Below are 107367 nucleotides of genomic sequence, written 5' to 3' on the forward strand. Positions count from 1 at the left end.
CTGGCACACCAGTGGTAAATCCTTGTATATTCTTGGCACCTGTAGCATAGCAATGTTCACTTCTGACATACACCGGCCCCGGCTGAGGTAATAGAAATTTTCAGGTAGCCAAAGTGTCCCCCAACTCGCACCCTATCCATGCACCCATGTTCCTTGTATGTCGTGTAACTTCTGTTCTGTTCATGCTAGAAAGACGCATATAGATTTGCGTCCATCCTTAACATGTTAGCTATCCAGTCATGCTTGAAAATCCAGTTCAATAGGTTTCTAAACCTATGGTGCCAACGTCTTTACATGGTACACTTTTGAATAAAGCACACGTTTTCTCCATGTTTCCTGGCCCAGTCGAGCTAGGCCCTTAACGAGTCTCCAAGTTTATTTCTGCCTCTGAAAGCTGCAGTTTAGGTATGCATCCCTGACCTCTACCTTGCATCCTGCACAGACGAGCGGTGCCCGGCTCGGCCTGCTTGCCTGCCAAAACGTTATATTGCCTACAGTTATCTGTTCAGCCTCCGCGAAAACACATTCCAGTCTAGTGAAATAGGTAAACATATTCCCAGCTGCAGAGCAAAGGGCCTTGCCTTCCTGTCTCCGTGCAAGTAATTTACTGCTCCCGTTACCATGGTAGGCCCATGGCCCCCGCACTCTACATGAAGATCCCTTTGCACGCACTAGCATTCAGTGATGAACGGCCTCTGCCCGAGAGACCTTTTACTTCAGACACTACATCCTCCAAACATGAGATACCAGATATACTATAGGTGCAGGTCGTTCTGACACTCCAGACATCAGTCTCCTCTACTCGTGCAAAAGTCAAAGCCCCCAGTTCTCCCCAGTTACACGTCATGCTCAGTTGCGCGCGCATCTAGGTTAGAAGTTTCTGCCGACTCTGCAAACTTTCACTAAGCCTCCACCCACTTGTGACGTTTCATGTTACGTTTCTCTGACGCCCATGTGTACGCCTTCTTACACGCCTCCTGTTACGCACATGTGTTCTTATCTCTCTCTTTTCACCTGTTACGCCTACTGCATTGGAATCAAGTGTACCGTTTTACTATATATAATATGTACTGTTAATAAAAAGTTGAATGTCCCTTCCTGAACCTTAGTGGTGATGGAACATGATGGCCAATCCTCGAGGATTTTCCATTAAAGCCCGTATGACTCAGATCCCACGGACTCTGCCTCTCATTTGAATGAGCTGTCTTTTACTTTTAATTGTATGGAAAAATGATACGGTAAAATCTATTTACCACACGGCAACAAGTTGATTATTAGTGGCATGTTGTGGGCACTGATGGCGCGATGATGCCAGTCTCTAGCATAATGCTGAACCCAAGATTTATGATGATAATTTCTAACACATTCTTCTATGGTGTGATGTTGTCGAAACCTGGTATAAAGCTTGTCCTGGCAAAAAGGTGGCCATTTCTGGCATATTGTGGGCATCCATGACTCGATGTTGCTTTCCTCTGGAACAATAATGTCATAATGTTGGTAATTCCTGGCATATTGTAGACTACCATGGCATGATGATTTCCATTCTTGGTATAATGCAGAATTTAGGCTATTATTGGTATAATGTGAGCATCTACCTAGGAGATAGTAGCATGGGCATGCACACAGATTGTAGCCATAGTATGGCAGTAATACATGCGAATATTTGTTGTTGACAAATTGATATTTGATCATAGTCACTAAAGATAAAAAGAGTCTATTTGCGGACAAAAGATGTATTTTTGTAATGAAAACGCTAAGCTCTTGTTTGGGGGTACTGAATTTATTTTTTCCAAAATGTGTAACTTGTATTTGAGGCCAAATAATGTGGTTTTTTCCATACATTTTAGAAACGATGTTTCAGAAGAGATTTTTTATATTTCCAGATATGTATTTGAAACTGATATTTTCGTGACAACCTTGCAGATGGTTCGTAACCTACCCGACAGTACTGCTAAATTTGTGCTGAAACAATGTGTAATGCCTGATATTCTTACATTGGTGTAATACTTTTATTATAATCTCTGCAGTCAGGTGTGATGCCCCCCCAATGGAAACACGCAAAACTCCTCCCTCTGATCAAGAAACCTACGGCAGACCCTCTACTTCCATCTAATTACCGTCCCATTTCCCTTCTTGCAGAATTAGCCAAGGTTTGTGAGAAGGCAGCTTTCAGACAGCTGAAAAAATGTGTGGAGTGCTCGGGTGCCTTGCATCCCGCACAATCCGGCTTCTGAACATCTTTTAGCACTCAGACGGTGCTCGTGGAGGTCACCGAGGCCATTAGAGAATGCCTGGATAGGGGCAGCAGGGAGGCTCTGATTTTATTGGACCTCTCTGCTGCGTTCGACATGGTACCCATCTTCAGCTTCTCTCCAGGTTGTCGGACATTGGCATCACAGGCACTGCTCTAAGCTGGGTCGAATCATTTCTTACAGACCATTTCCAGCAAGTGTGGATGCCGCCCTTCCTCTCATCAGATACCAAAGTAGAAATAGGGGTCCCGCAGGGGTCGACTTTGAGCCCCTTGTTTTTTAATCTTTATCCAACCCCCCTTATATACCTAGGAGAGAGGTTGGGTGCCAAAATTATGGCTTACTCCGATGACACCCAACTCCTCTTTACCTGGAAGGTTAGTGACCTACGCACTGATGAAGCCCAACATTGTCTGTCCTCAGTATTTGCCTGGCTTGCCCAGGCCAGCCTCAAATGCAACGAGGATAAATCCAAAATACTCCTCTATGGCCAATGCCCGGTGGCCTTTAAAGAATCACTTTGGCCCAAAGGTTCCCCCTGTCCCAAGGGTGACTGTGGGATAGCTAAGAACCTAGGGATTTGGTTTGGGGCTGACTTGTGCTTCCGCGAGCAAATCACGAGACTGGCGGGATCATGCTTCGGTACCCTAACAACCCTAAGGAAGTTCTTCCCCCTTCTGCCCCAAGCTGCCAAGGAGTCAGTTGCCAGGGCGCTTATACTCTCGCGCTTGGACTACGCCAATGCCCTCTACATCGGCTCCCCTGGCTTTCTCCTGGGCAAACTTCAAGTGGTTCTAAATGCGGCTGTTCGTCTCCTCTTTGACATCCCCAGGAAACTTGGGGCCAGATGTAGGTAGGCCAATACCGGTCGGTAACGTCCGAAAATACTGATTTTCGGCCGTTACCGACCAGCATTGAGACATTGCGATGTAGGAGTCCGAAAACGTTCTGATTCGGTAAATTTACCGAATCGGTAAAGTTACCGAATCGGTAAAATACCGAATCGGAAATATTACCGAATCGGTAAAATTACCGAATAGGTAAAATACAGAATCGGTAAATATACAGAATCGGTATAGTTACCGAATCGGAAAAATTACTGATTCGGTAAAATACCGAATCGGAAAATAAGAAGTGGTAAAAATCAACATTGAGATGTAGGTAAGCACTGAAATACCGAATTTGCCTCAAAATCGGTATTTGAGAGTCGGTATTTACCATGGATTGGAATCAGGTGGTAACCAGCTGCAACCCATAAAAATGGACCCAAAATGCAATTCTTCTTGCACAATGGCGGCATTTTATGTCATTGCAAGACGGCTACGGCTACAGCAGGAAGGAGAGAGGGAATGGCAGAGAGAGGAGCAGGTCTACAGACAGAGGATCACCCTGTTCATGCTCACAGAGGCAGAGATCCTCCAGAGGTACAGGTTGGACCCAGACACCATCATGGACCTCATCAGGGACCTCCAACCACTGTTGGAGCACACCACCCCAAGGGCACACGCTATCCCACCACACGTGCAGGTGCTATGCAGCCTACACCTGCTTGCGTCTGGTAGCTACCAGAGTGTGGTTGCTGCGGTAGGTGGGTGACCCAGAGAAGCCTGTCAAGGTTTTTCCACAAATTCCTTGACGCCATGTTACAGAGGATGGACCATTACATTTCATTCCCTGCAACCCATGCGGAACTGGTCCAAACAAAATCAGACTTCTACCAGATGGCACGATTCCCCAATATCATTGGCTGTATTGATTAGACGCACATTCCCATTTGTCCCCCTGCTGCCACCGAATACATATACCGGAATAAGAAGTCAACGCACACCATCAATGTGCAGGTGATTTGCAATGCAAAGTGCGCCATCACTGACCTTGTGGCAAAATTCCCTGGGAGTACCCACGACTCCTATATATTTCAAAACAGCGGCATCTATGCACGGCTGACTGCAGGGGAATTTGGTGAAGGATACCTCCTAGGTAAGACACAGTGTCTGACCCCCATAATACCTATTGCAGTAAGAAGTACATGTATGCATGTGAGTAATGTGTTCCCTTTTCCTTTTAGGATACAGTGCATATGCACTCCGCTCATATATACTCACCCCCTACCTCAACCCCTCAACACCCAGCCAAAGGAGGTATAACCAGGCCCGCAAAAGCACAAGGAATGTGGTTGAACGAACCTTTGGCATCTGGAAAAGCAGATTCAGATGCTTGCACAAGACAGGAGGTGCAAGGCAGTATACCCCATCACCTGCTGTAAGATCATTGCTGTCTGTGCCATGTTGCACAACCTTGCGGTGAAGAAGGGTACTGAGGTGGAGTTGTCAGACTACGAGGATAATGACGACGACATTGCTGTGCCTGAAACACAACCTGCTGGAGTGTCAACGCCAAGTGATGGCGGATACAGACGTGAGGAGATTACACACAACTAATTCTGAGTGAGTAATGAGACACAGACAGGTTGTGAAAGAGAAGAACGTATTTTAATGTTGCCACAACGTTCATGCATTGATGTGCAACAAAACAAACAAATTAAACATGGGGACTGTATGTCTCGGGTTTCCTCACCCACACCAGCAATGTCATTTGCGGCCGCGCTTCCCAGAGCCAATGGGATGTTGCTTGCTGCTTTCTGCATGGCCTGCAGGCTCAGCTGAGCGCCTGGTGCTCCTACGTGGCTCAACTACAGCGCTTGCCAAACTGCTGCGGCTACTGCTGTTGTCTGCCTCTGCCACATCCAGGGCAGGATTTACAGCAGTATGTGAATTTATCATCGCCTCCAGGGCACTAGTGATCCTGGCCATGCCCGTGGGGACCTCTGCCGTGTTCTGTGTGAGGCTCTCCTACATATTGACGCCTCTACGGCATAGCTGGGATGTGGCAGTGGCCAGCCGATTCATGGCCCTATTGTGAACACGCACATCCCTGCGCCTTGTGTGTTCCAGGCTGTCCATTTTTGCGCAGAGCTGGCTGATGGCGGTGCTCATTTGATGCATTCCTGATGCAATGTCTGCATTTGTCTTTGCAAACTCCCTATTACTGTCTACTATGTCACTGATGCCCTTCCCCATGTCTCCAATTTGTTGGTTTAGGACTCTGAATTGGCGGTGGCAGGCCTGTATAGCTTTTCCCTGCATGCGCTGTATGCGCACCATGCTCCCCTCCAGGCCACGGAACACAGTGCCATCTCCAGGTGCACCTGCACTGCTGGGTCTGCGTTGGCGTCTGCGTGAGGTGCTGGACTGATTGGTGGATTGCAGTGCAGCAGGAATCACCCTCTGCACCCTCCATTACTGGCAGCGGGCCACCATTCTCCTTCTGGCTGGTGAGGTTGCAGGTGCGGACAGGGACATTGATGGGGAGTTCTTGGGTGAGAACACCAATGGAGGGGATTGTGAAAGGTGTGGGGAGTGGGGAAACTCGAGGGACTGTACTGTATCATCCTCATTGAAGATGGCAGTGGTGTCTTCTTCCTCCTGCGAGGCTTGTACATTGCATGGCCCTGCCTCCACACTCTCCTTCCTCGCTGGTACAGTCCCTTCTGATGCTGAGGCTCGACTGCCTGATGTTGCCCCTAGGTATAAAGAAGCGTATGTCAACGGAGTGCTACTGTGTCACAGTCACTACAATAAATGCTTTGCACATTTAACTTTCATTTTTCTGATTTACTTTCAGTGCCTTGCTGATGTCTGTGCACTTACACATGGTCCTACATTTGCTGACTACATTTCCCATAATACATTACTCCTGTATAGTGCTAGCAGTACTGGACTGGGGTTGGCCTGTACACAAAGGCTAAAGGGAAGCTGGTTGCTATGGGTTGTCATGCTGTGCATGCCTCTTACCTTTTCTTGTAGCTCTGGCTGAGCTGTCCACATCTCCTAGTCCCACAACACTGTCAGGCTCGATGGTTGAGGCCACCAATTCCTCCAGGTCAGTCAGGGGGGGCGCTGGATTCCTGCCTCCACCGGTGACACCAGCCTGCTTATGAATTTCTGCCATCTTCTTTTTTGTGAGGCTCCTGATATCATAAAAGCGTTTCTTCAGGTCCTCAATGTTCCTGCTGGTGACACCCACTGCGTTGACCTTCTCTTCTATAACAAGCCACATTTTTCTTTTAGCAGACTCAGGTACAGTGAGGGACTGCCTGCTAAATAGCTGCTTGTGGACTCTCACCACTTCCTCCACCAGTACCTGCAGCTCCATGCTGCTGAACTTTCTTTTTCTTTTTCTGTCTGCCTTCTGGCTCTCAGTGCTGCTTGCCATTTTTCTTGTATTTTACTCCAAACAAACTATCCCTGCTGCTCTGTCTCTCTGCTCAGCTCTGACTGCCTCTCCAGAACCTTCTAATGAGTTGCAGCTGCCTGGGTAGCCACTTCCTGGTAGGGAGGGGGAGGGTGGTAGCACCTGATTGGCTGTTTTCATTAGTTTCACTTTTGCTTGCTTTCCGATTTGGAATTTACCGAATCGGTATTTACCGATTCGGTATTTCCAATGCATTCCTATGGGCCTTTTGGCCCATAGGGATGAATGGGCATTCGGTAAATACCGATTCGGTAAATACCGAAAGTCCGATACCGATTTTTACCGATTCGGTATTTGATACCGATTTTTTTACTACATCTCATTTACCGATTCTTGAATACCGATTCGGTAAAATTCGGTATTTAAGAATCGGTAAATGACTTTTACCTACATCTGGCCCTAAGTGTCCGCAAACAGCTTTGCGATCTTCATTGGCTCCCGGTGACTCAAAGAGTGCGTTTCAAGGCGTTTGTCCTGACTAAGGGTCGGCGTAAAATCCGTTTCGCGGGCGAATTTGCGGATTTTCCACGATTTTGCGATCCGCGAATCTCGCAAAATCGCGGTATAATCCGCGAATCAGCGGGGACGAATTTTCAGCCAAGCAAGGGTTACATCAGCAGGTGCAAAAGTTGAACCTAATTTCTTTGTAACCGTTTACAAAAGGGTTACAAACAAATTAACTTCAACTTGGACACCTGCTGCTAATTGCTTCCTGGCGCCTCGTTGCCTACTTGCAACTATTCTCTGACCCTGCTCTGACCCTTGAAGCAGGGTCAGAGAATAGTTACAAGTAGGCAACAAAGCACCTGTCCAAGGAATTAAACCTCATCAGGAAGCACTTACAGATATAAAAAACAGGAAGAAGGGAGAGGATGGCAAATACACCCATTTTGAGTTGTCAGGAGGGGTTAAACTAAAAGAGACAATTTTCATATGCATTTTGCTAAAAATAAAAAGCTGTATGTTCTGTAGGGGCAACTCAGGAATCTGCCCCTTCAGAGATCCGGCCTCTCTTTCTTTCTCTCGTTCTCTCTCTCCCTCTCTCTTTCCCTCTCTTTCTCTCTCTTTCTATCTATCTATCTATCTATCTCTCTCGCTCTCCCTCTCCCATAAACGACTGCATGTGTAACTTCGCTATGCAAGCGGCTCGCGAAGACGCAAAAAGCCCCGCGAACACGCAAAAAACCCTGCGAACACGCAAAAAACAAAAATCCACAAATTCGCAAATTTTGCGGATCGCGAATTCGCAAATCCGCAAATTTGCGGATCGCGTATTCGCAAAATTCACCCATGCTTAGTCCTGACTCACAAAGCCCTACATGGCCCTTGTCCATCTTATCTGAGGGCCAGATTTACGTTCTATCAGCCGACGCGCCATCTCCGCTCGGCGGCCCTTAGACGTCTGGTGGTCCCCAGGTTTAGGAAATCACGTCTAGGTTGTCAGTCTCTGGCTGTTAGAGATGCCACCATGTGGAATGACCTTCCAAACCTATTAAGACATACGACTGAACTGGCCACCTTCAAAAAACGCCTAAAAACCCATCTGTTTCAACAAGTAGTTTAGTTTCTCAGCTCTTTCTGTCAGTGATTCTCCCACGTGCCAGGACAGTCTTCACTAACAGTGTGCGTTACAAATCCATTTATAACATAACATAACATAACATAATGAGAGAATGGTGCAATGATTTTATTTTTCCAGGCCAAACTTTCCTAGGAAATTCTCAGTCACAACATATGAATACAAATCTAGTTGGAAGATGTGCAGAAGAAACAAGTGAAAAGGACTCAAAGTTAGAATTGTACATGGATGCTATGAAAAAAAGGTGGAAAATGAGAATAATCAGTTTCTGAACTGTCTGATTATTGGATGTAAAGGCTGTTGATTGGGAAATTTTGCGTACATACTAACCCTTTTCTCACCATTTCCTCACAAATTTGTAGGGGCACGTGAACTTCCAAACCTCCTGGGACAGGTCAAATTTGCTTGCCATACTGTGAAAGTACTACAATATCACATAAGGGGAAACATCCTTTACAACAAAACTTTTACAACGCAGTGCTTTTACAACGCAGGTTTTTCAACGAAAACCATTACAACGCATTGCACTGGGGGGTGCTCTAGGATAGGGAATAGTTTTAATTTATTATCCAACACCTTCCCTCTATCCACGGGGACTGAAGTTGGAATAGTAAATTAAACTATTCACTATCCAGCACCCCAAAGCGCTATGCGTTGTAACAGCATGCGTTGTAAACACTGCGTTGTAACAGCCTGCGTGGTAAAAGCATGCATTGTAATGTCATACATCCTCACATAATTGCTCTTGTAGAACGTATTGCTTTTTTTACAACTGTATGTAAAATAGAGCTCCAAAGATCACAATTTACTCAAAAGTAGCCAGCCACTGCTGTACACAAAAAAGACAGTCTTGAAATGCCTGCCTCAGCCATACTCCAAGACGAGCCTCTAGCTAACACTTCATAGTCACCTTACTCAAGCCTTTGCTCCAGCAGCTCCGAGGGCGGGAATCAATTTTTCCTCCCCCAATCATACCCACATTTCGTCCTAGCTCTAGAATACACCTTGTTATATGAAACTATACAAAGTGCAAAACATTACCTGCAGTGACTTATTAAAATACTTTTTTTTGCTTCCTGGTACCTGTCGTACTGCATTTATATTGAGGCCAAACAAAACTACAAGTACTGAAATGTAAAGAGACACTGAAGAACTTAATAAAATACTACTAATCATATAACACTAATTTTGTACACACAAACATTATTTGCTCAGAGAGACAGAAGACTGTTGCGTTTAAAAAAACAATAATTTGGAGTTCAGGTGCTGCCGAGTGAGACTCTCATTGCCAGGCTCTCTACTGTCCTGTCCCAACAAGACTTTATCTATGCTCCTGAGTAAAATATGACAGCAGGGATAGTGCAGGGCTCTTGGGGGGTTTATATTCAGAGCCCAGTTCTCAGCCTATTCATGCGACTGATAGAGCGTCATGTTATTCTGAAAATTGTAGGGGTGCACTATAACCACTCGTAGTCAGCACCCGCATATTTAGAGGACTGTATAAACGTGTGATCCTTACACATGTGGAACTAATCAAGAGTCATGCAAAATGTAGAAGTGTGCTCATATCATTTGAAGACTAATGTAGTGCCATAATTGAGAATATGCCTGAAGTAACACAGAAATTATTGCTTTGCGTTTAAAATGTTGCATTAGAACTGAACGTGCCATATTAAAGTTGCACGTGTAGGTTGCCTATTAAAGAGACACGGGATGCTCTAACATGAGAAGAATAATGCTTGACAAATGGTGAAATGTAATGCTTAGGATTGATTAATGAAATGCTTATGTGGTAGCCTTAGAAATTCATTTAAATGTTTAAAGGCTTGAGACATGGAAACGCCAAAAGAGGCCTAACTGTATTTTCTTAGCTTAGCTAACATGAAGATTTGAAATGTGAAATGGTTTCCCTGGGAAAAGGCTCCTGTTTGCAGTTGAATTTCGAAATGTAACTTAGAGCGTGTGTAAGATTGTTTCTCATGCATTTCTTTTGCAGATGCAAGGCCACGTAGGTTGTTAGGTAGAATAATCCATTGGTTTAGGAGTTAGGTTGGTAGGAGTGAAAACGAAGGGAGGCTACTGGAATGCACATCTGCAACATTTGGCGGAGAAGGTGCCTGGGAACCAAGGACACAGCAACGGTTTTTGGACAAGGACGGAGTCTTGATGGATAACTCCAGAAGCAAGCATCTGCCCAGAAGGGTGTGACTAAGGCGTGTCTACTGTTTTGGGACTTTGTATTAGGGAAAGTGCCCAGAGGGAGGTGAGTCAGTCTAAGGCATTCCAGATGGAGATGTAGTTAGACAGGTGTTTTAGTGGGAACTAGGCAGGAGAAGGGAAGAAGCATCTTAAAATGATCTCGGTAGCTTTGGCTACTTACCTGGGAAAAAGTGAATGTGCTTCTTAGGGAGCCTTCACAGCTGGCACCTTTTTCTCTTGCTTGGAAGGTATGTTATGTCGGGATGTCACCTTAGAGTTAGTGTAGGGACACACTAATCTTTTCTTTCCCTTTGGAGCAGATGCAGTTGAGACTTCAAGTGGGAACAATTATTGCTTGCCTAATGTTTCTTGAACTCACTCTACTTTTTATTTTCAGTCGGCTGAGACTCCTGTGTAGGATTATGTTTGTTTTAGTGCCAGTTTATTTCTTGAACCTCTTGCTGAGGTGCTTGTATGTGCAGTTATGTTTGGCTTTGTAATAAATCTTTAAACTCCATTTCCTAGTCAGTGGTCCTTTGGATTGGGATGTATTTGGTCGTTGGAAAATTGTCATAAGTATGAAAATAGAGAACTCTTCTTTACACTTCTAGCAGACAAAAAGGTTCAGTCGGCCAGGCATTCCAAAGATTGATAAGGTAAAAAATCTATACGAGAATCCCAGCGTCATCACAGGTGCCATATTGTAGGTGAGGGGCCAAGTGAGCAGAGGTGTGCAGTAGATGAGAGGGGGAAAGGATATTCTTAACCCTTTCGATGCTGATGACGAGCTGGGCTCGTCATGGTGCACGGCGGTCGTGTGCTGATGACGAGCCCAGCTCGTCATGAGCCCCACCCTCGGGGGAAGCGCTGGCGCTCCCCCCGAGGTTCTCTGATCTTCGTTGTTTTGCTCGGGGCAGCAGCGGAAGAGCTTCCGCTGCCGCCCCCGCACCCCCCCCTGGGAATCCCTGATGACGTCAGCGCGCGCTGACATCATCAGGGATTCCCTGCGCTCGGGAAGCCATTTGCTTCCTGCGCGCCAAGGAGAAAGTTGAGTTTCTGGTGTCCGGCGGGGGTTTGGGGCCGCAAAGAGGCATCAGGGGAGAGGAAAGAGATTTTCCTTTCCCCTGAAGTCTCTTTGCAGGGCATTTCTGCCTCACGATCGCGCACAGCGTCGTGATCGTGCGGCTGAAATGCCCCCACTAGCACCAGGGATTGAACATTTAGCTTTTCGGAAGCGACCCCTTGGGCAAGGGTCGCTTCCAGGTGGGCAGCCATTTTCTTGTTGATTTTCTGCCCCCCCTGGGGGCAAATCGGCCCGTTATTTTGTCCGTTTTGCCCCCGGGGGGGGCAGAAATAAACCACTGGCACCAGGGATTATTTGTTTTGGCAATGTTTGTTTTTGGAAGCGACCCCTTGGGTAAGGGTCGCTTCCTGGGGGCCTTTATTTTGGCGTTTATTTTCTGTCCCCCCTGGGGGCAAATCGCCCCGTTTTTTTTGCCGTTTTGCCCCCGGGGGGGGCGAAAACGCCCACTAGCACCAGGGATCATGAAATTAGCTTTTAGGAAGCGACCCCTTGGGCAAGGGTCACTTCCAGGTGGGCAGCCATTTTATTTTCGATTTTCTGCTGCCCCTGGGGGCAAATCGGCCTGTTATTTTGGCCGTTTTGCCCCCGGGGGGAGCAGAAATAAACAACTGGCACCAGGGATTTTTTATTAGGGCAATGTTTGTTTTGGGAAGCGACCCCTTGGGTAAGGGTCGCTTCCAGGGGGCCTTGATTTTGTTGTTTATTTTCTGTCCCCCCCCTTGGGGCAAATTTTTTGCCGTTTTGCCCCCGGGGGGGGGGGCAGAAAATGCCCACTAGCACCAGGGATCTTAAAATTAGCTTTTAGGAAGCGACCCCTTGGGCAAGGGTCGCTTCCAGGTGGGCTGTGATAATCTTTTTGTTTTTCTGCCCCCCCCGGGGGGCAAATCGGCCCGTTTTTTTAGTTGCTTTGCCCCCAGGTGGGGGCAGAAATTCCCCACTGGCACCAGGGATCTGTTTTGGGGCAATGTATATGTTTTGGAAGCGACCCCTTGGGCAAGGGTCTCTTCCTGGTGGCAAGTAATTGTTTTTGAATTTCTGCCCCCCCTTGGGGCAAATCGGAGTGGTGTTTGCCTGGCGGTGTGTGTAGTGGTGCTTGGCTGGATGGTGTGCGTGGAGTGGTACTTGGCTGTCTGTGCACGGAGTGCTGCTTGGCTGGCGGTGTGTTTCGAGTGGCGCATGGCTGGATGGTGTGCGTGGAGCGGTACTTGGCTGTCTGTGCACGGAGTGGTGCTTTGCTTGCGGTGTGCGTGGAGTGGCGCTTTGCTTGCGGTGTGCGTGGAGTGGTGCTTGGCTGGCGGTGTGCGTGGAGTGGCGCTTGCGGTGTGCGTGGAGTGGTGCTTGGCTGGTGGTGTGCGTGGAGTGGTACTTGGCTGTCTGTGCGTGGAGTGGTGCTTGGCTGGCGGTGTGTGTGGACTGGTGCTTGGCTGGCGGTGTGCGTGGAGTGGTGCTTGGCTTGCGGTGTGGTGCTTGGCTGGCGGTGTGTGTGGAGTGGCGCTTGGCTGGATGGTGTGCGTGGAGTGGCGCTTGGCTAGATGGTGTGCGTTGAGTGGTGCTTGGTTTGCGGTGTGCGTGGAGTGGTGCTTGGCTTGCGATGTGCGTGGAGTGGTGCTTGGCTTGCGGTGTGCGTGGAGTGGCGCTTGGCTTGCGGTGTGCGTGGAGTGGCGCTTGGCTTGCGGTGTGCGTGGAGTGGTGCTTGGCTTGCGGTGTGCGTGGAGTGGTGCTTGGCTTGCGGTGTGCATGGAGTGGCGCTTGGCTTGCGGTGTGCGTGGAGTGGCGCTTGGCTTGCGGTGTGTTGCTTGGCTGGCGGTGTGTGTGGAGTGGCGCATGGCTGGATGGTGTGCGTGGAGTAGTACTTGGCTGTCTGTGCACGGAGTGGTGCTTGGCTGGCGGTGTGTGTGGAGTGGCGCTTGGCTGGATGATGTGCGTGGAGTGGCGCTTGGCTGGATGGTGTGTGTGGAGTGGCGCTTGGCTGGATGGTGTGCGTGGAGTGGTGCTTGGCTTGCGGTGTGCGTGGAGTGGTGCTTGGCTTGCGGTGTGCGTGGAGTGGCGCTTGGCTTGCGGTGTGCGTGGAGTGGTGCTTGGCTTGCGGTGTGCGTGGAGTGGCGCTTGGCTTGCGGTGTGCGTGGAGTGGCGCTTGGCTTGCGGTGTGGTGCTTGGCTGGCGGTGTGTGTGGAGTGGCGCATGGCTGGATGGTGTGCGTGGAGTAGTGCTTGGCTGTCTGTGCACGGAGTGGTGCTTGGCTGGGGGTGTGTGTGGAGTGGCGCTTGGCTGGATGGTGTGCGTGGAGTGGCGCTTGGCTGGATGGTGTGCGTGGAGTGGTGCTTGGCTTGCGGTGTGCGTGGAGTGGTGCTTGGCTTGCGGTGTGCGTGGAGTGGCGCTTGGCTTGCAGTGTGCGTGGAGTGGCGCTTGGCTTACAGTGTGCGTGGAGTGGTGCTTGGCTTGCGGTGTGCGTGGAGTGGCGCTTGGCTTGCGGTGTTCGTGGAGTGGCGCTTGGCTTGCGGTGTGTGTGGAGTGGCGCTTGGCTGGATGGTGTGCGGGAGTGGTACTTGGCTGTCTGTGCATGGAGAGGTACTTGGCTGTCTGTGCATGGAGTGGTGCTTGGCTGGCGGTGTGTGTGGAGTGGTGTTTGGCTGGCGGTGTGTGTGGAGTGGCGCTTGGCTGGATGGTGTGCGTGGAGTGGTTCGTGGCTGTCTGTGCACGGAGTGCTGCTTGGCTGGCTGTTTGTGCACGGAGTGCTGCTTGTCTGGCGGTGTGTGTGGAGTGGTGCTTGGCTGGCGGTGTGCGTGGAGTGGTGCTTGGCTTGCGGTGTGGTGCTTGGCTGGCGGTGTGTGTGGAGTGGCGCATGGCTGGATGGTGTGCTTGGAGTAGTACTTGGCTGTCTGTGCACGGAGTGGTGCTTGGCTGGCGGTGTGTGTGGAGTGGCGCTTGGCTGGATGGTGTGCGTGGAGTGGCGCTTGGCTTGCGGTGTGCGTGGAGTGGCGCTTGGCTTGCGGTGTGCGTGGAGTGGTGTGTGGCTGGCGGTGTGTGTGGAGTGGCGCATGGCTGGATGGTGTGCGTGGAGTGGTACTTGGCTGTCTGTGCACGGAGTCGTGCTTGGCTGGCGGTGTGTGTGGAGTGGTTCTTGGCTGTCGGTGTGCGCTGAGTGGTGTTTGGCTGGCAGTGTGCATGGTCTGTCGCTTGGATGGTGGTGTGGGTGGACTGGCGCTCGGCTGGTGGTGTGGGAGTACCTACTTTCTGTTGGTCACTACACACACTGCTAGTTGAGTGACACTCTATTCAGTCCATCATTTTGTGTAGTTGCTGTGGCAGATATTTGGGTGTGTGAAAGTGATGGGCCCTTGAATGGCGCTGTCTGCTGGTGTGAGTGTTGTAATGTGATGGGTCTGCAGCTGGTGGTGTGAATGTTTTGTATGTGTCACACGTACGAAAGGTGTATGAATGTCCTTACTGCCCCCGTGTGATGGGGGTACTGGTAGGAACAGAAGACCGACTGGCACCAAAGGGGTTAGGCAGTAAAATATATTCAAAAAATTAATCAGTGTCTTGATGTTAAACCTCATCTAATCCCAATTGGTCTTTGCCCTATTTGATGGCCCCTCTGTGCAAATGTAAATTTGGGGGGCAAATTTGTGTGTGGTTTTTTCAATTGCTATATTGTTTGTGAAATGTGGTAGTAATTTTTTTATCTTCTCCATTTTTGCCTTGTTCCAGGCTTTTGCTGTTTGGATTGTTGTAGGTTGCGGGTCCGTCACTGTTGGTTTTGCAGCTTGTGTAGTTGCTTGTGCTTGGTAAGTGAATGTATTTTGGACTACTTTCCCTTGATGTTTGTCTTTTTGAAAAAGGTTGTACTTATATCAGTTTGTGTGGCTCTGTTTCTTTTTTTCTTCAGCATTAGTGTTTGATGTGCACTTTGATTTCTAATTTGTTTTTTTTTTCTTTTCTTTCTAGTGGGATATCATTTCTTTTTGCTGTGTCTCAGCAGAGTAGGTGCTGGTGAGTGTAGCTGTATTTGGTAAGAGTGACATTGTTTTGGATTGTATTGATCTTTGTGTGAAAGCCTTACCTTGTTTACTTCTTACTTTGCACAGTGTAGGTTGTTGTTCACTTGTGTGTGCTGTCTTTCTTTGTAAGGATAATGGCTAGTCGCAGGATTACTGCTCAGCAGGTTCTTAGTTTGCTTTTTGAGTCTTCCTCTGACCACGGTTCAGAGACTGACTCTGATTCGGATTTGGAGGTTGGTGGAGAAGATTCAGGCAGTGAGTTTTCTCTTTGCCTGGATTCATCATCATCGGATGAAGAATCTTCTTCTAGTGCTGATGAAGTGTCTATGGTAGCGGAGGACATTGTTGCGCCGGTAGTGGACCAAGAGGCAGCTGTGCTACTTCCTAGGGCTGCAAGGTATCCTTTCTTTTTACGTCGGCATGAGGCAGGTGGGCTGCAGCCTGTGCCCAAAAGGCTTCACATTGCTGTGGTGCGCCAAGCGGCATCTGGTGCTGTTAGGCCTCCTATTGTTGTAGAGCGGCAAGGTGCATCAGGGTCTGATTTGTTTTCCGGTGGTGTAGTGCAGCAAGAAGCTTCTCAGGCTGCTGGGCTTCCCGTTGGTGAAGTGCTGCAAGAGGCATCTGGGGCTGTTAGGCTTCCCATTGTTGTAGAGCAGCAAGATGCATCTGGACCTGCTTTGTTTCCCGGTGGTGTAGTGCAGCAAGAGCCTTCTGGGGATGCTATGTTTTCTGTTGGTGATGTGCAGCCAGAAGTATCTGTGGATGTTAGGCTTCCCGTACGTGTACAGCAACAAGTGGCTTCTGGTCTGCAGGCTGAGGTGGCTGCTCCCCCCGTTCATGGGGATGGCCTCTGGGTTCCCCCTGGCATGGTGCAGCCGGCATTGCCAGAGTTCACTGGTGTTCCTGGGTGTAGAGTGAATACTGAGAATTTTCAGCCAATACATTTTTTTCAGTTGTTTATGGACGATGTGTTTTTGCAAGAGATTGTTGATCAAACCAATTTGTATGCAGAACAGTTTTTGAGGGACAACAGTGCCAGTCTTAAGCCCCATTCTAGAGCTACTCTGTGGACTCCCACAAATGTTGAAGAGATGAAGAAGTTTTTGGGATTAACTTTTTTGATGGGCTTGCTAAGGAAGCCATCAATGTCTTCATATTGGTCCACTAGTCCCTTGATGACAACAGCAATATATCCAGCAGTCATGAGTCGTGATCAGTTTTTGCTTCTTCTTCGGATGATGCATTTTGTTGATAATGGTTTAGCCTTGGCACGCGATCACCCTGATTGTGACCGTCTGTTTAAAATTCGGCCTGTCCTTGATCACTTTGTTGATCGTTTTTCTGAGATCTTTGCTCCTGGAAAAGAAATTGCAGTGGATGAGTCTTTGCTATTGTTCAAGGGCCGCTTGGTTTTTAGGCAGTACATTCCTAGTAAGAGGGCACGCTATGGAATCAAACTGTATATGTTGTGTGACAGTGAGACTGGATATGTCTACAATTTCAGGGTGTACACTGGTAAGGAGTCCAGCATTAACCCTCCTGGTTGTCCTTCCACTTTTGGAGTGACTGAGAAGATTGTATGGGAACTAGGTAGAGGATTATTTCACAAAGGCCACCATTTGTATGTAGATAACTTCTACACTGGTGTGCGGTTGTTCAAGGAGTTGGCCAAAGTGGGCACTGTTGCTTGTGGCACAATGCGCAGTAACCGGAAAGGTTTCCCAAAGGAACTTTTTTGCAAAAGGCTTGTGAGGGGACAGTCTACTGCATTGCGATGTGGGGAGCTTCTGGCTGTGAAGTTTTCAGACAAGAGAGATGTGTACATGCTGACTACTATCCATGACGAAAGTACTGTACCTCTGCCTGTTTGGGGTCAGGTTGCTGAAGTGCGCAAACCTGTGTGCATTGTAGATTACAATAAGTACATGGGTGGTGTTGACAGAGTAGATCAGAGGTTGGAACCTTATGATGCTATTCGAAAGGCTTACGTTTGGTACAAGAAGTTGGCTATTCATCTTTTCCATTTGGCATCCTTCAATGCTTTTGTTGTGTTCCAGAAGTCTTGTCCTGAGTCGAATATGCCTTTTGTTAAGTTTCAGGAGTCTGTAATAGCCAGCCTTGTACTAGTGGAGCAGGCAAGTGTTCCTAGATTTGGAGTGGTGGAGGATGTGGCTAGATTGAAAGATCGCCACTTTGCTGAATTCATTCCTCCCACTACCGCAAAAGACTTTCCGACTAGAAGATGCAGAGTCTGTTGGCGTAGAGGCGTGCGGAAGGAGTCTTGTATGTACTGCCCTGACTGTCCTTCTAAGCCTGGATTGTGTCTGTCAGCTTGTTTTAAATCATACCACACGAAAAAGAAGTATTGGGAGTTTTAATGAGCTGTGAAGTGAATTGCCTGGTCTGTATTCTGTAAAAAAATTTGGTTTGTTTCAAGGTTTGGCTTTAGTGCAATGTGTTTAGTTTTAGAATTTGTGTAAGTTGATTTGTAGGTATTTCCATTTGTTTAGTGTTTTTTTGAAAAGAATAATTCTAAATGTGATTCTGGTGTGTGCAGGCTGGTGCTTGGATGGCGGTGTGCGTGGACTGGCGCTTGGCTGGAGGTGTGTGTGGATTGGTGTCTCCCTGGCAGAGTGCATGGTTTGGTGTTTTGCGGGTGGTGTGTGTGGATTTTTGTTTGGCAGGCGGAGTGCATGGTTAGGTGCTTGGCTGGCAGTGTGAGTGTATGGTGCTTGGCTGGTGGAGTGCAAGGAATGGTGCTTGGCTGGTGGTGTGTGCACTGGTGGTTGGCTGGTGGGCTGCGTGGACTGGTGCTTGGCTGATGGTGTGTGTGGATTGGTGTTTGGCTGGCGGTGTGTGTGGAGTGGCGCTTGGCTGGATGGTGTGCATGGAGGGGCGCTTGGCTGGATAGTGTGCGTGGAGTGGTGCTTGGCTTGCGGTGTGCGTGGAGTGGTGCTTGGCTTGCGGTGTGCGTGGAGTGGTGCTTGGCTTGCGGTGTGCGTGGAGTGGCGCTTGGCTTGCGGTGTGCGTGGAGTGGTGCTTGGCTTGCGGTGTGCATGGAGTGGTGCTTGGCTTGCGGTGTGCATGGAGTGGCGCTTGGCTTACGGTGTGCGTGGAGTGGCGCTTGGCTTGCGGTGTGGTGCTTGGCTGGCGGTGTGTGTGGAGTGGCGCATGGCTGGATGGTGTGCGTGGAGTAGTACTTGGCTGTCTGTGCACGGAGTGGTGCTTGGCTGGCGGTGTGTGTGGAGTGGCGCTTGGCTGGATGGTGTGCGTGGAGTGGCGCTTGGCTGGATGGTGTGCGTGGAGTGGTGCTTGGCTTGGGGTGTGTGTGGAGTGGCGCTTGGCTTGCGGTGTGCGTGGAGTGGTGCTTGGCTTGCGGTGTTCGTGGACTGGCGCTTGGCTTGCGGTGTGTGTGGAGTGGCGCTTGGCTTGCGGTGTGTGTGGAGTGGCGCTTGGCTGGATGGTGTGCGTGGAGTGGCGCTTGGCTGGATGGTGTGCGTGGAGTGGTACTTGGCTGTCTGTGCATGGAGTGGTACTTGGCTGTCTGTGCATGGAGTGGTGCTTGGCTGGCGGTGTGCGTGGAGTGGCGCTTGGCTGGATGGTGTGCGTGGAGTGGTACTTGGCTGTCTGTGCATGGAGTGGTACTTGGCTGTCTGTGCATGGAGTGGTGCTTGGCTGGCGGTGTGTGTGGAGTGGTGCTTGGCTGGATGGTGTGCGTGGAGTGGTTCGTGGCTGTCTGTGCACGGAGTGCTGCTTGGCTGGCTGTTTGTGCACGGAGTGCTGCTTGTCTGGCGGTGTGCGTGGAGTGGTACTTGGCTGGCGGTGTGCGTGGAGTGGTACTTGGCTGTCTGTGTGCGCTGAGTGATGTTTGGCTGGCGGTGTGCATGGTTTGGTGCTTGGATGGTGGTGTGGGTGGTCTGGCGCTCAGCTGGCGGTGTGTGAGTACTAACTCTCTGTTGGTCACTACATACACTGCTAGTTGAGTGACACTCTACGCAGTCCATCATTTTGTGTAGTTGCTGTGGCAGATATATGGGCGTGTGAAAGTGATGGGCCCCTGAATGGCGCTGTCTGCTGGTGTGAGTGTTGTAATGTGATGGGTCCGCGGCTGGCGGCGTGAATGTTTTGTATGTGTCACACGTACGAAAGGTGTATGAATGGCCTGTAAAGAGGTTGGTGCCTTGACGTGGCTTTACAGCTCACGAGCTGTGAGTCAGTGGTTCAGTTTATCATACTTTCAATTATACGCAGTGTATTTCATTTTTGTGAAATTACTTGCAAATAAAATTGTATGTACTGAATCATCACTTATCCTCGTGCCAAATCCAACCAGTATGTGTGTGTGTTTGCGGTTTAGATGGCTGTCCAGTAATATTTGTTTTTGTTTTCCCTTTTAGAAGTAGGGTGTACCTTGTCCCTTTTTGTGAATGTTGTAATGTGTTGCTTTTCCTTCCGGATGGTGTCAATGGTCTGGTGTGTAACAGGTATGAAAGGTGCGTGAATGGCCTGTAAAACGGTTGGTGCCTTGTCGTGGCTTTACAGCTCACGAGTTGGGAGTCACTGGTTTGGTTTTTATGCATTTATTTATTGACAGAGCATTTCATTTTTTGAAATATCTTGTTAATAAAATTTTATGTACTGAACCATCACTCGCCCTCGTGCCAAATCCAACCTGTATGTGTGTGTCTTTGAGGAATAGTTAGCCGTGCTTGAATGTTTGACTTTTGAGTAACTCTGTTACGGTGTACATTATAGCTATAAATAACTTACTAAATTTAGATTTTATTGTTAAACCATGGAAGTATATGGTCATGTCTTTCTGGTGAATTTCATTGATTTTTTTCCACAATCTCCTGCAAACTTGAAATTATCTGTCACAGTTTCCTTGAATCACACGCTCTCAAATTGAAAACTTAATTTGCCACCGTACAATTTGAACCATTTCCTTTCGCAGCCACTATGCCTACCCACGCAAGTGAGGCACCATTTTTATCGGGAGACCTGGGGGAACGCTGGGTGGGAGGAAATTTGTGTGAGCCCAGTGACGCCACGCTTTCCCACGCAAAAAAAGTGTGTAAAAACTGATTTTTCCAGCAAAAATTGTGGTTTGCAAGGGATTCTGGGTAAAGGAACGTTGGAGGATCCACGCAAGCCATACCTCCTTGGAAGCCCCTGGGTGTCTACTTTTCAGAAATGTGTGGGTTTAGTAGGTTTCCCTACATGGCCGTCTCGCACGGGGCCAAAAACCCAGGTAACCCCTCTTTCAAAAGCTGGTGGTATTCAATGTCAATACCACCTGCTTTTGCAAGAGGGGTTACCTGTGTTTTTGGCCCCGTGCGAGGCGGCCATGTAGGGAAACCTACCAAACCCACACATTTCTGACAAGTAGACACCCGGGGGCTTCCAAGGAGGTATGGCTTGCGTGGATCCTCCAACGTTCCTTTACCCAGAATCCCTTGCAAACCTCAATTTTTGATGGAAAAATCATTTTTTACACACTTTTTTTGCGTGGGAAAGCGTGGCGTCACTGGGCTCACACAAATTTCCTCCCACCCAGCGTTCCCCCAGGTCTCCCGATAAAAATGGTACCTCACTTGCGTGGGTAGGCATAGTGGCGGCAACAGGAAAAGGTCCAAATCGTACGGTGGAGACATTACAATAACCAATAGCAAGATTACCTTCTTTTTTTAGGGGGGGGGACTGAGTTTTTGGACCGGGGCTCGGCGGGCATCTTTGGTAACTACCAAAACCAAACATTTCTGAAAACTAGACACCCGGGGGAGTCTGGGGAGGTATGGCATGCGTGGGTCCCCCAATGTTTTCCTACCCAGAAATCCCTGCAAACCATAAATTTAGGTTAAAAAAACAGTTTTCCATACATTTTTGCGTGGGATCGCCGTGTCGGCACAAATGTCCTACCACCCTGCGTTCCCCTTGTTCTCCCGAGTAAAATGATACCTCACTTGTGTGGGTGGGCCAAAGGCCTGTGACTAAGGCAGGGGGGCTTAATTTGCAACACTGGAATACTACTTTTTTCAACATTCATTTTTGGCCTGTTCTGCTTTGGGGCACCCACACAAGTGAGGTATCCTTTTACTAGGGAGAACAGGGGGAGCGTTGGCTGGTAGGACATTTTTGCCGGCACGGTGATCCCACGCAAAAAAGTTTGGAAAAGTGATTATTTTACCTAATTTTAAGGTTTGCAAGGTGTTCTGGGTAGGAAAACGTTCGGGGACCCACGCATGCCATACCTCCCTGGACTCCCCCGAGGGTCTACTTTTCAGATCTGTTTGGGTTTGGTACTTTCCAAAGAATACCACCGAGCCCCGGGCCAAAAACGCAGGTGCCTCCCCCCCCCAAAAATGAAGGTTGTTTAGCAATTTGGTATTGTAAATTCACCACCGTACAATTTGAACCATTTCCTTTCGCAGCCACTATGCCTACCCACGCAAGTGAGGTGCCATTTTTATCGGGAGACCTGGGGGAACGCTGGCTGGGAGGAAATTTGTGTGAGCCCAGTGACGCCACGCTTTCCCACGCAAAAAAGTGTGTAAAAACTGATTTTTCCAGCAAAAATTGTGGTTTGCAAGGGATTCTGGGTAAAGGAACGTTGGAGGATCCACGCAAGCCATACCTCCTTGGAAGCCCCTGGGTGTCTACTTTTCAGAAATGTGTGAGTTTAGTAGGTTTCCCTACATGGCCGTCTCGCACGGGGCCAAAAACCCAGGTAACTCCTCTTTCAAAAGCTGGTGGTATTCAATGTCAATACCACCAGCTTTTGCAAGAGGGGTTACCTGTGTTTTTGGCCCCGTGCGAGGCGGCCATGTAGGGAAACCTACCAAACCCACACATTTCTGACAAGTAGACACCCGGGGGCTTCCAAGGAGGTATGGCTTGCGTGGATCCTCCAACGTTCCTTTACCCAGAATCCCTTGCAAACCTCAATTTTTGATGGAAAAATCATTTTTTACACACTTTTTTTGCGTGGGAAAGCGTGGCGTCACTGGGCTCACACAAATTTCCTCCCACCCAGCGTTCCCCCAGGTCTCCTGATAAAAATGGTACCTCACTTGCGTGGGTAGGCATAGTGGCGGCAACAGGAAAAGGTCCAAATCGTACGGTGGAGACATTACAATAACCAATAGCAAGATTACCTTCTTTTTTTAGGGGGGGGGACTGAGTTTTTGGACCGGGGCTCGGCGGGCATCTTTGGTAACTACCAAACCCAAACATTTCTGAAAACTAGACACCCGGGGGAGTCTGGGGAGGTATGGCATGCGTGGGTCCCCCAATTTTTTCCTACCCAGAAATCCCTGCAAACCATAAATTTAGGTTAAAAAAACAGTTTTCCATACATTTTTGCGTGGGATCGCCGTGTCGGCACAAATGTCCTACCACCCTGCGTTCCCCTTGTTCTCCCGAGTAAAATGATACCTCATTTGTGTGGGTGGGCCAAAGGCCTGTGACTAAGGCAGGGGGGCTTAATTTGCAACACTGAAATACTACTTTTTTCAACATTCATTTTTGGCCTGTTCTGCTTTGGGGCACCCACACAAGTGAGGTATCCTTTTACTCGGGAGAACAGGGGGAGCGCTGGGTGGTAGGACATTTTTGCCGGCACGGTGATCCCACACAAAAAAGTTTGGAAAAGTGATTATTTTACCTAATTTTAAGGTTTGCAAGGTGTTCTGGGTAGGAAAACGTTTGGGGACCCACGCATGCCATACCTCCCTGGACTCCCCCGGGGGTCTACTTTTGAGATCTGTTTGGGTTTGGTACTTTCCAAAGAATACCACCGAGCCCCGGGCCAAAAACTCAGGTGCCCCCCCCCCCAAAAATGAAGGTTGTTTTGCAATTTGGTATTGTAAATTCACCACCGTACAATTTGAACGATTTCCTTTCGCAGCCACTATACCTACCCACGCAAGTGAGGTACCATTTTTCTCGGGAGACCTGGGGGAACGCAGGATGGGTGGAAATTTGTTGATCCACGCAGATTCCGGAACTTTCCACCACAGAAATGTGAGGAAAATGCGTTTTTTTTCCCAATTTCTTAGCTTTGCAAGGGATTCTGGGTAAGAGAACCTGGGGGTAGGCAGTCGAGTCACCCCATCCTGAATTCCCCTGGGTGTCTACTTTTCAAAAATATATAGGTTTGCTAGGTTTCCCTAGGTGTCGGCAGAGCTAAGGTTCAAAAACAAAAGGTAGTCTCTTTGACCAAAAAGGCCACAATTTCACAGAAAAATTGAGTTGTGACCACGTTGCCTTTTGCGCTGTTTCCTGTCGCAGCCACTATGCCTACCCATGCAAGTGAGATACCATTTTTCTTGGGAGTCCTGGGGGAACGCTGGGTGGGTGGAAATGTGTTGATCCACGCAGATTCCGGAACTTTCCACCACAGAAATGTGAGGAAAATGCGTTTTATTTCCCAATTTCTTAGCTTTACAATGGATTCTGGGTAAGAGAACCTGGGGGTAGGCAGTCGAGTCACCCCATCCTGAATTCCCCTGGGTGTCTACTTTTCAAAAATATATAGGTTTGCTAGGTTTCCCTAGGTGCCGGCAGAGCTAGGGTTCAAAAACAAAAGGTAGTCTCTTTGCCCAAAAAGGCCACAATTTCACAGAAAAATTGAGTTGTGACCACGTTGCCTTTTGCGCTGTTTCCTGTCGCAGCCACTATGCCTACCCACGCAAGTGAGATACCATTTTTCTCGGGAGACCTGGGGGAACGCTGGGTGGGTGGAAATTTGTTGATCCACGCAGATTCCGGAACTTTCCACCACAGAAATGTGAGGAAAATGCGTTTTTTTCCCAACTTCTTAGCTTTGCAAGGGATTCTGGGTAAGAGAACCTGGGGGTAGGCAGTCGAGTCACTCCATCCTGAATTCCCCTGGGTGTCTACTTTTCAAAAATATATAGGTTTGCTAGGTTTCCCTTGGTGCCGGCAGAGCTAGGGTTCAAAAACAAAAGGTAGTCTCTTTGCCCAAAAAGGCCACAATTTCACTGAAAAATTGAGTTGGGACCACGTTGCGTTTTGCGCTGTTTCCTGTCGCAGCCACTATGCCAACCCACGCAAGTGAGATACCATTTTTCTCGGGAGACCTGGGGGAACACTGGGTGGGTGGAAATTTGTTGATCTACGCAGATTCCGGAACTTTCCACCACAGAAATGTGAGGAAAATGCGTTTTTTCCCAATTTCTTAGCTTTGCAAGGGATTCTGGGTAAGAGAACCTGGGGGTAGGCAGTCGAGTCACCCCATCCTGAATTCCCCTGGGTGTCTACTTTTCAAAAATATATAGGTTTGCTAGGTTTCCCTAGGTGCCGGCAGAGCTAGGGTTCAAAAACAAAAGGTAGTCTCTTTGCCCAAAAAGGCCACAATTTCACAGAAAAATGGAGTTGTGACCATGTTGCCTTTTGCGCTGTTTCCTGTCGCAGCCACTATGCCTACCCACGCAAGTGAGATACCATTTTTCTCGGGAGACCTGGGGGAACGCTGGGTGGGTGGAAATTCGTTGATCCACGCAGATTCCGGAACTTTCCACCACAGAAATGTGAGGAAAATGTGTTTTTTTTTCAATTTCTTAGCTTTGCAAGGGATTCTGGGTAAGAGAACCTGGGGGTAGGCAGTCGAGTGACCCCATCCTGAATTCCCCTCGGTGTCTACTTTTCAAAAATATATAGGTTTGCTAGGTTTCCCTAGGTGCCGGCAGAGCTAGGGTTCAAAACCAAAAGGTAGTCTCTTTGCCCAAAAAGTACACAATTTCACTGAAAAATTGAGTTGTGACCACGTTGCGTTTTGCGCTGTTTCCTGTCGCAGCCACTATGCCTACCCATGCAAGTGAGATACCATTTTTCTCGGGAGACCTGGGGGAACGCTGGGTGGGTGGAAATTTGTTGATCCACGCAGATTCCGGAACTTTCCACCACAGAAATGTGAGGAAAATGCATTTTTTTTCCCAATTTCTTAGCTTTGCAAGGGATTCTGGGTAAGAGAACCTGGGGGTAGGCAGTCCAGTCATCTCATCCTGAATTCCCCTGGGTGTCTACTTTTCAAAAATATATAGGTTTGCTAGGTTTCCCTAGGTGCCGGCAGAGCTAGGGTTCAAAAACCAAAGGTAGTCTCTTTGCCCAAAAAGGCCACAATTTCACAGAAAAATTGAGTTGTGACCACAATGCCTTTTGCGCTGTTTCCTGTCGCAGCCACTATGCCTACCCACGCAAGTGAGATACCATTTTTCTTGGGAGACCTGGGGGAATGCTGGGTGAGTGGAAATTCGTTGATCCACGCAGATTTCGGAACTTTCCACCACAGAAATGTGAGGAAAATGTGTTTTTTTTTTAATTTCTTAGCTTTGCAAGGGATTCTGGGTAAGAGAACCTGGGGGTAGGCAGTCGAGTGACCCCATCCTGAATTTCCCTGGGTGTCTACTTTTCAAAAATATATAGGTTTGCTAGGTTTCCCTAGGTGCCGGCAGAGCTAGGGTTCAAAAACAAAAGGTAGTCTCTTTGCCCAAAAAGTACACAATTTCACTGAAAAATTGAGTTGTGACCACATTGCGTTTTGCACTGTTTCCTGTCGCAGCCACTATGCCTACCCACGCAAGTGAGATACCATTTTTCTCAGGAGATTTGGGGGGAACGCTGGGTGTGTGGAAATTTGATGATCCACGCAGATTCCAGAACTTTCCACCACAGAAATGTAAGGAAAATGTGGTTTTTTTTCCAATTTCTTAGCTTTGCAAGGGATTCTGGGTAAGAGAACCTGGGGGTAGGCAGTCGAGTCACCCCATCCTGAATTCCCCTGGGTGTCTACTTTTCAAAAATATATAGGTTTGCTAGGTTTCCCTAGGTGCCGGCAGAGCTAGGGTTCAAAAACAAAAGGTAGTCTCTTTGCCCAAAAAGTGCACTATTTCACAGGAAAATTGAGTTGTGACCACGTTGCGTTTTGCACTGTTTCCTATCGCAGCCACCATGCCTACCCACGCAAGTGAGATACCATTTTTCTCGGGAGACCTGGGGGAGCGCAGGGTGGGTGGAAATTTGTTGATCCACGCAGATTCCGGAACTTTCCACCACAGAAATGTGAGGAAAATGTGTTTTATTTTCCAATTTCTTAGCTTTGCAAGGGATTCTGGGTAAGAGAACCTGGGGGTAGGCAGTCGAGTCACCCCATCCTGAATTCCCCTGGGTATCTACTTTTCAAAAATTTATAGGTTTGCTAGGTTTCCCTAGGTGCCGGCAGAGCTAGGGTTCAAAAACAAAAGGTAGTCTCTTTGCCCAAAAAGTGCACAATTTCTCTGAAAAATATAGTTGTGACCACGTTGTGTTTTGCACTGTTTCCTGTCGCAGCCACTATGCCTACCCACGCAATTGAGATACCATTGTTTTTGGGAGACCTGGGGGAACGCTGGGTGCGTGGAAATTTGTTGATCCACGCAGATTCTGGAACTTTCCACTACAGAAATGTAAGGAAAATGTGGTTTTTTTTCCAATTTCTTAGCTTTGCAAGGGATTCTGGGTAAGAGAACCTGGGGGTAGGCAGTCGAGTCACCCCATCATGAATTCCTCTGGTTGTCTACTTTTAAAAAATATATAGGTTTGCTAGGTTTCCCTAGGTTCCGGCAGAGCTAGGGTTCAAAAACAAAAGGTAGTCTCTTTGCCCAAAAAGTGCACAATTTCACTGAAAAATTGAGTTGTGACCACGTTGCGTTTTGCGCTGTTTCCTGTCGCAGCCACTATGCCTACCCACGCAAGGGAGATACCATTTTTCTTGGGAGACCTGGGGGAACGCTGGGTGGGTGGAAATCTGTTGATCCACGCAGATTCCAGAACTTTCCACCACAGAAATGTGAGGAAAATGCGTTTTTTTTCCAATGTCTTAGCTTTGCAAGGGATTCTGGGTAAGAGAACCTGGGGGTAGGCAGTCGAGTGACCCCATCCTGAATTCCCCTGGGTGTCTACTTTTCAAAAATATACAGGTTTTCTAGGTTTCCCTAGGTGCCGGCAGAGCTAGGGTTCAAAAACAAAAGGTAGTCTCTTTGCCCAAAAAGGGCACGATTTCACTGCAAAATTGAGTTGTGACCACGTTGCGTTTTGCGCTGTTTCCTGTCGCAGGCACTATTCAGACCCAGGCAAGTGAGGTAGCATTTTTTTCAGGAGACCTGGGGAAACGCTGGGTGGGTGGAAATTTGTTGATCCACACAGATTCCAGAACTTTCCACCACGGAAATGTGAGGAAAATTTGTTTTTTGTTTTTCAAATTTTTCAACTTTACAAGGGATTCTGGGTAACGGAACCTGGAGGTAGGCAGACGAGTCACCCCATCCTGAATTTCCCTGGGTGTCTACTTTTCAAAAATGTATAGGTTTGCTAGGTTTCCCTAGGTGCTGGCAGAGCTAGAGCTCAAAAACAAAAGGTAGTCTCTTCCTCCAAAAAGCGCAAGATTTCACTGTGAAATTGAGGTGCAACGACGTTGCGTTTTGCGCCGTTTCATGTCACAGCCACTATGCCTAACAATGCAAGTGATGTACCATTTTTTTGGGGGGACCTGGGGGAACGCTGGGTGGGTAGAAATTTGTTGATCCACGCTGATTCCAGAACTTTCCACCACAGAAATGTGAGGAAAATGTGTTTTTTTTGTCATATTTTTAGCTTTGCAAGGGATTCTGGGTAACAAAACCAGGGGGTAGGCAGACGAGTCACCCCATCCTGAATTTCCCTGGGTGTCTAGTTTTCAAAAATGTATAGGTTTGCTAGGTTTCCCTAGGTGCTGGCAGAGCTAGCACTCAAAAACTAAAGGTAGTCTCTTTGTCCAAAAAGCACAAGATTTCACTGGGAAATTGAAGTGCAACCACATTGCATTTTGAGCTGTTTCGTGTTGCAGCCACTATGCCTACCCACGCAAGTGAGGTACCATTTTTCTCGGGAGACCTGGGGGAACGCTGGGTGGGTGGAAATTTGTTGATCCACGCAGATTCCAGAACTTTACACTACAGAAATTTGAGGAAAATGTGTTTTTTTGGTCAAATTCTAAACTTTGCAAGGGATTCTGGGTAACAAAGCCTGGTGGTAGGCAGTCAAGTCACCCCATCCTGAATTCCCCAGGGTGTCTACTTTCCAAAAATGTATAGGTTTGCTAGGTTTCCCTAGGTGCCGGCAGTGCTAGGGTGCAAAAACTACAGGTAGGCACTTTGCCATAAAAGGGTCAATTTGTAACTGCAAAATTGAGGTGTGACCACGTTGCATTTTGCGCCGTTTCCTATCGCAGGCTCAAGGCCGACCCACACAAGTGAGGTACCATTTTTATCGGGAGACTTCGGGTAATTCAGATTTGTAAATCAACTGTTATTACCAAATGAGCTTTCTAGCATTTCTCCCTTTCAGTGACAGACATTGTGTAAAAAAAAATTTTTTTTGAAAAATGACCAATAATTCTCAAGCTAGTATGGGTATTCCCAATTTTGAAAATGTGCAATTATATACTGTTTCTGAACTCTATATTTTGTACCCAATTCAGAAATACATAGGTGTCTTTCATACAGATTTTTCCATGTATACATTTTCTAAGACAAAATGCTCTATACCCAGTAAAAGAAAAAAAAACCATTGCAAGTTGCTGCTCAGTTTTTGGATCTGGGTTCGTTGGGTTCTTGGTGAAACTACAAGTCCTATATATCCCCACAACCAGGAAGGTCTAACGGATGTAACAGTATATTGCTTTCCAAGAGCTGTCAAGATTAGAAAAAGTTATAGGTGAAAACGTTGAGACAAAAGGCTGTATTTTTCAACAAATTTTCTATTATTCCAAGATTTAACTGTTAGTTTCGATAAAGAATCCTTCATGGATTTAGACAAATGACCCTTTTCTGAATTCAGAATTTTGTTTACTTTTCGGAAATGTACAGCTTTCTAGGATCCATTATTGCTTTCAAACTCTTTTCTACCATTAACTGGAAGAAGGTGGAAAGCTCTAAAAATAGCAAAAATAGGCTATGTCCCAGAAAAATGCCAAAACTGTGTAAAAAATGTTGGTTCCCTGACAAAAGACCTTCATTCCCTGAAAGCTGAGAAAACGGAGATTTCAGCCCCACAAACCCTTTTCTGATACCATTTTCAGGGAAAAACCCAGAGGCTTTCATTTGCAGCCCGTTTTTCCCATTTTTCTGAAAAAAGCAAAAAAATCACTATATTTTGGTTAATTTCTGGGACCCCTCCAAGGGAATCCACAAACCCTGGGCGCCTTTGGAATCCACATGATGTTGGAAGAAAAGGACGCAAATTTGGCGTAGATAGCTTATGTGGTCAAAAAGTTACAGGGGCCTAAGCGCGCACTACCCCAAATAGCCAAAAAAGGGCTCAGCACAGGAGGGGAAAAGGCCTAGCAGCGAAGGGGTTAAGCAAGGTCACCTGCAGCCTTTGCAGTGCCTAATTTGAGCCCTGATTTTTGGTGGTGCCAGCACTTAGGGGCATATTATCAAGAACAGCGTTACAATTATCACCAGTTTAGCGTCAGAAAACGGCCGCTAAAGCTGCGCTAATTGTCTTGATAATATGCCCTGGAGAAATCCAATAGAAGCCCATGTTGACACCAGAACATGGACTTCTATTGGAATTCTCAAGAGCAGATTATCAAGCCCACTATCGCCGCTTTAGCTGCCATTTTCTGCCGCTATACTGGCGATAATTTTTAACGCTGTTCTTGATAATATGCCCCTTAATTGGTTTCTGCTCGGTAGCCGCACTTAATTGTCAACACTGCACTTATGACAGGTAGCGCTGCTCATCTAATTTAGAGATAAGCAAAATTACAGGGCTTTATGAATACAAAATACATAAAAATTTTCTGATACCTGCCTCTCCAGCCATTTCTTTAGCATTGGGGACCAGGAATAATCTGAACTGTCGCACTTGACAGTGACAGAGATGGTTAGTAGTTGTTTTGGTACCACCTGGCAGTGTTGAGTTGGCAATGGGTGATACGAGTTGCAGGACCATGAACCAGGTCAAAGGTAGAGAGCTGAATGATTTGTATGCAGACAGTTCTCTATGTGCCTCTCTGAAGGTCGGCGCACTTCCTTATTAGGTCTCGCACCTAGAGTTGCAGTGAGCAGCAGTGCCCGCGCAGCACGAGACCTCATGTAGGGGGTTCTGAAAGCTGACCACACGCTTGTGCATGTGGTTTTGCTTTCGCCGGCTGCAATTGGCTTTAGTGTGCTTTAAAAAAAAATACAGCATGCAATTGGGCAAAGGCGGGAGCATGTCCCGTCTTTGCTCCCCCCCATGCCCATCTGTGTCTATTACTCGCAGTAGGAGCAGCACAGACAACAGGCTTCCCTCGCCCCCACTCCTCTGTGGTGCGGGCGCACCACTAGTCAGTTCACAGTGTGATGACACACTCTAGATGGCGGGAGAGCCTGCGCACTTCTGTTGACCCTGGGTTACAATTCCTTGAGAGGGAAGGCACATTCCACCCTCTTCGAGAACTGCAAAAGTTGTGCAATGGTTGGGAATGGGTGCACTTAACTTCCCTCTCACGAGCGCACATTGTCGCGGTAGGGGGAAACACTCCTCTTTCTTTTTCCTCACGGTTGAACATTATGATGCAGGAACACTGCAGGGGAAACAAACTGGGAAAAATGACACAGCATGATGGATTGCACTATACCCCAGTGACCTTTTCTCAGACTCCCAAGTATCCATAGTCACTGCAGCAGGGAATGAAAAGGGGGGCTGTAGGAGAACCCTCTTTGTGTATACCCATTTGCCGCAGGGGAATGAAGTGCAAGTAGTGTGCCAAGTGCAAATAAAGGTAAGCATCTGTCAGTCTGCGTAATCCTGTTTTCAGTAAGGCTCAGACTGCAGAGAAGATTGGGGCAAAACATGGTTAACGTTGTTGTCCTTATGCACTGAATTACAGTTGTGCTTCATGAATTTGTATACAGATGGAAAATGAGACTGTTAGGTCAGGCATCCTCTCGATTGGCCAGGGAGGGAATCCACCTCATTTCCGGTATTGTATAACAACAAACAGAAAAACAAAATGCGGAAGTGGTGACAGATCTGGTTAAGGGGACCGTCTGTGTTTCATGGGTGGCTCACAAATAATCTCCACTAAGGAACAATTGAGACATGGGCACCCCAAGCTTAGCAGCCATGTTTTAAAAGGCCTGTAACCTGAGTTGTCCGCTTCAAAGTGCATTTGCATCATTTGTTCCCAGTGGGGTTTTACTCCTTAAAACTGCACCCTTTCGACAAACTGTCTAGTCACAATGAATATTTTCCTTCTCTCACCAGCTATCAATTAGGATCGAAGATGTTTCTGATGGGTGCTGCTGTAGGCGCTTTTTGTTGCCTGTTTTATTCTTTTTAAATACTTTCGCTGAAAGAGCATCTTATTGTGGGCTCAGAGAACGAGAAGTGTTGTGGTTCGTACCAATGCTTACCTCTTTAGCCTTATTCAGTGAGGTGGACAATGGCATCAGTTGTCATAGGGGTAGTGAAAATCAACCTGTTAATAACAAATATTCAGGGTCCCTGGAAATATGCGTAGAAGAGGAAAAAATTATGCAGCAGGGTTCACTAAATTGTACATAAAGAAAAGGAGGGCATTATTTTTAATCTTTTTTCATTTCAACACCTGGTTACACTCTATTGGAAAATATTCCACATTATCAGTACAAATTTAAAACCCAAATACAGCAATAAGGAACTGAAAGATGACCAGTCATTCCTTGCAAAGGACCTTCCTGTACCCAGGAACAACGGTCGCCATGTTTTTAGTCACTTTTGGTCCATTTGAGTTAGAGACAACATTTTTTTTATTACAAATTTTCAGATTATGCAGCAGATGATGGCTTGAGTGGCAAATGAGGTAATTCCTTACATGAGTGAAAAACGCTGAGTCTGCAGAGTTGCATAATTCCAGTGGCCCTGCAAAATCTATGACAAAGTTACAGGAGTCTGTTTTTTAAAATATTTTTTACAGGAAATGCAGGTCTTCTGTATTATTTTCAATTCTAGTCTTTTTGTATTGTAGGTTGTTTGTAATATCTGGTGGTGTGATGTAAGCTCCTATAGCACCTGGTGCATGAAACGTTGGGCCCGCATCTTTTCTATGGAGGTGCAGTTGCTGGCATAGGGGAAATTTTAAGGGCCCCCACACCAAATTTTGTATAAGGGCCTATCATTTTTTTTACTCACGCAACTCTATCTCTGCACACAGAAAAGTATACAATCAGTAACTTAGTATTGTTACACAACATGAGGCTACATTAGCTGTTGTCCCGAGAGTCGAGCCACTGTTGTGTATCTGTAAAAGACTTCAAAAGCTGCAGATTATATTTGTATGATATATCCAGAGTGGTCGTAATGTGCAGTGAGTGGTAAAAGAGGCCGGTGTGCACAGTCTGATATGTTTCTAATAACAGAGAAAGTTAACTCTAGCGTCTATTCTGCTTCTAAGCATTGCAAATTTGTCAGCTCAGGGAACAAAAGCAGGTTGGGACAACTTGGATCACAAAATGTGACCAAAGGTGAAGCCGGGACTGGAACTCTGGCCTCCCGAATTCACACCGTGAAGTTTAGACACACTGGGCTCAATTCACACAAGCATTCTGAAGTGAATAGAAACATACTCCTGAAGTATCCTTTTATGCACTCTTACGTGCAATTGTGAATCAGCCCAAAAGGTACATCTCCTTATCAGTAAAAGTGCACAGGGCACATTGTCCTTTCCATTTGGACTGCTTGTGAATTAATATCACCTGACTATTATCCATCTAGTACGGATGACTGGCACTCGCCAGGGGTCGTGGTGGAAAATGTTACCCTATGGACATGCCAGTTGTCTAGTGACAAGTAGTTTCACTTATTGAGTATGTCGTTTAAATGGAAACCTATAAAAAAACAATCATTTACAATGCAATAGGTCTCGCATTTGTGAGAGTTTATGCTCTTGGCATTGTAAATGACAATGCCTTTTATCTATTTGTTTAAAAAACCAACACATTAATAAAAGGCATTGTAATCTATATTGCCAATAACTCAAACTCTAGTAAATGCGAGACCTATTGCATTGCAAATGCTTGTTTTTCCCTTGTAACGCACTGTCAAGGGGAAAGTACAATGTAGGGCTGCTTTTTTATGTTTTTACCTAGGCTGATTTCCATTTTTATCCCTCCTACACACAGCATACACTCTACTCATAAACACATCACCACCCCCTCTACACCACATCCTCCTCTCACAAACAATACTACACAACCAAATCCAGTGCATGAAACATACACATCAGCACCCTTTATCACTACTCCTGAAAAGCAAAACATATCATACACACCACACAACAAGATCTTCAAAGGGCAACACCTCATAATACTTACCATCACAAAATACAAACATATACCCACCTTTCAAACCACACAAAGGAACAAACTCCAATGCCAAGCTTTCACTCTTCCACCACACCTAACACAGATACAGCCATACAGCACCTCTCTTCTATCCGCCTCTCATCCATTGGACAATTTAGAACATTACTACATCACCCACATGCTGCACCACCTCCCCTGATTCATACACCTTCCGCCTTAAACACACACAAAAAATATAAGCAACATGCCACACGTCACAACTTTGCTTCCCCATGTCTACTTCACAACAATGTTACACCACAAAAGCAACACAGCACTCCAACTCACTCTCAAACACCATCTCCAACACATACAAATGCAGACCCATCAAAATGCCTTCTTAGGATGCTGGATGAGGAACACGATACTGAACAGCTACACGATTGCTATCCTAATACAGCAAATACCAGCATAAAAACACACCTGCTACAAACCCACACAATACTGATCACTCTTCTACCAAACAAAATTCCACTATCACCAAAGGCCACTCACTAAACTGTCTACTAAAAAATGCTCGATCCCTCTCTAAAAACAAGCATCACATCTACGACCTTCTCACCGATGCAAAACCAGACATACTATTCATAACCGAATCATGGTTGGGAGAAGATATGGCTCCAGTCCTGCATGAAGCCATTCCTCTAGGCTATCAAATAATCACCCAAAATCATATAGCCAAAAAAGGAGGTGGTCTAGCTGTTGTATTCAGGCAAACAATACATATCACTAAAATTGACAACATCTCCATAAAGAATTGTGAGGCTCTTTTAACAAAATGCAATCCTACACCGTCTTCCTCCTGTAACTTCCTGCTCCTTTACAGAACTCCACCTCACAAGGCAACATTCCCAGACGCATTTCTAGACACAGTTTCAAACTTGATAACAATACACTCCAACCTATGCGTTCTGGGTGACCTTAACATTTGGTTTGATAAACCCAATATGACCCATCCAAAAACTATAATCACAGGCCTAGACGCATTGAACCTGCATTAGGTTGTCCACAATCTAATACACATCGCTGGACATATCCTAGATTTCATTTTTGCTAATACTGAACTAGTTACCTTTCAAACTATAACTCCAGTCATATGGTCAGACCACCACTTGCTTGCCTTCCAACATAAAACAACGCTAAGCGACTCACCTAAAACTACCTTACATCCATCCACCTATCGGCCGTGGAACAAACTCAATTTGGAACACTTGGAAACACAACTAATATCCAGTACAAATCTGGAAAGCATAAATTCTGTTCAAAATCTATATGAGTGGCAACAGGAATCTTTTGACATCATGATACCACTCAAAACCACACAACAGAACAAAAGAAAAAAAGCACCTTGGAGAAACATAGAAATAAAAGACATAAAACAACAAATTAGAAAGCTGCAACATACCTGGCTAAAACAAAAACGCCAAATAAGACAAACTTCTCCTACAGAAAATGAACAGAATATACAAGTCTGCTATCAAAAAAGCTAAGAAAAGGCACTATTCAGACAGAATTCAAAATGCTAAATGTGCAAATAAAGAATTCTATAAAATACTCAATGAATTTTGCAAACCAAATTGCCTTGAAGGAATTCATCCTGTTGCTCAAGATTTCACAGACAAACTGGCAAATCACTACACGGACAAAGCAGACACATTGGAATCGTACTTAAAACAGAAACAAAGCACCAGCACTAACCCTTGTACAAAACAACAATCCAAGAATGCTGTAATCAAGCCTCTCGGCTCCTTCCAACACATCTCACGCAATGAATTTATGGACCTGGTCAAAGCAAGCAGGCCTGCCGGCAGCCCTTCTCACCCCTGTCCGCCACAAACTTTCAAGACAATTCTTTTAACAACCTCTGCTGCCACTCCAGTAACAAGAATCATCAACAATTCCTTAACTACTGGAATATTTCCAGAATAACTCAAAAAGTCATACATACGCCCTTTACTGAAGAAAACAATTTTGGACCCGCAGAACCCTGACAAATACAGACCCATTTCAAATAGACCGTTCCTGTGCAAACTGATAGAAAGAGCAGCGTTCGCTCAGATGTCACAATTCATTGAAGAGAATGACATACTTTCAGACTTCCAAACAGGATTCAGTCCGGGAAGAGGCACTGAATCTGCCCTCCTTGCCTTCTGGGATGACCTAAAGAATACAGATGACCGCAACGCGGTTGCTGGGCTACTCCTCTTGGACCTCTCAGCCGCCTTTGATATGGTTGACCATGATACTCTGAAACAAAGACTCTATGAAGCCGGCATAGAGGGAACTGCTTTAGACTGGATAGCGTCCTACCTTCGAAACAGAACTGTCATCCATACCCTACCTTTCTCGTCCAAACCATACTCCACAAAAGCAGGGGTCCCTCAAGGTTCTATCATCTCGCCCCTGCTTTTCAACATCTACATGAAGTCATTACCAGTACTGATCAATACATTTCACCTCACTTGCTATAACTATGCAGATGACACGCAAATACTCCTTCAACTGGAATGCCCCAAAAATATTGGAAAATCAACAATTTTCAGCTGTCTCAGAGCCGTGGTTTAGTGAATGACCTGGAGCCATCTCAAATTGAATGCTTCAAAAACTGAAATACTCATGTGTTGCGATTGGAAACATTACAACCCGCTTGCCCCATGGCCTGATGAACTGGGATCACTGCCTAAAGTATCGAAGGAAGTAGGAAACCTCGGAAAGACCCTTTACTCTAAGCTGTCGATGAATGCCCAAGTGGATAAACTAGCAAGATCAAGCTTTGCAACTATAAAAACGCTGCAACAAATTTTCCCTCATTTGGGATTTTCACACAAGGTCCAAGCTACCATCTCCCTTGTTCTGTCCGAACTCGATTACGCCAATAGCCTCTACCAAGGATCACCTTTAACGACCATGAAAAGACTACAACGGATTCAGAACTCAGCTGCCAGACTACTCGTGCATATCAAACCGCGAGACCACACACCCCCTGCCTTGAAAGCCCTGCATTGGTAATTGGCTGCCAGAAGATCCACGTTCAAGCTGCTTTGTATCACCCACAAAGCAATACATGGAATGGGACCGCTCTTGATCAGGAATAACATCACCAAACACATTCAACAAAGGAACCTCCACTCTAAAGGAGCATCTCGCCTCAAAATCCCACCATACAAGAAAAAAACCATGGGTGGCACATCCTTCTCTGTTCAAGCAGCCAAACTATGGAATTCCTTACCCCCCAACATAAGGTCCACCGACCACCACCTTATCTTCAGAAAACTACTCAAGATTTGGCTCTTCTCCATATAAGCACCATACGCAAACAGAATTTTACAGCATATCCCTCTGTATACAACCATTTTTTTTCACTATTGATATGTACCTATCTTTGTGTATTACTTTGTATAAACATGTAAAATAATTAAGTTATTGAGAGAAAAAAGAATAATCTATATATATAAAAACTAATGTATTTCTGTCTGTTTGTCCTTTATGCATTACTATACCATTCATCCAATCGGCATGAAACTTTGGGAAGTTGCTGAGTACACTCCCGCAAACGTTTCTGGCCAAAAAAAAAAATGTTAAAAGTTGTTGAGTACAGTCCCGCGAAGGTTTCTGGCAAAAAAAGAAAAGAAAAATGTGTTAAATATCGGCCCCCCGGACCCCCATTGCCCTCATAATCTTTCCAATACTGAACGTTTACAGTTTCCGGTGTGACTCGCTTTTGCAATGACCATCAACAAAGCACAAGGACAATCGCTGCAAGTTTGTGGACTAGATTTGGAGAATCCATGCTTCTCACATGGACAACTGTATGTGGCCAGCTCACGCATCGGAAAACCTTCTGATTTATTTGTGTACGCACTAGACGGAAAAACCAGTTATGCCCCCCAAACAGAAATGGATTGGTCGATCTACAACTGAAGCACGAAAGAAAAAGGCATTACAAGCTTCAGAAACAGACGAGCAACGGGAAGCAAGATTAGAAGCTGTTCGAACACAAACTTCTCAAGCACGTTCTTCTCAAACGAACGAGCAACGACAATCAAAATTGGAAGCCGATCGAGTACGCACAGCTCAAGCCCGTTCTTCTCAAACGAATGAGCAACGAGAACCAAGATTGGAAACAGATCGATTACGCACTGCTCAAGTCTGCTCAAATGAAACAGGAGAGCAACGAGAATCAAGATTGTAAACCGATCAATTACGCACTGCTCAAGCCCACTCGAATGAAACAGGAGAGCAACGAGAATCAAGATTGGAAGCCGATCGAGTACGCATTGCTCAAGCCACACTTTCAAATCTTTTCTATAATAAAATTGAATAGGATTCAATAAATATGACACAATGTAAATTGAATGTTATAATAATGAGTTTCCTTGAATTTCCTTTCTTCTAAGATGGCAGCAACACGCGCCGGGTAAGCTAGTAATAAATGAATAAAAATCATCTTTGGTCTACATGTACATACTTCCATTGTGCATCTATGTACCTTCCATGTACTTGGATCTGTGTGTCTGTTACTTTTCTCCCGAAAAAGCATATTGAATGCACTACCCTATTTCGCATCCTGTGCCTCTATTAATATCTTTAATCTACATATACTTACCTCCTTTATGTATCCATATACTTTCAATGTAATTATGGATCTATATAGTTATCACTTTCTTCTAATTTAGCATTTCCAATGCACTACCCTATTTCTCAGCCTATACTTTGCTCAATATATCTTCTAGCCCAATGGTTTGACTCATCTCAAACTTCTTCTACTACACCTCCCAATGCACTACCCTATCTCTCATCCTATACATATATCAATGTATCCTCTACATCCACTCTCTCATTTATCCCAAACCCCATACCACTCCTATGATTGCCAAAATAACCCTTTCTAGACTCTCTCCTACTCTACCCCTCCCTGCATCATCTGACACCTATTTTACTATACCGATCCCCTAAAACAAACCTTTCTAAACTCTTTTCTCTGAGTTTCCCCTCCAAAACTCCTTTTTACTCATCCAAAAGCCTCCTCCTATTCCTAAAACCTACAAAAAAACACACACAAAATAAAAATCTTTCACTCTTTTAACCCTCCACTATCCTTTTTCAATCGAAATTAACAGACTAACATGTTCACTTCTCAAATTCCATAATAAACTACACTAATATACTACCCAAATAACTGAATAACATAATCACTGCTCAAATTACTTCATATATTTTTTTACTGTACTAATTTTCAACAGTATTCCTTGATGGGTTCCGGAGTGGCGTGCTACTCGCCAGAAAAGCGATTCAACACCCATCAGGGGTAACAAGTGCTATATGAATGCAAATCTTTCTTCCCCTTTTATCCCTCTGCTATCCTTCTCACTCCAAGTAACTGACTAATATCCACCACTGAAATTACTTCATATTTCACTATATTAATTCACCACTAATCCTTTGTAGGCTTCCTGAATAGCGTGCGTCAACAAGCGCTACATAAATACAAACCTTTGTCCTCCTCTATCCTTCTGCTATCATTCCTAATCCAAATAACTGACTAACCTATCCACCACTTAAAATGTACTTGCATGTTTCACTATACTAATTCAACACTAATCCTCTATGGGTCCCGGAGTAGTGTGCTACATGCCAAAAAAGTGATTTGACACCTCGTCAGGGGTAGTAAGCGCTTTATAAATGCAATTACAATACAATACAATACAATTAAAAAACATTAAACAGAAACCTGCCGTCCCGAGCCTCATGCAACTGACCCATGTGGTCCAAGCTAGACTCAGCCCAACAGCCACTTATGGGAGTGCATCTTTAAGGGGAAGGACACAGTCACCTTGGACATACAGTTTCAAGAGTAGTAAGAATGATATTCAAGCTACCTAAGTACACTTCGGCAGCCCAAATCAGATTGGAATTCGGCCTGCAGAAGCAAGAAGACAAAGGTTGGTACCTCACATGCTGGCACAAAACTAAAAGTGCTGTGGCCGGGTCATTGAAGGCACACATATGGAATGAAATACAGTCAAAAAAAGAAAGCACAGCCATGACTTACTTGCTAGCCTCGATAGATGGCTTGAGCCTAGGGGGACTTTAGGGGGCCTCGAGACACATAACAGCTTCCTACACCTTGTTAACCCTTTCGATGCTGATGACGAGCTGGGCTCGTCATGGTGCACGGTGGTCGTGTGCTGATGACGAGCCCAGCTCGTCATGAGCCCCACCCTCGGGGGAAGCGCTGGCGCTCCCCCCGAGGTTCTCTGATCCTCGTTGTTTTGCTCGGGGCGGCAGCGGAAGAGCTTCCGCTGCCGCCCCCGCCCCCCCCCCCGGGAATCCCTGATGACGTCAGCGCGCACAGCGCGCGCTGACATCATCAGGGATTCCCTGCGCTCGGGAAGCCATTTGCTTCCTGCGCGCCGAGGAGAAAGGTAAGTTTCTCGTGTCCGGCGGGGGTTTGGGGCCGCAAAGAGGCATCAGGGGAGAGGAAAGAGATTTTCCTTTCCCCTGAAGTCTCTTTGCAGGGCATTTCTGCCTCACAATCGCGCACAGCGTCGCGATCGTGCGGCGGAAATGCCCCCACTAGCACCTGGGATTGTAAATTTAGCGTTTCGGAAGCGACCCCTTGGGCAAGGGTCGCTTCCAGGTGGGCAGACATTTTCTCGACGATTTTCTGCCCCCCCTGGGGGCAAATCGGCCCGTTATTTCGGCCAATTTGCCCCCAGGGGGGGCAGAAATAAACCACTGGCACCAGGGATTATTTGTTTTGGCAATGTTTGTTTTGGGAAGCGACCCCTTGGGTAAGGGTCGCTTCCTGGGGGCCATTATTTTGTCGTTTATTTTCTGTCCCCCCGGGGGCAAATCGGCCCGTTTTTTTGCCGTTTTGCCCCCGGGGGGGTCCGAAAATGCCCACTAGCACCAGGGATCGTGAAATTAGCTTTTAGGAAGCGACCCCTTGGGCAAGGGTCGCTTCCAGGTGGGCAGCCATTTTATTTTCGATTTTCTGCTGACCCTGGGGGCAAATCGGGCCGTTATTTCGGCCGTTTTGCCCCCGGGGGGGGCAGAAATAAACCACTGGCACCAGGGATTTTTTATTAGTGCATGTTTGTTTTGGGAAGCGACCCCTTGGGTAAGAGTCGCCTCCAGGGGGCCTTGATTTTGTTGTTTATTTTCTGTCCCCCCCCCTTGGGGCAAATAGGGCCTTTTTTTGCCGTTTTGCCCCCGGGGGGGGGGGCAGAAAATGCCCACTAGCACCAGGGATCTTGAAATTAGCTTTTAGGGAGCGACCCCTTGGGCAAGGGTCGCTTCCAGGTGGGCTGTGATAATATTTTTGTTTTTCTGCCCCCCCCGGGGGGAAAATCAGCCCGTTTTTTTAGTTGCTTTGCCCCCAGGTGGGGGCAGAAATTCCCCACTGGCACCAGGGAACTGTTTTGAAGCAATGTATATGTTTTGGAGGCGACCCCTTGGGCAAGGGTCTCTTCCTGGTGGCAAGTAATTGTTTTTGAATTTCTGCCCCCCCTTGGGGCAAGTCGGAGTGGTGTTTGCCTGGCGGTGTGTGTAGTGGTGCTTGGCTGGATGGTGTGCGTGGAGTGGTACTTGGCTGTATGTGCACGGAGTGCTGCTTGGCTGGCGGTGTGTGTGGAGTGGCGCATGGCTGGATGGTGTGCGTGGAGCGGTACTTGGCTGTCTGTGCACGGAGTGGTGCTTTGCTTGCGGTGTGCGTGGAGTGGCGCTTTGCTTGCGGTGTGCGTGGAGTGGTGCTTGGCTGGCGGTGTGCGTGGAGTGGCGCTTGCGGTGTGCGTGGAGTGGTGCTTGGCTGGTGGTGTGCGTGGAGTGGTACTTGGCTGTCTGTGCGTGGAGTGGTGCTTGGCTGGCGGTGTGTGTGGACTGGTGCTTGGCTGGCGGTGTGCATGGAGTGGTGCTTGGCTGGCGGTGTGTGTGGAGTGGCGCTTGGCTGGATGGTGTGCGTGGAGTGGCGCTTGGCTGGATGGTGTGCGTGGAGTGGTGCTTGGCTTGCGGTGTGCGTGGAGTGGTGCTTGGCTTGCGGTGTGCGTGGAGTGGTGCTTGGCTTGCGGTGTGCGTGGAGTGGCGCTTGGCTTGCGGTGTGCGTGGAGTGGCGCTTGGCTTGCGGTGTGCGTGGAGTGGCGCTTGGCTTGCGGTGTGCGTGGAGTGGTGCTTGGCTGGCGGTGTGGCGCTTGGCTGGCGGTGTGGTGCTTGGCTGGCGGTGTGGTGCTTGGCTGGCGGTGTGTGTGGAGTGGCGCATGGCTGGATGGTGTGCGTGGAGTAGTACTTGGCTGTCTGTGCACGGAGTGGTGCTTGGCTGGTGGTGTGTGTGGAGTGGACTTTGGCTGGATGGTGTGCGTGGAGTGGCGCTTGGCTGGATGGTGTGCGTGGAGTGGCGCTTGGCTGGATGGTGTGCGTGGAGTGGTGCTTGGCTTGCGGTGTGCGTGGAGTGGTGCTTGGCTTGCGGTGTGCGTGGAGTGGCGCTTGGCTTGCGGTGTGCATGGAGTGGCGCTTGGCTTGCGGTGTGCGTGGAGTGGCGCTTGGCTGGCGGTGTGGTGCTTGGCTGGCGGTGTGGTGCTTGGCTGGCGGTGTGTGTGGAGTGGCGCATGGCTGGATGGTGTGCGTGGAGTAGTACTTGGCTGTCTGTGCACGGAGTGGTGCTTGGCTGGTGGTGTGTGTGGAGTGGCGCTTGGCTTGCGGTGTGCGTGGAGTGGCGCTTGGCTTGCGGTGTGCGTGGAGTGGCGCTTGGCTTGCGGTGTGCGTGGAGTGGCGCTTGGCTTGCGGTGTGCGTGGAGTGGCGCTTGGCTTGCGGTGTGCGTGGAGTGGCGCTTGGCTTGCGGTGTGCATGGAGTGGCGCTTGGCTTGCGGTGTGGTGCTTGGCTGGCGGTGTGTGTGGAGTGGCGCATGGCTGGATGGTGTGCGTGGAGTAGTACTTGGCTGTCTGTGCACGGAGTGGTGCTTGGCTGGATGGTGTGCGTGGAGTGGTGCTTGGCTTGCGGTGTGCGTGGAGTGGTGCTTGGCTTGCGGTGTGCGTGGAGTGGCGCTTGGCTTGCGGTGTGCGTGGAGTGATGCTTGGCTTGCGGTGTGCATAGAGTGGCGCTTGGCTTGCGGTGTGCGTGGAGTGGCGCTTGGCTAGCGGTGTGGTGCTTGGCTGGCGGTGTGTGTGGAGTGGCGCATGGCTGGATGGTGTGCGTGGAGTAGTACTTGGCTGTCTGTGCACGGAGTGGTGCTTGGCTGGTGGTGTGTGTGGAGTGGCGCTTGGCTTGCGGTGTGCGTGGAGTGGCGCTTGGCTTGCGGTGTGCGTGGAGTGGCGCTTGGCTTGCGGTGTGCGTGGAGTGGTGCTTGGCTTGCGGTGTGCGAGGAGTGGTGCTTGGCTTGCGGTGTGCGTGGAGTGGCGCTTGGCTTGCGGTGTGCGTGGAGTGATGCTTGGCTTGCGGTGTGCATAGAGTGGCGCTTGGCTTGCGGTGTGCGTGGAGTGGCGCTTGGCTAGCGGTGTGGTGCTTGGCTGGCGGTGTGTGTGGAGTGGCGCATGGCTGGATGGTGTGCGTGGAGTAGTACTTGGCTGTCTGTGCACGGAGTGGTGCTTGGCTGGCAGTGTGTGTGGAGTGGCGCTTGGCTGGATGGTGTGCGTGGAGTGGTACTTGGCTGTCTGTGCATGGAGTGGTACTTGGCTGTCTGTGCATGGAGTGGTGTTTGGCTGGCGGTGTGTGTGGAGTGGCGCTTGGCTGGATGGTGTGCGTGGAGTGGTTCGTGGCTGTCTGTGCACGGAGTGCTGCTTGTCTGGCGGTGTGTGTGGAGTGGTGCTTGGCTGGCGGTGTGCGTGGAGTGGCGCTTGGCTTGCGGTGTGGTGCTTGGCTGGCAGTGTGTGTGGAGTGGCGCATGGCTGGATGGTGTGCGTGGAGTAGTACTTGGCTGTCTGTGCACGGAGTGGTGCTTGGCTGGATGGTGTGCGTGGAGTGGTGCTTGGCTTGCGGTGTGCGTGGAGTGGCGCTTGGCTTGCGGTGTGCGTGGAGTGGCGCTGTGTATTGCGGTGTGCGTGGAGTGGTGCTTGGCTTGCGGTGTGCGTGGAGTGGTGTTTGGCTGGCAGTGTGCATGGTCTGTCGCTTGGATGGTGGTGTGGGTGGACTGGCGCTCGGCTGGCGGTGTGTGAGTACCTACTTTCTGTTGGTCACTACACACACTGCTAGTTGAGTGACACTGTACTCAGTCCATCATTTTGTGTAGTTGCTGTGGCAGATATTTGGGTGTGTGAAAGTGATGGGCCCTTGAATGGCGCTGTCTGCTGGTGTGAGTGTTGTAATGTGATGGGTCTGCGGCTGGTGGTGTGAATGTTTTGTATGTGTCACACGTACGAAAGGTGTATGAATGTCCTTACTGCCCCCGTGTGATGGGGGTACTGGTAGGAGCAGAAGACCGACTGGCACCAAAGGGGTTAGGCAGTAAAATAAATTCAAAAAATTAACCAGTGTCTTGATGTTAAACCTCATCTAATCCCAATTGGTCTTTGCCCTATTTGATGGCCCCTCTGTGCAAATGTAAATTTGGGGGGCAAATTTGTGTGTGGTTTTTTCAATTGTTATATTGTTTGTGAAATGTGGTAGTAATTTTTTTATCTTCTCCATTTTTGCCTTGTTCCAGGCTTTTGCTGTTTGGATTGTTGTAGGTTGCGGATCCGTTACTGTTGGTTTTGCAGCTTGTGTAGTTGCTTGTGCTTGGTAAGTGAATGTATTTTGTACTACTTTCCCTTGTTTTTTGTCTTTTTGAAAAAGGTTGTACTTATATCACTTTGTGTGGCTCTGTTTCTTTTTTTCTTCAGCATTAGTGTTTTATGTGCACTTTGATTTCTAATTTGTTTTTTTTCTTTTCTTTCTAGTGGGATATCATTTCTTTTTGCTGTGTCTCAGCAGAGTAGGTGCTGGTGAGTGTAGCTGTATTTGGTAAGAGTGAAATTGTTTTGGATTGTATTGATCTTTGTGTGAAAGCCTTACCTTGTTTACTTCTTACTTTGCACAGTGTAGGTTGTTGTTCACTTGTGTGTGCTGTCTTTCTTTGTAAGGATAATGGCTAGTCGCAGGATTACTGCTCAGCAGGTTCTTAGTTTGCTTTTTGAGTCTTCCTCTGACCATGGTTCAGAGACTGACTCTGATTCGGATTTGGAGGTTGGTGGAGAAGATTCAGGCAGTGAGTTTTCTCTTTGCCTGCATTCATCATCATCGGATGAAGAATCTTCTTCTAGTGCTGATGAAGTGTCTATGGTAGCGGAGGACATTGTTGCGCCGGTAGTGGACCAAGAGGCAGCTGTGCTACTTCCTAGGGCTGCAAGGTATCCTTTCTTTTTACGTCGGCATGAGGCAGGTGGGCTACAGCCTGCGCCCAAAAGGCTTCACATTGCTGTGGTGCGCCAAGCGGCATCTGGTGCTGTTAGGCCTCCTATTGTTGTAGAGCGGCAAGGTGCATCAGGGTCTGATTTGTTTTCCGGTGGTGTAGTGCAGCAAGAAGCTTCTCAGGCTGCTGGGCTTCCCGTTGGTGAAGTGCTGCAAGAGGCATCTGGGGCTGGTAGGCTTCCCATTGTTGTAGAGCAGCAAGATGCATCTGGACCTGCTTTGTTTCCCGGTGGTGTAGTGCAGCAAGAGTCTTCTGGGGATGCTATGTTTTCTGTTGGTGATGTGCAGCCAGAAGTATCTGTGGATGTTAGGCTTCCCGTACGTGTACAGCAACAAGTGGCTTCTGGTCTGCAGGCTGAGGTGGCTGCTCCCCCCGTTCATGGGGATGGCCTCTGGGTTCCCCCTGGCATGGTGCAGCCGGCATTGCCAGAGTTCACTGGTGTTCCTGGGTGTAGAGTGAATACTGAGAATTTTCAGCCAATAAATTTTTTTCAGTTGTTTATGGACGATGTGTTTTTGCAAAATATTGTTGACCAAACCAATTTGTATGCAGAACAGTTTTTGAGGGACAATAGTGCCAGGCTTAAGCCCCATTCTAGAGCTACTCTGTGGACTCCCACAAATGTTGAAGAGATGAAGAAGTTTTTGGGTTTAACTTTTTTGATGGGCTTGCTAAGGAAGCCATCAATGTCTTCATATTGGTCCACTAGTCCCTTGATGACAACAGCTATATATCCAGCAGTCATAAGTCGTGATCGTTTTTTGCTTCTTCTTCGGATGATGCATTTTGTTGATAATGGTTTAGCCTTGGCACGCGATCACCCTGATTGTGACCGTCTGTTTAAAATTCGGCCTGTCCTTGATCACTTTGTTGATCGTTTTTCTGAGATCTTTGCTCCTGGAAAAGAAATTGCAGTGGATGAGTCTTTGCTATTGTTCAAGGGCCGCTTGGTTTTTAGGCAGTACATTCCTAGTAAGAGGGCACGCTATGGAATCAAACTGTATATGTTGTGTGACAGTGAGACTGGATATGTCTACAATTTCAGGGTGTACACTGGTAAGGAGTCCAGCATTAACCCTCCTGGTTGTCCTTCCACTTTTGGAGTGACTGAGAAGATTGTATGGGAACTAGGTAGAGGATTATTTCACAAAGGCCACCATTTGTATGTAGATAACTTCTACACTGGTGTGCGGTTGTTCAAGGAGTTGGCCAAAGTGGGCACTGTTGCTTGTGGCACAATGCGCAGTAACCGGAAAGGTTTCCCAAAGGAACTTGTTTGCAAAAGGCTTGTGAGGGGACAGTCTACTGCATTGCGATGTGGGGAGCTTCTGGCTGTGAAGTTTTCAGACAAGAGAGATGTGTACATGCTGACTACTATCCATGACGAAAGTACTGTACCTTAGCCTGTTTGGGGTCAGGTTGCTGAAGTGCGCAAACCTGTGTGCATTCTAGATTACAATAAGTACATGGGTGGTGTTGACCGAGTAGATCAGAGGTTGGAACCTTATGATGCTATTCGAAAGGCTTACGTTTGGTACAAGAAATTGGCTATTCATCTTTTCCATTTGGCATCCTTCAATGCTTTTGTTGTGTTCCAGAAGTCTTGTCCTGAGTCGAAGATGCCTTTTGTTAAGTTTCAGGAGTCTGTAATAGCCAGCCTTGTACTAGTGGAGCAGGCAAGTGTTCCTAGATTTGGAGTGGTGGAGGAGGTGGCTAGATTGAAAGATCGCCACTTTGCTGAATTCATTCCTCCCACTACCGCAAAAGACTTTCCGACTAGAAGATGCAGAGTCTGTTGGCGTAGAGGCGTGCGGAAGGAGTCTCGTATGTACTGCCCTGACTGTCCTTCTAAGCCTGGATTGTGTCTGTCAGCATGTTTCAAATCATACCACACGAAAAAGAAGTATTGGGAGTTTTAATGAGCTGTGAAGTGAATTGCCTGGTCTGTATTCTGTAAAAAAATTTGGTTTGTTTCAAGGTTTGGCTTTAGTGCAATGTGTTTGGTTTTAGAATTTGTGTAAGTTGATTTGTAGGTATTTCCATTTGTTTAGTGTTTTTTTGAAAAGAATAATTCTAAATGTGATTGTGGTGTGTGCAGGCTGGCGCTTGGATGGCGGTGTGCGTAGACTGGCGCTTGGCTGGAGGTGTGTGTGGATTGGTGCCTCCCTGGCAGAGTGCATGGTTTGGTGTTTTGCGGGTGGTGTGTGTGGATTTTTGTTTGGCAGGCGGAGTGCATGGTTAGGTGCTTGGCTGGCAGTGTGAGTGTATGGTGCTTGGCTGGTGGAGTGCAAGGAATGGTGTTTGGTTGGCGGTGTGTGTGGAGTGGCGCTTGGCTGGATGGTGTGCGTGGAGTGGCGCTTGGCTGGATGGTGTGCGTGGAGTGGTGCTTGGCTTGCGGTGTGGTGCTTGGCTGGCGGTGTGTGTGGAGTGGCGCATGGCTGGATGGTGTGCATGGAGTGGTACTTGGCTGTCTGTGCATGGAGTACTGCTTGGCTGGCGGTGTGTGTCGAGTGGTGTTTGGCTGGCGGTGTGTGTGGAGTGGCGCTTGGCTGGATGGTGAGCGTGGAGTGGTACTTGGCTGTCTGTGCACGGAGTGGTGCTTGGCTGGCGGTGTGCGTGGAGTGGCGCTTTGCTTGCGGTGTGCTTGGAGTGGTTCTTGGCTGGCGGTGTGCGTGGAGTGGTACTTGGCTGGCGGTGTGCGTGGTGTGGTACTTGGCTGTCTGTGTGCGCTGAGTGATGTTTGGCTGGCTGTGTGCATGGTTTGGTGCTTGGATGGTGGTGTGGGTGGTCTGGCGCTCGGCTGGCGGTGTGAGTGTACTAACTTTCTGTTGGTCACTACATACACTGCTAGTTTGGTGACACTCTACGCAGTCCATCATTTTGTGTAGTTGCTGTGGCAGATATATGGGTGTGTGAAAGTGATGGGCCCTTGAATGGCGCTGTCTGCTGGTGTGAGTGTTGTAATGTGATGGGTCCGCGGCTGGCGGCGTGAATGTTTTGTATGTGTCACACGTGCGAAAGGTGTATGAATGGCCTGTAAAGAGGTTGGTGCCTTGACGTGGCTTTACAGCTCACGAGCTGTGAGTCAGTGGTTCAGTTTATCATACTTTCAATTATACGCAGTGTATTTCATTTTTGTGAAATTACTTGCAAATAAAATTGTATGTACTGAATCATCACTCATCCTCGTGCCAAATCCAACCAGTATGTGTGTGTGTTTGCGGTTTAGATGGCTGTCCAGTAATATTTGTTTTTGTTTTCCCTTTTAGAAGTAGGGTGTACCTTGTCCCTTTTGTGAATGTTGTAATGTGTTGCTTTTCCTTCCGGATGGTGTCAATGGTCTGGTGTGTAACAGGTATGAAAGGTGCGTGAATGGCCTGTAAAACGGTTGGTGCCTTGTCGTGGCTTTACAGCTCACGAGTTGGGAGTCACTGGTTTGGTTTTTATGCATTTATTTATTGACAGAGCATTTCATTTTTAGAAATATCTTGTTAATAACATTTTATGTACTGAACCATCACTCGCCCTCGTGCCAAATCCAACCTGTATGTGTGTGTCTTTGAGGAATAGTTAGCCGTGCTTGAATGTTTGACTTTTGAGTAACTCTGTTACGGTGTACATTATAGCTATAAATAACTTACTAAATTTAGATTTTATTGTTAAACCATGGAAGTATATGGTCATGTCTTTCTGGTGAATTTTATTGATTTTTTTCCACAATCTCCTGCAAACTTGAAATTGTCGGTCAAAATTTCCTTGAATCACACGCTCTCAAATTGAAAACTTAATTCGCCACCGTACAATTTGGACCGTTTCCTTTTGCAGCCACTATGCCTACCCACGCAAGTGAGGTACCATTTTTATCGGGAGACCTGGGGGAACGCTGGGTGGGAGGAAATTTGTGTGAGCCCAGTGACGCCACGCTTTCCCACGCAAAAAAAGTATGTAAACACTGATTTTTCCAGCAAAAATTGAGGTTTACAAGGGATTCTGGGTAAAGGAACGTTGGAGGATCCACGCAAGCCATACCTCCTTGGAAGCCCCTGGGTGTCTACTTTTCAGAAATGTGTGGGTTTAGTAGGTTTCCCTACATGGCCGTCTCGCACGGGGCCAAAAACCCAGTTAACCCCTCTTTCAAAAGCTGGTGCTATTGACATTCAATAGCCCCAGCTTTTGCAAGAGAGGTTACCTGGGTTTTTGGCCCCGTGCGAGACGGCCATGTAGGGAAACCTACCAAACCCACACATTTCTGACAAGTAGACACCCAGGGGCTTCCAAGGAGGTATGGCTTGCGTGGATCCTCCAACGTTCCTTTACCCAGAATCCCTTGCAAACCTCAATTTTTGCTGGAAAGATCATTTTTTACACACTTTTTTTGCGTGGGAAAGCGTGGCGTCACTGGGCTCACACAAATTTCCTCCCACCCTGCGTTCCCCCAGGTCTCCCGATAAAAATGGTACCTCACTTGCGTGGGTAGGCATAGTGGCGGCAACAGGAAAAGGTCCAAATCGTACGGTGGAGACATTACAATAACCAATAGCAAGATTACCTTCTTTTTTTAGGGGGGGGGGACTGAGTTATTGGACCGGGGCTCGGCGGGCATCTTTGGTAACTACCAAACCCAAACATTTCTGAAAACTAGACACCCGGGGAGGTATGGCATGCGTGGGTCCCCCAATGTTTTCCTACCCAGAAATCCCTGCAAACCATAAATTTAGGTTAAAAAAACAGTTTTCCATACATTTTTGCGTGGGATCGCCGTGTCGGCACAAATGTCCTACCACCCTGCGTTCCCCTTGTTCTCCCGAGTAAAATGATACCTCACTTGTGTGGGTGGGCCAAAGGCCTGTGACTAAGGCAGGGGGGCTTAATTTGCAACACTGAAATACTACTTTTTTCAACATTCATTTTTGGCCTGTTCTGCTTTGGGGCACCCACACAAGTGAGGTATCCTTTTACTCGGGAGAACAGGGGGAGCGCTGGGTGGTAGGACATTTTTGCCGGCACGGTGATCCCACGCAAAAAAGTTTGGAAAAGTGATTATTTTACCTAATTTTAAGGTTTGCAAGGTGGTCTGGGTAGGAAAACGTTCGGGGACCCACGCATGCCATACCTCCCTGGACTCCCCCGGGGGTCTACTTTTCAGATCTGTTTGGGTTTGGTACTTTCCAAAGAATACCACCGAGCCCCGGGCCAAAAACTCAGGTGCCCCCCCCCCAAAATGAAGGTTGTTTAGCAATTTGGTATTGTAAATTCACCACCGTACAATTTGAACCATTTCCTTTCGCAGCCACTATGCCTACCCACGCAAGTGAGGTACCATTTTTCTCGGAGAGACCTGGGGGAACGCTGGGTGGGAGGAAATTTGTGTGAGCCCAGTGACGCCACGCTTTCCCACGCAAAAAAAGTGTGTAAAAACTGATTTTTCCAGCAAAAATTGTGGTTTGCAAGGGATTCTGGGTAAAGGAACGTTGGAGGATCCACGCAAGCCATACCTCCTTGGAAGCCCCTGGGTGTCTACTTTTCAGAAATGTGTGGGTTTAGTAGGTTTCCCCACATGGCCGCCTCGCACGGGGCCAAAAACCCAGGTAACCTCTCTTTCAAAAGCTGGTGGTATTCAATGTGAATACCACCAGCTTTTGCAAGAGGGGTTACCTGGGTTTTTGGCCCCGTGCGAGGCGGCCATGTAGGGAAACCTACCAAACCTACACATTTTTGACAAGTAGACACCCGGGGGCTTCCAAGGAGGTATGGCTTGCGTGGATCCTCCAACGTTCCTTTACCCAGAATCCCTTGCAAACCTCAATTTTTGCTGGAAAGATCATTTTTTACACACTTTTTTTGCGTGGGAAAGCGTGGCGTCACTGGGCTCACACAAATTTCCTCCCACCCTGCGTTCCCCCAGGTCTCCCGATAAAAATGGTACCTCACTTGCGTGGGTAGGCATAGTGGCAGCAACAGGAAAAGGTCCAAATCGTACGGTGGAGACATTACAATAACCAATAGCAAGATTACCTTCTTTTTTTAGGGGGGGGGGACTGAGTTATTGGACCGGGGCTCGGCGGGCATCTTTGGTAACTACCAAACCCAAACATTTCTGAAAACTAGACACCCGGGGTAATCTGGGGAGGTATGGCATGCGTGGGTCCCCCAATGTTTTCCTACCCAGAAATCCCTGCAAACCATAAATTTAGGTTAAACAACAGTTTTCCATACATTTTTGCGTGGGATCGCCGTGTCGGCACAAATGTCCTAACACCCTGCGTTCCCCTTGTTCTCCCGAGTAAAATGATACCTCACTTGTGTGGGTGGGCCAAAGGCCTGTGACTAAGGCAGGGGGGCTTAATTTGCAACACTGAAATACTACTTTTTTCAACATTCATTTTTGGCCTGTTCTGCTTTGGGGCACCCACACAAGTGAGGTATCCTTTTACTCGGGAGAACAGGGGGAGCGCTGGGTGGTAGGACATTTTTGCCGGCACGGTGATCCCACGCAAAAAAGTTTGGAAAAGTGATTATTTTACCTAATTTTAAGGTTTGCAAGGTGGTCTGGGTAGGAAAACGTTCGGGGACCCACGCATGCCATACCTCCCTGGACTCCCCCGGGGGTCTACTTTTCAGATCTGTTTGGGTTTGGTACTTTCCAAAGAATACCACCGAGCCCCGGGCCAAAAACTCAGGTGCCCCTCCCCCAAAATGAAGGTTGTTTAGCAATTTGGTATTGTAAATTCACCACCGTACAATTTGAACCATTTCCTTTCGCAGCCACTATGCCTACCCACGCAAGTGAGGTACCATTTTTCTCGGGAGACCTTGGGGAACGCTGGGTGGGTGGAAATTTGTTGATCCACGCAGATTCCGGAACTTTCCACCACAGAAATGTGAGGAAAATGTGTTTTTTTTCTGATTTCTTAGCTTTGCAAGGGATTCTGGGTAAGAGAACCTGGGGGTAGGCAGTCGAGTCACCCCATCCTGAATTCCCCTGGGTGTCTACTTTTCAAAAATATATAGGTTTGCTAGGTTTCCCTGGGTGCCGGCAGAGCTAGGGTTCAAAAACAAAAGGTAGTCTCTTTGCCCAAAAAGGCCACAATTTCACAGAAAAATTGAGTTGTGACCACGTTGCGTTTTGCGCTGTTTCGTGTTGCAGCCACTATGCCTACCCACGCAAGTGAGGTATCATTTTTCTCAGGAGACCTGGGGGAACGCTGGGTGGGTGGAAATTTGTTAATCCACGCAGATTCCAGAACTTTCCACCACAGAAATGTGAGGAAAATGTGTTTTTTTTGTCATAGTTTTAGCTTTGCAAGGGATTCTGGGTAACAAAACCTGGGGGTAGGCAGACGAGTCACCCCATCCTGAATTCCCCTGGGTGTCTAGTTTTCAAAAATGTATAGGTTTGCTAGGTTTACCTATGTGCTGGCAGAGCTAGGACTCAAAAACAAAAGGTAGTCTCTTTGTCCAAATAGCACAAGATTTCACTGGGAAATTGAGGTGCAACCGCGTTGCGTTTTGCGCTGTTTCGTGTTGCAGCCACTATGCCTACCCACGCAAGTGAGGTATCATTTTTCTCAGGAGACCTGGGGGAACGCTGGGTGGGTGGAAATTTGTTAATCCACGCAGATTCCAGAACTTTCCACCACAGAAATGTGAGGAAAATGTGTTTTTTTTGTCATAATTTTAGCTTTGCAAGGGATTCTGGGTAACAAAACCTGGGGGTAGGCAGACGAGTCACCCCATCCTGAATTTCCCTGGGTGTCTAGTTTTCAAAAATGTATAGGTTTGCTAGGTTTACCTATGTGCTGGCAGAGCTAGGACTCAAAAACAAAAGGTAGTCTCTTTGTCCAAATAGCACAAGATTTCACTGGGAAATTGAGGTGCAACCGCGTTGCGTTTTGCGCTGTTTCGTGTTGCAGCCACTATGCCTACCCACGCAAGTGAGGTATCATTTTTCTCAGGAGACCTGGGGGAACGCTGGGGGGGTGGAAATTTGTTAATCCACGCAGATTCCAGAACTTTCCACCACAGAAATGTGAGGAAAATGGGTTTTTTTTTGTCATAATTTTAGCTTTGCAAGGGATTCTGGGTAACAAAACCTGGGGGTAGGCAGACGAGTCACCCCATCCTGAATTTCCCTAGGTGTCTAGTTTTCAAAAATGTATAGGTTTGCTAGGTTTCCCTATGTGCTGGCAGAGCTAGGACTCAAAAACAAAAGGTAGTCTCTTTGTCCAAATAGCACAAGCTTTCACTGGGAAATTGAAGTGCAACCACGTTGCATTTTGAGCTGTTTCGTGTCGCAGCCACTATGCCTACGCACGCAAGTGAGGTACCATTTTTCTCGGGAGACCTGGGGGAACGCTGGGTGGGTGGAAGTTTGTAGATCCACGCAGATTCCAGCACTTTCCACCACAGAAATGTGAGGAAAATGTGGTTTTTTTGTCATAATTTTAGCTTTGCAAGGGATTCTGGGTAACAAAACCTGGGGGTAGGCAGACGAGTCACCCCATCCTGAATTCCCCTGGGTGTCTAGTTTTCAAAAATGTATAGGTTTGCAAGGTTTCCCTATGTGCTGGCAGAGCTAGGACTCAAAAACAAAAGGTAGTCTCTTTGTCCAAATAGCACAAGATTTCACTGGGAAATTGAAGTGCAACCACGTTGCATTTTGAGCTGTTTCGTGTCGCAGCCACTATGCCTACCCACGCAAGTGAGGTACCATTTTTCTCGGGAGACCTGGGGGAACGCTGGGTGGGTGGAAGTTTGTTGATCCATGCAGATTCCAGCACTTTCCACCACAGAAATGTGAGGAAAATGTGTTTTTTTTGTCATAATTTTAGCTTTGCAAGGGATTCTGGGTAACAAAACCTGGGGGTAGGCAGACGAGTCACCCCATCCTGAATTCCCCTGGGTGTCTAGTTTTAAAAAATGTATAGGTTTGCAAGGTTTCCCTATGTGCTGGCAGAGCTAGGACTCAAAAACAAAAGGTAGTCTCTTTGCCCAAAAAGGCCACAATTTCACAGAAAAATTGAGTTGTGACCACGTTGCATTTTGAGCTGTTTCGTGTCGCAGCCACTATGCCTACCCACGCAAGTGAGGTACCATTTTTCTCGGGAGACCTGGGGGAACGCTGGGTGGGTGGAAGTTTGTTGATCCACGCAGATTCCAGCACTTTCCACCACAGAAATGTGAGGAAAATGTGTTTTTTTGTCATAATTTTAGCTTTGCAAGGGATTCTGGGTAACAAAACCTGGGGGTAGGCAGACGAGTCACCCCATCCTGAATTCCCCTGGGTGTCTAGTTGTCAAAAATGTATAGGTTTGCCAGGTTTCCCTATGTGCTGGCAGAGCTAGGACTCAAAAACAAAAGGTAGTCTCTTTGTCCAAATAGCACAAGATTTCACTGGGAAATTGAAGTGCAACCACGTTGCATTTTGAGCTGTTTCGTGTCACAGCCACTATGCCTACCCACGCAAGTGAGGTACCATTTTTCTCGGGAGACCTGGGGGAACGCTGGGTGGGTGGAAGTTTGTTGATCCACGCAGATTCCAGCACTTTCCACCACAGAAATGTGAGGAAAATGTGTTTTTTTTGTCATAATTTTAGCTTTGCAAGGGATTCTGGGTAACAAAACCTGGGGGTAGGCAGACGAGTCACCCCATCCTGAATTTCCCTGGGTGTCTAGTTTTCAAAAATGTATAGGTTTGCAAGGTTTCCCTATGTGCTGGCAGAGCTAGGACTCAAAAACAAAAGGTAGTCTCTTTGCCCAAAAAGGCCACAATTTCACAGAAAAATTGAGTTGTGACCACGTTGCATTTTGAGCTGTTTCGTGTCGCAGCCACTATGCCTACCCACGCAAGTGAGGTACCATTTTTCTCGGGAGACCTGGGGGAACGCTGGGTGGGTGGAAGTTTGTTGATCCACGCAGATTCCAGCACTTTCCACCACAGAAATGTGAGGAAAATGTGTTTTTTTTGTCATAATTTTAGCTTTGCAAGGGATTCTGGGTAACAAAACCTGGGGGTAGGCAGACGAGTCACCCCATCCTGAATTCCCCTGGGTGTCTAGTTTTCAAAAATGTATAGGTTTGCTAGGTTTCCCTATGTGCTGGCAGAGCTAGGACTCAAAAACAAAAGGTAGTCTCTTTGTCCAAATAGCACAAGATTTCACTGGGAAATTGAAGTGCAACCACGTTGCATTTTGAGCTGTTTCGTGTCGCAGCCACTATGCCTACCCACGCAAGTGAGGTACCATTTTTCTCGGGAGACCTGGGGGAACGCTGGGTGGGTGGAAGTTTGTTGATCCACGCAGATTCCAGCACTTTCCACCACAGAAATGTGAGGAAAATGTGTTTTTTTTGTCATAATTTTAGCTTTGCAAGGGATTCTGGGTAACAAAACCTGGGGGTAGGCAGACGAGTCACCCCATCCTGAATTCCCCTGGGTGTCTAGTTTTCAAAAATGTATAGGTTTGCAAGGTTTCCCTATGTGCTGGCAGAGCTAGGACTCAAAAACAAAAGGTAGTCTCTTTGTCCAAATAGCACAAGATTTCACTGGGAAATTGAAGTGCAACCACGTTGCATTTTGAGCTGTTTCGTGTCGCAGCCACTATGCCTACCCACGCAAGTGAGGTACCATTTTTCTCGGGAGACCTGGGGGAACGCTGGGTGGGTGGAAGTTTGTTGATCCACGCAGATTCCAGCACTTTCCACCACAGAAATGTGAGGAAAATGTGTTTTTTTTGTCATAATTTTAGCTTTGCAAGGGATTCTGGGTAACAAAACCTGGGGGTAGGCAGACGAGTCACCCCATCCTGAATTTCCCTGGGTGTCTAGTTTTCAAAAATGTATAGGTTTGCTAGGTTTCCCTATGTGCTGGCAGAGCTAGGACTCAAAAACAAAAGGTAGTCTCTTTGTCCAAATAGCACAAGATTTCACTGGGAAATTGAAGTGCAACCACGTTGCATTTTGAGCTGTTTCGTGTCGCAGCCACTATGCCTACCCACGCAAGTGAGGTACCATTTTTCTCGGGAGACCTGGGGGAACGCTGGGTGGGTGGAAGTTTGTTGATCCACGCAGATTCCAGCACTTTCCACCACAGAAATGTGAGGAAAATGTGTTTTTTTTTGTCATAATTTTAGCTTTGCAAGGGATTCTGGGTAACAAAACCTGGGGGTAGGCAGACGAGTCACCCCATCCTGAATTCCCCTGGGTGTCTAGTTTTCAAAAATGTATAGGTTTGCAAGGTTTCCCTATGTGCTGGCAGAGCTAGGACTCAAAAACAAAAGGTAGTCTCTTTGCCCAAAAAGGCCACAATTTCACAGAAAAATTGAGTTGTGACCACGTTGCATTTTGAGCTGTTTCGTGTCGCAGCCACTATGCCTACCCACGCAAGTGAGGTACCATTTTTCTCGGGAGACCTGGGGGAACGCTGGGTGGGTGGAAGTTTGTTGATCCACGCAGATTCCAGCACTTTCCACCACAGAAATGTGAGGAAAATGTGTTTTTTTTGTCATAATTTTAGCTTTGCAAGGGATTCTGGGTAACAAAACCTGGGGGTAGGCAGACGAGTCACCCCATCCTGAATTTCCCTGGGTGTCTAGTTTTCAAAAATATATAGGTTTGCAAGGTTTCCCTATGTGCTGGCAGAGCTAGGACTCAAAAACAAAAGGTAGTCTCTTTGCCCAAAAAGGCCACAATTTCACAGAAAAATTGAGTTGTGACCACGTTGCATTTTGAGCTGTTTCGTGTCGCAGCCACTATGCCTACCCACGCAAGTGAGGTACCATTTTTCTCGGGAGACCTGGGGGAACGCTGGGTGGGTGGAAGTTTGTTGATCCACGCAGATTCCAGCACTTTCCACCACAGAAATGTGAGGAAAATGTGTTTTTTTTGTCATAATTTTAGCTTTGCAAGGGATTCTGGGTAACAAAACCTGGGGGTAGGCAGACGAGTCACCCCATCCTGAATTCCCCTGGGTGTCTAGTTTTCAAAAATGTATAGGTTTGCAAGGTTTCCCTATGTGCTGGCAGAGCTAGGACTCAAAAACAAAAGGTAGTCTCTTTGTCCAAATAGCACAAGATTTCACTGGGAAATTGAAGTGCAACCACGTTGCATTTTGAGCTGTTTCGTGTCGCAGCCACTATGCCTACCCACGCAAGTGAGGTACCATTTTTCTCGGGAGACCTGGGGGAACGCTGGGTGGGTGGAAGTTTGTTGATCCACGCAGATTCCAGCACTTTCCACCACAGAAATGTGATGAAAATGTGTTTTTTTTGTCATAATTTTAGATTTGCAAGGGATTCTGGGTAACAAAACCTGGGGGTAGGCAGACGAGTCACCCCATCCTGAATTCCCCTGGGTGTCTAGTTTTCAAAAATGTATAGGTTTGCAAGGTTTCCCTATGTGCTGGCAGAGCTAGGACTCAAAAACAAAAGGTAGTCTCTTTGCCCAAAAAGGCCACAATTTCACAGAAAAATTGAGTTGTGACCACGTTGCATTTTGAGCTGTTTCGTGTCGCAGCCACTATGCCTACCCACGCAAGTGAGGTACCATTTTTCTCGGGAGACCTGGGGGAACGCTGGGTGGGTGGAAGTTTGTTGATCCACGCAGATTCCAGCACTTTCCACCACAGAAATGTGAGGAAAATGTGTTTTTTTGGTCATAATTTTAGCTTTGCAAGGGATTCTGGGTAACAAAACCTGGGGGTAGGCCGACGAGTCACCCCATCCTGAATTCCCCTGGGTGTCTAGTTTTCAAAAATGTATAGGTTTGCTAGGTTTCCCTATGTGCTGGCAGAGCTAGGACTCAAAAACAAAAGGTAGTCTCTTTGTCCAAATAGCACAAGATTTCACTGGGAAATTGAAGTGCAACCACGTTGCATTTTGAGCTGTTTCGTGTCGCAGCCACTATGCCTACCCACGCAAGTGAGGTACCATTTTTCTCGGGAGACCTGGGGGAACGCTGGGTGGGTGGAAGTTTGTTGATCCACGCAGATTCCAGCACTTTCCACCACAGAAATGTGAGGAAAATGTGTTTTTTTGGTCATAATTTTAGCTTTGCAAGGGATTCTGGGTAACAAAACCTGGGGGTAGGCAGACGAGTCACCCCATCCTGAATTCCCCTGGGTGTCTAGTTTTCAAAAATGTATAGGTTTGCTAGGTTTCCCTATGTGCTGGCAGAGCTAGGACTCAAAAACAAAAGGTAGTCTCTTTGTCCAAATAGCACAAGATTTCACTGGGAAATTGAAGTGCAACCACGTTGCATTTTGAGCTGTTTCGTGTCGCAGCCACTATGCCTACCCACGCAAGTGAGGTACCATTTTTCTCGGGAGACCTGGGGGAACGCTGGGTGGGTGGAAGTTTGTTGATCCACGCAGATTCCAGCACTTTCCACCACAGAAATGTGAGGAAAATGTGTTTTTTTTGTCATAATTTTAGCTTTGCAAGGGATTCTGGGTAACAAAACCTGGGGGTAGGCAGACGAGTCACCCCATCCTGAATTTCCCTGGGTGTCTAGTTTTTAAAAATGTATAGGTTTGCAACGTTTCCCTATGTGCTGGCAGAGCTAGGACTCAAAAACAAAAGGTAGTCTCTTTGCCCAAAAAGGCCACAATTTCACAGAAAAATTGAGTTGTGACCACGTTGCATTTTGAGCTGTTTCGTGTCGCAGCCACTATGCCTACCCACGCAAGTGAGGTACCATTTTTCTCGGGAGACCTGGGGGAACGCTGGGTGGGTGGAAGTTTGTTGATCCACGCAGATTCCAGCACTTTCCACCACAGAAATGTGAGGAAAATGTGTTTTTTTTGTCATAATTTTAGCTTTGCAAGGGATTCTGGGTAACAAAACCTGGGGGTAGGCAGACGAGTCACCCCATCCTGAATTCCCCTGGGTGTCTAGTTTTCAAAAATGTATAGGTTTGCTAGGTTTCCCTATGTGCTGGCAGAGCTAGGACTCAAAAACAAAAGGTAGTCTCTTTGTCCAAATAGCACAAGATTTCACTGGGAAATTGAAGTGCAACCACGTTGCATTTTGAGCTGTTTCGTGTCGCAGCCACTATGCCTACCCACGCAAGTGAGGTACCATTTTTCTCGGGAGACCTGGGGGAACGCTGGGTTGGTGGAAGTTTGTTGATCCACGCAGATTCCAGCACTTTCCACCACAGAAATGTGAGGAAAATGTGTTTTTTTTGTCATAATTTTAGCTTTGCAAGGGATTCTGGGTAACAAAACCTGGGGGTAGGCAGACGAGTCACCCCATCCTGAATTTCCCTGGGTGTCTAGTTTTCAAAAATGTATAGGTTTGCTAGGTTTCCCTATGTGCTGGCAGAGCTAGGACTCAAAAACAAAAGGTAGTCTCTTTGTCCAAATAACACAAGATTTCACTGGGAAATTGAAGTGCAACCACGTTGCATTTTGAGCTGTTTCGTGTCGCAGCCACTATGCCTACCCACGCAAGTGAGGTACCATTTTTCTCGGGAGACCTGGGGGAACGCTGGGTGGGTGGAAGTTTGTTGATCCACGCAGATTCCAGCACTTTCCACCACAGAAATGTGAGGAAAATGTGTTTTTTTTTGTCATAATTTTAGCTTTGCAAGGGATTCTGGGTAACAAAACCTGGGGGTAGGCAGACGAGTCACCCCATCCTGAATTCCCCTGGGTGTCTAGTTTTCAAAAATGTATAGGTTTGCAAGGTTTCCCGATGTGCTGGCAGAGCTAGGACTCAAAAACAAAAGGTAGTCTCTTTGCCCAAAAAGGCCACAATTTCACAGAAAAATTGAGTTGTGACCACGTTGCATTTTGAGCTGTTTCGTGTCGCAGCCACTATGCCTACCCACGCAAGTGAGGTACCATTTTTCTCGGGAGACCTGGGGGAACGCTGGGTGGGTGGAAGTTTGTTGATCCACGCAGATTCCAGCACTTTCCACCACAGAAATGTGAGGAAAATGTGTTTTTTTTGTCATAATTTTAGCTTTGCAAGGGATTCTGGGTAACAAAACCTGGGGGTAGGCAGACGAGTCACCCCATCCTGAATTTCCCTGGGTGTCTAGTTTTCAAAAATATATAGGTTTGCAAGGTTTCCCTATGTGCTGGCAGAGCTAGGACTCAAAAACAAAAGGTAGTCTCTTTGCCCAAAAAGGCCACAATTTCACAGAAAAATTGAGTTGTGACCACGTTGCATTTTGAGCTGTTTCGTGTCGCAGCCACTATGCTTACCCACGCAAGTGAGGTACCATTTTTCTCGGGAGACCTGGGGGAACGCTGGGTGGGTGGAAGTTTGTTGATCCACGCAGATTCCAGCACTTTCCACCACAGAAATGTGAGGAAAATGTGTTTTTTTTGTCATAATTTTAGCTTTGCAAGGGATTCTGGGTAACAAAACCTGGGGGTAGGCAGACGAGTCACCCCATCCTGAATTCCCCTGGGTGTCTAGTTTTCAAAAATGTATAGGTTTGCAAGGTTTCCCTATGTGCTGGCAGAGCTAGGACTCAAAAACAAAAGGTAGTCTCTTTGTCCAAATAGCACAAGATTTCAATGGGAAATTGAAGTGCAACCACGTTGCATTTTGAGCTGTTTCGTGTCGCAGCCACTATGACTACCCACGCAAGTGAGGTACCATTTTTCTCGGGAGACCTGGGGGAACGCTGGGTGGGTGGAAGTTTGTTGATCCACGCAGATTCCAGCACTTTCCACCACAGAAATGTGAGGAAAATGTGTTTTTTTGGTCATAATTTTAGCTTTGCAAGGGATTCTGGGTAACAAAACCTGGGGGTAGGCCGACGAGTCACCCCATCCTGAATTCCCCTGGGTGTCTAGTTTTCAAAAATGTATAGGTTTGCTAGGTTTCCCTATGTGCTGGCAGAGCTAGGACTCAAAAACAAAAGGTAGTCTCTTTGTCCAAATAGCACAAGATTTCACTGGGAAATTGAAGTGCAACCACGTTGCATTTTGAGCTGTTTCGTGTCGCAGCCACTATGCCTACCCACGCAAGTGAGGTACCATTTTTCTCGGGAGACCTGGGGGAACGCTGGGTGGGTGGAAGTTTGTTGATCCACGCAGATTCCAGCACTTTCCACCACAGAAATGTGAGGAAAATGTGTTTTTTTGGTCATAATTTTAGCTTTGCAAGGGATTCTGGGTAACAAAACCTGGGGGTAGGCAGACGAGTCACCCCATCCTGAATTCCCCTGGGTGTCTAGTTTTCAAAAATGTATAGGTTTGCTAGGTTTCCCTATGTGCTGGCAGAGCTAGGACTCAAAAACAAAAGGTAGTCTCTTTGTCCAAATAGCACAAGATTTCACTGGGAAATTGAAGTGCAACCACGTTGCATTTTGAGCTGTTTCGTGTCGCAGCCACTATGCCTACCCACGCAAGTGAGGTACCATTTTTCTCGGGAGACCTGGGGGAACGCTGGGTGGGTGGAAGTTTGTTGATCCACGCAGATTCCAGCACTTTCCACCACAGAAATGTGAGGAAAATGTGTTTTTTTTGTCATAATTTTAGCTTTGCAAGGGATTCTGGGTAACAAAACCTGGGGGTAGGCAGACGAGTCACCCCATCCTGAATTTCCCTGGGTGTCTAGTTTTTAAAAATGTATAGGTTTGCAACGTTTCCCTATGTGCTGGCAGAGCTAGGACTCAAAAACAAAAGGTAGTCTCTTTGCCCAAAAAGGCCACAATTTCACAGAAAAATTGAGTTGTGACCACGTTGCATTTTGAGCTGTTTCGTGTCGCAGCCACTATGCCTACCCACGCAAGTGAGGTACCATTTTTCTCGGGAGACCTGGGGGAACGCTGGGTGGGTGGAAGTTTGTTGATCCACGCAGATTCCAGCACTTTCCACCACAGAAATGTGAGGAAAATGTGTTTTTTTTGTCATAATTTTAGCTTTGCAAGGGATTCTGGGTAACAAAACCTGGGGGTAGGCAGACGAGTCACCCCATCCTGAATTCCCCTGGGTGTCTAGTTTTCAAAAATGTATAGGTTTGCTAGGTTTCCCTATGTGCTGGCAGAGCTAGGACTCAAAAACAAAAGGTAGTCTCTTTGTCCAAATAGCACAAGATTTCACTGGGAAATTGAAGTGCAACCACGTTGCATTTTGAGCTGTTTCGTGTCGCAGCCACTATGCCTACCCACGCAAGTGAGGTACCATTTTTCTCGGGAGACCTGGGGGAACGCTGGGTTGGTGGAAGTTTGTTGATCCACGCAGATTCCAGCACTTTCCACCACAGAAATGTGAGGAAAATGTGTTTTTTTGGTCATAATTTTAGCTTTGCAAGGGATTCTGGGTAACAAAACCTGGGGGTAGGCAGACGAGTCACCCCATCCTGAATTCCCCTGGGTGTCTAGTTTTCAAAAATGTATAGGTTTGCTAGGTTTCCCTATGTGCTGGCAGAGCTAGGACTCAAAAACAAAAGGTAGTCTCTTTGTCCAAATAGCACAAGATTTCACTGGGAAATTGAAGTGCAACCACGTTGCATTTTGAGCTGTTTCGTGTCGCAGCCACTATGCCTACCCACGCAAGTGAGGTACCATTTTTCTCGGGAGACCTGGGGGAACGCTGGGTGGGTGGAAGTTTGTTGATCCACGCAGATTCCAGCACTTTCCACCACAGAAATGTGAGGAAAATGTGTTTTTTTTGTCATAATTTTAGTTTTGCAAGGGATTCTGGGTAACAAAACCTGGGGGTAGGCAGACGAGTCACCCCATCCTGAATTCCCCTGGGTGTCTAGTTTTCAAAAATGTATAGGTTTGCTAGGTTTCCCTATGTGCTGGCAGAGCTAGGACTCAAAAACAAAAGGTAGTCTCTTTGTCCAAATAGCACAAGATTTCACTGGGAAATTGAAGTGCAACCACGTTGCATTTTGAGCTGTTTCGTGTCGCAGCCACTATGCCTACCCACGCAAGTGAGGTACCATTTTTCTCGGGAGACCTGGGGGAACGCTGGGTGGGTGGAAGTTTGTTGATCCACGCAGATTCCAGCACTTTCCACCACAGAAATGTGAGGAAAATGTGTTTTTTTTGTCATAATTTTAGCTTTGCAAGGGATTCTGGGTAACAAAACCTGGGGGTAGGCAGACGAGTCACCCCATCCTGAATTTCCCTGGGTGTCTAGTTTTCAAAAATGTATAGGTTTGCTAGGTTTCCCTATGTGCTGGCAGAGCTAGGACTCAAAAACAAAAGGTAGTCTCTTTGTCCAAATAGCACAAGATTTCACTGGGAAATTGAAGTGCAACCACGTTGCATTTTGAGCTGTTTCGTGTCGCAGCCACTATGCCTACCCACGCAAGTGAGGTACCATTTTTCTCGGGAGACCTGGGGGAACGCTGGGTGGGTGGAAGTTTGTTGATCCACGCAGATTCCAGCACTTTCCACCACAGAAATGTGAGGAAAATGTGTTTTTTTTGTCATAATTTTAGCTTTGCAAGGGATTCTGGGTAACAAAACCTGGGGGTAGGCAGACGAGTCACCCCATCCTGAATTCCCCTGGGTGTCTAGTTTTCAAAAATGTATAGGTTTGCAAGGTTTCCCTATGTGCTGGCAGAGCTAGGACTCAGAAACAAAAGGTAGTCTCTTTGCCCAAAAAGGCCACAATTTCACAGAAAAATTGAGTTGTGACCACGTTGCATTTTGAGCTGTTTCGTGTCGCAGCCACTATGCCTACCCACGCAAGTGAGGTACCATTTTTCTCGGGAGACCTAGGGGAACGCTGGGTGGGTGGAAGTTTGTTGATCCACGCAGATTCCAGCACTTTCCACCACAGAAATGTGAGGAAAATGTGTTTTTTTTGTCATAATTTTAGCTTTGCAAGGGATTCTGGGTAACAAAACCTGGGGGTAGGCAGACGAGTCACCCCATCCTGAATTTCCCTGGGTGTCTAGTTTTCAAAAATGTATAGGTTTGCAAGGTTTCCCTATGTGCTGGCAGAGCTAGGACTCAAAAACAAAAGGTAGTCTCTTTGCCCAAAAAGGCCACAATTTCACAGAAAAATTGAGTTGTGACCACGTTGCATTTTGAGCTGTTTCGTGTCGCAGCCACTATGCCTACCCACGCAAGTGAGGTACCATTTTTCTCGGGAGACCTGGGGGAACGCTGGGTGGGTGGAAGTTTGTTGATCCACGCAGATTCCAGCACTTTCCACCACAGAAATGTGAGGAAAATGTGTTTTTTTTGTCATAATTTTAGCTTTGCAAGGGATTCTGGGTAACAAAACCTGGGGGTAGGCAGACGAGTCACCCCATCCTGAATTTCCCTGGGTGTCTAGTTTTCAAAAATGTATAGGTTTGCTAGGTTTCCCTATGTGCTGGCAGAGCTAGGACTCAAAAACAAAAGGTAGTCTCTTTGTCCAAATAGCACAAGATTTCACTGGGAAATTGAAGTGCAACCACGTTGCATTTTGAGCTGTTTCGTGTCGCAGCCACTATGCCTACCCACGCAAGTGAGGTACCATTTTTCTCGGGAGACCTGGGGGAACGCTGGGTGGGTGGAAGTTTGTTGATCCACGCAGATTCCAGCACTTTCCACCACAGAAATGTGAGGAAAATGTGTTTTTTTTGTCATAATTTTAGCTTTGCAAGGGATTCTGGGTAACAAAACCTGGGGGTAGGCAGACGAGTCACCCCATCCTGAATTCCCCTGGGTGTCTAGTTTTCAAAAATGTATAGGTTTGCAAGGTTTCCCTATGTGCTGGCAGAGCTAGGACTCAGAAACAAAAGGTAGTCTCTTTGCCCAAAAAGGCCACAATTTCACAGAAAAATTGAGTTGTGACCACGTTGCATTTTGAGCTGTTTCGTGTCGCAGCCACTATGCCTACCCACGGAAGTGAGGTACCATTTTTCTCGGGAGACCTGGGGGAACGCTGGGTGGGTGGAAGTTTGTTGATCCACGCAGATTCCAGCACTTTCCACCACAGAAATGTGAGGAAAATGTGTTTTTTTTGTCATAATTTTAGATTTGCAAGGGATTCTGGGTAACAAAACCTGGGGGTAGGCAGACGAGTCACCCCATCCTGAATTCCCCTGGGTGTCTAGTTTTCAAAAATGTATAGGTTTGCTAGGTTTCCCTATGTGCTGGCAGAGCTAGGACTCAAAAACAAAAGGTAGTCTCTTTGTCCAAATAGCACAAGATTTCACTGGGAAATTGAAGTGAAACCACGTTGCATTTTGAGCTGTTTCGTGTCGCAGCCACTATGCCTACCCACGCAAGTGAGGTACCATTTTTCTCGGGAGACCTGGGGGAACGCTGGGTGGGTGGAAGTTTGTTGATCCACGCAGATTCCAGCACTTTCCACCACAGAAATGTGAGGAAAATGTGTTTTTTTGGTCATAATTTTAGCTTTGCAAGGGATTCTGGGTAACAAAACCTGGGGGTAGGCAGACGAGTCACCCCATCCTGAATTCCCCTGGGTGTCTAGTTTTCAAAAATGTATAGGTTTGCTAGGTTTCCCTATGTGCTGGCAGAGCTAGGACTCAAAAACAAAAGGTAGTCTCTTTGTCCAAATAGCACAAGATTTCACTGGGAAATTGAAGTGCAACCACGTTGCATTTTGAGCTGTTTCGTGTCGCAGCCACTATGCCTACCCACGCAAGTGAGGTACCATTTTTCTCGGGAGACCTGGGGGAACGCTGGGTGGGTGGAAGTTTGTTGATCCACGCAGATTCCAGCACTTTCCACCACAGAAATGTGAGGAAAATTTGTTTTTTTTGTCATAATTTTAGCTTTGCAAGGGATTCTGGGTAACAAAACCTGGGGGTAGGCAGACGAGTCACCCCATCCTGAATTTCCCTGGGTGTCTAGTTTTCAAAAATGTATAGGTTTGCAACGTTTCCCTATGTGCTGGCAGAGCTAGGACTCAAAAACAAAAGGTAGTCTCTTTGCCCAAAAAGGCCACAATTTCACAGAAAAATTGAGTTGTGACCACGTTGCATTTTGAGCTGTTTCGTGTCGCAGCCACTATGCCTACCCACGCAAGTGAGGTACCATTTTTCTCGGGAGACCTGGGGGAAAGCTGGGTGGGTGGAAGTTTGTTGATCCACGCAGATTCCAGCACTTTCCACCACAGAAATGTGAGGAAAATGTGTTTTTTTTGTCATAATTTTAGCTTTGCAAGGGATTCTGGGTAACAAAACCTGGGGGTAGGCAGACGAGTCACCCCATCCTGAATTCCCCTGGGTGTCTAGTTTTCAAAAATGTATAGGTTTGCTAGGTTTCCCTATGTGCTGGCAGAGCTAGGACTCAAAAACAAAAGGTAGTCTCTTTGTCCAAATAGCACAAGATTTCACTGGGAAATTGAAGTGCAACCACGTTGCATTTTGAGCTGTTTCGTGTCGCAGCCACTATGCCTACCCACGCAAGTGAGGTACCATTTTTCTCGGGAGCCCTGGGGGAACGCTGGGTGGGTGGAAGTTTGTTGATCCACGCAGATTCCAGCACTTTCCACCACAGAAATGTGAGGAAAATGTGTTTTTTTTGTCATAATGTTAGCTTTGCAAGGGATTCTGGGTAACAAAACCTGGGGGTAGGCAGACGAGTCACCCCATCCTGAATTCCCCTGGGTGTCTAGTTTTTAAAAATGTATAGGTTTGCTAGGTTTCCCTATGTGCTGGCAGAGCTAGGACTCAAAAACAAAAGGTAGTCTCTTTGTCCAAATAGCACAAGATTTCACTGGGAAATTGAAGTGCAACCACGTTGCATTTTGAGCTGTTTCGTGTCCCAGCCACTATGCCTACCCACGCAAGTGAGGTACCATTTTTCTCGGGAGACCTGGGGAAACGCTGGGTGGGTGGAAGTTTGTTGATCCACGCAGATTCCAGCACTTTCCACCACAGAAATGTGAGGAAAATGTGTTTTTTTTGTCATAATTTTAGCTTTGCAAGGGATTCTGGGTAACAAAACCTGGGGGTAGGCAGACGAGTCACCCCATCCTGAATTCCCCTGGGTGTCTAGTTTTCAAAAATGTATAGGTTTGCTAGGTTTCCCTATGTGCTGGCAGAGCTAGGACTCAAAAACAAAAGGTAGTCTCTTTGTCCAAATAGCACAAGATTTCACTGGGAAATTGAAGTGCAACCACGTTGCATTTTGAGCTGTTTCGTGTCGCAGCCACTATGCCTACCCACGCAAGTGAGGTACCATTTTTCTCGGGAGACCTGGGGGAACGCTGGGTGGGTGGAAGTTTGTTGATCCACGCAGATTCCAGCACTTTCCACCACAGAAATGTGAGGAAAATGTGTTTTTTTTGTCATAATTTTAGCTTTGCAAGGGATTCTGGGTAACAAAACCTGGGGGTAGGCAGACGAGTCACCCCATCCTGAATTCCCCTGGGTGTCTAGTTTTCAAAAATGTATAGGTTTGCAAGGTTTCCCTATGTGCTGGCAGAGCTAGGACTCAGAAACCAAAGGTAGTCTCTTTGCCCAAAAAGGCCACAATTTCACAGAAAAATTGAGTTGTGACCACGTTGCATTTTGAGCTGTTTCGTGTCGCAGCCACTATGCCTACCCACGCAAGTGAGGTACCATTTTTCTCGGGAGACCTGGGGAAACGCTGGGTGGGTGGAAGTTTGTTGATCCACGCAGATTCCAGCACTTTCCACCACAGAAATGTGAGGAAAATGTGTTTTTTTTGTCATAATTTTAGCTTTGCAAGGGATTCTGGGTAACAAAACCTGGGGGTAGGCAGACGAGTCACCCCATCCTGAATTCCCCTGGGTGTCTAGTTTTCAAAAATGTATAGGTTTGCAAGGTTTCCCTATGTGCTGGCAGAGCTAGGACTCAAAAACAAAAGGTAGTCTCTTTGTCCAAATAGCACAAGATTTCACTGGGAAATTGAAGTGCAACCACGTTGCATTTTGAGCTGTTTCGTGTCGCAGCCACTATGCCTACCCACGCAAGTGAGGTACCATTTTTCTCGGGAGACCTGGGGGAACGCTGGGTGGGTGGAAGTTTGTTGATCCACGCAGATTCCAGCACTTTCCACCACAGAAATGTGAGGAAAATGTGTTTTTTTTGTCATAATTTTAGCTTTGCAAGGGATTCTGGGTAACAAAACCTGGGGGTAGGCAGACGAGTCACCCCATCCTGAATTTCCCTGGGTGTCTAGTTTTCAAAAATGTATAGGTTTGCTAGGTTTCCCTATGTGCTGGCAGAGCTAGGACTCAAAAACAAAAGGTAGTCTCTTTGTCCAAATAGCACAAGATTTCACTGGGAAATTGAAGTGCAACCACGTTGCATTTTGAGCTGTTTCGTGTCGCAGCCACTATGCCTACCCACGCAAGTGAGGTACCATTTTTCTCGGGAGACCTGGGGGAACGCTGGGTGGGTGGAAGTTTGTTGATCCACGCAGATTCCAGCACTTTCCACCACAGAAATGTGAGGAAAATGTGTTTTTTTTTGTCATAATTTTAGCTTTGCAAGGGATTCTGGGTAACAAAACCTGGGGGTAGGCAGACGAGTCACCCCATCCTGAATTCCCCTGGGTGTCTAGTTTTCAAAAATGTATAGGTTTGCAAGGTTTCCCTATGTGCTGGCAGAGCTAGGACTCAAAAACAAAAGGTAGTCTCTTTGCCCAAAAAGGCCACAATTTCACAGAAAAATTGAGTTGTGACCACGTTGCATTTTGAGCTGTTTCGTGTCGCAGCCACTATGCCTACCCACGCAAGTGAGGTACCATTTTTCTCGGGAGACCTGGGGGAACGCTGGGTGGGTGGAAGTTTGTTGATCCACGCAGATTCCAGCACTTTCCACCACAGAAATGTGAGGAAAATGTGTTTTTTTTGTCATAATTTTAGCTTTGCAAGGGATTCTGGGTAACAAAACCTGGGGGTAGGCAGACGAGTCACCCCATCCTGAATTTCCCTGGGTGTCTAGTTTTCAAAAATATATAGGTTTGCAAGGTTTCCCTATGTGCTGGCAGAGCTAGGACTCAAAAACAAAAGGTAGTCTCTTTGCCCAAAAAGGCCACAATTTCACAGAAAAATTGAGTTGTGACCACGTTGCATTTTGAGCTGTTTCGTGTCGCAGCCACTATGCCTACCCACGCAAGTGAGGTACCATTTTTCTCGGGAGACCTGGGGGAACGCTGGGTGGGTGGAAGTTTGTTGATCCACGCAGATTCCAGCACTTTCCACCACAGAAATGTGAGGAAAATGTGTTTTTTTTGTCATAATTTTAGCTTTGCAAGGGATTCTGGGTAACAAAACCTGGGGGTAGGCAGACGAGTCACCCCATCCTGAATTCCCCTGGGTGTCTAGTTTTCAAAAATGTATAGGTTTGCAAGGTTTCCCTATGTGCTGGCAGAGCTAGGACTCAAAAACAAAAGGTAGTCTCTTTGTCCAAATAGCACAAGATTTCACTGGGAAATTGAAGTGCAACCACGTTGCATTTTGAGCTGTTTCGTGTCGCAGCCACTATGCCTACCCACGCAAGTGAGGTACCATTTTTCTCGGGAGACCTGGGGGAACGCTGGGTGGGTGGAAGTTTGTTGATCCACGCAGATTCCAGCACTTTCCACCACAGAAATGTGATGAAAATGTGTTTTTTTTGTCATAATTTTAGATTTGCAAGGGATTCTGGGTAACAAAACCTGGGGGTAGGCAGACGAGTCACCCCATCCTGAATTCCCCTGGGTGTCTAGTTTTCAAAAATGTATAGGTTTGCAAGGTTTCCCTATGTGCTGGCAGAGCTAGGACTCAAAAACAAAAGGTAGTCTCTTTGCCCAAAAAGGCCACAATTTCACAGAAAAATTGAGTTGTGACCACGTTGCATTTTGAGCTGTTTCGTGTCGCAGCCACTATGCCTACCCACGCAAGTGAGGTACCATTTTTCTCGGGAGACCTGGGGGAACGCTGGGTGGGTGGAAGTTTGTTGATCCACGCAGATTCCAGCACTTTCCACCACAGAAATGTGAGGAAAATGTGTTTTTTTGGTCATAATTTTAGCTTTGCAAGGGATTCTGGGTAACAAAACCTGGGGGTAGGCCGACGAGTCACCCCATCCTGAATTCCCCTGGGTGTCTAGTTTTCAAAAATGTATAGGTTTGCTAGGTTTCCCTATGTGCTGGCAGAGCTAGGACTCAAAAACAAAAGGTAGTCTCTTTGTCCAAATAGCACAAGATTTCACTGGGAAATTGAAGTGCAACCACGTTGCATTTTGAGCTGTTTCGTGTCGCAGCCACTATGCCTACCCACGCAAGTGAGGTACCATTTTTCTCGGGAGACCTGGGGGAACGCTGGGTGGGTGGAAGTTTGTTGATCCACGCAGATTCCAGCACTTTCCACCACAGAAATGTGAGGAAAATGTGTTTTTTTGGTCATAATTTTAGCTTTGCAAGGGATTCTGGGTAACAAAACCTGGGGGTAGGCAGACGAGTCACCCCATCCTGAATTCCCCTGGGTGTCTAGTTTTCAAAAATGTATAGGTTTGCTAGGTTTCCCTATGTGCTGGCAGAGCTAGGACTCAAAAACAAAAGGTAGTCTCTTTGTCCAAATAGCACAAGATTTCACTGGGAAATTGAAGTGCAACCACGTTGCATTTTGAGCTGTTTCGTGTCGCAGCCACTATGCCTACCCACGCAAGTGAGGTACCATTTTTCTCGGGAGACCTGGGGGAACGCTGGGTGGGTGGAAGTTTGTTGATCCACGCAGATTCCAGCACTTTCCACCACAGAAATGTGAGGAAAATGTGTTTTTTTTGTCATAATTTTAGCTTTGCAAGGGATTCTGGGTAACAAAACCTGGGGGTAGGCAGACGAGTCACCCCATCCTGAATTTCCCTGGGTGTCTAGTTTTTAAAAATGTATAGGTTTGCAACGTTTCCCTATGTGCTGGCAGAGCTAGGACTCAAAAACAAAAGGTAGTCTCTTTGCCCAAAAAGGCCACAATTTCACAGAAAAATTGAGTTGTGACCACGTTGCATTTTGAGCTGTTTCGTGTCGCAGCCACTATGCCTACCCACGCAAGTGAGGTACCATTTTTCTCGGGAGACCTGGGGGAACGCTGGGTGGGTGGAAGTTTGTTGATCCACGCAGATTCCAGCACTTTCCACCACAGAAATGTGAGGAAAATGTGTTTTTTTTGTCATAATTTTAGCTTTGCAAGGGATTCTGGGTAACAAAACCTGGGGGTAGGCAGACGAGTCACCCCATCCTGAATTCCCCTGGGTGTCTAGTTTTCAAAAATGTATAGGTTTGCTAGGTTTCCCTATGTGCTGGCAGAGCTAGGACTCAAAAACAAAAGGTAGTCTCTTTGTCCAAATAGCACAAGATTTCACTGGGAAATTGAAGTGCAACCACGTTGCATTTTGAGCTGTTTCGTGTCGCAGCCACTATGCCTACCCACGCAAGTGAGGTACCATTTTTCTCGGGAGACCTGGGGGAACGCTGGGTTGGTGGAAGTTTGTTGATCCACGCAGATTCCAGCACTTTCCACCACAGAAATGTGAGGAAAATGTGTTTTTTTTGTCATAATTTTAGCTTTGCAAGGGATTCTGGGTAACAAAACCTGGGGGTAGGCAGACGAGTCACCCCATCCTGAATTTCCCTGGGTGTCTAGTTTTCAAAAATGTATAGGTTTGCTAGGTTTCCCTATGTGCTGGCAGAGCTAGGACTCAAAAACAAAAGGTAGTCTCTTTGTCCAAATAACACAAGATTTCACTGGGAAATTGAAGTGCAACCACGTTGCATTTTGAGCTGTTTCGTGTCGCAGCCACTATGCCTACCCACGCAAGTGAGGTACCATTTTTCTCGGGAGACCTGGGGGAACGCTGGGTGGGTGGAAGTTTGTTGATCCACGCAGATTCCAGCACTTTCCACCACAGAAATGTGAGGAAAATGTGTTTTTTTTTGTCATAATTTTAGCTTTGCAAGGGATTCTGGGTAACAAAACCTGGGGGTAGGCAGACGAGTCACCCCATCCTGAATTCCCCTGGGTGTCTAGTTTTCAAAAATGTATAGGTTTGCAAGGTTTCCCGATGTGCTGGCAGAGCTAGGACTCAAAAACAAAAGGTAGTCTCTTTGCCCAAAAAGGCCACAATTTCACAGAAAAATTGAGTTGTGACCACGTTGCATTTTGAGCTGTTTCGTGTCGCAGCCACTATGCCTACCCACGCAAGTGAGGTACCATTTTTCTCGGGAGACCTGGGGGAACGCTGGGTGGGTGGAAGTTTGTTGATCCACGCAGATTCCAGCACTTTCCACCACAGAAATGTGAGGAAAATGTGTTTTTTTTGTCATAATTTTAGCTTTGCAAGGGATTCTGGGTAACAAAACCTGGGGGTAGGCAGACGAGTCACCCCATCCTGAATTTCCCTGGGTGTCTAGTTTTCAAAAATATATAGGTTTGCAAGGTTTCCCTATGTGCTGGCAGAGCTAGGACTCAAAAACAAAAGGTAGTCTCTTTGCCCAAAAAGGCCACAATTTCACAGAAAAATTGAGTTGTGACCACGTTGCATTTTGAGCTGTTTCGTGTCGCAGCCACTATGCTTACCCACGCAAGTGAGGTACCATTTTTCTCGGGAGACCTGGGGGAACGCTGGGTGGGTGGAAGTTTGTTGATCCACGCAGATTCCAGCACTTTCCACCACAGAAATGTGAGGAAAATGTGTTTTTTTTGTCATAATTTTAGCTTTGCAAGGGATTCTGGGTAACAAAACCTGGGGGTAGGCAGACGAGTCACCCCATCCTGAATTCCCCTGGGTGTCTAGTTTTCAAAAATGTATAGGTTTGCAAGGTTTCCCTATGTGCTGGCAGAGCTAGGACTCAAAAACAAAAGGTAGTCTCTTTGTCCAAATAGCACAAGATTTCAATGGGAAATTGAAGTGCAACCACGTTGCATTTTGAGCTGTTTCGTGTCGCAGCCACTATGACTACCCACGCAAGTGAGGTACCATTTTTCTCGGGAGACCTGGGGGAACGCTGGGTGGGTGGAAGTTTGTTGATCCACGCAGATTCCAGCACTTTCCACCACAGAAATGTGAGGAAAATGTGTTTTTTTGGTCATAATTTTAGCTTTGCAAGGGATTCTGGGTAACAAAACCTGGGGGTAGGCCGACGAGTCACCCCATCCTGAATTCCCCTGGGTGTCTAGTTTTCAAAAATGTATAGGTTTGCTAGGTTTCCCTATGTGCTGGCAGAGCTAGGACTCAAAAACAAAAGGTAGTCTCTTTGTCCAAATAGCACAAGATTTCACTGGGAAATTGAAGTGCAACCACGTTGCATTTTGAGCTGTTTCGTGTCGCAGCCACTATGCCTACCCACGCAAGTGAGGTACCATTTTTCTCGGGAGACCTGGGGGAACGCTGGGTGGGTGGAAGTTTGTTGATCCACGCAGATTCCAGCACTTTCCACCACAGAAATGTGAGGAAAATGTGTTTTTTTGGTCATAATTTTAGCTTTGCAAGGGATTCTGGGTAACAAAACCTGGGGGTAGGCAGACGAGTCACCCCATCCTGAATTCCCCTGGGTGTCTAGTTTTCAAAAATGTATAGGTTTGCTAGGTTTCCCTATGTGCTGGCAGAGCTAGGACTCAAAAACAAAAGGTAGTCTCTTTGTCCAAATAGCACAAGATTTCACTGGGAAATTGAAGTGCAACCACGTTGCATTTTGAGCTGTTTCGTGTCGCAGCCACTATGCCTACCCACGCAAGTGAGGTACCATTTTTCTCGGGAGACCTGGGGGAACGCTGGGTGGGTGGAAGTTTGTTGATCCACGCAGATTCCAGCACTTTCCACCACAGAAATGTGAGGAAAATGTGTTTTTTTTGTCATAATTTTAGCTTTGCAAGGGATTCTGGGTAACAAAACCTGGGGGTAGGCAGACGAGTCACCCCATCCTGAATTTCCCTGGGTGTCTAGTTTTTAAAAATGTATAGGTTTGCAACGTTTCCCTATGTGCTGGCAGAGCTAGGACTCAAAAACAAAAGGTAGTCTCTTTGCCCAAAAAGGCCACAATTTCACAGAAAAATTGAGTTGTGACCACGTTGCATTTTGAGCTGTTTCGTGTCGCAGCCACTATGCCTACCCACGCAAGTGAGGTACCATTTTTCTCGGGAGACCTGGGGGAACGCTGGGTGGGTGGAAGTTTGTTGATCCACGCAGATTCCAGCACTTTCCACCACAGAAATGTGAGGAAAATGTGTTTTTTTTGTCATAATTTTAGCTTTGCAAGGGATTCTGGGTAACAAAACCTGGGGGTAGGCAGACGAGTCACCCCATCCTGAATTCCCCTGGGTGTCTAGTTTTCAAAAATGTATAGGTTTGCTAGGTTTCCCTATGTGCTGGCAGAGCTAGGACTCAAAAACAAAAGGTAGTCTCTTTGTCCAAATAGCACAAGATTTCACTGGGAAATTGAAGTGCAACCACGTTGCATTTTGAGCTGTTTCGTGTCGCAGCCACTATGCCTACCCACGCAAGTGAGGTACCATTTTTCTCGGGAGACCTGGGGGAACGCTGGGTTGGTGGAAGTTTGTTGATCCACGCAGATTCCAGCACTTTCCACCACAGAAATGTGAGGAAAATGTGTTTTTTTGGTCATAATTTTAGCTTTGCAAGGGATTCTGGGTAACAAAACCTGGGGGTAGGCAGACGAGTCACCCCATCCTGAATTCCCCTGGGTGTCTAGTTTTCAAAAATGTATAGGTTTGCTAGGTTTCCCTATGTGCTGGCAGAGCTAGGACTCAAAAACAAAAGGTAGTCTCTTTGTCCAAATAGCACAAGATTTCACTGGGAAATTGAAGTGCAACCACGTTGCATTTTGAGCTGTTTCGTGTCGCAGCCACTATGCCTACCCACGCAAGTGAGGTACCATTTTTCTCGGGAGACCTGGGGGAACGCTGGGTGGGTGGAAGTTTGTTGATCCACGCAGATTCCAGCACTTTCCACCACAGAAATGTGAGGAAAATGTGTTTTTTTTGTCATAATTTTAGTTTTGCAAGGGATTCTGGGTAACAAAACCTGGGGGTAGGCAGACGAGTCACCCCATCCTGAATTCCCCTGGGTGTCTAGTTTTCAAAAATGTATAGGTTTGCTAGGTTTCCCTATGTGCTGGCAGAGCTAGGACTCAAAAACAAAAGGTAGTCTCTTTGTCCAAATAGCACAAGATTTCACTGGGAAATTGAAGTGCAACCACGTTGCATTTTGAGCTGTTTCGTGTCGCAGCCACTATGCCTACCCACGCAAGTGAGGTACCATTTTTCTCGGGAGACCTGGGGGAACGCTGGGTGGGTGGAAGTTTGTTGATCCACGCAGATTCCAGCACTTTCCACCACAGAAATGTGAGGAAAATGTGTTTTTTTTGTCATAATTTTAGCTTTGCAAGGGATTCTGGGTAACAAAACCTGGGGGTAGGCAGACGAGTCACCCCATCCTGAATTTCCCTGGGTGTCTAGTTTTCAAAAATGTATAGGTTTGCTAGGTTTCCCTATGTGCTGGCAGAGCTAGGACTCAAAAACAAAAGGTAGTCTCTTTGTCCAAATAGCACAAGATTTCACTGGGAAATTGAAGTGCAACCACGTTGCATTTTGAGCTGTTTCGTGTCGCAGCCACTATGCCTACCCACGCAAGTGAGGTACCATTTTTCTCGGGAGACCTGGGGGAACGCTGGGTGGGTGGAAGTTTGTTGATCCACGCAGATTCCAGCACTTTCCACCACAGAAATGTGAGGAAAATGTGTTTTTTTTGTCATAATTTTAGCTTTGCAAGGGATTCTGGGTAACAAAACCTGGGGGTAGGCAGACGAGTCACCCCATCCTGAATTCCCCTGGGTGTCTAGTTTTCAAAAATGTATAGGTTTGCAAGGTTTCCCTATGTGCTGGCAGAGCTAGGACTCAGAAACAAAAGGTAGTCTCTTTGCCCAAAAAGGCCACAATTTCACAGAAAAATTGAGTTGTGACCACGTTGCATTTTGAGCTGTTTCGTGTCGCAGCCACTATGCCTACCCACGCAAGTGAGGTACCATTTTTCTCGGGAGACCTAGGGGAACGCTGGGTGGGTGGAAGTTTGTTGATCCACGCAGATTCCAGCACTTTCCACCACAGAAATGTGAGGAAAATGTGTTTTTTTTGTCATAATTTTAGCTTTGCAAGGGATTCTGGGTAACAAAACCTGGGGGTAGGCAGACGAGTCACCCCATCCTGAATTTCCCTGGGTGTCTAGTTTTCAAAAATGTATAGGTTTGCAAGGTTTCCCTATGTGCTGGCAGAGCTAGGACTCAAAAACAAAAGGTAGTCTCTTTGCCCAAAAAGGCCACAATTTCACAGAAAAATTGAGTTGTGACCACGTTGCATTTTGAGCTGTTTCGTGTCGCAGCCACTATGCCTACCCACGCAAGTGAGGTACCATTTTTCTCGGGAGACCTGGGGGAACGCTGGGTGGGTGGAAGTTTGTTGATCCACGCAGATTCCAGCACTTTCCACCACAGAAATGTGAGGAAAATGTGTTTTTTTTGTCATAATTTTAGCTTTGCAAGGGATTCTGGGTAACAAAACCTGGGGGTAGGCAGACGAGTCACCCCATCCTGAATTTCCCTGGGTGTCTAGTTTTCAAAAATGTATAGGTTTGCTAGGTTTCCCTATGTGCTGGCAGAGCTAGGACTCAAAAACAAAAGGTAGTCTCTTTGTCCAAATAGCACAAGATTTCACTGGGAAATTGAAGTGCAACCACGTTGCATTTTGAGCTGTTTCGTGTCGCAGCCACTATGCCTACCCACGCAAGTGAGGTACCATTTTTCTCGGGAGACCTGGGGGAACGCTGGGTGGGTGGAAGTTTGTTGATCCACGCAGATTCCAGCACTTTCCACCACAGAAATGTGAGGAAAATGTGTTTTTTTTGTCATAATTTTAGCTTTGCAAGGGATTCTGGGTAACAAAACCTGGGGGTAGGCAGACGAGTCACCCCATCCTGAATTCCCCTGGGTGTCTAGTTTTCAAAAATGTATAGGTTTGCAAGGTTTCCCTATGTGCTGGCAGAGCTAGGACTCAGAAACAAAAGGTAGTCTCTTTGCCCAAAAAGGCCACAATTTCACAGAAAAATTGAGTTGTGACCACGTTGCATTTTGAGCTGTTTCGTGTCGCAGCCACTATGCCTACCCACGGAAGTGAGGTACCATTTTTCTCGGGAGACCTGGGGGAACGCTGGGTGGGTGGAAGTTTGTTGATCCACGCAGATTCCAGCACTTTCCACCACAGAAATGTGAGGAAAATGTGTTTTTTTTGTCATAATTTTAGATTTGCAAGGGATTCTGGGTAACAAAACCTGGGGGTAGGCAGACGAGTCACCCCATCCTGAATTCCCCTGGGTGTCTAGTTTTCAAAAATGTATAGGTTTGCTAGGTTTCCCTATGTGCTGGCAGAGCTAGGACTCAAAAACAAAAGGTAGTCTCTTTGTCCAAATAGCACAAGATTTCACTGGGAAATTGAAGTGAAACCACGTTGCATTTTGAGCTGTTTCGTGTCGCAGCCACTATGCCTACCCACGCAAGTGAGGTACCATTTTTCTCGGGAGACCTGGGGGAACGCTGGGTGGGTGGAAGTTTGTTGATCCACGCAGATTCCAGCACTTTCCACCACAGAAATGTGAGGAAAATGTGTTTTTTTGGTCATAATTTTAGCTTTGCAAGGGATTCTGGGTAACAAAACCTGGGGGTAGGCAGACGAGTCACCCCATCCTGAATTCCCCTGGGTGTCTAGTTTTCAAAAATGTATAGGTTTGCTAGGTTTCCCTATGTGCTGGCAGAGCTAGGACTCAAAAACAAAAGGTAGTCTCTTTGTCCAAATAGCACAAGATTTCACTGGGAAATTGAAGTGCAACCACGTTGCATTTTGAGCTGTTTCGTGTCGCAGCCACTATGCCTACCCACGCAAGTGAGGTACCATTTTTCTCGGGAGACCTGGGGGAACGCTGGGTGGGTGGAAGTTTGTTGATCCACGCAGATTCCAGCACTTTCCACCACAGAAATGTGAGGAAAATTTGTTTTTTTTGTCATAATTTTAGCTTTGCAAGGGATTCTGGGTAACAAAACCTGGGGGTAGGCAGACGAGTCACCCCATCCTGAATTTCCCTGGGTGTCTAGTTTTCAAAAATGTATAGGTTTGCAACGTTTCCCTATGTGCTGGCAGAGCTAGGACTCAAAAACAAAAGGTAGTCTCTTTGCCCAAAAAGGCCACAATTTCACAGAAAAATTGAGTTGTGACCACGTTGCATTTTGAGCTGTTTCGTGTCGCAGCCACTATGCCTACCCACGCAAGTGAGGTACCATTTTTCTCGGGAGACCTGGGGGAAAGCTGGGTGGGTGGAAGTTTGTTGATCCACGCAGATTCCAGCACTTTCCACCACAGAAATGTGAGGAAAATGTGTTTTTTTTGTCATAATTTTAGCTTTGCAAGGGATTCTGGGTAACAAAACCTGGGGGTAGGCAGACGAGTCACCCCATCCTGAATTCCCCTGGGTGTCTAGTTTTCAAAAATGTATAGGTTTGCTAGGTTTCCCTATGTGCTGGCAGAGCTAGGACTCAAAAACAAAAGGTAGTCTCTTTGTCCAAATAGCACAAGATTTCACTGGGAAATTGAAGTGCAACCACGTTGCATTTTGAGCTGTTTCGTGTCGCAGCCACTATGCCTACCCACGCAAGTGAGGTACCATTTTTCTCGGGAGCCCTGGGGGAACGCTGGGTGGGTGGAAGTTTGTTGATCCACGCAGATTCCAGCACTTTCCACCACAGAAATGTGAGGAAAATGTGTTTTTTTTGTCATAATGTTAGCTTTGCAAGGGATTCTGGGTAACAAAACCTGGGGGTAGGCAGACGAGTCACCCCATCCTGAATTCCCCTGGGTGTCTAGTTTTTAAAAATGTATAGGTTTGCTAGGTTTCCCTATGTGCTGGCAGAGCTAGGACTCAAAAACAAAAGGTAGTCTCTTTGTCCAAATAGCACAAGATTTCACTGGGAAATTGAAGTGCAACCACGTTGCATTTTGAGCTGTTTCGTGTCCCAGCCACTATGCCTACCCACGCAAGTGAGGTACCATTTTTCTCGGGAGACCTGGGGAAACGCTGGGTGGGTGGAAGTTTGTTGATCCACGCAGATTCCAGCACTTTCCACCACAGAAATGTGAGGAAAATGTGTTTTTTTTGTCATAATTTTAGCTTTGCAAGGGATTCTGGGTAACAAAACCTGGGGGTAGGCAGACGAGTCACCCCATCCTGAATTCCCCTGGGTGTCTAGTTTTCAAAAATGTATAGGTTTGCTAGGTTTCCCTATGTGCTGGCAGAGCTAGGACTCAAAAACAAAAGGTAGTCTCTTTGTCCAAATAGCACAAGATTTCACTGGGAAATTGAAGTGCAACCACGTTGCATTTTGAGCTGTTTCGTGTCGCAGCCACTATGCCTACCCACGCAAGTGAGGTACCATTTTTCTCGGGAGACCTGGGGGAACGCTGGGTGGGTGGAAGTTTGTTGATCCACGCAGATTCCAGCACTTTCCACCACAGAAATGTGAGGAAAATGTGTTTTTTTTGTCATAATTTTAGCTTTGCAAGGGATTCTGGGTAACAAAACCTGGGGGTAGGCAGACGAGTCACCCCATCCTGAATTCCCCTGGGTGTCTAGTTTTCAAAAATGTATAGGTTTGCAAGGTTTCCCTATGTGCTGGCAGAGCTAGGACTCAGAAACCAAAGGTAGTCTCTTTGCCCAAAAAGGCCACAATTTCACAGAAAAATTGAGTTGTGACCACGTTGCATTTTGAGCTGTTTCGTGTCGCAGCCACTATGCCTACCCACGCAAGTGAGGTACCATTTTTCTCGGGAGACCTGGGGGAACGCTGGGTGGGTGGAAGTTTGTTGATCCACGCAGATTCCAGCACTTTCCACCACAGAAATGTGAGGAAAATGTGTTTTTTTTGTCATAATTTTAGCTTTGCAAGGGATTCTGGGTAACAAAACCTGGGGGTAGGCAGACGAGTCACCCCATCCTGAATTCCCCTGGGTGTCTAGTTTTAAAAAATGTATAGGTTTGCTAGGTTTCCCTATGTGCTGGCAGAGCTAGGACTCAAAAACAAAAGGTAGTCTCTTTGTCCAAATAGCACAAGATTTCACTGGGAAATTGAAGTGCAACCACGTTGCATTTTGAGCTGTTTCGTGTCGCAGCCACTATGCCTACCCACGCAAGTGAGGTACCATTTTTCTCGGGAGACCTGGGGGAACGCTGGGTGGGTGGAAGTTTGTTGATCCACGCAGATTCCAGCACTTTCCACCACAGAAATGTGAGGAAAATGTGTTTTTTTTGTCATAATTTTAGCTTTGCAAGGGATTCTGGGTAACAAAACCTGGGGGTAGGCAGACGAGTCACCCCATCCTGAATTCCCCTGGGTGTCTAGTTTTCAAAAATGTATAGGTTTGCAAGGTTTCCCTATGTGCTGGCAGAGCTAGGACTCAGAAACCAAAGGTAGTCTCTTTGCCCAAAAAGGCCACAATTTCACAGAAAAATTGAGTTGTGACCACGTTGCATTTTGAGCTGTTTCGTGTCGCAGCCACTATGCCTACCCACGCAAGTGAGGTACCATTTTTCTCGGGAGACCTAGGGGAACGCTGGGTGGGTGGAAGTTTGTTGATCCACGCAGATTCCAGCACTTTCCACCACAGAAATGTGAGGAAAATGTGTTTTTTTTGTCATAATTTTAGCTTTGCAAGGGATTCTGGGTAACAAAACCTGGGGGTAGGCAGACGAGTCACCCCATCCTGAATTTCCCTGGGTGTCTAGTTTTCAAAAATGTATAGGTTTGCAAGGTTTCCCTATGTGCTGGCAGAGCTAGGACTCAAAAACAAAAGGTAGTCTCTTTGCCCAAAAAGGCCACAATTTCACAGAAAAATTGAGTTGTGACCACGTTGCATTTTGAGCTGTTTCGTGTCGCAGCCACTATGCCTACCCACGCAAGTGAGGTACCATTTTTCTCGGGAGACCTGGGGGAACGCTGGGTGGGTGGAAGTTTGTTGATCCACGCAGATTCCAGCACTTTCCACCACAGAAATGTGAGGAAAATGTGTTTTTTTTGTCATAATTTTAGCTTTGCAAGGGATTCTGGGTAACAAAACCTGGGGGTAGGCAGACGAGTCACCCCATCCTGAATTCCCCTGGGTGTCTAGTGTTCAAAAATGTATAGGTTTGCAAGGTTTCCCTATGTGCTGGCAGAGCTAGGACTCAAAAACAAAAGGTAGTCTCTTTGTCCAAATAGCACAAGATTTCACTGGGAAATTGAAGTGCAACCACGTTGCATTTTGAGCTGTTTCGTGTCGCAGCCACTATGCCTACCCACGCAAGTGAGGTACCATTTTTCTCGGGAGACCTGGGGGAACGCTGGGTGCGTGGAAGTTTGTTGATCCACGCAGATTCCAGCACTTTCCACCACAGAAATGTGAGGAAAATGTGTTTTTTTTGTCATAATTTTAGATTTGCAAGGGATTCTGGGTAACAAAACCTGGGGGTAGGCAGACGAGTCACCCCATCCTGAATTCCCCTGGGTGTCTAGTTTTCAAAAATGTATAGGTTTGCAAGGTTTCCCTATGTGCTGGCAGAGCTAGGACTCAAAAACAAAAGGTAGTCTCTTTGCCCAAAAAGGCCACAATTTCACAGAAAAATTGAGTTGTGACCACGTTGCATTTTGAGCTGTTTCGTGTCGCAGCCACTATGCCTACCCACGCAAGTGAGGTACCATTTTTCTCGGGAGACCTGGGGGAACGCTGGGTGGGTGGAAGTTTGTTGATCCACGCAGATTCCAGCACTTTCCACCACAGAAATGTGAGGAAAATGTGTTTTTTTTGTCATAATTTTAGCTTTGCAAGGGATTCTGGGTAACAAAACCTGGGGGTAGGCAGACGAGTCACCCCATCCTGAATTCCCCTGGGTGTCTAGTTTTAAAAAATGTATAGGTTTGCTAGGTTTCCCTATGTGCTGGCAGAGCTAGGACTCAAAAACAAAAGGTAGTCTCTTTGTCCAAATAGCACAAGATTTCACTGGGAAATTGAAGTGCAACCACGTTGCATTTTGAGCTGTTTCGTGTCGCAGCCACTATGCCTACCCACGCAAGTGAGGTACCATTTTTCTCGGGAGACCTGGGGGAACGCTGGGTGGGTGGAAGTTTGTTGATCCACGCAGATTCCAGCACTTTCCACCACAGAAATGTGAGGAAAATGTGTTTTTTTTGTCATAATTTTAGCTTTGCAAGGGATTCTGGGTAACAAAACCTGGGGGTAGGCAGACGAGTCACCCCATCCTGAATTTCCCTGGGTGTCTAATTTTCAAAAATGTATAGGTTTGCAAGGTTTCCCTATGTGCTGGCAGAGCTAGGACTCAAAAACAAAAGGTAGTCTCTTTGTCCAAATAGCACAAGATTTCACTGGGAAATTGAAGTGCAACCACGTTGCATTTTGAGCTGTTTCGTGTCGCAGCCACTATGCCTACCCACGCAAGTGAGGTACCATTTTTCTCGGGAGACCTGGGGGAACGCTGGGTGGGTGGAAGTTTGTTGATCCACGCAGATTCCAGCACTTTCCACCACAGAAATGTGAGGAAAATGTGTTTTTTTTGTCATAATTTTAGCTTTGCAAGGGATTCTGGGTAACAAAACCTGGGGGTAGGCAGACGAGTCACCCCATCCTGAATTCCCCTGGGTGTCTAGTTTTTAAAAATGTATAGGTTTGCTAGGTTTCCCTATGTGCTGGCAGAGCTAGGACTCAAAAACAAAAGGTAGTCTCTTTGTCCAAATAGCACAAGATTTCACTGGGAAATTGAAGTGCAACCACGTTGCATTTTGAGCTGTTTCGTGTCGCAGCCACTATGCCTACCCACGCAAGTGAGGTACCATTTTTCTCGGGAGACCTGGGGGAACGCTGGGTGGGTGGAAGTTTGTTGATCCACGCAGATTCCAGCACTTTCCACCACAGAAATGTGAGGAAAATGTGTTTTTTTTGTCATAATTTTAGCTTTGCAAGGGATTCTGGGTAACAAAACCTGGGGGTAGGCAGACGAGTCACCCCATCCTGAATTTCCCTGGGTGTCTAGTTTTCAAAAATGTATAGGTTTGCTAGGTTTCCCTATGTGCTGGCAGAGCTAGGACTCAAAAACAAAAGGTAGTCTCTTTGTCCAAATAGCACAAGATTTCACTGGGAAATTGAAGTGCAACCACGTTGCATTTTGAGCTGTTTCGTGTCGCAGCCACTATGCCTACCCACGCAAGTGAGGTACCATTTTTATCGGGAGACCTCGGGGAACGCTGGGTGGGTGGAAATTTGTTAATCCACGCAGATTCCAGAACTTTCCACCACAGAAATGTGAGGAAGATGTGGTTTTTTTGTCAAATTCTAAACTTTGCAAGGGATTCTGGGTAACAAAGCCTGGTGGTAGGCAGTCGAGTCACCCCATCCTGAATTCCCCAGGGTGTCTACTTTCCAAAAATGTATAGGTTTGCTAGGTTTCCCTAGGTGCCGGCAGAGCTAGGGTGCAAAAACTACAGGTAGGCACTTTGCCATAAAAGGGTCAATTTGTAACTGCAAAATTGAGGTGTGACCACGTTGCATTTTGCGCCGTTTCCTATCGCAGGCACAAGGCCGACCCACACAAGTGAGGTACCGTTTTTATCGGGAGACTTCGGGTAATTCAGATTTGTAAATCAACTGTTATTACCTAATGAGCTTTCTAGCATTTCTCCCTTTCAATAACAGACATTGTGTAAAAAAAAAATGTTTTTGAAAAATGACCAATAATTCTCAAGCTAGTATGGGTATTCCCAATTTTGAAAATGTGCAATTATATACTGTTTCTGAACTCTATATTTTGTACCCAAATCAGAAATACATAGGTGTCTTTCATACAGATTTTTCCATGTATACATTTTCTAAGACAAAGTGCTCTATACCCAGTAAAAGAAAAAAAAACATTGCAAGTTGCTGCTCAGTTTTTGGATCTGGGTTCGTTGGGTTCTTGGTGAAACTACAACTCCTATATATCCCCACAACCAGGAAGGTCTAACGGATGTAACAGTATATTGCTTTCCAAGAGCTGTCAAGATTAGAAAAAGTTATAGGTGAAAACGTTGAGACAAAAGGCTGTTTTTTTCAACAAATTTTCTATTATTCCAAGATTTAACTGTTACTTTCGATAAAGAATCCTTCATGGATTTAGACAAATGACCCCTTTCTGAATTCAGAATTTTGTTTACTTTCCGAAAATGTACAGCTTTCTAGGATCCATTATTGCTTTCAAACTCTTTTCTACCATTAATTGGAAGGAGGTGGAAAGCTGTAAAAATAGCAAAAATAGGCTATGTCCCAGAAAAATGCCAAAACTGTGTGAAAAATGTTGGTTCCCTGACAAAAGACTGTCATTCCCTGAAAGCTGAGAAAACGGAGATTTCAGCCCCACAAACCCTTTTTTGATACCATTTTCAGGGAAAAACCCAGAGGCTTTCATTTGCAGCCCGTTTTTCCCATTTTTCTGAAAAAAACAAAAAAATCACTATATTTTGGTTAATTTCTGGGACCCCTCCAAGGGAATCCACAAGCCCTGGGCGCCTTTGGAATCCACATGATGTTGGAAGAAAAGGACGCAAATTTGGCGTGGATAGCTTATGTGGTCAAAAAGTTACAGGGGCCTAAGCGCGCACTAACCCAAATAGCCAAAAAAGGGCTCAGCACAGGAGGGGAAAAGGCCCAGCAGCGAAGGGGTTAACAAGACAGTGAAGAGTTTTCCAGGTGGAAGATAAGGCATCGCTTAAAGAAAGGACCCACGTATGGTATGTCCTCCAGAGTTACACCAAGCTCTTACCCCCAAACTTACCTAAGTGCAGGATTTACAAAGATAATAAAGGAAAAATAACGTTGCTATCGACTAGGCATTCTTCCGACTCTGCTGCTCCTGCCGCCCCGGAAACAAACACAGACATCTACTATCTGCTGCCTTTATGGGAAAGCAAAAGATATCGTGGTCCACTTATTGTGCATCTGCGGAAAGCTGCAACTTGAATGCCGATTGCTACTAAAAGCCATTTTTAAGATCAAGGGGATAAGAACTTGCAGGCCGGCAGTATAAGCATGTTTTGAAAGTGGCGAGGTCCAGTAGATCTGCCGTTTTGTACGATTCATGGACATAAAGGGGAAAAAAACTTCAATAACCAGCAGCGAAAAGGTTAGACAACATCTTGCATTGCAACTAAAAGGTTCTCTGCAAGGATGCCGGTTTGACAATAACTAACAATTGAGCAGAATGTTCCACTCTAGCTTATTCAGTTGTATAACCCTTTCTTATCACTCCCCTCGTCTCATAGCCAGAACCCGGCCTCAGTCAGCAATTGAGACTCATGAGCCCGCCGTTTTAATTTTTTACAAATATATTTGTATTATTTTTAATACAGGTACAGCATATACATTTGTACATTATATATAAATGTATCCTTGTGTATTCAACTGGAGATATTGTTAGATATACTACATTTATACGACTGAGTGATGTGGGTGTTTTGTACTTACTCTTACTCTGCCCTTCTCTTCTTCTCCGCTACTCATCTGCTTTACCTTGCCTTTCAACCTGGGTGGACCCTTGTGTTCCCCCACCCGGGAGTCCATAGTACTGCATCCAGGGGTCCCATATTTTGTTAAACTTATTTGGGCATCCACTAGCTTTATATGTCGTTTTCCCCCCTGTCATATACAAGTCCATTCCACCCCTCCATTCGTGTATTGCGGGTGGCATTCCCCCAGTTACATGCCATATCACGTTTTGCCACTACTAGGGCTAAGTTTGCTAGTATTAACTGGGGTCTGGGGAGATCTACATTCGTAGGTATGCCCAGCATTACAAATTTTGGGAGCATGGGTATCGCTTCACCCAGTATTCCCCCAAGATCTGCCGTGATAATCCTCCAGTAGCCTTGTATCACTGGGCATTCCCATATGGGATGCATGAAGGTACCCTCCTCATGTGTGCATCTGTAGCAATCAAGGGTGTTTTCTCTCCCCATTTTATATAGACAGGCTCTATCGTAACACATTCTGTGTAGTGTTTTGAACTTTATAAGGCGGTGACAAGACTTGATAGCAACCTCATGTGGATGTATCAGCGCTGCCTGACAATCGAGGTCTTTCATGCGCCCCAGTTCCTGTTCCCATTTTGCTTTTATTTTGTGAGGTTATCTGGTTTATTATTTAGGAGGAGTGTGGGCGCACACTGCCTCACACTCCAGCACTCAGTGTGCCCTGATGCATCATAATAAATGCAGTGCATGATAACACTTATTTTGGGGTCAGGCTTTAGTTTTTCACCCTTGTGGTGCAGCCAGTGCTGTGTATCTCTAGACACGTGTTTCAGGATAATTTTTCCTTCTTCAGTAGAGAGCAACACCTTTTTTGGGGGTGCTGGAGATGCTGCCCAAAGTCGTATCAGGTCTCAGTGCCACTCACTGGGTGCAGGTGCATCAACTAGAGCTTGTCAGCTCATTAGATAATACCCTCCTCTACATTACTAGCCCCAGACATACCCTCCCATGCATCTTTGACATATTCGAGCAATACTGGGGAACATGCAGAGTATAACATTAACTGGGAAAATCCTGTCTATACCCAGCAATCCAAAGTTGTGAACCAGATGCTGTGTGTGGGTTATGTCTTCGCTAGATATCTGTCAACTCCAGTGTCTCAGTGAATCACTTAGGTTGTGTGTCTTTGGGGGTACCAATAGTCGGTGTGGTATGATCCATCTGGGGGTCTATAACATCATTGAAATCCCCCCTATTAGGTGAGTGCTTGAGCCTGTCTGCAGGAGGATATCTGTGATCTTTCCTAGAGTGTTCTCCTATAAGCGTGGGGGTGCGTAGACGCTAATCAATGTTATGTATTTCCTGTCCCAGATGCCCTTTACAGTCACTAACATCCTGTTTGGGTCTTCTTCAGTGCATTCTTCTATAAATGGTGGGGATTTCCTGATAAGGATTGTGACTCCCCTCGCGCCTGTGGAAAAACCTGCTTGCGCCAGTGTCTTACATGCCCCCCTTCCTAGAAATCTACATTGTGTTCCCTTCAGATGGGTTTCTTGAAGGAATATCACCTCAGGCTTCAATCTTCTAATGTATACTTTTACAAGACCTCCCTTTACTTTCTTTCCCAGCCCATTCATGTGCCAGGACATGACAGAGTAGCTATCATTGTGGTGTATCACTTGGTTGCTCACTTGGACATCGTGCAACATATGTTGGTGTGTTTCTTATGTAAAAAGAAGAACTGATGGACAGAATGCAGAACAATGTCATACATTCACCCTAGTACAGAGATCTAGGCCTATCATCTCTGCCCTTCCTAGTGGCTTTCTTGTTCAAAATCAGAACAGAGGCGAAGGGATAGGAGGAGGGCTCGCCATAATCTATAGAGATTCTTTGACATGTAGACTTGAGAATGGCGGCATCTCAGATTCAGAGAGTGCCTGCTTTAGCATTCAGCTAACCCCCACCCACTCTCTTTCTGGAATCCTGATCTACTGCCCGCCGGGCAGCATTAAGCACTTTGTTGACTCCTTATTAGAAGTCACCTTGGCTGCGGCCGCTCGGGCATCCAATTTCTTGGTACTCGGAGACCTTAACCTTCACTTCGATGACCTTAATGATAAAGTAGCTGCTGATCTCATTCTAAATCTTAAAGCGTTTGAACTTAATCCTCTGAACAAGGAAGCCACCCATAGCAAAGGACATTTTCTAATAATACTCAGCTCCTAGCTACATCGCCTTTGCCCCTACCATGGTCCGACCATTTTGTAGTTCCCTTCTTTTGGGAACTTCGATCGGAAGAGATCGATGCCTCCCGCCCACGTACTCTTCAAAGAGCCTGGCCGAAACTTTCGGTGGAAAAACTGAAACTTGCCCTCGAGCAATCAGCCCCGGAGTCAGAATCTGATGTCTTGCTTGCAGACCTGAACTTTCAGAACTGGCTCAATAACTCCCTGAACATGGTTCTGCCTCCAAAAATGGTGACTACGAAGAGTAGCACATTTAAATCCCCCTGGTATACTACCGAATTAAGAGACCTTAAAAAGGCCTGTAAAAAGGCGGAACATATCTGGAGGAGTGACTGGGCCTATAACAGCAAAATCTCCTACCAGGCGGCTTTGAGACTCTATAAAGCCGCACAGCAAACGACTAAGGCCTCCTTTTTTGAGGAGAAAATTAGACTTGCAGCCAATTCCTCTAGGGAAACGTTCAAAATTGTCACTCAGCTGATTAAAATCCCAGCGCCGAACACTTCACAAGATGATACTGTATCAAGATGTGACTTGCTAGCAAAGTTCTTTGATGAAAAAATACAGAAAATTCTAGACAGCCTTCCTCATACTGCCACATCCTTGGTCACCGATGCCCCCCTTCCCTCAACTACAGGCCCTCGACTCGAGGCGTTTACGTGTATCACCAGGGAAGACTTCTGCACGACACTCTCCAACATTAAAAGCGGCTCTCCCTCTGACCCAGCTCCTATGCACATTCTTAAACAAATTGTGAGTACCATTGCCCCTCTCGCCACTGATCTATTGAATACCTCATTCATTACAGGCATCGTTCCCCCGAGTTGGAAACAGGCAAAAATTAAAACCCTCCTTAAAAAACCAGGACTAGACCCTGCCGATCTGGCAAATTTTTGCCCTATCTCGTTGCTACCTGGATTGGGCAAAATCGCCGAAAAGCTGGTGAATCGGCAGCTCTCTGGATTCCTGGAGAGTAATGACCTACTGAGCAAATCCCAAACGGGATTTCGCCCTGGACAGGGCACGGACACAGCCCTTATAGTGGTGCGGAAGAGGCTAGATGCATCTTAGATTCAGGGTGATCAGCGGCTCTGATCCTCCTGGATCTGAGCGCTGCATTTGACACCGTTGACCACGCAACCCTTGTCCACCGTCTCACTAAACTAGGCATTGTAGGGTCTGCCCTTAGGTGGCTGGAATCTTTCCTGGATAATCGATCCTTTAGGATCTGGGAAAATTGTACTATGTCAAAGCCTACTCCTCTTCAATGTGGGGTTCCTCAGGGATCTTCCCTGAGCCCCACATTGTTCAATGTTTACATGGCCCCGCTGGAAGATATAGTAGCCCCTTTCAGGATTAAATCCATCAGCTACGCCGACGACACGCAACTTGTCGTCTCTCTGACTCAACAAGGCGGATGTTCAGACAACCTCTCGAAATGCCTTACTGCAATCTTCTCCTGGATGACCGACTCAAAGCTTAAAATGAACGGAGCCAAAACGGAGATCATGCTCCTAGGTCATCATTTTACATCTCTGCCTTCTGAGTATTGGCCGCCCTGTATGGGTGATCTGCCCCCAGCAAGGGAGAAAATCAAAAGCCTCGGGGTCTGGTTTGAACCCCAATTAACATTCAGGACCCATGCACAGAAAGTCGCAGGCAGCTGCTTTGGTCTGTTGCGCACAGTACGGAAAGTGCTCCCCCTCCTGCCTTTCCAATCAAGGAAGCTTCTAATCCAAGGTCTAATACTATCTAGACTGGATTATGGCAATGCTCTCCTTTTGGCTGCACCTAAAGCCACAATTAACACCCTGCAGCGGGTACAGAACGCCGCAGCCAGACTGCTCATGGGGGCACCTAGAAGAGCCTCAGCCAAACCATTACTAAGAACCCTGCACTGGCTCCCCATCCAGGAACGAATCGCTTTCAAATCATTGTGCATCACTCACAAAACACTGCAAGGTAAAGGCCCTGCTGCCTTAAGAAAGCTGATCTGTCCCTACAAATCATCGCGGACCCTTCGGTCTGACGGGGAAAACCTGGTCTCCATTCCTAGAGTGAGAAAAGCCCGTACCGGAGGTCGCCGGTTCTCCTTGAACGCGGAAAGACACTGGAACGCTCTCCCCAGGGAAATCCGGATGGAACCCTTCTATCTTAAATTCAGAAAATCCCTTAAAACCTTCCTTTTTCCCAAGGCTGAATAACCTCTTGTTTCCCTTTCCTTTCTCTCAGGGTCTTCTGTTTTTTAGTTAAGTTAGCGCTGGGACGCTTTAGGGCAGCCATGCGCTTTATAAATCTAATTTCATTTCATTTCATCCATTGTTTTTGTGCTCACCATGCCTTTCCAGTGTAGGACCCAGCCATAAGCAAATCAGTTTTGACCCTGTGACCAATTGGAACAGTCCAGCCCGAACTGCCAGGCCAGTTGCTCCCTGGACTGGAAATAAGCATCCTAGGACCGGTTTTGGGCTTTCAGTCCTCAATCAGCCAGGATAGCTTGACTCCGGTGGCATGGAGAGCACGGGACCCACGTCTGGGCATACCCGTCCCACTCGGGTGACAAATGCAAAAAGAACAAATGATGCACAGAATGTAGAACAATGTCACACATTCACCCCAGTACAGAGATCTGGACCTATATCCATTGTTTTTTTGCACACCATGCCACTCAAGTGTGGACCCAGCCATATGCAAAACAGTCTTGACCCTGCTCCCAATGTGAACAGTCCAGCCCGAACTGCAGGCAATGTCCGCTCTGGACTGGAAAAAAGCATCAAAGGACCGGTTTCGGGCTTTCAACCCTCATCAGCCAGGTTAGCGTGACTACTTGTTCCCATGAGGCACAGGGTCATGACTGATTTGCATATAGCTGGGTCTGAACTGAGGTGGCAAAGTGAGCTAAAGAATGATGATGGATTCAATCCAGATCTGTGACTAGAGGTGAGTGTCTGAAAAGTTTCAGCGCTCCGTCCATCCTCTCCTTGTGTTTGCTTTGTTCGCCCAAAGTTGGCAGGGAATGCCCAGACGTGGCTCCCTTGCTCACTTGCCCACTGAATTCAAGCTAGCCTGGCTGATTAAGGGTGTGACCCAGAAACCGGTCCCAGAATGCTTGTTTCCAGTTCAGGGAAGACCTGGCTTCGCAGTTCAGGCTGGACTATTCCCATGAGGCACAGGGTCATGACTGATTTGCTTATAGCTGGGTCTGAACTGAGGTGGTGAAGTGAGCTAAAGAATGATCATGGATTCAACCCAGATCTGTGACTGGGGGTGAGTGTCTGAAAAGTTTCAGCACTCCGTCCAACAGCTCCTTGTGTTTGCTGTGTTTCTTATGTATCCTGCTTTCCTTTAGTGCCTTTTTGTTGTTGAAAATGCTGCCGGGTTTTAACTCTATTCTAACAATCGGTTTCCTTATGCCTCAACACCCGGCCCACCCAGCCCCCCTCACTCTCCCGCTGCCCAACTTCCTTCCCCCTTGGGTCAACATGACTAACTGTAACGTGGAAGGTTGGAGAGGTCTGTTGCCCACCCTCCTTTAGAACCTCAAAAAAAACCCTAACCTCCTGGCTGCCGGTTAACCAGTATTTGTCAGATTAACTGAGGAGCAGCTTTTAAGTCTGTTTCAAATCTCTTTTCCTGTGTCAGGAGAGCCTCTGTGGATAGAGAGGAATGGGGAAAAAGGAAGGAAAGGTAAATAGAAAAGGACAAAAAAAAGATATTAACTGAAAGAGAAAACACACACGAGGGGGGGAGGCACCTGAACGCCAGTTTACTATCCCTTCGGCCCTCGATTGATCCACTGTAATTCATCCTTCGCTGCTTCCGCCTTGTTGTGTCTCTTAAAGTGGTTCACGTGCTATTGTGCCTGGGATCGGTTCTTCCAGGAGGTTGATGTTTTGCAGTAGTGGGTGATCACTGTCTGTTGATATTTCTCTCTCTGTCTGGTCCAGAGTGTGTCGCTGTGTAGAGTCTTGTCTCCTGCTCTGTGTTGCGATTGGGTTTCGTCGGCGTCTGAGGCATGGTGTACCGCTTCCGTCGTCTTCCTTTTGCTGTATGGAGTTGCAGTATTGAGATCACCCAAATGTCCTAAGTCTTTTTTCAGTTTTAGTCTTTGCGATCTAGGCCTACTTTCCCAGGTAGGGGCCCCCTTTGCGAGTGCTGTCTGGTCTCTTTGTATTCCTTTTGGAGGGCATTCCTCTATCCATTGCCATGCCTCTTCTGGTATTTGAAAAATAACATTTTGGCCTGGAATATTGCTTTTAAATTGGCCTCAAAGTTCAGCACATACTGTATCTGGAAACTTTGCATTTTTTCTCTTATCGAGTCAACTGTTTTCTGTTGTTTTTGCACCTCTCTCGAACAGTCCAGTAAAACCATTATTTTTGTATTGGTGATACGGATATCCCCCATCTGTCTCATTTATTGGAGTATGAGCTCTTGGTCGTGGTAATTCAAAAAAACATGCAGTTAAAGGTCTGGGTGGAGTCCCTGTTGGAGGTTTTTGACCTGGTATCATATGGGCGATCACAAAACAGTGGGAGAACTGTGCATTTGGGAGGGATTCTGTAAGCCATTTGCACAGGAAGGTGGATGCATCTGATCCTTTAATAGCTTCTGGAAAACCGATAAATCACAGGTTGCTTCTGCGTGAGCGATTTTCTGCATCATCCTCCCTCCAAGCTACCTCCTTCATAGCTGCTGTTAGGGAGGTAACCTCTTTTAGCAAGTTGTGTGAGCTATCTTCTACCTCCAATATTCCTTGTTCTGCTAGTGTGACATTTTCTTTTTTTTTAAATATTTTTGAAAACCTTTATTGAGACCAGAACACACAGCTATTCAGCCTGACATCCCGGAGGCGAGGCAGCAGGAATAAAGGAGACAAGTAGTGTCAAACAGTTGAAACATAATCATCAAAGGTTAAATTTTATGATAGAAAAACAACAACTGGCGCCCGCGGGCGCGAAAGTGGCAGTGTAGAAAATGTGACGCTGGGTGTCAGGGATGGGTAGGGAATAAGGCAGGAAAACACTAAAGAAAGGCAGATTGCAGAATGGGAAGGAGGAGGGAGGGGGAAGGTATCAGGAGAATGAATTACATCAGAGCTCAGTTGGCGTCACAGGTTAGGGAGAAACGGTATCATGTTGGTCAATTGGTTCAGGCGGTAAACACACATCCCCCCTATATTCGTTCCATGCTCCCCAAATTTTCGTCCAAGTCCGAGGTTTCCCTCTGGCCACATAGACTGTCTTTTCCCTAAACATACACCAGTCCATGTTGGCCTTCCACTGTACCAATAGGGGGGCCTCGGCCGCACCCCATCTCTGGGCTATGTCCCTCTTCGCCACCATGTTCCCAAGGGTGACCCACCTAGTCTGTGCAACGTTGTGGTCGGACGGCTCCCATACATTCAAGAGGCATCGACGGGCCTCCGCCTGGGAAGCCACACCAGTAACCTCCCCCATCACTCGGTGGACCCTTCTCCAGTAGGAGGCGATCACCGGGCAGTCCCAGAGGATATGTAGGAAAGTGGCAGGAGTCCCACAGCCCCTGCGGCAGAGACCGTCAGGTGAGAAACCCATACGCATCAATCGGGGCCCTGTCACGTACACCCGGTGCAAGACCTTAAATTGTACGAGGCGAAGACGGGAAGAAATGGCAACCTCCTTAGGAGAGGAAACCGCACTCTGCCAATCCTCGTCGCCCTATTCAAGGCCATCTGACATCCACTGGTCTCTCAAGCCAAGGAGGAGGTCCGTGCGTGTGTTGATCAACTTCTTGTACGAGAGTGAAATTGCACTGTCTGGCATATGCCCATCCAGGATCCTATCTTCCAGCGGGGAACTTTCGGGAATGACGCCTTCCGGCGGAGAGGCCGAAAGCAGCGCATGTCGCAGCTGCGCATAGCGGAAGAACTCCGTCGCGCCCAGTTGATACTCAGCTTGTAGCTGGGGGAAGGTCTTAATCAAACCCCTGGAGAGCATGTCGTCAACCCTGCTAATGCCGATGAGGTCCCACCTATCAAAACCCTTGGTGTGCCATAGTCTACCCAGGATGTCGGAGTCAAAGAAGGGAGTAAACCTTGTAAGTCTGCCCTGCCATCCTTGTGCCTTGGTAACCGCTTTCCAGGTGCGGACTGCCGTTCGGGTGGGGCCCGTTAACTTACGGTCGAAGGACTTGGAATATAGGGCCCGGTAGTAATTACCGTCGCCCATCAGCCACCTATCCATGGCGTATCCGGGGCTCACCACTGGGCCGTAAAACCCGTGGTTTAGGGCAGCTAGCTGCGAAGACCAGTAGTAACGGCGCATGTCTGGGAGGGCGATGCCCCCATCGTACCAGGGGAGCGTGAGTTTGTGGAGGGCGACGCGGGGGCGGCCCTCCCAGAGGAGGTTGCGGAGAAGACCTTCGAGCTCACGAAAATAGCGGGCTGGGACAGGGTCTTGTGCGTTTTGAAGTGCGTACAGGAATCTGGGCAGGGCCATCATCTTGAAAAGAGCGGCACGGCCGAGGAGGGAGAGTGGCAAGTGGCGCCAGCTGTCGACGTCACGTCGCAGCCTCTGAAGAGGGGGGAGCAGGTTGTTATCATACCGGAGCTTGGCGTTACCAGAGATGTAAATGCCCAGGTATTTGAAACCGCGCGAAGCAATCTGAATACCGCAGCCTCTAGGGAGGCGCGGAGTATCCCCCTTGAGGACATATAGAGAGGACTTGGCCCAGTTAATAACCAGGCCAGAGTACCGCCCAAAGAGTTTGATGACGTCACAGGCCACAACAAGGGATCTGCCAGGTGAAGTCAAGTACAGCAGTATGTCGTCAGCGTACAAGGAGACCCTGTCTTCAAAGCCAGGGGCCCATGTGATACCCCTCAAGTCAGGATGTGAACGCAACAACGCTGCAAGGGGTTCGAGGGCCAAGGCAAACAATAGGGGGGACAGGGGGCAACCCTGCCTGGTACCGCGACGTAGGGGAAATGGCGCCGAAAGGCGGCCATTGACTGTGACATTGGCCATCGGGTCCGCATACAGGAGCTTCACCCAGCTCACAAAGACAGGTCCAAACCCGAGTTTGGCCAGAACTGCCCACAGGTAAGGCCATTCGAGCGAGTCGAAGGCCATAGTGGCATCCAAGGATGCCAACACAGCCGGTTCTGCAAGAGTGTGGGCCCGGGCCATGACCCCATGAAGGCGGCGCAAGTTAAGGGCAGTGTTACGGTGGGGAATGAATCCAGACTGATCGGGGTGTACAAGATCGCCAATGACTCCAATCAAACGATTAGCCAAGAGTTTGGCAAGGACCTTGGGCTCCACGTTGAGGAGGGAAATAGGACGGTAAGAACGACAGATATCTCGTGGTTTGCCCTCCTTGTGGATGACCACGATGGTGGCCAATCGTTGGTCTAGGGGGAGAGAGCCTCTCTCAAAGGATTCCAGGAACATCTTACGGAGATGCGGGGAGACTGCATCCGAACGGATTTTATATAATTCCACCGGTATACCGTTAGGCTCGGAGGCCTTACCGGTATTAAGTGAACGGATCGCAAGATCGACCTCGTCCGCGGTGATGTCCCTATCCAGGTCCTCTCTTTCCTCCTCGGAAAGGCTGGGCAGGTCGATATCAGAAAGGAAGGCCGTCGAGTCCGCCTCCGAGAAGTCCGAGGCAGACTCATAGACCCCCCGAAAGTAGTCTGCGAAAGAATCAACAATGGCGCTGGGATCCGTAAGGATCGCGCCGTCGTCACCAAGAAGCTCTGGCACCACACGGCTGGCCATCTCCCTTCTGTCAAGCCAAGCCAACAACTTCCCGGCCTTATCGCCCACATCGTAGATGCGACCTTGCTGTTCCTTGGCCAGGACAAGAGCAGCATTAGTGGCCAGGGCGTGGTACTCCACTTGTTTCAGCGAGAGATTGTGAAGGACCAGGGGGTCCGGATCGGATCCCAATTGGGCCTCGAGGCGTAACACTTCCTGCTCAATAGTCAGCATGTCTGAGTCTCTGGTACGACGGGTATCAGCGATAATTGCCTGGGCCTCGCCCCGGAGCACCGTCTTAAAAGCCTCCCATAGTGTAACGGCCGACTCCACCGAGCCCACATTCTCGGAGAAGTAAAGATCAATAGATTTGGCCAGGAGGGAGCGGGTCTTGAAATCACGGAAATACCATGGATTGACCGCTGCCGGGCGTGCCGACAGAGTCACTCCAAAGTCAAAGGAGACCCATAGCGGGGAGTGGTCAGAAACGCCCCGCGCAAGAAAGCGGGCCTCGGAAACGGCAAGTGCGTCCGAAGCCAGCGTAAGGACATAGTCGATACGCGAGAGACTCCCATGCGCACCCGACAGGAAAGAAAACTGACGGAGCGTGGGGTGCAAGAGCCGCCACCCGTCCACCAGCCCAGTAGATTCCAGGAAGGACGGCAGCCACATCTGTGGCCCACGTAGGTCGCGGGGCGGTTGACGATCAAGGAGACCAGAGCAAACTGAATTAAAGTCACCCCCCACAATCAAACGACCAGCCGGCATAGACAAGATGGCACCACCAAGGTCCTGGAAAGTACTAGACTGAAGCCCTGGGGGGACGTACACAGACAACAACGTAAGGGAACGCCCTTTCCATCTCCCAGCCACGGCGGCGTACCTCCCCCTATCGTCAATCAAAGTGGTCTCTATCTCTAAGGGAAGGGATGTGCGCACAAGAATTCCCGCCCCCCTGGAGCCGGAAGAGAACCCCGAATGCGCCACCATTTTATATCCCTTGCGATTCAGGGCTTTACAGGCGTTGCCCACCAAGTGCGTCTCCTGAAGGAGTACAATATCTGGCATATGTCGTTTAATCAGTTGTATAACCACCCCTCTCTTGATTCGATCACCCAACCCGTTAACATTCCAACTAAGAAGTTTCAACACCCTACCCCTCATCCCTCCACTGCCCGCCCCACCCAGCACCCAAAGACACTTGCATCAAATAAAGTCCATGATCGCCATTGTACATTTGCCACAGAAGAGAAGGAAAAAGAAAAACAAAACAAAACAGAACTGTACCCAACAAACCCCCCACCCTGCACCCCTGCATTAGACTAAAAAGCCCCCCCAACCAGCAGTGTGCCTGTCGCCCCATTAACTACTCTACAGAAGACCCAGAGGAGTGAGGAATCCCCGTGAAATCGTCCCGCCACCCACCATGAAAATAAAGGAGAGAGTCATCGCACCAAACACACCAGTCCGACGATCATTCGAGGCAGGGGTAGCCCCGGCTCCCAGTTTATTCTTGCCGCTCCGCTCCGCCCGAGGCGCCTCCAACGTCGTCCTCTTGTTCATCACGCTCTGGTGTTACAGTGTCCAGCCACTCGCTAACATTCTCAGGATAGTCAAAAAAGTAGGCACGTCCCTTGAGTTCCACACGGAGCTTCACCGGGAACTGCATAGAGTACTTGAGACCCATGTCTCTGAGGCGTCTCTTCACTCCCGCGTAGCTCAACCGTTGACGTTGTACCAGCCTGGTGAAATCCGGGTAGAAATGCACCTCCGCATTCTGGTAGTGTAGTGGCCCGTGCGATCTGGAGGCCTGGAGGATCACATCTCGGTCTCTGAAATTGAGAAGGCGCGCCACAATCGGTCGCGGCGTCGCCCCCGTTTTAGGTGGTCCCCCTGGCACACGGTGGGCACGGTCCACTGAGAAGAAATTACTCAGTCCAGAGGGCGCCAAATGAGTCTTAACCAATTCCTCCACAAACAGGTCTGCTGCGCCATTCTCGAACCCTTCCGGAACCCCTACTATACGGACGTTCTGCCGCCTGGCTCGCCCCTCAAAGTCCTCCAGCCGCTTCGAGAAAAGATCGGCAGTCGATCGCAGGTTCCGGACCTCAGTTTGCAATTCCGAAGTCAGACTGGTGGTCTTGATGTCAAGCGCTCTCACACGATCGTTTGTCTTGCCCAAGTCGGTCCTGATGAGGGAAATATCAATAGCCATGGAGTCCACTTTATGGGACAGAGTCTCGTGCTGCTGCTGTACATCGGCACGGAGGCTGGTGATGGCACCCATGATGTCCATGAGGGTAGGATCCGAGCCATCCGGCGGGCTAGTCACTGGGGTCCCTTTGGAGATGGCCCCCGATGTAGGTGGCGACTTGAGATTCACATACCGCTCCATGCGGTTGTTCTGTGTTTGCGATTTGCCCCGACCACCTTTATTTGATGCCCTTTCCGGATCGCCTCTGCCCGCCATGATGGGGTCTCGAGAACAAAGGAAAGGCAGCAGCAGGTCAGGGTCCACAGCCGAGAGGCAGACGGAGCAAAAAGTCACGATCAGGTCGACGAGGGCAAGGCAAGTGCGCAGTGTCTCCACCAAGGAGATGGCAGGCAGGGCCCGTGTAGTCCGATCAGGCGAAGTGGCGAAGTGGCGAAGTCCGGATGGACAATGGCACCGTCACGGAGCGGAGTTCAGCTCGACGTAACTTTGCTCAGGAGTCACCGATTTGGAAGCCGATTGCAGTCCCCGCCTCAGTAGGCCGTCAGCATTACAGTTCCACCAACGTGGGACAGGATTTTAGGCAGGATAGTTGCGGTGGGTCGGACGGTCCACGGAGCTCCGAGCTTACGCGGCCATCTTGGTCGCCCGCGAAGCTCCTCCTCCTAGTGTGACATTTTCAGAGATATTACGGAGGTCTTGTCTCAGCAGGTTCACATTTATTTATTTATTTATTATGCAACTTATAACGCGCAGACTAAACCCGAAGGTATCAAGGCGCCTATCAAAATCAATATACAGAAAATACAAAGTACCACTACGGGTATGCACGTGTGAAAAGATGAGTTTTAAGCGCGGATCTAAAAGTTTGCAAAGAGGGACTGGATCTTACTTCCAAAGGGAGGGCATTCCACCACTTGGGTGCTAGAAAGGAAAAGGCCTTACCTCCCCATCTTGCTTTTCTAACACGGGGTACAGAGAGGAGAAGTTTGTGACTGGAGCGAAGATTCCTACTAGGGTTATGCCGAGAAAGAATGGATCCCATGCTTGTAGGGCTGGGTTTAGCAAGTGCTTTATACACCAGGCACATGGATTTGAAAAGGATCCGGTATTCAACGGGGAGCCAGTGCAGTTGTTTTCGGGCTTCAGTGGCAGAGGCACGTTTTGGTAGGTCAAGAGCAAATCTCGCTGCCGCGTTCTGGACCACCTGCAAGCGCTGTAGGTGACTCTTGTTCAGCCCTGCATACAGCGCATTGCAGTAGTCTAGTCGCGAGCCCAAAAGAGCGACAGCAAGTTGCTTTCTTGCCTGGGGTGACAAGAAGTGCCTGATTTTCCTCAGTATGTGGATAATCCCCCAGCAGGTCGAAACAGTCCTGTTGACCTGTTGGCACATACTAAGGTTGGGGTCGATCATAACTCCCAGGTTTTTTGCTGACAAGGTGGGCTCGGGACATACGCCCAGCGAGTTCGGCCACCACTCCGCCGACCAGATCGATTCCTTTCCTCCAAAAACCATCACCTCCGTCTTCTCCCCATTCAGCTTTAGTGAATTGTGGATCATCCACTGGCCAACTGCCTCCATGCAAGATCTAAAATTGGCGGCAGTTGACGTAGCTGGCTGGGAGAGAGAGACTAAGATCTGAGTGTCGTCCGCGTAGGAAACTACCTCCATCCCAAAAGATCTAATAAGTCTGGCAAGGGGGGTCACATAGATATTAAAAAGGGTAGGACTAAGCGCTGACCCTTGAGGGACCCCACATTGCACAGACAGGGATGGAGATAGAAACGATCCCAGCATTATCCTTTGTTCTCTAAGGTCGAGAAAAGAGGAAAGGAGTCCCAGAGCAGACCCGCGGACCCCAATCTCCCTCAGGCGAGATGTTAACACCACAGGAGACAGGGTATCGAAGGCCGCTGTGAGGTCTAGAAGGATCAGGAGGGAGGTCTGACCCTCATCAACTCTGGTGCGGATGGTATCCAGCACTATGGTGAGGGCAGACTCGGTGCTATGTTCCCTCCTGAAGCCATGCTGGGAGAGATCCAAACAGCCCGAGCTCTCCACAAATGCAGCCAGATGTTTATTTAGATGGGCTTCGAGCATCTTTGCGGGAGCCGGGAGCAGTGAAATGGGGCGAAAGTTCTTTAACACCCCGGGGTCCAGAGAAGGCTTTTTAAGCAAGGGTTTTACTACAGCATTCTTCCACTGTTGGGGAAAAATGCCTTCCTTCATCGCTCTGTTCATGATGTCAACCAGAGGAGGAAGGAGAGATTCTCTGCACTGCTTGAGGATCTTTAGCGGGCAGACATCCAGCGGAGAACCAGATTTGGTTTTATCAAGCAGGATTTCAAGATCCTGACAGGAAAGGGGAGGAAAGGAAATCAATTCCTGATGTTGAGAGGATTCCGCAACACTAGGCTCAGGGAGAGCAGGCAGCAAAGGAACGGCGGTCAGGGATTTTTGGACCTCCAAAGCAGCATAGATGTCAGCGATTTTTGACTGAAAAAAGGCAGCTATCTTGTTGCACAGGTCCTGAGAGGCAACCACAGGATCCGGTGTCTGAAGGGTCGTAAGGGAATCGACAATCCTGAAGAGTTCTCTAGGAGATGACAATGAGGAGGTGAGTGCCGTAAAGTATTCCTGCTTGGTCTTAATAACTTCTAGTTTGTAGTTTTTAAGCAGGACCCTATGGGCTTCTCTGTCCTTAGAGGCCCAGCTAGAGTGCCATAGACGCTCCTGCCTTCTTACTTCCTGTCTCCGAAGCCGGAGCTGTTCGGAGAACCAGGGAGCTGAGGGTCTTTTCCTAGCAGAATAGCAAGACCTTGCGGGAGCAAGCTCCTCCAAGGCCTCAGCAATGGTATTTTCAAATATAGAGACCGCAGTGGAGGTATCTGCCTCCCGAGGAATGGACAGACTGGTTGTCCATGGATGGAAGGAATCTTCCCTGATCTTTTTGAGGTTCCTTCGCACTTCCATGGTGCTCGAGGCCCTTCTAATATAGCCCCGTGCGGGATACATCATGTTGAAGGGAACGGCCAGATGGTCCGACCAGGAGAGATGGAAGGGGCTGGCAACTGTCAGCCTAGGGTCGTTGGAGAAGATACCATCGAGCGTGTGCCCCGCTCGGTGGGTGGGACCGTTCACCAGCTGGGTGAGTCCGCAGGCTGACATTATTTCTACCAGGGAGATAGTGTTGTGAGCCTCCAATAGCTCAAGATGGAAATTGAAATCACCTAGAATGGTCAGATTTTGTCGGCCAAAATAGGGTTCCAGAACCTGCATCAGTTTCAGCCCAAATCCTGCTCTTGGGCCAGGGGGGCGGTATACCAAGATTCCATTAAATGCTGGGTTAGCAGAATCTGAGAGGGAAAAATATAAGACCTGGAATGTGTCCTTAGGGTCAGAAAGGGGTATAGTGTGGCAGTGAAATTTGTCCTGATATAAAATGGCCAGACCACCGCCAACACAGCCTAATCTGTCCAATCGAGTAAGGCAGTAGCCCTCAGGGACCGCTTCAACCAGATCAGGGCCCGAGGAGTCTTTGGCCCAGGTCTCCGTAATAAAGACCCAAGAAGGTGTTTTATCTAAGACCAGTTCCTTGAATACAATGTTATTTTTAATGAGCGAGCGAGCATTGAGAAGAAGACAGGACTCGCTGGGGTTTTTAGGTGTTGATAAGGAGCAGGGCTCCGGAGGAGCAGAGGCAAGAGAGAGCAGAGGCTCATCCGCCTCAGTCGGAAAGCACACACAGCTAGGACATGTCAAATATTCCTCAGGTCTGTAGCGATGTGAGCAAGGGGCAAGGGGCAGGAGCGGGCTTAAGCCGCAGCATCTCCCTTAAAGAGTATTTCAGGACAGGGGCGCCTACCTTGTAATGGCCAGTAGTCCAGCCGTCCAGCCCGTCCTCAGCGCGGACGGGCGCAGACGGGCTGGACTCTGGCGTGACTCCGGCGGTCATCCGGCGCATCCGCTGCCGCGTCCGCTGCGCGGAGCCGCTGAGTACTCTTTTATAGAGACTAGAGCGCGAGGTCGCGCCTACCCTCAAGATGGCCGCCAAACAGCCCTCGCCTCCCCGGGACCAGCTCTCAGCGTCAACACTCAGCTGAGAGCGGCCCAGGAGGTGGAGGAGGTGAGAAACAAAGGTGCAGATAAAATCCGCTTTTAGAAAAGCAGAAACGGGTAAAATACACGCGTTACTCAGGACGCGATAAAAATGCACGTGACGCTCTAGGAATATATCTCAAGTCTATTAGGACAAAGAATAGGAGAGAGGAACCTCCGGCTTCCGCCTCAGAGGGTGAAAAGCGATCGTTTGATGATCCCTATCTCAGCATCCAAATCGGCTGAGGGTGATCCGAGTATCAGGGTGAGTACTTAGTTAATCAAGCGGGGGGCAGGGGGATAATTTCTGCCACTTTTACATCAAGCAGGGTAAATCAGTCACAATTACTAAACAGTGCAGCTAAGCTTCGTTTTTCAAGCCAAGTGCAGTGGAATTAAAAGCTAGAAATACGGCGAGGTTTTAAAAGGTGCAAAACGAAATTACAATCAAACAAATAATGCAGCTACCTCCCGGCTTCCGCCTCAGGAGGGGATTAAATGCACATCAATATGGATTTCTACAATCTTGCCCTATAGAGTCTCTCTGGAAGATTGAATTACTTGTAATAGTATTGTGTTATCTGGTATTTCTGCCATGGCCCCTGCTGTTCCCGGTGGGGCACCCATGTCCTTGGCATAGTTATCCATTTTCCCTTGCCTTTGCTGTTTTGGGTCTTTATCCTTTTCCATCGGGCTCGGCCCTCTCGGTTCTACAGTAAGCTACAGCTGCCTGTCTGTGTCTTCACTTCTCTGGCTGCTATATCACCGGGTCCTTAAGGGCTCACTGTCTTTGTCCTCCGTTTCTCAGAGAGGGACTACCTCGTCTCAATTGTATCCTTCTTCCCCGCGAGGAGAATCAGTGCTTGTTGCATTAGGTCTCCAGCTTGAAGGTATCCAGCCCTACTTTAGGTGTCTATAAAGTGAGTGGGGTCTTTTGCCACTGTTGTCAGTACTGTTTCTTAATTATGGGCAACATTTTCTTTGTTGCTGGTCACCCGGGAAGGCCTCATTGACAGTTCGAGTCCAACACAAGTCGCTAACTTCCCTCACATTTAGCCGCTGCCTTCCAGGCTTTCTGGTCTCCGAATCTCGCTTGGATCTCCTGGGTCGGTGGCCTGTCCTGGACGAGTTCACCCACTCCCCCTGATATGAGTTGCAGGGCGGGGAGAGACTGGCTCGTCGGATCTCTTTCTTCATCGCTCACATCACCTCTCCCAAATCACATCCCAATGCCAGTGGTGCCACCCAGCGTGGTGATGGTGGGGAAGCGAAGCTGCCAAGCAATGCTCACTGAGGCTCCGTTTTTTTCACTTGATTTCCCTTTCTCCCTCGGGCCCATGCGGGTCTCGTGCCGGAGTCTGTCCACCTGGCACCCCCTCGGCAGAGTCTCTCCCAGGAGCAGCACCCTCAAATGAATCCATAAAGGTGGAGAATATCCTGGATCATAGAAAACCAGGGGATGTCTAATAACTGAGAAAAAGACGCACAAATAATCTATACTGCACAATAAGGACTATTCTATACCTATGAGAGACTAAATCATATGTAAACTCCTAGCCGTGGTAATCAGTGGAATAATATGCTAAGAAAAATCCACATATTCACCATTCGTATCAGGTGGAATAAAGTTGAGATGTCATTGACTGCGATTTTATGTACAATTTGGAATAATCCTACTATTATAAGACAAGAATGAATAGAGTTTTACCACTGTTTTTATAATGAGATACGCTTTTTGAATTTGTCCTGAAGAAGGTGGAAAATTGATCTTAAGATCCGCTGAAACGCTGCATTGACAGTTTGTTGGAAGATAATAAGTATATTAAGAACATAATACATTCTAGAAAAAGTTTTTATTATTGAGGTTGATGTTTACATTCACGAGAAATTGTTATATGTTTTCTGTATACTAAATCTATATGAAGATTATAATTGGATTTATTTGATATATGTCTATTAACGTGTTTTCAATGAGGACATACCAGAAAGTCTGCATTAGTGTCATGTATGGGGAAAACTTGACAAATAAATAGAGATAACAATGGACCTTGCTTAAAATATATCGAATCAGTGTATTTTTGCATTTTTTCATAATTATGTACTAATATCAATATTGTGACTGTAAAGAATTGTGGAGCATATTACCAACAACTAGCGAAAATTATCGCTATGTTGGCATAGCGGCAATATTATTATCGCCGAGCTCCGCCGATTTTTATCGCAGATAAACCTTGCTATTATCAAGGTTTATCTCAAAAGCGATAAAAATCGGCCGAAATGCACGAATATTGCTGAAAAGTCAGCGATATTCATGCATTACCGAGCTAATGCTCTTAGCCATGTTATCCACCTACCATTGGATAACATGGCTAAGAACTGCTCTGGGCAGGCGTTAGCTTTTGGAGATATTCGCGCTTAGCGCGAATATTTCCAGAAGTAGATAATAGGAGATAGCGATTTTAGCGACTGTTTCCAGTCGCTAACATCTTGGCACGCCCACTTTGCATGTCATTAGCTATAAATATCGCTGACATGCAAAGCAGGCCCCAAGATGATCGCTATCTCCTACTAGCTGTCGCTAACTGGTGTTAGCGACAGCTAGGTAATAGGGCGATAAAATTATCGCCGCTTTAGCGGGAAAAATTCCTGCTAAAGCGGTGATAAGGCCCTTGGTAATGTGCCCCTTTATTTTTATAAAAAAGAATATATTTATACACTTTAAAGAGGAAACAGTATCATTTATGGCGCATTTTGGTTAATTGAATAAACTTCTTTTTGGGTATAAAACTGGTTAAGTGCACCCTAATTGATTATAGGTGGGTTAAATAATTAAGAGCCCAAAAGGGAAAATTACTTATTTCTTTTAGCTCATTTCACAAAGACAAACAATTCCAAATACAGATGAGGGGTGGTAAGAACATTTATGGACCTGTACCAGAGCCTTCTGCAACCTTCTCTGGTTATCTCATGTAGTAGAAATCATTCATTCTTTGCGCCTACACTTTAGGATTTGCTATTTAGATTAATGAACATGTGTCCTTCGGAATTCACTGCTAATTCATTTTTAAGAAATACATTTTTCATTGTGTTCTGAACACACCGACATGATGAAAATCTATCACTGGAAAGGTTTATACAGCTAATTGTTGTGTTTGTGTCGGTGTTATTCACACAGGTCGATATATTGCAATAACAAGGTTGGACCTCTATCTCTGCAGAAGTTCTAGATACAAACACTCTGCTACTGCAGTACAGTCATCTGTATTGTTTTGTTCTGTGGTTGGTGATGCTACCCGACGTTCTCGTGAACACCCCTTCATGATTTGTCACTGCCACCTGGATTTTTGCCATGATATACAAGTATCACAAAGGTTTAGCAGCTTTGCCATGTCTCATTAAATATGGATTTTTTTTTTATAACTGTAATGAATAACGCTCCCTTAAAGGTCTTGGAATGTGTAGACATTTAAGCTAACTTGCAATTCTTTGGGGGATTTTACTTCTCTGCCCCAGATAACAATGCTTTCTGGCCTGTAAGTAGTATGAGCTTTGAGTCCTTAGGGACCTTCACTAATGGATGTATGACGTTACAACGCATACTTTTACAACGCTTACCTTTACAATACATTCTTTACAACGCAACATCCATTACAACGCATTCCATTACAATGCATACTAACTTTACAACGCATACCATTACAATGCACACCATTACATTGCATGTATGTAAGTATTGGATAGTGTAGGGGTAAAGATTACTATTCTAACTCCAGGGGGGTGCAACAGTAGGGTAATTGTTGGATAGTGCAGGGTTAAAAATTACTATTCTAACTCCAGGGGATGCAACAGTTGGGTAAGTGTTGGATAGTGTAGGGGTAGAAATTACTATTCTAACTCCAGGGGGTGCAACATTAGGGTAGGTTTTGGATAGTGTAAGGGTACTATGTGTTGTGATGGTATGGGTTGTACTGGTATGCGTTGTAATGACTGTGTTGTAATAACATGCGTTGTAGTGGTATGCGTTGTAGTGTCATGCAGTGTAATGGTTGCGATATAATGGCATGCGATGTAATGGATGTTGCGTTGTAAAAGTTTTGTTGTAATGGTAGTGCGTTGTAAAAGTTGCTTTGTAAAGGTTGTTTCCCTTCACTAATACCCAGATTCTGTCCACTGCTACTCATACCCTATGTCAACAAATGAACATAAACTCTTGTATTTTTAAATACATTGTCTTGTTCATACATTGTATAGACAATTGTTGTCTGTGAGAAATACGGGCATGAAGGTGGATATAGTAAAAGTTCATTATATAGCCAGGGTGCCAGTGACTTTAATGTGGTAGCCACTAGTTCTTTTCACCGGTTCATGTACTGGTAGCAGTGCTACTAGATAAAGTGTTTCTGGCCAAAGGGCACACAACTACTTGGCATAATCCCAGAAAGCATTAAGCATGCACCAGAAACTAGTGCACAAAACTTCACCATCTAGTTGCTCGCCTTGACTGCCTGAAACGCTTGCCATTAAGTAAATGTTATAGGCTTGTGCCGCTTGACAATAAGGGGTATATTCACAAGCCCCTATCACCACCACAATGTCACTTTCAGTGACGTTGTGGTGGCGATAGGGGCCTCGCCTAATTCACAAGGCAGTTTTACGCCACTTAACGTGGCTTAATGCTGCCTTGTGAATAGGCCCCCTTTCCTGTAGTGTTTAGTGTGAAAGATGTGTGCAGTGGGTGTTGTGAGCGGCGTACCTCCGCAACACCCATTGATATTTACGCTGCCCCCTATTCACAAGGGCAGTGTAAATAGGAGCTAACGCCATTTTTAAGACCAGGAAAATCCTGGTCTTAAGTTGACGATACGAGGAGAAATTCTTTATTTCTACTTGTTTTTGCATTTTCTGTGGTGCTGTCTTGTCCAGCACACATGGAAAATGCAAAATGCCATGGTTTGTGTATGTACAGGAAGGTGTCCCTTCCTGTACATAAACAAACCTTTTTTTTTAAATGCCGTTTTGTTACTTACATGTGTGCTGCATGAAGCAGCACGCATGTAAGTTAAAAACTAGCATTTTAGGTTTGTTTATGTGCAGCAAGGGACACCTCCCTGTACATAAACAAACCTCCCTGCTTGCAGACACCCTTACACTCTGGTGCAAGGGTGCCTGCGTTGGCGCTAAGTTATGAAACTTAGCACCATCGCAGACGGAAAAGCAAGGCTGCACCATGTCCTTGTGAATGTGGTTCAGCCATGTATTACCGAAGTGGTTGAGAGAGGCGTTAAGCCAAGAAGGCTAACGCCTCTCTCCGACACTTCATCCACTTCATTGTGAATATTCCATTGTGAATATC

At 47.2% G+C, this 107367-nt stretch overlaps 1 protein-coding gene across 1 annotated transcript; it reads left to right on the forward strand.

The window, feature by feature from the left end:
• The first annotated feature begins 15088 nt into the window (after positions 1 to 15088).
• Positions 15089 to 89029, forward strand: LOC147663518 (uncharacterized). Its single transcript, XM_086950394.1, has 3 exons — positions 15089 to 15209; positions 44061 to 46193; positions 87981 to 89029. The coding sequence occupies exons 2-3, from the start codon at positions 44897 to 44899 to the stop codon at positions 89027 to 89029; spliced, it is 2346 nt and encodes a 781-aa protein (XP_086806520.1). The 5' UTR covers positions 15089 to 15209; positions 44061 to 44896.
• Positions 89030 to 107367: the final 18338 nt, after the last annotated feature.

The sequence above is a fragment of the Lissotriton vulgaris genome, unplaced genomic scaffold, assembly GCF_964263255.1.
Source record: "Lissotriton vulgaris unplaced genomic scaffold, aLisVul1.2 SCAFFOLD_6126, whole genome shotgun sequence".
Classification (NCBI taxonomy): Eukaryota; Metazoa; Chordata; class Amphibia; order Caudata; family Salamandridae; genus Lissotriton; species Lissotriton vulgaris.

Bases quoted from the DNA above. Each gene is read 5' to 3' on its own strand.
- LOC147663518 (XM_086950394.1), top strand. From the start codon at position 44,897: ATGGCTAGTCGCAGGATTACTGCTCAGCAGGTTCTTAGTTTGCTTTTT. The intron at 46,194-87,980 runs GTAAGAGGGCAC...ACCATTTTGTAG, and splicing joins TTTTAGGCAGTACATTCCTA to TTCCCTTCTTTTGGGAACTT.